General features: G+C 39.2%; 6 protein-coding genes and 1 long non-coding RNA gene across 27 annotated transcripts in view; 2 read left to right on the forward strand and 5 right to left on the reverse strand.

Moving 5' to 3' along the window:
• Positions 1-26,224: 26,224 nt before the first annotated feature.
• LOC148846003 (pentatricopeptide (PPR) repeat-containing protein) lies at positions 26,225-34,947 on the forward strand. 9 transcript variants are annotated; one of them, XM_088953371.1, is made up of 8 exons: positions 26,225-29,307; positions 30,120-30,180; positions 30,634-30,830; positions 30,942-31,105; positions 32,149-32,241; positions 32,344-32,494; positions 32,599-32,640; positions 34,567-34,947. In XM_088953371.1, exon 1 carries the CDS (start codon positions 26,516-26,518, stop codon positions 28,886-28,888), a length of 2,373 nt encoding a protein of 790 aa, XP_088809497.1. In that variant the 5' UTR covers positions 26,225-26,515; the 3' UTR covers positions 28,889-29,307; positions 30,120-30,180; positions 30,634-30,830; positions 30,942-31,105; positions 32,149-32,241; positions 32,344-32,494; positions 32,599-32,640; positions 34,567-34,947. The 9 variants fall into 9 exon arrangements, with proteins under 9 accessions (XP_088809497.1, XP_088809498.1, XP_088809499.1 ...); XM_088953372.1 differs by having other exon boundaries at positions 32,149-32,236; XM_088953373.1 differs by having other exon boundaries at positions 32,149-32,208.
• Positions 34,948-45,950: 11,003 nt separating this feature from the next.
• LOC148846004 (histone H3.2) lies at positions 45,951-46,604 on the forward strand. Its single transcript, XM_088953411.1, has one exon. The coding sequence runs from the start codon at positions 46,061-46,063 to the stop codon at positions 46,469-46,471; it is 411 nt and encodes a 136-aa protein (XP_088809537.1). The 5' UTR covers positions 45,951-46,060; the 3' UTR covers positions 46,472-46,604.
• A 465-nt stretch (positions 46,605-47,069) lies between these two features.
• Positions 47,070-92,142, reverse strand: LOC148846005 (uncharacterized). 3 transcript variants are annotated; one of them, XR_016101906.1, is made up of 13 exons: positions 91,982-92,136; positions 79,417-79,509; positions 78,743-79,050; positions 78,411-78,553; positions 78,206-78,255; positions 74,164-74,242; positions 73,481-73,671; positions 72,325-72,459; positions 57,519-57,608; positions 54,599-54,664; positions 50,578-50,666; positions 48,021-50,419; positions 47,070-47,890 (listed from the first exon to the last, which is right to left on the reverse strand). It is a non-coding gene; the product is annotated as an uncharacterized LOC148846005 (long non-coding RNA). The 3 variants fall into 3 exon arrangements; XR_016101904.1 differs by lacking the exon at positions 78,743-79,050 and having other exon boundaries at positions 74,164-74,201; positions 91,982-92,140; XR_016101905.1 differs by lacking the exons at positions 78,743-79,050; positions 79,417-79,509 and having other exon boundaries at positions 74,164-74,201; positions 91,982-92,142.
• LOC148846006 (uncharacterized) lies at positions 87,713-91,985 on the reverse strand. The gene is made up of 2 exons (XM_088953410.1): positions 88,485-91,985; positions 87,713-88,228 (listed from the first exon to the last, which is right to left on the reverse strand). The coding sequence occupies exon 1, from the start codon at positions 91,828-91,830 to the stop codon at positions 88,495-88,497; it is 3,336 nt and encodes a 1,111-aa protein (XP_088809536.1). The 5' UTR covers positions 91,831-91,985; the 3' UTR covers positions 87,713-88,228; positions 88,485-88,494.
• An 8,713-nt stretch (positions 92,143-100,855) lies between the features above and the next one.
• LOC148846007 (protein THYLAKOID ASSEMBLY 8, chloroplastic-like) lies at positions 100,856-113,412 on the reverse strand. Of its 4 annotated transcripts, XR_016101907.1 has the most exons (5): positions 112,742-113,314; positions 108,928-109,314; positions 101,490-101,528; positions 101,094-101,215; positions 100,856-100,985 (listed from the first exon to the last, which is right to left on the reverse strand). XR_016101907.1 is itself a non-coding variant. In XM_088953412.1 (4 exons), the coding sequence occupies exons 1-3, from the start codon at positions 113,078-113,080 to the stop codon at positions 101,502-101,504; spliced, it is 753 nt and encodes a 250-aa protein (XP_088809538.1). In that variant the 5' UTR covers positions 113,081-113,314; the 3' UTR covers positions 100,856-101,215; positions 101,490-101,501. The 4 variants fall into 4 exon arrangements, 2 of the variants coding, with proteins under 2 accessions (XP_088809538.1, XP_088809541.1); XR_016101908.1 differs by lacking the exon at positions 101,490-101,528 and having other exon boundaries at positions 112,742-113,352; XM_088953412.1 differs by having other exon boundaries at positions 100,856-101,215.
• Positions 113,413-133,006: 19,594 nt separating this feature from the next.
• On the reverse strand, positions 133,007-133,747 carry LOC148846008 (uncharacterized). The gene has a single exon (XM_088955908.1). It carries the CDS (start codon positions 133,745-133,747, stop codon positions 133,007-133,009), a length of 741 nt encoding a protein of 246 aa, XP_088812034.1.
• A 10,418-nt stretch (positions 133,748-144,165) lies between these two features.
• Positions 144,166-144,179, reverse strand: part of LOC148846009 (uncharacterized) — a 23,446-nt gene continuing 23,432 nt past the window's right edge. For all 8 annotated transcript variants that reach the window (XM_088955190.1, XM_088955189.1, XM_088955186.1 and 5 more), the window contains one exon: positions 144,166-144,179. This exon is cut by the window's right edge and continues 301 nt beyond it. The gene's annotated coding sequence lies outside the window, so the exon portion shown is untranslated.

The following is a 144,179-nucleotide window of genomic DNA, read 5'->3' on the forward strand; positions in this document are numbered from 1 at the left end:
TTTAGCAACAGTTTGTTTTATCTATCACTGGCTAGTACTATATAGTATATTCTAAAAGCTTAGATGCAACTTGTGGAAACCCAAGGTCAAACTTATGAAGATTAAGCCAGCAGCCTTCTGGAAATGGAGTTTCTGAGTATGTTCTGGTTTTCATTCTTCTTCTTTATTTTTTTCCTCCTTACTTAATTGTTTAGTTTCTCTGCTAAATTTGAACCCAAGTGATTTTCATTCTAAATTTCAACTATGTTTTGTAAGCACAACCAAACTGGCAGTCAGATCAGAAGCTCTGCCATTTTGAACTCACTGGAAACGATTGTTTCAGCAGGTCACTGCCGCTGGTTAGGTGTCGTGTGTGTGTGAATGAGACAGAGAGAGAGAGAGAGAGAGAAACCTTGTTCCTAGTAACTGGTTAGGTGTCGAGAGGTAGAAGATGAACAGTTTTCATCACCCCTCTCATCAGAGGGAAACCCTGTTCCCGATAATTGTTTTCATCACCGCTCTCGATCGTCGCCCTAATGTTTTCATCACCACCACTGCTCCTATCTGCAACTCATTGCAGTAGTAGATTTGGATCTAGCAGATCCAAAATCCCTTCTCGGAACGTCACCGCCACTCCTTCCACCTCTCGGATCCAATACAAGAAAGGTTCTTTTTAACAGTTGGTCAGACATTGCAGGGGTGACTGTTAGCACTAGGTAATAGAGTGCTCAGACAACGACGGGTTCCCTTTCATGCGAATATTGGCAATACTTAATGGAAGGGCAGAAAGAACATTTCAACATAATAGTTATGATTTAATGATGGTGACAATTGTCAGAAACAGTAGGGGTGTTCCAAGACTATTTATAAACAGTAAGGGTAGAATTTGTTAATTAGCTAAATAGTAGGGGTAGTTTAAGAAATTTTCCCTTGTAAATATATAATATAGTATAAAATGTATATTGTCTGTAGTTTAATAGTTATTTTTCTAATCTTCTAGGTTCAAGTCCTGTAAATCATGTTATATAAAAAATAAATACACGTGTGTGTGTGTATATATATATATATATATATATATATAAACATAGGCATTAAAGTAAAATAATATAAACACGTGGTATTGTAGCTTAATGGTAATATAGAATCCTTCGAAAATAAGAGGTTACAAGTTCATTCCCAATCATTTTATATATTATGCAATGATCCAAGCAGGTAGTTGAAAACTAGTAAGATTACTAAAACCTTGGTAGTTTTCAATGGTTTGCCCAGGTTAATAGCAGGTCAGATAGTTCATCTAGTCTAGTCCATGTCTTACAAAAATCAGCATGGAGAATTGAAAGGACTGGCTGTGTCACATATTTTGGCCTGGTTTTTTATGATTTTTGGAGTACAGATTTTCTGCCCAAGGAAAGGGTGTAGAGTATTGCTTGAAAATCTGGAAAACTTGAGAAGCTTTTTTTTTCAACTATCATCCTTAGACCTATTTTACTGCGGGTGCTTAGTTTTTTTTTTTTAATTGATATCATCAAGTTATAGTGGACGAGTTCAATTGGAGTGTGATCTAAGGCTTCATAGAGAGATCAAGTGATAAATCTCTCAATTTCTCAGACTTTGGTTGCATGCTTCTACCTTGTATTAATGACTTTGTATTGGTGATCTACTTTTTCTAGGTTAGGCCATTTTTGCCTAGATTTAGTGTGTGGCTGCAACTGAAAGACTTTTTACAGCTTCTAGAGAGATCAATTGGAAGAATATTATCTATTTAGAGAATGATGGAAGCTACTAGAAGTGATTACAAGTTTAGTGTAGAACCAGGGATCACTTTAGGTTCAGCCTGCATGTATGGAAATTAGCATAAGAGGCGAATTAGAATATCTAGCAGGTTCTGCAAAGAAGCCAAATCCTATGGATACTTTTCATCAATGTTTTCAAAACTAGACTGGACTGGACGGTCGGACTGGAAAAACCGGGAACCGGTCACATGACTGGTTCCATTTAACCCCAAAACACCTTTTTGGCCAAAAACTGTTGATTTGGTCAGCGAACCGTTGACCTGGGTGGTTGAATTGTCGAACCGTTGACCTGGGTGGTTGAATTGTCGAACCGTTCAACCCGGGAATGGTTTTTGGTCTTTGGTCGTTTTTTGTGTTTTTAATTATTTTTATTTTTTTTGTTTGAGCGGGTTGTCTGTTTGGACCAGATGGTCGGGCCATTCGACCTGGGAATCGGACCCCAAAACGGTTCAATGTTTTGGGTGAACCAAAACTCCATGGTGATTTTACCTAGTTGTATAGTTCAATGTTGCTACATATTAGTAGAAACTATTAATGGATGAAGACTGCAAATGGTAATCTTAGAGGTATTAGTTTAGAATTCTAGAAGCATTAGTTTAGTATCTGGTGTTAGTTTCACTATCTTATTTTTCTAAAATGGGAGCATTAAGTACGTTTACACATCCATATATATCATCATAACATGAAGAAATACACTAATAAATAAAAGAGGAGAAGATACTACAGCCTTTGATCCATACAACAAAAAAAGGAGAAAATCAGCTAAAAAAATCCAAATGGAAATCCTAGAAGCTGCACAAAATGATAGATATCGTCATCATCATATCATCCAACTCTTATCCCAACTATATGGGCTCGGCTACATGAATCCTGTTTCACCATTCCATTTTGTTTAATGCCATATCCAATGTTAAAATTATTAGCACTTAAATCATTTCTTACTACTTCAAACCTTGCCCATTTTGGTCTACCTTTACCCTTTCTAGCCCTTTCAGCATGCAACAAATCACTTCTTATGGGTTCTATCAAAGGCCTTCTATGCATGTAACCAAACCATCTTAGTCTACTTTCTCTCATTTATCACCTATTGGAGCTACTCCTATGTTCATTCAAATGACTTCATTTTTTACCCTAAAGTCATTCAAAGGAACAAAGGAGTAGCTCCAAAGGTGATAAAATGAGATAAAGTAAATTAAGATGGTTTGTAGGGATACAACTTGGGCAGGCATGGGTTGAAGAAACAGCTCTTACCATTTGAGTCTCTCTCGGGAGGTAGCACTCTCTCATTGTTGTACCCCCTTAGAGGGGGCAGTATCTAGAACTTGCTTCTTAAATGAAAACAATCATTTGAAGATATGAGTTCTGCTCTTCAAAGATTCTAGCTTTCCAGCATATTATCACAATATGCCTAATTGTTATGTAAAAGATAGACCCTTTTTGTCCTCTTACCCCCTTTCCTTATTCTGTTTAACTAATCTTTTTTGTTTACGAAACCATCAAATAATATAGCAAAATCTCAACATCACTATCAAACCACAAATTTCTTTTTCTAAACCTCTCAAGTTATGCTAAAAAGTTGAAGAATCTATAATCAGTTTGAATTATCTAATACGATGCCATAATAATCTGTTGTAGAAGAAAAAAATAAGGAAATTCTGGATTTGCTTGAAGAAAATCTTAAAAATCACAGTGAAAGTAAATTTTTTTAACCCCTAAAGCGCAGTTTGGAAAGTGTACAAATACAAATATGTACAGTGCAAATACATAAAATAATACAAAATACAAGGTTTTGTACTCTACAAATTTGTATTTGTACTCCTTCCAAACATTGGAAAGAGCACAAATACAAATATGTACAGTGCAAAGACTTGTATTTTGTATTTCTAATTCTTAACCTGTATTTGTATTTGTACTCTTCCAAAACTGAGCCTAAAGGGAAATGTTAGTCCTTCTATGGTCTTGCGAGGGGTGGAGTGGATGCACATCTAAACGTTGTCTTCCACAGAGTGTCTGATCCCATGCTCTGATGCTTGTCAGCCCCAGAACCATTTAATTAAGAAATAGTCTCTTTAAAACCCTGAAATCATTTAATAAACACCCTAAAATCAAATTAAAGAGCCCAATAGTTTTTTCACGAACCTGAGCTCATTTCTGCCTTAACGTCACTTTCTTAGTGGTTGTTCCATCATGTTGTTCTTCTGTAAGGTGTCGCATCATTTATGACTCATAGTTAAATTAATATTTTGTAAAATGTTAATTTCTCATAGAATTTTTATGTTTGTTTAAACCTGTTGTAAAAGCAGGACCCCACTATTTAATCTACTTGATGGTTTTCCTTCTGTTCTTTTCACTAGTTTCATTATTATGGACTAAGGGAAATTCAAGCAGACTGGAATCTCTTGGGAGTGATTGGACCCTTTACCCCAATTTTGAGTTCATGATAGCTTTTATATCAGCTGTAGTGAAAGAGTTGAATGAAATAAGTTAATTTATCTTTCATATCTTGTGCAATGTAAAGCTAAAATTTCTAATATATCATCACCTTTTTCCAGTGGTCAGACAAGCTTCAAAAACTTGACTTTCAAGAGATGGTGATGTTTTTGCAACACCTTCCTACTCAAAACTGGACCTATCAAGAGCTTGAAATGGTGCTGTCAAGAGCATACATGTGGCATTCTATGTTCAACAGCTCACCCAACCATCTAGCCAGTTAAGAGAGTATTATTCTGTTACTTAATGATCCCTTTTTTTTTTTCTTTTTTGTATTCTCTGTTTCTATTCGAAGGAAACTAAATGCTTTTATTTGTATTCTTGTTTGTAATCTATATTTTTTCAACTATTTGTTAAACAACCAAAATCCATTAATGTAAGAGCTTTGAGAGGGAAGTGCCTTTTATTTTATGTCATCTGTTTTGCATATGGATTGAAATGCCTTGTAACATTTAAAATTTAATTTGATGTTAATGATTAAAAACTCAAATTTAGCTCGATGTTAGGCTTCAATCAGACTGAACAGCTGGACCTTTTATACCTAGAACTGAGCAACAAAACGGTTCTTGGGAATTGGAATGCCTAGCATTGTTCAAAGTATTGAAAATGCAAGGTGTATTGGAATGGCATTTCTAAAGGACATTGGAATATGCTTTGTATATGCATATATGGATAAAATGGAAAAATTAAGATACACATGGTGACCCTATGGAACCTCAAATAAATCCCAAAAATACATAAGTAACCTTGAATCATTAAAATCACATACTTTAAGGCTATGTTTGGTTTGAAGGAAAATGTAGGGAAACGCATACAAGATTTCTAAAGGTTTCCCTACCTTTCCTTTCCTTTTCCTACTTTTTATTCAAACCTAACATAGCCTTGATGGTTTCCATGAAGAAATGTATCATAATCTATGGAAATAAACAGAAATTATCTAATACAACTTGACAAATTGTTCATTAAACTCTATAAAGCTTTAAGCAATTAAGCATATAACTTGACAAACTGTTCATTAAACTCCTATCTCAAATTTTCAACGCCAAATCTCCAAATTACTAGAAATTCAATACATGGAACACTAAAAAGATGAATAATGAATTAAAGATTTTTTTAACCTGGAACTTTACTTCCGGCGGAGAGGCAGCCATGGTAAATTTTATTAATAATATGAAAAAAAAAAGGCCTAGGTGGGGGAGATGTAAATACCTTACCTATCAGAAATTCTATACAAGAGAAATCTCAGCTCAAATAAAACAATTATGGACCTGAGATTTCTAATACAAAACAGAAGAGCGGACCAACTAATCTGCAGGAAAGGTATACCCAAGCCATCCTGCACAACTGCTTGGCTAACCAGTGTTTTCAGAGACTTATAGGTGGTCGAACTGTTTGAACCTTAACTTGGCGTCAATTCCAGTTCGGGTTTACCTCAAACCGGGATAATGTCCTAAAACTGTTAACTTGGTTAAAAGACTATTGACCCAGGGGATTGAACCATTGACCCACTTGGCCCGGTCAGAATGGGACGCATGTTGCAAATTACAATCTGTATAAAACTTCTGCAGCCATAACTTTGCATTCGATGATCCTATTGGGTTTCTTTTTTTTTTTAATTTGGGTAACTTTTCATGATCTATGTTTGCAAAGGGTCGAAGGTGTCTTGGCTTACTATTTTTTTTCCAAATAACACCTTTTGGCCTCAAATCTTAATTTTTAGTATTAAAAAATAAAACTAAAATTAAAATATATTAAGGCAAACCTATACTACTTATAAAAAAGCAAATGCCCCTTTTGTCTAGAATTTTCATTGGGCGTTCTCTATCCTTCTTGTTTAAACATACAATGGGCATAAAGATGGCATATATGTCCTTTATTCTCATTTTAGAAACTGCCCACTTATAATTGTTTTGTCCTAGAGATATTGCCACGTGCAAATGCATGTACATGTTCATTAGTATAATTATATATCCTGAATATACATGCATGAATTGGGTCTAAACTTTTGGGTTAGGCCAGTGGCCAGATGGGCCCATGCCAGCACAGCCTGCATTGTTGTGTCGTGCCATGCCAACCCATGGGCCTGGAAACTCAAGCTCGGCACAACCATACTATCGTGTTGTGTCCAATACAGCCCGTGTGCTGTAATGCAGGCCATGCTGAGCCACGAGTGGCATGGCCCGCTTTACAGCTCTAGCCATGCTGTGGGCCTATGCCAGCACAGCTCGCGTTGCCATGTCATGCCATGCTGTCCCATGGGCCTGAAAACCCAAGCTCGGCATGGCCCATATCTCTGTGCTATGCCTGGCACAGCCCGTGTGCTGTCGTGCCAGGCTGCAGGCGGCACGACTAGATTTACATCTCTAACTGGACCTGAGTTGACCTTCAACCCAATTCAACCTGCCCAACTTGCACCCTACTGAGTTGAATCAAGTCTTAAATCCAAATATATGTTGCTTACCATAATAATCCAAATACATGTTTATTCATAATATCTATCTATTTTATCTATAAGAAACATCATTTAACAAAGATATGAGAAAATTATGCTATAAACATAGGATGCTAGCTAGGTTTGGTGATTACACACACACATTGCTTCTTGCAGTTAATTCAGATGATGGGGCAATTACCAAAATACTCTACTAAACTTTCTCTATGTTTTTTTCTTGCCAATCTTCTCTTAAAACCTAACTGACCCAAAAGTGCCTCCATTGTTTCTCACCAAGAGATACTTCTGTCATCTCACAAGTGATCGTCGCTGTTAAAGGAAAATATCTCTGATAAGTTAATTAAAAAAAGGGACATTCACATGCTGACTCTAGGGAGGCTTGGTACCTTGATTACATGAACCCCTCTAATCTGATACACTCACCTTTTGACCCGAAGTTGTTCTTCAAAGGCTGAGTTTGGAAAGAGTACAAATAAAAATATGTAGAGTGCAAAACCTTATATTTTGTATTATTTTGTATGTATTTATGCTGTACATATTTGCATTTGTATTGCTTCCAAAATGAGCCTTAATCACAAGTTATATTCTGAAATCTGCAACAAACCTAAAGAAGGACAAAAATAGATAATCTTACTTGGTTTCAAGGCAATTCCCTTTGACCCAGTAACATGGGAATCATTCTTAAGATAATGCCATAATAAAATCAACAAAATATACCTTCCTGGTTCAACTCGAAAACTAAGAACCAAGGTTCAAAGTATTGACATGTACCAGCCTGTATCGGCCGATACATATTGTATCGAGAGCACTCTAATACACTCCTATAAAGGATGTATCGGGGTTCTGATTGGTTCAGGGGGTGGAGGAGTCTTAAATCGGCCCCCCTGAATCGGTATTGAAAAAAAATAAAAAAAAAAAGTAAAAAAAAAGGACTAATACTACCCAATATGCCCCTATCAACGTACCAGGCGTATTGATATTTAGAACCTTGCTAAAAACCCCAAACAAAACCAAAACTAGGTTATATACTAATTTCAAATATGTCATTTGCAAAGTCAAAACCAAATGCACTCTTTGTCAAAGTTATTACAAAAATCCCGAGACAATTCGTTATAGTCTCAACATCCATGCACTCCCTTTCTTTAGATTTTACAAAGGTCCTGTCAGGAAGAGTCAGTAGGGAAGATGTCTTTTGTTTCTCAGAGTGTGAGTCCAGTTATGCCATACTGATGTTTGGGGGCCCTATCACATCCCTTCCATGGGTGGGTACAGATATTTCTTGTTATTTGTTGATGACCATACCCATTTTTCTTGGGTTTATCTCATGCGTTCACGAGATGAGATCCTTGCCCTGACCCAAAACTTTCACCAAATGATCCTAACCCAATTTGATGCCAATATCAAAGTTCTTAGATCTGATAACGCAAAGGAATACTTTGCTAAACCATTGACATCTTATCTTCTTAATCATGGGATTATACATCAGAGCTCTTGTCCTCATACACCTCAGTAGAATGGAGTTGCAAAAAGGAAGAATAGGCACATCTTGGAGGTGGCTAGAAGTCTCATATTTACCTCCAATGTCCCTATTCGCTTCTGGGGTGATGCTATCCTCACGGCGGTATATCTTATTAATCGGGTTCCTTCCCAGGTCTTTGATATGAGATCTCCTTTTTCCCTTCTATAACCAAGTGAGGAGTTGTTTTCTATTCCCCTTAAAACATTTGATTATACCTGCTTTGTTCAGCTTCTCGGACCCCATCACTCCAAGTTCGAAACCAAGGCCTCCAAATGCATCTTCCTTGGTTATGCACAAACTCAAAAGAGTTATTGATGCTATGATCCTGTCTCAGGGAGGAAGTTTGTCTCCATGGATGTCACTTTCTTTGAGGAGACACCCTATTATCCTCGGGTTTCTCCTTAGGGGGATAGCAATGAGAGTGGGGGTTCAAGTTCTTTTCTTCAGGGGGAGAGCAGTGAGAGTGGGGGTTTGAGTCCTTGTCTTTAGGGGGAGAGTAGTGAGAGTGGGACAGTTCCTTTACCTATTCCATTGGGTGTTGAGAACTGCAATGGTAAAGGTGGTCAGAGGGATCAGGAGTTGAGGGTCTATCACAGACGGTGCAGGCAGGTTGATCCCGATCATCAGTAATCCAGGCCAGCTCCAATCTCATCTGTAGCTCCAAGTCCAGGTATTATAGTCCCAGGGCCCATAGAGATTTCCTCTATTGTTGCCAATTCACCTCCTAAAGATGACCTTGACCTTTCAATTGTCGTCCGTAAAGGGAAACAACATTGTACCACATCTACAGCCCACTATATTTCCCAGTTTTTGTCCTATGATCGCCTATCTCCTACCTACAGGTCCTACCTTAGTTCTGTTTCCAATGTCCCTATTCCAAGAACAGTGCAAGAAGCCCTATCTGTCCCAGAATGGAAAGATGCAATGCAGATTGAGATGGATGCCCTGTTGAAAAATAACACCTGGGAGGTAGTTGATCTGACAAAGGAAAGAAACCAGTTGGCTACAGATGGGTATTTACTGTGAAGCATAATGCAGATGGATCCATTGAGAGGTATAAAGCTCGATTTGCTGCAAAAGGGTTCACCCAGACTTATAGCATAGATTACTTGGAGACCTTTGCCCCGGTAGCCAAGATGACCACCATTCGAGTCCTATTATCCCTTGCAGCAAGTCACACTTGACCTTTGCCTCCTAGATTCTATGATGTAGAAACAGGTAAAAATGTCTGCCAGCTCAACAAGACTTTGTATGGTTTGAAGCAGTCACCTAGGGCTTGGTTTGATAGATTCAGACTAGCCCTTGTGAAGTTTGGTTACGTACAGGCCCAGTCAGATCATACTCTATTCATCAAGAAGGTAGAGTCCTCCTTGACACTACTTGTAGTATATGTTGATGATATTGTGGTGACAGGGAATGATAGCCATGAGGTTGAGTCCCTTAAACAGCTCCTTCATCAAGAATTTGAGGTGAAAGACCTTGGAGTACTCCGGTATTTTTTGGGTATTGAGGTTGCTAGATCCAAACAGGGGATCTTTATCTCTCAGAGGAAATATGTCCTAGACCTATTGGCAAAAACTGGAAAGTTAGGTGTCAAGCCTGCGGATACACCCATTGAACAGAACCACAGGATTAGTGCAGAGAGTGGGGAGCCTCTTGAAGACAAAGTTATGTTCCAGCGATTGGTAGGAAAGCTCATATATCTCTGCCTCACTCGGCCAGATATTACTTATGTTGTTAGTGTTGTCAGCTAGTACATGCATTTTCCTAGAACCACACATCTTCTTGCGGCAGAAAGAATTTTAGCATACTTGAAAAGATGTTCGGGTAGGGGTATACTGTTCAAGAACAATAACCACATGAAGGTGGAGGTCTATACGGATGCTGATTGGGCTGGAAGTGTTGATGACAGAAGGTCTACCTCAGGATATTGTGCCCTTGTGGGAGGTAACCTTGTCTCTTGGAGAAGTAAGAAACAAAGTGTTGTCTCCCGATCTAGTGCTGAAGCAGAATACAGGTCCATGGCTAACGGAGTGTCTGAAATCATATGGCTAAGATCTCTACTTGAGGAGTTGGGTATTGAGTATGAAAATCCCCCGATGTTGTATTGTGATAATCAAGCAGCTATTAATATAGCACATAATCCAGTGCAGGATGATAGAACCAAATACATTGAAGTTGACCAACATTTTGTACGAGAGAGGGTCTCATCTCAAGAAGTATGCCTCCCTTACATCACATACAGTATGCAACTAGCAGACATCCTCACTAAAGCCGTATCAAGACCGATAGCAGTCTTGAACATCTACAGGTAGATCTATATAGGAGATTCAATTGATAAAACTACCTAACCAAATCCAAGCTAGTGGTCGTATTGATGAAGAATTTTGGCATAGTTGTGTCATTTCTCCATACAAAGGTGCGTAAAACGCAAAGCAAAGTGCCCTCCTTCGCACCTCAAGTGTGTTTCTACTTGATGAGGGCGGATTTGGCCCTCCAATGACATCATGTCACATGCATCTCAAAACAACTAAGTGACACCCCGACACCACATAGGCGATGACTTGTCTTAGCCAAAATGATAGAGCCCGACCGGGTGACCTGCCTTCGACGTTGACCTGGTGAAAACCTACCTAGCAAACTCGTCCACAATTCAAGGCAGCTTGCAGCACCCCATATAGGGCCGACCTGTGGCACCTAGTCACCAGCCGAAGTGACCTCAACGTGAGGAGCAACCTCCTTTGAGGGTTTGTCGACCTGATTGAGGTCCAGAGGGCGACGCGAGACGTGCTCTCCGACCCATTCTACATGCACATCCCATCACTCTCGGGTTTCTCGGAAGTTGGCCCCCGCACCGAATGTTTCGGAGGAAACTGAACAAGGCGTGAAGACTAGTCTACGTGCGTAGCTACCTTCAAGGACTTCAAACTAGTTAGGCATGACCTCTCGGATATCTCGGACACAATGCATAGAGCCCACGGCAAGCAACGCCTATATATAGGCCTCATTTTCAACCGCACAGGGGGGAGAAGGTATGCATGATTTAGTGCCATCTAGCTCAAATATTCACTTACTTTCAACTTGCAACCAACCCAGTACTAACTTATGCATTAGAGTGACCACGTCGAGTTAACCACCCCGGTTTCTCTAAATACTTCTTCCTTGCAGTTCGACCGGCCAACGAGGCGAGCTACCATCCATCTAGGAGTTACCAAATCGTGCACCATCAATTGGCATCATTTGTGGGAACGCAACAAAAAGCTAAGTTCTCACCTTCTAGTTTGTTAAGTTTTCACCTTCTAATTTCCATTTTTATCAACTCAATGACATTTTTGAGCAACAACAACATCAAGAATGAAGAGTCAATTACTGGGGGGGCAAGAACATCCGTGATGAACCTTGAGAACCTCCTTGTGACAATCAGGCAAGTTCAGTGCCCATAGCACCTCCGTGTTGAACTCAGCACTCTCAGTGCCCCAGATAAACACATCGCTACCTCATGTGAATGCCCATCTTCCCGCGGAAGAGCCATCAGTTGTTCCCACTAGGATTGAAGCGTGAAAGTTTTCTGAAGCATGAATCTCCATATGTGGGCATGGGAGAAACTTGATGCATTTAGTCGGCCGCAAAATAATTAGCAGTAGAATGACTTCAACAACTAGCAGTCTGGCAACAGGCACCTCAGAGTAAGGCCGCCCCCATAGGTCGAGCCCTTCGTGGTTCTCGCGGGAGTTGACGGCCAACAGATTGAGCAACTCTGGCGACCTCGATTCATCCCGAACGAACCTCGTCAACTCTGTTCATGAGGTCTCCCCTATAGGTTGAGCCCTTCGTAGCTCCCGCGGGAGTCAGTGGCCTACGGACTGCATTAACGCCCTTGTGGGTCGAGTCTTTCAAGGCTCCCGTGCGAGTCAGCGAGCTATAGTTAGTAGAGATGCCCTCACAGGTCGAGCTCCTTGTAATTTCTCGTAGGAGTAGATGACCAGCATCTCCAATGGCTGATGCAATGTAGTTGTGGCATCAACCTACCATCTAACACAGAGAGTAACATGCATATCAACAAAACTCACAAGCTAAACAGAAATGAACAACCAGCCTAGGTGAGCCTCAACGATCTGGCCTAGACTATCTTTAGCCCAAACTGCGAAGCCTCACTACTGATTGAGCTCTTCATGGCTCCCTTGAGAGTTGGAAGCAAACTAAATGTGGAACCAGCCTCATAGGTCGAGCCCTTCATGGTTCCCGTGAGAGTGGGCAACCCACAAACAGTAGAGCCGACCCCTCAAGGTGCGCCTCCCATGACTCCAGTAGGAGTGGTCTGCCAACAGTTCCAGGAGCAGGTGGTACATGTGTGCCATGACCTCGCAAGCACCTACCCAGGGAAGCCAATCTCAAAATGACAACGTAGAAGCAACCACATTTAAGACTACAATAGAATGACTATCTTCCTCGGTGACCTAGTCAAACTGAGTCCTAAGGGAAAGCTATACTACATTTAGCTAAGGCCTCCTTAAGCCGACCTCGAAGCACGATGATAACAAGTAAACCGATCTAAGCAAGTCAGCCACCTGTTTATCTAGCTCGGTAACACGCGTAAATCAATTTCAAAGGACATCGACATCTCACCGCCAACTTAAAAAAAAAAAAAAGAGAGAGAGAGAGAGAGAGAAAAAAAAAAGAAACGAAGGAAAGACTAGTTCGCTTTCAGCACCGTGGCAGATGCAAACTTGGCCGATCTCTTCATAGCCAACCTCCACCTCAGTTTTGGGCTACACATGGACCTCGCTGGCTACTCTTTTGAGAACCAGCTCGAGGGACATTGTGTTGTAGTTTACCCGAGTGGAGTGACCTGATGAGGTAGTCACGCAGTTAGAAGCCCCTCTTGAGGACGGCATGGTGAACTTCGGTCTTGAGGTATTGCGTTGAATTGTAAAACTTTTTTTATGGTTGCATCCCTGGTAAGGTAAATGTCCTCAGAGTGCTTGCTTCACCTCTCCTTGAGCAGATGAATTCGCCCTTGCACCCTGATTCTTCCAACCTGGGGAGCAAAACTAGACTGACGCCAATGGCTACGAGCTCATCAAATTAGTCACTCCGGGCCAAAGAAACAAGCTACTCCCTTTGCCGATCTGATCTTAGTTCGGGAGTGGGGGGCAATTGATGAGGGCTGATTCGGCCCTCCAGTGACATCATGACACATGTTATCTCAGAATAGTTGGATGACACCCCGACACCACATAGGCGATCACTTGTCTTAGCCAAAATGATAAAGCTTGACCTGGTGACCTGCCTCCGACACCAACCTGGTAACAACCTACCTGGCGACCTCGTCCACAATTCAAGGCAGCTTGTAGCACCCCGTACAGGGCCGACCTGTGGCACCTCATCACCAGTCAAAGTGACCTCAATGTGAGGAGCGACCTCCTTCGAGGGTTTGCCAACCTGATTGAGGTCCAAGTGGCAACCTGCGAGATGTGCTCGCTAGCCCATTCTGCATGCACATCCCACCACTCTCGGGTATCTTGGAAGTCAGCTCTCACACCAAATGTTTTGGAGGAAACCGAGTAAAGTGCAAAGATTGGCCTACGTGCACGACTACCTCCGAGGACTTCGGAGTAGTTAAACATGTCTTCCCAGAGATCTCGGACGCATTGTGTGATGCCCACGCCAAACGATGCCTATATAAAGGTCTTACCTCCAACCTCAGAAGGTACATGTGCAATTTAGTTCTTACAGCTCTTTAGTTCTCTTACTTTCAGCTCTCTCACAAAATCTTTGCATTCGCTGACTTAAGCATCGGAGTGCCTACCCCGGGTAAAGCAACCCGAGCACTCTAACACTGTTCCCTTGCAAGTCGCATCAGAGCCACATCTCCAACTCATCACCATTCAGTTAGGCATCAGAGCCACCTCTCCAGCTTGTCACCATTCAGCTAGGCATCAGAGCCACCTCTCTAGCTCATCACCATATAGTTAGGCATCAGATCACCTCTCCTTCTCGTCATGATTCAGCTAGGCATCAGAGCCACCTCTCCATTTCGTCACCAATTAGCTAGGCATCCAAGCCACCTTCTAGGTAGGAACCATTCAGCTAGGTGTCCAAGCCACATTCCAAACAGGGATTATTCAACTAGGCATCTGAGTCATTAGCCAGTCGAGAACTACCAAAATGCCCATCATCAATTGGCGTCGTCTATGGGAAATGCTACAAAAGGCTATGTTCTCACCCAATTCTTTGAGCCTCAAGTGATAACATCTTCAAGCAACAACAATAGCGCTTGATCGAAAGAACCCCCTAGGGGAGTAGAAGCAAAATGATTAGGCCAAACAAGTTCTCGTAGTCTTGCCCAAACAGAATCTCCCTAACTATGAGGCCACCCCCATATGTCGAGCCCTACATGCTCTCTATGAGAGTTGACAGCCAACAGAATGTGAGGCCACCCCACAGGTCGAGCCCTTTGTGGTTCTCCTGGGAGTTGATAGCCAACAAACTGTGAGGTTGCACCGCAGATCAAGCCCTCCATGCTTTACGTGGGAGTTGATGGCCAGTAGGTTGTGGAGCCACCCTCGTAGGTCAATCCTGCCGAGGTGATGATGTGTCTATAGGCCAAGGTGCTAGAACAAAACTGGATTGTCAAAATTCTTTCGACCTGGCGACCTGGAGACCTACCTCTACCAACCTAGCGACCTGGCTACCTAGAGACCAGCCTCCGACCTGGCGACCTACCTCCACCGACCTGGCAACACACGTAATTAGTCCAGACGAGCCTTGTCAGCCCTATTCGGCATTCAATGGACTGCAGTCGCCCTTGCGGGCGAGTTGAGCATTCAAGGTTCCCATGCGAGCTAGCAACCTACAATTAGTAAAGCTGCCCCCAAAGATTGAGCTCCTTGTGGCTTATCATAGGAGTATATGACCAACACCTTAGAGGACTGACACAGTGCAGCCATGATACTGACCTGCTATTTAAATTCCAACATCGACGCACAAATCACAAGGGGAAGCCAAAACGCTTTCAGCATCAAGGACCCCTAAGCCGACCTCGAAATGTGTTGGTAACAGGCCAAAGGACCTACGACAAAGCATAAATCTACTCCCTTCGCTGAGATGATCTCAGCTCGACAATGGGGGGCAATTAATGAGGGCAGATTTGACCCTCCACTGGCATCATGACACATGGCATCTCGGAACAACTAGGTGACACCCTAGAACCACCTAGGTGACAACTTGCCTTAGCCAAAATGATTGAGTCCTAGTTGGCGACTTGGTGACCTGGCGACCTGCTTTTGTCGCTGACCTAGCAACCTGCCTCTGTTGCCGACTTGGCGACCTGCCTCCGCCGTCGACTTGGCGACTTGCCTCCACCGCCGACCTGACAACCTGCCTCTACCACTGACCTAGCGATCTACCTCCACCGCCAACCTGGCAAACTACCTCCTCCACTGACCTGGTGGAAACCTATCTGGCGGCCTCGTCCACAACCCTGGGCGGCTAGCAGCACCTCGTCCAGGGCTGACCTGTGGTACCTTGTCAGTACCAGTCAAAGCGACCTCGACATGAGGAGCGACCTCCCTCGAGGGCTTGCCAACCTGATTAAGGTCCAGGTGGTGATCTTCGAGACGTGCTCGCCAACGAATTCTGCATGCATCCCATCACTCCCGAGTCTCATAGAAGTTAGCTCTCACACTGAATGTTTTGGAAGAAACTGAGTAAGGCACATAGATTGGCCTACGTACACGACTACCTTTGAGGATTTTAGAGCAGTTAGGCACATCTTCCCTGAGATCCGGGATGCGTTGTGTGATGCCCACGCCAAACAATGCCTATATAAAGGCCTTACCTCCAACCTCAAAATGTACATGCACAATTTATTTCTCGCAACTCTCTAGCTCTCTTACTTTCAGCTCTCTCACAAAATCTCCACATTCGCTGACTTAAGCATCAGAGTGCCCACCCTAGGTAAAGCAATCCTGACACAATTTAGTGCTCGTCACCATATAACCAGGCATCAAAGTCACCTCTCCAGCTCGTCACCATTCAGATAGGCATCAGATCCACCTCTCCATCTCGTCACCATTCAGCTAGGCATCCAATCCACCTTCTAGGTAGGAACCATTCAGCTAAGCATCCAAGCCACATTCCAAGTAGGGATTATTCAGCTAAGCATCTAAGTCACTAGCCATCAGGAACTGCCAAAACACCCATCATCACTACTTAATGCCCCAAAACCGTTGTCTTTACTATAACTTCAATGGAGAACACAATGAATAATACTAAGTGTAAAAAACAAGTAAGATGATTTCATAAATTAAAGAAAAGTGTAAAATAAATTAGAATAGGATAGTTTGGCCATTTAGAAAACTTTAAACAGCCATATGAGAATCTTTTTGGAAGTTAACTGGTAGAACGCTAACCAAGGGGGTTTTTATCTAACGGGTAAAGTTCAGGGAGTATTTGTCGCAAATTAAAGTATAGGGGGGCCTTTGTCACTCACCCCACAGTACAAGAGCGGTCTTTGTAATTTACTCTTTTTATTGGTATAACAATTTACAAACCTATACTCAAGGTTCAAAATATCGATGTGCCCTTGTGTCGATAGGGGCGTATTGGTACTTAAAATGGCATGCTTTTATATTTATATTTTTTAGTTTTTTAACTATATTTTGCATTAAATAGAGGCCAGTTCCTGAAACACCTATAAATAGGTGTATCGTGAAGCACCTGATACGATACGATATGCCTGATATGGGGCATATCATATCGAAATTTTGAACCTTGCCTATACTTACGCATGATTACTAATCCAATCTATCGATGAACCTAAAAACTAAAATGTATCATACAATACATACCAATATGTTGTGATGCTTTGAACTTTGGTTGTATTTAGGTAGACTAATGCATTAAATTCCTTGATTGACCTTTTATCCTCTCAAAATCCGAAAATACGAACAAGACCTTAGAATAACAACTATGTTCCACATCATCGTCAGGCAAGTGTGCTAGCAAAGCACATGGTATAGGATATTTAGATACTAAATGAGATTGAGGAGGTAGAATTCCATCCATTGATCTAATGATCATGTCACCGTAAACCAGTTAATGGAGGGATGGCTAGAGCTGTGTTCAAGAGACCTTGAATTATGTGAGTCCCTCGAGGGACATGCATGGAAGAGGCTTCATGAGAATCACCATGTGCACACTGCAATAAGCTTGTACACTATGATAAGGGCTGGACTTAACTTGGTCGAGCTTAGCACCTATGATAAAGGGCTATATCACAGGCCTAGGCCTGAGTTCTAGACCTAATTCCAGGCCTAAGACTTTTATGTAAAAAATCTTAAATACAGTATATAGTATTTTATGTTATATGTCATATAATATGTATATTAAATTTATTTTATATATTATATAAAATATTATATATTCAATATATATTATAGGTGTCATATTATAATATTTATATATAAATTATAAGAGCATAAATTATATTATACTATATGTAAATATGTGCAGGTTAGGCTGGGCTGAAACTGACCACTCCTAGTACTAGAGTCACCATGTACCACAGATGGACTAATATCATTAGAAGTAGCACAAGAGATATATGATGAGAATCATGCATCACCATGAGACATCGATGATGTCTGGATCTAGAATGACAGATTGAATAAAATCACTGCAACTAGGGGTGTAAATTGGATTGGATTTGGTCCAATCCGAATGTGAGTCCATTATAAATGGACCAGGTCCAATCTAATCTAATAAATATTTTGGACCATTTTAGATCAATCCAATTCAATGTTTGGACTGTCCAATCTGTTCAAATTCATTTTGATTTAGATTGGTCTCAATCCAAACCCAGTCCATTGATACCTATATTCTTATCTTATATCAATAGACCAAATATTGGCTTAATTCAACCCAATCCAATAAAATTTATTATGGATGGACCAGGTCCAATTCAATCTAATAAATATTTTGGACCAGATTGGTCCAATCCAATATGTCTTGTTGGCCCATCCAATCCGTTCAAATTGATTTTGGACTGGACGGGATACAATCCAAAACCGGTCCATTGACACCCTTAACTGTGACTAGAGAATCCATAGACATTTGCAGTAGTGAGAGAGGATACACTCGAAAATAAAGATTCATCAAATACCACATACTAGAGATGTATTCCTCATGTAGAGGTGGGGTGGAAAACATTGATACCCTCTATGAGAATTGTACAACTTAACCCACAAATATGCATTTCAAAGATTGAAATTCAAACGTATGTTTGTTATAGGGCTGAAGAATTGGATGGAGACATACTCATAAGTTTTTAACATTGCATAATCTGAGGTGATACAAAAAAAGTTTTTCATTGCAAATTTTCCACCAAGGTTGTGTTTGGTTGCAGTGCAAATTTATTTGCACTAGTACAAATGCATGGGAGTGCAAATGTAAAAACGCAAATTCTTGTTTAATTTTGTTTTGGATTTTAATTTATTCTGTTTTATGACTTAATTTACTTCATTTATACTGCAATCAAATAAAATAATATAAAATTTGAAAAAAAAATAGGTCAGAACTTACACTCAAATCATTTGCACTGCCATGGTTTTGCATCAGTGCAAATTTATTTGCATTACAACCAAACACAGCCTAAGGATTTTGTAGCTGATTTATTAAATAAACTACAGCCTTAGCCCCACCTTCCCAATAAGATAAGGGGAGGGAAGAGGTAGCCAACATAAACACCTTAGCTTCAATGATATGGCAATGCATTATATAGGTGATATACCATGTATGTTCAAGAATGTTGATAGCTTTCTATATTCACCTCCTCAATCTAGTTGAAAAGACTATTATTGTAGAAAATAACACTTCAGCATATCTCTTAGATTTAATAAAGATATCAAACACATCAGATTTCTTATGCATAAGAAATATCCAAAGAAATTTACTAAAATCATCAAGAAAATAACATAAGAATGAAATCCTTTATTGGACACAACTAGGGGAGGTCCCAAAACATCTAAGTACTAAATCAAGTGGACCACGAGAAGTTGAAAACAAATTAGACAAATGAACGTTATGATTCTTACCCAATTGACACACCTCACAAATAGGACTAAAAAAATCACCAACATATGGACCATACTTAGACAAGGCATGCCTCATAACTCAAAAAGTAGAATGCCCAACCCTCTCGTGCCAACCTTCAACTGTTGTACCCTTCTCCGATCAGTGCAGTCAGTGATTTATTTGCAATCATAATTCCACCTGTAAAGTAACATAACCCATCTTCAATAGCAGAATTGTTCTCTCCATATGGATCTTCAAAAGAAAAAATGTTGATGAAACTGAAAGAAGAAATCTTTATCTTTAGTGAATTAGCAAATAAACCCATGCAAATGTGTGGGGTTGAATAAAAATTTGGCTAAATTGGATTGGCAATTTTAGGTTTTGATGTCAATCTGGTTCCAAGCCAAGATCTATGTTCAAGGTTTGTCTAGCATTGGCCCTTGACCCCACCCAACCCATCTACTTTATACCATGTCTTATTAATAGGGTCAAAAGGTTCCAAAGATATTTAATAGTAAGCATTTAATGAGGGAGGAGGGGGGAGATATTACGTACCAACAACTATTAAAGAGAGGAAAGGAGGAGAGAATTAAGAATGATTTTATTAGAGAAGAGTAATGATAGATTTTAATTAAGAAAATTAAGACATAAGATGGATTTTAATTAATATTTCACATGTGAAAGGAGAGAAGGGGAGACTTCATGTGAGGCTTATGGTAAGAGATCCTTGGCAAATTTGGGTTTTGACATTAGTATGGTTACAAGTCAAGGTCCATGTTTAGGGTTGGTCTTGGCTTGGCGCTAAACCCCATCCAACCTATTGACTTTATGTGTTTTGCGAGTACTAATGGCGTATCTAAGTGTGCAACATCTTTGATAAGCTTCTTTGTGCCAAATGAGTATAAAAATCTAAAATTCTACAAGTGATGAAGTGGAAGCTCCACTGAGTGGTTATATGTATTTCAATGTAAAACTACACCATCATCATCCTTTCTCCAATTAAGGAAGCTCCAAAAAATCAAGCATCAAGCATGTTCAAGAAATTAAATGATTTGAAGCTGGTGAAGATTGATATGCTACAACAACTCATTAAGGAGTCAAAATATCAAGTTATATTTATTTATTTTTATCTTTTCTAAAATCTTGATGTAAATCAATTGTATGATGCACTCCATAGAAAATCATAATCCTTATTGGGTTTAGTTCCTTGGCATTTCCGAGCTTAAGCATGTTATAAAAGTCAAGAAAATATCTTTCAAAGCCAGTGGAAGTGTTTCCAACCTCTGGGAAAAACGTGTCAAGGTTTCTAAGTGTTTAGGTTGTTTGTTAGACAAATTGAACTCAATTTTGAGAAGTAATTGACTACCTAGACAAATGTGTTGACTAATTATGACAACCAAGGTATGCATAACCAAGATTGTGAGAAGTAGTTGACTACTCTAGATACACGTACCAACTAATTGTGATAGCTGAGGCATGAAAATGCCATATTGAGAAAATGTGTTGACTACACAATCTGGTTGAGTTCATAGGCTTACCAATTGACTAATAAGGAGGAACCAATCGATTAAGAGAGAAAAAGATTCATCCCTTCACTTTATATTTGACTATCAAAATTGTAGAGTCATTTACCATTTGAAATCTTCAATAGCTATTGCTAATTTTGGAAAGCCTTCTAACAAGTTAGAGGAAATTTGAATCATTTCCTAAAAGAGTAAAATCCTCCAATGTCTAAAAAATGGTCACATTCTCTTAAAACCTTTATATATAGAAGTTCCCAACTTGACTCAAAAGCAAGATAGTAAGAGCCAAGTTTTGATCAAGACTTGTGAAAAAACAACCTGTGCGTATCTTGTACATATTATATATAATTGTTTTCAAAGAGAAAAAACTAGAGCTAAAGTCTTTTGGAGAAGATCCTTAAACTTCATCATTGTTAGAGGTGAGCTTTATTAAAAATCCATTAAGCTTATTCCCACCCATCTATTAGGATCCTCTTCCCTGAGCTGAGCATCTATGAATACTCTAGCAACTATTTCATTTATGTTGTAACCAGTTTATATCTACCTATTAAGAGGTTTCTCTTATTGTAAACTTTCTTCTGTATTATAATAGTGAAAGTTATTTTAAATAGGTAGGCATTCAGATTATTGAACACCATTTAAGGTCTTGCTAGCACCTCTATTAAAGGCATGGCTAGCACCTAAGAAGTCTAGTCAATTAGTGAATATCCTTAGTGGCGGTTTGGTTATAAAGGCATGTGCGTTTTTCATTTCTTTTGCTTTTTAGTTTGCAGTTCATTTCCATTTGTGCTAACTAACTCACAATAGCAATACCTAGACATTGGAGCACAAAGTGATGGCCTCTAAAAGTTTGTATACATATTTAATGTGCAACCTGTGACCTATCATCAGGTTAAATGAGTCAGCAGTTTGATCAGTTGAGTCAAATGATTTTTTAACAAATTTTGAGTTTTACTAGAATTAGAACTAAAATGATGGCCAATAACAGTTCAAATGGTTTAATCAGTCGGGTCAATGCCAGATTGAAAACACTACACTCAAAAACCTATTTGCGGTTGTAGGAGCCTTGAGAGACCTACAATTGTAAGACTTTGCTATTGCCTAGAAAGTCTAGCTGGTTTGATTAGTGAAAATCCTCAGAAGATGTCTAAGGTAAAGGACATATGTAGGGGTTTCTACCGAACCTTAATAAAAATCTTATATCCTCTTCTTTGTGTTTTTCTTACTTTATCTTTTCTTTACTTTCAAGTTTTTGTAGTTGCTTTGCTACTAACATTCAATAATATTTCGGTTATTTGCTTAAACTTGAATATTTGAAGATCTTGGTGTTAGTGCACTTTATTTGTTCATTTTCTTTCAAACTTCAAGATACAAATATTTGAGTGATGTAATTGTGATTACTAACCCTACTAATTGCACTAACTTTACATTTAGCAATTTTTGTATTTCATTGCTACTAACATCTACTAATTGTTAACTGCTAACGTTTAGTTGCTTTGCTTTCCATTTATGTAATTGTTTACATTACTACTTTATTTATTATTCAAAAACATTATTTATTTTTAACAATTAAATTGTCCTTGAGATTCTGGTAGTAGTTCTTCAACTACTTGAATCTCAAGTTGATTATTATTAAGTAGTTGGTCTTTTTTATAGCTACCATCTTGTGCTTCGTCCTAAATCTCTAGCTACAAAAATCAGTACACACATCTTGTGCAAAGATCATTTACTTTTCAAGTTCATTAATTTTCAACTTCAATTACTTCCTATAAAATTTTTAATTTATTGTGTATTCTTTACTTTAACTGCAACTCCATTAACACTTACAATAGCTTTCATATTTGATTGTTACAATTACTTTCAACTACTAATCCGCTGTAAGTATATATTGTGATTTTATTATTTACTTGTTTAAAGTTGCAACTTGTTATTTGGGAGTAGGTTGATTGTATAGATCAATCATTTAATTTAACCATTGAACATTCTAACTAAGCATTTATTCCATTGCAGTTTATCTTGAATCTTGAAGATGGCTTAGCTTCAGAGATGTGGGAAGGTGTTAAGCTTAAATAAATCAAGTTTTTAAAACTATACCCAATTCACCCCTTTCTTGGGTAAGGCAATCAATCCCAATAGGGTTAACCTTTAGAGAAGCTTAAAGGTGAATGGTGATGTTTGGTTATTGTGGGCAATCTAAAATCCAAAGGTTTTCAATGAGGAGAGTAAAAAATAGTCTAAGATTAATGGTGGCTGAAATTATGAAAAGAAGAGATAGAACTTGGAAATTTAGGATTTGAGTGTGTTTAGATTTCACTGCTAAAGTTTGATGAGTTCTGTAATTGGTTAGAAGAGTATATTTGGGGCTTGCAAGTTTTGATAATTCTGAAGGGTTGAAAAGGAATCTTTGTTTGATAATGGGTAAAAGGTGAAGGTTGGAGGTAGGATTTTCTAGATAGTGATCTAGAGGTGTCTAGATGTCTTTAGTGTAGTTTGATTAGTTTTAAACTTAGGACAAAGGGGTAAATCTGGGATTTATAGGTTTAGGTCAATAAGGAGTATTGAAATGGAATTTTGGCTTGATGGTATGGAAATGGCAATGTTTTTGAGGTGGGATTTAATGAATGAGAATCTTGGACTGCTTGGAAGTTATTGGTGGAACTTGAGAAGTTCTAAAGTTGGATTAGAGGGGTAAATATTAGATTTAATGGTTTAATGGTGGAGATTAGAAGTGGGACTTGGAAGATGGAGATTTAAGGGTGTTTGGATTCCACTGGTAGTATTTGAGAAGTTCTAAAGTTAGACCAAATGGGTATATCTGTGAGTTGCAAGTTTTGTTCAATGGGGAGTGTTGAAAAGGAATCTTTGAGACCTTGAGCTAGAGACAAAGAAAGAGGAGGGGAGAGAGAGAGAGAGAGAGTGCCCGCCATCCACATAAGTTTGAAAAACTCAGGGTATAGTTTGAAATTTTGAAAGAAAATGAAGGACAAAAGAGTCACAAGTGCTTATTGAAGTTCTTATTGGAAAAAAAAGACCACCAAACTCCCAATATAAAATAAGTACTTATTCTTTAAAATAAGCACTAAAAAAAATTGGATGCCAAATGCAAATAAGTGTTTATTCGAATAAGCACTCCCAGACATGGCCTAAGTTACATGTCAATAACGATTATAAGAGAAAAAGATTGTTTTGTGGCTACTTTTTGTTTATGAATTAAATGTGTTTCTTTTCCCTTCACTTAGCTTTATGAGTTTTAATATAAAAATGAATAAAACAAACTTTGTTTAACTTAGTCTTAACTCTTAAGCAAGTGGATATATATGAGAGCAACTTAAAATCCAAAGACATATATACTACATACATTCACCACTTGTTGATGGAAATTGGGGTTGTGACACTTAGCCCCCCAAAATTTCATTTGCAATAGACCCATCCTGAACTTTCAAATTCCAACACTTTGCCCCTATCTTATTAACATACTTGATAGAAAAGATTAAATTATTAAAATGCCCATTCAAAGTCCTGTATTCTTTTGTATTTTCCTCTTTTTTTTTACAATTTTCTATATTTTTGTTATATTTTCTTAAATTCCATTTTGTTTTATTTTTTCTATTTTCAATGTTTTCAATATTTTCTTGTTATTTTCTTCCTCTTTTTCTTGGTTGTATGTTTTACAATTTTCTACTTAATTGTATTTCATTATATTTATCTCTTTTTTCTTTAGTTTTTGTTATATTTTTGAATTTTCTGAAATTCCCTACTTTTCCCCTATTTTCCACTTTTTGTTATAATTTATCAATTCTATAAAAAATAGTCTCATGAAATGAAATAAGGGTAATTTAGGGGTTTAAAAATGTTTAAATATGTGCATAATAACAGTCGCAAGAGAGTCATTTGTCAAGTTAACTCACGGAATACTAATGGTGAGGGCAACGTGTGAGAATATAAAAATTGGATGGGTCTTTGTTACAATTAAAAAGTTTGGGGGGGTTAAGTACCACAATCGTAAGAATACAGGGCAGCGCCTACAATTTACTCAGAAAAAAGGGAGAATGACTGAGCAGCCCAGCTCAGAATTCTTTAGCCTAGACCTGTTCATGGGCCGGGTGGCCCGACGGGCCGGGCCAGCCCTCGGACGGGCTTGAACATGTTTACAAGCCCGCGGGCTTAAATTCGGGCCAAAAAGCCTGGCCCGCAATAAATTCAAGCTAGGCTCAGGTTTTGTCAAAATTGCCTAGCCCGGCCCGATCCGGCCTAAAACTAGACTTAAAATGGGTTATGTGATTATATGTCCATTTGAATAAATTTTTTGATTTAAGAATGTAAAAGTGTGTTTTAAAACGTAAAAGAAAGGGGAAAACCATCTTGTAGGCCCATTGTTCATTCAAATAGAACAAAAAAAAAACGTATAAATTTTTAATTCTATTTTGAATAGGAAAAATTGTAATTTTTTTTATTAGGTCGGGCTTCGAGTTTTTTATCAGGGCTGAGCTCGGGTCCAAGTTATAGGCCCGTTGGTCGGGTCGGGCTCGGGCTCGGGCCTAGCATATTTCCATTAATAACGAGTAAAAGCCCGGTCCAAGCTCGGCCCGGCCCGGCCCATGAACAGGTCTACTTTAGCCCCACCCTATAGAGTAATGAACCCTAACCGTGGATTAATGCCAAATCCACGGGCAAGATGCGGTTTATAGGAGGGCTACTAGTAGGCTATGGGGGTATGTAATTCAGAATTTCGCAATGAGCTGCAAGGTACTTTTCCCCAAAAAAAATCTAAAATCTAACTTTTTCATTGAGATTGAGTTCAATACTCGGTACTCAAAATTGGACCAGAAAAACCGGAAACCAGTCCATTTTACCCTACAATCGTCTCTTGGCCAAAAACCGTTCATTTGGTCAACAAATCCTTGACCTTGGACATTCGAACCGTTCAAATCGTCTAATGTTTTTTCTTTTAATTTTTTTGTCAAAATAGACTGTATGTTCAATTTGAATAGTCAGATCGTTCGACCCAAGAACCGAACCCCTGAACGATTCATTGTTCGGTTCAATTTCAAAAACCTTGGTTGCAAGTGGCTATGAGAATTAGAGAATGGTGTGAGCATTGTCTTGTGAGGACTAAGGACGGACCTATCCGATGGGAAACGGGATCTGCTCCTCACACGGGGATGCCTCACGTGCACATTCACCGTGCATTATTGGAAACATCTCCCGTGAATAATAACTTATAAGTATGGAAGATGTTCCCAATGCATGCTACGATGTGCGTGTGAGGCGCGAGTGAAGCACCCTGTGTGAGGATCAGATCCGGTCTCATCCGATGGTGGCTTCCATGATCTTAATATGAGACAGGTGGCAAGTTTTGGGGACGTGGAGAGTATAGGTGCATTGAGAATACTTTGGCTGTTGCCTATTGGCGCCCGAGTCTGTTGAAGAGTGTTTTTTCCTATGACACATCAACCCATTCAGACCCTTTTTTGTTTTTTTGATAAAAAATTATTAAATGCAATTACTCTTTTGCCCCAAACCCATGCTTATCAACAGTGTAGACCGTTGGCCTTCATCAGCCAAAGTATTTTTCACGTGCATTAATTACTCGTAGTCGTAGCCTTAGCATCAATTTCCATTCGCTCCAAAATTCGAACTAAGAGCACTACACGGATCTTCTTCTTTCTTCTTTAAATTAAACATGTGTGTTAGTGTTAAGGAGCCTTCTGTTCCACCTTCTTTCTTCTCTCCTTCAGATTTCTACGCAACCTTCCTCCAGACATGCCTGAAGACGAACAGCCCGATTGCTGGAAAGTCGATTCATGCTCGAATTATCAAAACTGGGGTTCACTTTGGCGTGTTCTTAACGAACAATCTAATCAATTTCTATGCCAAGGCTGGATCAGTTTCTGATGCCCATAAGTTATTTGATGAAATGCCTCTGAAGAATACGTTTTCTTGGAACACGATACTCTCGGCTTATGCAAAACAGGGGAGGATGGATGTAGCGTGTCGGATTTTTGAGGAAATGCCTGATCACGACTCGGTTTCATGGACTACGATGATCGTGGGTCAGAACCAACTAGGTTGCTTTCATAATGCCATTCGGATGTTCCTAGAGATGATTTGGTCTAGAGTTCCACCCACCAAATTCACATTTACAAATATCCTTGCCTCCTGTGTGGCCCTGGGAGATTTGGATTTAGGCAGGAAGGTTCATAGCTTTGTTGTTAAACTTGGGCTAAGTAGTTACGTTCCTGTTGCAAATTCACTTCTCAATATGTATGGAAAGTCTGGGGATCCAGTGACAGCAAAAGTTGTTTTCGATAGGATGAGATTGAGGAGCATATCAAGCTGGAACACAATGATTTCATTGCACACACAATATGGCCGATTTGATCTCGCTCTTGCCCAATTTGAGCAGATGACAGAGCGAGATGTTGTTTCTTGGAACGCTATGATTGCAGGTTACAATCAGCATGGACATGATCTAGAGGCAGTACATTTCTTCTCAAGACTGCTGAAAGAATCTTCTACAATGCCAGATAAGTTCACCTTAGCTAGCACTCTGTCGGCATGCGCCAATCTTGAGATGTTGAAACCTGGGATGCAAATACACGCTTACGCCTTCAGAACAGGACTGAATATTTATGGACCAGTTCAGAACGCTTTGATCTCTATGTACTCCAAATCTGGTGAGGTCAAAATTGCCAGAAAAATAGTCGAGAAAAGCATGACCACCAATCTCAATGTGATCTCATTTACATCTCTACTTGATGGCTACATCAAACTTGGGGACATAAACCCTGCAAGACAGATCTTTGACTCATTAAGAGACCACGATGTGGTTGCATGGACTGCCATGATCGCAGGCTATGTGCAGAATGGCTTTAATAAGGATGCAATAGATCTCTTCAGATTAATGGTGGATGAAGGACCCAAGCCAAACAACTACACCCTAGCAGCCATGTTGAGTGTTTGTTCAAGCTTGGCTTCACTGGAACATGGGAAGCAGATCCATGCCAATGCCATAAGGTCAGGAGAAGACTCATCAGTTTCTGTAGGCAATGCCCTTATCACCATGTATGCCAAGGCTGGAAACATTGAAGGGGCAAGACGTGTGTTCAATCAGATTCACTTGAACAGGGATACTGTATCTTGGACTTCCATGATCTTAGGTTTAGCTCAACATGGTCTTGGAGAAGAAGCAATAAAACTGTTTGAAATGATGCTGGCTTTCGAAATCAAGCCTGACCATATAACATATGTTGGTGTGATCTCTGCCTGTACACATGCAGGTTTGGTAGAACAAGGCAAGAACTATTTTACTTTGATGCAAAGCATACACAGGATTAATCCCACCCCAAGCCACTATGCATGCATGATTGATCTGTTTGGACGAGCTGGGTTGCTTGAAGAAGCTCAACATTTCATTGAGAAGATGCCAATCAAGCCAGATTCTATAGCCTGGGGTTCACTTTTAGCTTCTTGTAAGGTCCACAAAAATGTAGAGCTGGCAAAAATTTCTGCAGAGAATTTACTAAGTATAGACCCAAATAACAGTGGGGCCTACTCGGCACTAGCTAATGTCTATTCTGCATGTGGAAGATGGGATGGTGCTGCTAAGATCCGGAAGTTGATGAAGGATAGGGGAGTAAAGAAAGAACAAGGGTTCAGTTGGGTTATAATAAATAATGAAGTCCATATATTTGGGGTTGAAGATGGACTCCACCCACAGAAAGATGCAATCTACCAGATGATTGCAAAACTCTGGAAGGAGATCAAGAAAATTGGTTTTGTTCCAGATACAGAATCAGTATTACACGATCTTGATGAAGAGGTGAAAGAGCAGATATTAAGCCACCATAGTGAGAAGATTGCAATTGCATTTGGGCTGATAAGTACTCCTGAAAATACAACATTGAGGATCATGAAGAACCTTAGAGTATGTAATGACTGCCACTCTGCCATCAGGTTTATCACCAAGGTTGTGGGAAGAGAAATCATCCTGAGGGATGCTACTCGGTTTCACCATTTTAAAGGTGGATTATGTTCGTGTCAGGACTACTGGTAAGAAAGAAATATCAGTGTAAATCTATGGATTTTGGAGCAGGAATTTAGGCCTCATTGAAATACAAAAATGTGCCATTTATACTAAAGGACATTCAAAAATTGAAGTTCTGCTGTTAACATAAACCATTTCAAAGATGGATCATGCTCTATCAAGATTACTGGTAAGAGAAACAAATATCACTCTACATCAATGGATTTTGGGGAGGTGACCTCATTGAAGTACAAAAACATACCATTTATGCTAAAGGACAAAAAATGAAGCCTTGATATTAAAATACCTTGGGACTAGGCATATTATTGTGCTGTGTTTCAAGGTATCTTTGCTTGCATTGCTGCAAATGGAATTGAAAGAAGGTAACAAAAAGGGTTCTCTGGTATACAACATGGGCCACCATGTCTTTCTTGGATTCAGCTTGAAAGGTAAGATATCCATTTATTTTGATTCATGCAAAGTTTTGCTTTCCTTTCTATACTTACTTTTTCTTTGCATCTCTTTCTCTACCTCTGTAATCATGTTTGAATTGTAAATCACACCTGCAATAATCTGAATTAAAAGAAAATAAATAGGAGAAAAGAAGGAGATTGAAGAGAGAGAAGTGATGGAGGAAGAAGATGGAAGAAAAGGAAGAAGAAGAGAGAGTAATTCTAAACCTCTCTTCAGACCCCAATGATCTTTTTTATTCTTTTGTTGTAAAAAATAAGGACAATTACATGAGTGTCCTTAGTAGGGAGTCCATCACTAAAGGCAACAATGAAAAAACAATAAAAAAAGAGAGAACAGGCCCACTACCTACTAACACTAGTCATAAACATGACTTAAAGAAAAACAAAGAAACTAAGGCTCATTCGGTCCATTATCTCACTACAAAAAATATAATTTCTAGTGGCAGAAAGGTGAGTGCCGCTAGAAATATCGGTTTTTAGTGGCAGTCAATTAAAACTGCCACTAAAGGCAGAGTGACTGCCACTAGAGCAAAGGCGCGGGCTGGGTAGGGTTTTTCACTTTTCCTCCCCCACGCCTCTTCCTCTTCACATTTCGTCTTCCACTCTTCTTCCCGCCCTCTCCATCTCTCTCCTCTCCCAATCGACTCTCTCTCTCTCTCTCAGTCCCACATTGGTAGATCTGAACGGAATCTAATTGGACCTCATTATTGATTCCATTTTCTTTTCTGTTTCCAAATGTTTTTCAATTGTAATGTGAAGAATCCGACCTGGGTGTCTATCACGTATAGGATCTTTCTCTGCATCAATTGTTCCGCTGCTCATCATAGCCTGGGTGTTCACATCAGCTTTGTGAGTAAATCAATTCACCGGTTAGGGTGTTTTTAAGTTTCAAGCTATGATTTAGAATTTTCCTAATCCATTTTTCCTGCTATGGTGGATAAAAAAATTGTAAAACAGTTTCTCAGCATTGTTTCATTCTCTTGAGTTTTGCCTTTTGTCGATAATTTAAGCTAATGTTTTCCATGGATCAGTACATGGATATAATTGATATTTGGAGTTTGCCTTCAAATTATGTGGCAGTGGTTGCATGATTTGAGAATTTGTTTTTAGCAGGCCTTGCATGCACAGGATATTGAACCAAATCAATCATTTGGAAAGGAATTTTCTTTAGGGATATATGGATGTCCGAAATTTTCTTTAGGGATGAATACATCTTCTGATTATGTTGTGGCACTGAATATCATCACTTGAAAATCTACTAATGCTTTCTCTAATGCATGTATATATATCATCACTTGCTAGGTCATGAAGTTGAGGCTCAGGTGGTTCGTAATACACTACCTCGTCGTTTTGGTGCATCGGGCCTTCCATAACTTAATGCATCTCAGGCATGTCCATTATGTTACAAGTAGGGGTGTAACAGAGTGAATTGACTGAATTCGAATCAAATCTGGCCACATTCGATTGTATACCACATGGTTAAACAAGGACAAGGGCAGGTAATTTAATTTACTTGCATGTTCCTTCCCCCTGCCTCCCTTTCCTCCAACAATTACTTGTGCCTTTGTTTATTTGCACTTTATGATTGTTGATTTTACTTAATTATCCAGGTGTTGGTTTGCACTCCAAGTAATGTTGTTGTAGATCAACTTGCTGAAAAGATCAGTGCAACTGGGTTGAAGGTAAATATGATCAATAACAATCAATTGTCAACAACTATCCAGATGGTGGATTAATACAGAGAGTGGCTGCTCTAACAGGCATCCTACTCAAAGTAAGCTAACTTTATGACATTATCTGTTACCAACTTTCCATAAATATAATAAGCTATAAATGTGACGATAGAAATCAATAATCATCATAAATGTGCTGATAGAAATACTTTCATATTTGGAGCAGAAATATTTTGACTACTTTGTTCTCTGTACATGGACCAAATGACCATTATTTGAAGTATTCTTCTCTTTCATGATTTTATGACCATACCGAGAAAGAACACCTCTGTCTTTCTAATTCTATTTCATAGGCAACTTTTTCTTGCACTTAATACTATAGTAATGGTAAGAAAAGGCTTTTCTCTCATTGCAAGTACAGATGTATGAAAGCCTTCCTTCTTACTTTTTTCTTGTTAGTTTTTCACGGATTCATTAGACCTATCCTATTGGCATTAGTCTTCATTACATATTTACATGACTTTTTTTTGGGTTCCTGGAAGGTGGATGGTCCAAACTTCAAAGAACCACTGCAAAACCTGGTTCCCTTGCATACAACTCTGGATTTAAGATTTTATGTTTATACAAAATTTTCTTTAGACAAGGTTTGGAATTTGCTTAAAGAAATTCTGGCAACCTGGTAATAATCTTGTGTAATCCAGTCCTGTTGTTTATTGGCATTTTAGTTGTATTGGTAAATGTGGTTTAGTTGAAAATTTTCCTGGATCTTATATGGTTAATTTTCCCCCTTCAGTTACTTGTTGAGAGAGAGGTAGTAATTTGATATTAGTTAATTTGTTAATAGATTTAGTTTATATTGAGTTAGAGGTGAACAGGGTGTTAATGGGGTGGATTATAGGTACGAGCTCCCCCGTAACTCATATAGGGTGGGTTTGTTATACCCCTACTTGGGTTAGGATTAGGTTTAGGTTTGTTATACCACGAATTGGATTAGGCTTGGGTTCAAAACCACCATACCAAATGCATTTCATTTTTTATCTTGTTATTTTTTTATCCTATTTTTTATTAGCCTTTTCCTATCTCCCTTCATATTCTTTTTGTAGGTTGTGGTTGAGTTAGATTTATCCTATCCTTTTATTGGCAGTGTTGGATTTTCCTGCTATTTGATTAAAAGGATTTATTCTCTGAATGCAACTTTTTTGTGGTAAATATGCTGCCAAGACCATAATCAAGTACTGTATGTATTTTTAACTGGATGTTATTATTTATGTGCTCTTTTGTTTAAGCATTTATTTGGTTTCTTTTTTTCACTGATCTATGTTGTCTCCTTACTTTTCAGGTTGTCAGGCATTGTGCTAAATCAAGGGAAGCTGTAAGCCTGTCCTTTTTTATTATTTGTCTTATCTAGGCTATCTTGTGTATAAATAGCAACTACATTATCTTCTGCAGTCAATAGAGAATGAACTCCTGAGGCAGCCTCTACTGCACTGGTAATCTATGACGTAATTATTACTTCCATTGCCATTTGATTATGTTTCCATGTTCAATGTGGCTAACATATCTTGACCAAAATTTTCCTTGTGCCGAATGACAGGTGAGGAAACATGATATTTATCCAGATAATATGACATTTGAGGTGAGTTTGTTGATGAATGAGGCATTCCACATAGAACTTGTAGGGTCATAGACAAGTCATCAATACCCTATTCTTCCTCCTCACTGTTCTTTTCTATCTTTATGTGATTGAAATATGTTTCCAAACTGCAGAATTTAACATAACTCCATCATGTAAGCCAATTTTTAGCCATAGCATATTAAAAGATGATGTGAAGGCAAGGCACCTTAAAGTTTTAATTGAGCAAATTTATATCAATTTTAATGAGGAAATACTGTTGGGGTTCTCCTTATCTTTCCAAATTACAGAATTTAACATAACTTCATCATGCAAGCCAACTTGTAGTCATAGCATATTAAAAGATGAGATGAAGGCAAGGCACCTTAAAGTCTTAAATGAAAAAATTTATGTCAGTTTTAATGAGGAAATGCAGTTGGCTTGTCCTTGGAAAGTTATAGTAGCAAAAGCTTCAAATTCCAATGGGTTTAAAATCTGTCTTAATCCATTAAATCACCCACTAGTATATGCATATTAAAAGATGCATATAGCTAGATGTCGAAGTTGAATTGAAACAGAAAATAATTAGGTGTAATTGAACTTGAATTATAAGACCATAGAAACTCACAAATGTTTATTCATTAGAACTTAACAAAGGGAAGGAAAAAAAAAACAAATATCCAAATATTTTGTTTATGCTAAAGACCTTTCTAATCCACATAAAAAAGTTTTTTCTATAAATCCCAAGTTATTAATACTAGGGGTGTCAATCGACCGGTTTTGGTTTGGATCCAATTCGATCCAAACCTTATCAAATCGGATTTGGACGGTCTATTATAATTATTGGATTGGACCAATCCAAAATAAATTGATCCATATTCTTATTGGTTTGAATTAGACCAAAACCAAATTTCCATTAACCTGATCATGAGGCCAAACCCTTTTCCAGTTTGAAATCAATCAAAACTGAAAACAACATAAAATCACTTTTATGAAAGCACTTTTATGAAAACATTTTTATAAAAGCACTTTTATGAAAAGTATTTTTACGAAATCACTTTTATAAGAATACTTTTATAAAAGTACTTTTATGAAAACACTTTTACAGGAGTAGTTTTACGAAAGCACTTTTACAAAAGTACTTTTACAAAAGCACTTTTACAAAAGTACATTTACACGAGCACTTTTATGAAATCACTTTTACAAAAAAACTTTTATGGAAGTATTTTTATGAAAGCAATTTTACGAAAGCACTTCTACAAAAGTACTTTTATAAAAGTCGATGAAAGTACTTTTCGAGGTGTTTACAAAAACACTTTTATAAAAGTGCTTTTACAAAAGCACTTTTTTGAAGTACTTTTCAAAAGTACTTTTATAAAAACACTTCTATGAAAGTACTTTTGCGAAAGTACTTTTATAAAAGTACTACAAAAGTACTTTTCTAAGTCTGGAAATACTATTTGAAAAGTGCTTTATAAAAGTACTTCTATAAAGTACATTTCCAAAGTACTTTCAATAAAGTGCTTTTGTAAAACCACTTTTATGAAAATATTTTTATCAAAGTAGTTTTTCAATGCTAAAAGTGTTTTTTATATAATTTTTGATATTTCGTTCAGTTTGGATTGGATCCAATCCAATCCATTTACATTTTAATGGATTGGATTGGATTTGGACTGGATTGGGTCTAGTCCATTTATAAGTGGACTCACATTGGACTAGATCGGGTTGAACCAAATCCATCCAATTGACACCTCTAATTAATACAATAGGGCATTAACCTACAAAAATATGCTTAACATACCATTAATGTGGCCTAAGTTCAAATCATATTCAGATTAAAAGTTCCTCCAGAAGTTTTATATGCACAAATATAAAATTTAGACTTCCCTGTGATGGATTTTTGTTTATAAAATGCTTTCAAATATGACCTTGTTTTATTTCATTCTTCAGTTGCAATTGAACAGTTCCAGATTTTGAACGTGACGATGACAAGCATTGGCGTCTCCGACCCAAATGCCACCAAAGGCTGCTAGTATGCTTTCCTAGTCGACAAGAACTGGTTCACCATCAACTTATCAAAGTCCTTATTAGATCCAAAATAGGAGTGAAGTTCTAGTGACGTTGAACTTGTGGTGGAAAATTAAGAAATGGACTGAACCGACACTAAATGTATTTGTGAAGGGACTAGGCAAGCAAGATGAGTCTTGATTTGAAAAACTCCCAAAATGGCATTGTGAAGGTAACATTTCTTGTAAAAACAAAGAATCTATCAAATTGAAATTAAGATGTATTTTCTATTCAAATGTTTTGAATGGAGAATGGGTTTTTAAATTTTGTTAATAATTGATTTTTTTTTTTGTATTTCATTTCAATTTAGATTAATATAGAGAAAACAAGTTATTTAAAACAAATTAGAAAATATTAAAAAAAGTAGTATAGATTTAGCGGTAGTCGAATGTCCCCGACTACTGCTAAAAGTACTTATAGCGACAGTTGGTTCAATATTTAGCAGCAGTTGTGACTGCCTCTAAAAGTATTTTTAGCGGCATACCGGCAACCGTGAAAACTACCACTAGAACTTCTAGCAACGGTTCTTTTAGCAGCAATTTGCCGGTTGTCGGTAAAGTTTCTAGCAGCAGTTTCATTTTTCTTGTAGTGTCTCTATAGTTTGCTTATGCATTGTTCAAATGTATGATCATTTTCACTCCCTCCATAATCTCTTTTCTCCTTTACTCCTCGCTAGAACTTAATCACGAAATACTTGTAGAGTAATTGGCATCTATCTAAACCTTTAGCTTCATGTGTAACAGCCATATGTGTGTCTCTAGGGGCATGCATAAACTAATTGATCACAATAACAACATATGAGATATCTGATTGTCTAATGAAAAGGTATAGCAACTTCCCCAAAAGTCTCTACAACACTCTCTTGTCTGCCAAAAGCTTACCATCATTAGCCGAGAGTTTATGGTTAACATTAATAGGTGTAGAAATATGTTTGGCACCAAATTTCTTAGTCTCCGTGAAAAGATCTAACACATACTTCCGTTGAGAGATGAGGATGCCATCTTTAGACCTAACAACTTTGATTCCTAGATAATATCTTAATTCCCCTAAATCCTTAATTTCAAATTCTGATTTAAGGGATGTCTTGAGTGCTTAAACTTCCTCTGTATCATTCCTTATAATGACAATATCATCAATGTAAACAATGAGGAAGGTAAATTGAGTGCCTCTCCTCTTCACAAATAATGTATGATTGGATTATGTTTGTGTATAGCCAAACTCAACAGTTTTGAATCTATCAAACCAAGCTCGTAGAGATTGCTTGAGTCCATAAAGAGATTTTTTCAACTTGCATACCTTGGCTTGCATTTTCTTACTATACATACTTAGTGGAAGTGATATAAACCCCTTTAGTCAAGTCTCCATTTAAAAAAGCATTATTCACATCAAATTGGTATAAGAGTCACTTATAATTCATTGCTAAGGATGATAGAACTCTTATTGTGATCATTTTTGTAACTAGTGAGAAAGTCTCTATATAATCAACTCCATATACCTGAATATAACCCTTAGCTACTAACTGAGCCTTATACCTCTCAATGGTGCCATCAATATGATATTTGATAGTGAATACCCACTTACATCCCACTGGTTCCTCCTCATGAGGCAAATCTACAATATCCTAGGTATGATTTTTATGAAGTGGTTTTATTTCAATTCTCATAGCCTCCCTCCATTATAGCTTGGACAAGGCCTGACTTGAGTATGGGTTGAGAAGAAATAGATGCTATGATAGAATAATAAGATTGGGAAAATAGGTTATAAGACAAGTGTTTGTAAATGCAATGTGTTGTACATTTCCTCTTACATTTTCTCACAATAATATGTAGGTCTAAGTTTGGGAAGGGAGGTTCTGGAGCAGGTGATGAAGGACTTGCCCTCTCTTTAGAGGTTGAGAGTGTCTAAGGCTCAATTGTAGATAAGGAAACAATTTGATCGTGTTGTAGCCTTTGTCTTTGGTACCATCTTCGAACAATAGGATAAGTGATGAAAACTAGAGGACTAGTAGGAGGAGCAGGAATGGTAGAATTGGGAGGTGAAGCCTCTACCACTAGAATAGAAGGAATCACAAGAGACTCAATCTTAGGATCAACAGGAAAATGTAGAGGAAGTGGTGAAGAAAATAGTTCAATGGAATGCTCCCCCTCAGAAGAATGACCATAAAATGGAAGCGACTACAAAGTTAACATCCATGGAGGCAAAACGAGTTCCATTAATGGGATCAAACCAACAATAACCCTTTTGTGTAGAGGCATACCATAAGAGAATCCACTTCCAGGCCTTAGGTTCAAATTTATATCTCTGAGAGTTAGGGACATGAACATAACACATGCACTCAAAGACATACAAGGGAATAGGAAACGATTCACTCTCAAAAGCAGGGCAACAAAGGTAGACTTGATCCCCAAGACTTGAAAAGGCATGCAGTTAATAAGGTAGGTAGTTGTCATCATTGTATCACCTCAAAATCTCACTAGAACATACGAGGCAAAAACGATGCTCCTAGCTACTTCAACAACATGTTGGTTCTTTCTCTCTGCTGCCTCAATCTATTTTGGAGTACGGGGACAAGAATTTTGATGTATAACCCCAAACTTCTCAAAGTATAAAACATGATCATTTTCAAAATAATCCTTAGCATTATCTAATCGAAATATCTTTATGCAGGTATCAAATTGGGTAAGCACAAATTTATGAAACTGTTTTACAAGTTTGGGTGCTTCAGCATGGAAACGCATGAGATAAAGCTAGATGTAATAAGAAAAATCATCAATAAACAGAATAAAATATTTATAACTCTCAATGCAAGGTAAATGGTATGGCCCCCATACATCAAAGTGAATAATATAAAATGGAACGTACATCATTTATTACTTGTAGAGTAAGAGTTTCTACAATGCTTTGACAACTCGCATGACTCACAATGTAGACTTGACAATTTAGTTTTTTTAGACAAAGTTGGAAACAAAAGACTCAATGAAGAAAAAGAAATATGACCCAAACGATAATAGCATAACATAATATGATTGATTTACTCTAACACATTTGAACCAAAAGCTGCTCTTGTAGGTTATGCTTGACTTTGTCAAGGCATGTTTAACAAGTATATTTCATTCACCTCGTGACTATCCCAATCACCTTCTAAGAACCCATCTCTAGAAAAACATAGTAAGAAGGGGAAAATGTCACATTGTAATTCAAAATATTTTATCAAATTACTAACTAAAAGCAAATTAGTATTTGATTTAGGAACACGAAGGATTGAGGATAAGGTGATGGTGTATGAACCTCTAATGTTTTCCTTGCCAAAGATAGGAGCAAGAGAGCCATCAATAAGGGTGGTCTTATGTCAACCAGATAAAAGCTAGTAAGTAAAAAATGCATAGGACACACTAGTAATATGGTCAAAGGCATCAAAATCAATTATCCAAGGGATCCTGTGATTATTTGAGATAGAAGTATTGAGTTTTTGGTTGACATCACTTGTTTTTATTTACATAGAATAGTTAGGGAGTTATTGGGCCCAAGGCCCATTATTTTATATTTAAGTTAGTAGTGTTTATTTAGATCTTATAAGTAGTCAACTTACTAAGGGCATATTATCTTCGTATTCAATTTTTATTTGTGAGTATATGAGTTAATGAAAGGGATGGTCAGGCCTAATTTTAGCTTCTCCCATTATCATTAATTTCTTTCCTCTTTTCTTCTCTAAATAAACATTCTCTTTCTTTTTCTCTTTCTTACACAGGTTTTATATCAAAACAGATCTTCTAAACTTTTCTATTAGAAACATGACTCGCAATAGCACGGATACCTAAATAGGCATATGTAGATGAAGAGGGAATTGTCTCTGATAAAGTAGTGTTGTAGCAATAGATAGGGGTGAGCAACAAAAACCGAACCAATAGATTTGGTTTTGGTTCGGTGTTTTTAAAAAATTGAAGATACCAGTTTGGTTTCAATTAACCAATATAGAAAATCAATAGTTAACCGAACCAATTGGTATACATATATTTTATATATACTTATATATATTTTTATATATTATAAATTATTAAATATGCATTATATCTATAAATATATATTTATATTTTTTATTATATTTTTATATATTTTTATAATATATATTGTAAAAATTAAAAAACTGAAAAACCGATGAACCGAACTAACAATTAACTGAGCCGATCAACTGGTTAACTAGTTAGCTTTGGTTTAGTTTTGATTACTAGTTTTCAAGAAACCGGTAGTACCGGTTTAGTTCCAAAAAAAGCCCCATAGTTCGGTTAACCAAACCTTGAGCACCCTTACCAATAGACTCTAGGTGACTAATTATTCGGCCATACTTCTCATACTCGACCCTAGCAGTTGCTAATTACTCTCTTGTTGACTTCTCACCACTATGTCCCTGTTCACTATATGAGGAAGGTGGCTACATTTACATTTTCAATGTTTGCATTCTTGAGTCTAGTAGGTATAAGCTCTGGATGCAATTTCCATTATGTGTCTTTAGTATGTTTATGTTTCTTACATTATTCATGAACATCTTTCTTCCTAGTGTTGACCTTCGACTTCATCCCAACATTAGCATAGTGATCCATCTATGGCTCTACAGACTGAACTTGTCTCCTACTCTCTTCACTACTCACAATAGCATAAGCCTAGGATAAAGTCACCTCATCTTTTGCCAAAACATATTGTCTCACAATATCATACTTTGGGTTGAATTTGGTAAGGAACTCAAAAATCAGATTTCTTTCCACTAGCTTTCTATGTGTTTCAACATCCTTTGTACAACCCTAAACCATAGTCTTCATCAAATCAATCTCCTACCAAAGTGGTTTTAGCATGGAGAAGTAAACGACTAAGGGCTTTTCCCCCTATCTTAGATTATGCACATTGATAAAGTTCTGGCATGCACTAGAATTTTGTTAGAACTAATAATAGAAGCATGTTAGAGGAGATAGAAGAGAAAAGAAGAAAAGAGAAGGAGAAACTGGTTCGAACAAGAGAGATAAATCATCTCTCTCTAGTTGGCCAGGTTATATTTATAATTTTCTATAATAAAACAAAAGGTTAGTTATGCCCCTACTTAAGTATGAGACACATCATCACTTAATTTAAACATTACACCTCATATCAAACATAAAAGGATTAAATTACCCCTATACAGTTGACATTAATACTCCCCCTCAAGCTGGTGAATATATATCATATAGTCTCAGATTGTTACATATATAGTCCACTCTTCCCCAACCCAACCATTTGGTGAACCAGTTTGCCCATTGACTTCCTGTGTTAACATATGCAATGTCTATCACTCCACTAAGCACCTTTTCTCACACAAAGTGAACCAACTTCTAGTCTAAGAAGAGGTTTGAGATTTTATCCAATGGATAGCTCTATTTAACCCAGTATTAGTTCTTCAATTAATAAAAATTTCAAATTCTTTTGAGAAATCACACTGCCCTTCTCTACACCAAGAGGACCAAGCTTATTATCATCAATAGAGGCTTCCAAAATTTGCAACATTGTTTGAGATATGGTCAAACTTGCTTCAAGATTGTTGGTATGAAAATTTTAAGAAATTCTCATGCAACACAATCCACTCAACTAAGTGGTTGAGTTTTATTCTTTTGGGTAAGGCCTATTTAGGGAATCATATGAATTGTTCCCCTTAATTACATCTCTACAAGAAAGTTGAAAACACCTTTTGATTCTAACTTAGAAAAATGAATGCATAGAATAAAAGAAAAGAATAATAAAGTACTTCTTAAAAAGAAGTTTTCATTTGCATTTCTTTTATATATTTCAAGTGTACAAAAATGAGAAAGAAAAAGAAAAGAAAAAAAATACAATCAAGAAACTCCACAACAATGCATTTCTCTATTCTTTTCTTTTTGATACAAAGAAGAATATGGTAATTTACTTTTAAAAATATAATAGATAATGTTGGGAAATTGTAATTATGTTCAACCAATAAAGTACAAATAAAAAAAAAACATTTTCAAAATAACAGAAATAATTGGTCTTAAATTGTGAGCATTTATTAGTTTTGTGGAAATTATTATTCAACAATGTTAATTATTAATTTCAGTAGAATATTTTTCAAATTAAACAATTTTTTTGAAATAATTATTAAGTATGTGAGGTAGATTGTAGAATATATAAATAATTGATTATTTGATAGTTATTTATTTAAATCATAATTGATTGTTACTTAAATATATTCTAAAATAAACTTTGGTATATTATTTGATTGAACATTTTTATTTCAATAATGTTAATTATTAGTTTAAGTAGAACATTTTCAAAATACATAAGTGAGGTAGAATATTTACATAATGGATTATTTAATAATTATCTATTTAAATAATAAAAATAAACTATTATGTAAATAATTATTAATTAATAAATATTTTCTGAAATAAATATTAAATAATTTTACGAACTAATAATAGAATCTAATGTAGATAGTTTCCCAAATAATTTAAGGATTAAATTATTTAAATAGTTTGTGACACCAATAGACATTGGAATGATGTTAGAAGAACATGATAACATACTTGGGATACCGAAATGGTGTCGAAATACCCTGTTTTGAGTGCTTTGCACTTTGTTCTATGAATGTCCATTCAAGCTCCAAGTTTTTGAATTCTACGACTAGGGGTGGATTCAAGCCAAGTCGATCTGAATATCTAGCTATTTGAGCTTAGCTTGCCAATAAAGTATAAGGCACGAGTTCAATTCGAGCTAGAGACTTGAGCTTGAGTTTGACTTGAGTAAAAAATTTGTAAGCTCGAGCTCAACTGTGAGCCAAATATTTTATAGAAATAAAAAATTACCTATATGAATATTTTTATTTGACATATAAAAAATTAAGAATTACAAAAACTAGTTACTATTATATATAAAAAGTAAAAATATTATATATAACATTTTTTATTATGTATAAGCTCGATTAGGCTCACGAGTTTAATTTTACAAGGCTTGATCTTGGCTTGATTAGCAAATGAGCCTATATATTGTACTTGAAGCTTGGTTTAGATTGAGCTGAATTAAGCTCAAATAACTTGTGATAAACTCGGCTCATGGCCACCCCTAGCTACAACTCTATAACTGCTGTACTTCGAAACTCTATATTTTAAGCCCATAAACAATGTTAAGATGGGCATATAACAATAAGAATCACGATGATACCTTGTAAAGGAAAAAAAACAAATTCAAATGAAAGGTGTTCATTTCTATAGCAAATTAAAGTAAAGCCAATAAACAAAAAAACAATTAAAGAAAAAAATATCAAATTTAGATGAACACAAAAAAAAAAAAAAAAACAATTTTTTCGAAGCATGGATCATCACCTAATGGGGTGACAACATTAGAAGCACTGGCAGTATCTTTTGAGATGGACGGTGGTGATGATTCACCTTTTGCTCCATAACCACACAAGACCCTCCAACTTCTCTTTCAAGAATTTTGATAAGTCAGATTTGTTCATTTGGAAGGAAAGAGTCCAAGAATTTTGAAATTTGTCACTGAATCTCCTCACTTCTCACAACTTTTGAGGTTGTTGGGGGTGGGAAGCCTGATGTGTGAACACGTCTAATTACATAGAGTTTTAAAATAAATAAAAAAGAAAAATTGAAAAAATTTGTAAAAACATGAATGTAGATTTTAGACCAAAATTTGGAAGGGCAGAAAGTGCATTTATATAGTATAGATAAATAAATAACTTTATAATTTATTTTTATTTATAGTATTTATAATATTAACTTATCTATAATTTCAATATTTCTAATATTAAGTTGGAGTATCGGCTCGAGTTTGAACCAAAAAACATGATACTTGATTTAGTTGGAGTTGAGTTTCGAGCTCTATACTTTTTGAGTCGAACTAGCAACCTGATACCAAATTATTTTTATATTCAGATAATCAAATTACAAATTTTGGACCATATAATGAACACTCCTAATTAGATTAATTGTAAATATCTCCATTCTCAACTCTTGATATGGTTGTGGAATGTTTGGTTGGGTAGAATTAATTGTATTTTTAATAATGAAGAGCCAAACCCATTAGGCATGTGAAGGAGGAGAAGAAAGTAGTTCTGATGGAGAAGCCAATAGCCCTCCATTTTGATGCTCTTGGTCATCAACAATCTTTAGCAAAAACCTCCTTTCTATTTTCAAAAAAATCAACAAATACCTCATTTCTGTCAATGACCAAATCGTGTAGAATTACATTTTTTACACATAGACGTCATTCATCTGACCTATTTGAAAATTACCCTACTTATCATTCATCTCTCGCGTCTTTTCCAACCCTTCTCTGCCCCATCTCACTTTGTTGCCCTGGCTACTATCTCATCACTTCTCTCTTTCTCTGTCATGTCTCAACCCTCTTGAAAAAAAAAAATGTGGGTTTAGATGGTGAATTGTTATCTTCCTCTTCTTCAGAAGAGAAGAAGCGGCAGCAACAGGAGATATGTTGGTTAGGAGAGATGAAGGAGAGAACATTGGCAACCAAAGGAATGGCACCTTATCTCTCAAATCCTATCTCGAGCAGTGGAAGAACCATCTCAAACCTGGTATCAAGAAAGACTCCTTGACCCTAGAAGAACAGAACCTCGTCATTTCTCTCCAAGCCAAGTACGACAACAAGCGGAAGAAAATCACCTCCAAAGTCCGTGGTCGCACCGCCAAAGCCTTGGAAAATGGACGACAACTATGGTCTATTTTTTTTTTCTAGCAAATTACCTAGTTAGGATCGTTCTGGAATAGAGAAAATCTGGATTTCCTTTCCAAGTACTAAAAGTTCACCTTCCATTTGCATTCTACATTCTTAATTCTTCTACTGTTTTTTCCTTCTACGTATTTCAGTTTCAGGGTTGTTGTTGAGAGCTGCATTTCAGTGATGTTCTCATGTTTAATCTTGAAACAATGGCATGGATCACCCTTATAACTACTCATCAACAGCTTAGTACAAAAGACAGCTATAGTGCAGCACTCGTGGGGCATTAGGATGATAGTTTTAGGGGTACCAATGGCTCTAAGAAGGTAAATGACCTTCATACATTGGATCGTAGAACAGAAGAATGGACCCAACCCAAATGTGAAGGGATCCCACCTTCCCCTCGTGAGAATCATATGATGACAGACCTGTGATATTTGGAGGTAGCGGAGAAGGGGAAACTAAGTTTGTTCTTTCGTTCCTCTTCAGTTCCCTTCAAATAGAAAAAAAAAAAAAAAGGCACAGAATATATAATATATAGACATGGATATTTTAGTAAAAAAGGTGTCTAATAATTCATAAAAGGCTAAAATATGTATTTTGAAAGAAAAAAGATGATCCCTTAAATGTTTTCCGTCATGGTCATTGATGGAAGGAAGATATTTGTTGATTTTTTTGAAAATAGAACGAGGTTTTTGCTAAAGTGAAATTATAGGGGAGGTTTTTATGATTGTCAAGAACTTAGGAGAGATTTTTGTATTTTACCCTTTTGGAAGCCATGGGAGATCAGATCTATAAAGTTCAACACTGATGGTGCTTCTGAGTTTTGTCAATCACTTCAATGCCGCTTTTGGAGTTGTAGCTAGGATTGGATGAAAAAGGCTCCTATGTGTTTCTGTTTGTTGTAGGTTGTGTTTGGTTCTATGAGTGTTTATTGAAAAAACACCACCACAATAGCACTACATAGGCATTGGCGTTTATTGTTTATGAGGCAAAATGAAACAACTGTTTGGTTTCACTACTTATCAAATAAATGGTAAAAAATTGAAACACTTTGATTTTTGTGCATGGGGCATTTGGAGAAACGTCAAATTCTTGTTTCTCCCAACACCCCATCTTTTATTGAAACTAAATATTGATGTGACATACTTTAATGATTGTGGAGAGTAGAAAAATGTTTAAAGTGAAGTCCAACCAAACAAAAAAAAAATGTTTGAAGTGAAAAAGTACAAATAAATGCTTAAAGTGAAAAAGTATAAATAAACAATCTATCCATAAATGTTCATAGAACCAAACACATACGTAGTCAGTCTCTTGTGAGCTCCCCACTTCTTGCCGTGAAGGAAGCAATTCATCAAGCTCTCAATAATTTGGACCTAGAAAATTTTCAACTTGTGAAGTTTCTTCAAAATGGTCATGTAGAATGCCCCAAAGATATTTACTTCTATCTAAAAGAAGGAATATCAATGTTTCTTTCTCTTGGGTTAATAGGGATCAAGGTTCAAAGTATCAATACAAATTAGCCCATATCGATCGATACGTATTGTGCTGGGAGCTTTCTAATACAACTATACAGAGGTTGTATCTGGTCAGACCATGGTTTTAAGGTTAGTTTGGACTTAAACTGACCCCTTTGAACCAGTTTTGAAAAAAAAAAAAATAAAACATAAAAAAGCACCAACATATTGGCCTGTATTGATATTTAAAACCTTGATAGGGATGGTAATAGAGCAGCTCACCTAACTGCCAAGCAGGGTCTTTCTTTTTTCCTATTTATTAGTTGGTGTCGAGCCGAGTTTGCTGGTTGGTTGTCTAGAGTCAGATCGTGTTTGCTTGCACCCTCCCCTGTGGAGTTCTGTTTGTGTGTGTATGTGTTTTTTTTTTTTTCTTTTCTCAGTAATCCTAATTTTAGCCGGTCTGTGTTGTTGTTGTTGTGTTTGGGTCAGCTCTAGAACCTCTACAAATCAAGGTTTTAAAAACTGATCTGAAACTGTTATGACCATGGATTGACAGTTCGACCATTCGGTTTGAACAGTTGACCTGTTCCAACTTAAAAAATAAAAAAAGGCTAAAAACTGTTAAACGAATCGACAGTTTAACTGCCCAAATCAACGGATCATTAACCAAGTCAATGGTTTTTTGGCCAACGACCAAATTTGAAATGAAACAGAACCTTGCCTGAATAGTTCCCAGGCCGACTGCCTGGGTCAATAGCGATTCGAAAACACTGCTACGAAGTGCAGCCCATTAATTGGATTCGATCTGTGTAAACATGGGCCGGATCCATTGAGTTTACTACTTGGAGACTTGGTTGGACTTGTCCAAACCCTCAGGCCTCATCATGCCCAAGCCCAATTGCCCATCTCGCTGTGCTCGCTTGGGATTGCGTAAGCGGAAATAAACCAGGGATTGCGATCCGTGTTAATCTCCTTCAGCAAATTTCATCCGTCGATGACATTGGTAATCGAACGGTAATCGTACCGCTCTATTCGGCCACAAATATACAAAAATTTTTACTTCCCGCGTTTCTGTTTCTGCATAAAACCACCGCAGAGTCGCAGACCAGATAGCAGAGAACTGCGATAGAAGTCGATAGTCGGTCGTGTGTATCTATTTTCGTTCGTCGAACAGAGACTCAGACAGCTTAGAGATGGCGCGTACTAAGCAGACTGCAAGGAAATCAACAGGAGGGAAGGCTCCCCGAAAGCAGCTGGCAACTAAGGCGGCTCGGAAGTCGGCACCGGCGACCGGAGGAGTGAAGAAGCCTCACAGGTTCAGGCCCGGAACCGTTGCTCTTCGTGAGATCAGGAAGTACCAGAAGAGCACGGAGCTCTTGATCCGAAAGTTACCCTTTCAGCGTCTCGTCCGTGAGATCGCTCAGGACTTCAAAACAGATCTGCGTTTCCAGAGCAGCGCCGTCGCTGCTCTTCAAGAAGCCGCCGAGGCCTACTTGGTGGGTCTCTTCGAAGACACCAACCTCTGTGCCATTCACGCCAAAAGGGTCACCATTATGCCTAAAGATATCCAGCTTGCCCGCAGGATTCGTGGCGAGAGGGCGTGAGGGAGGAGAATCTGTTGTGCCTCGTTTCTGTTACTCTCTTGTTATTTTTGTTCTTCACTTATAATGTTCGATCAATGGTCATGTAAATCGTTGGCTTTTGGGAATTTGAATAGAACAGAATTCTGCTTACTAATGCTGTTTATTTAACTGTGAAATGGTGCTACAGCATACAAATCAATCATTCATTATTTGCTTCTTTGATTGAGTAGGACTGAAAGTGGTGACAAGTAAACCCCGTTAGTGAGGTCTGTATTTTCGGCTTTACGTTTTTTACAGATCGTAATAAACTATATAATCGATAAATGATTATCTTTTCCCTTCACGTTTGCGTCTTTGACAGCTATTGAATTCCGTGTTTGATGGGAAATCGAGTGGCGATTGACTCTAATGACACAGAGCATACTGAGGTCTGAGGCAAGGTCTTTGTGAGTTGAATTTAGTAGCCAGGGAGCTAACATGTTAACGCACATCCAAGCAGAAAATTACAGAGGATCAGATGAATTTGGTTTGAGGATTGTTCTATCAACAAATCCCCATTATTATTCATGACTTAAAGCCATTTTATGTCAAACACAACCTAAGCCACACCAAAATCTGGACTCTTAACTCATTTTAACTCCCATAATTTGTACATCAAATAAAATGAAATTGCATTTCAAACAAACTAGACCTATTTAGGTTGTGTAGTTGATGCAAAAGTCGACTACAATGGCCAAATCCCTTCTAAATTCTGACTAAAACCAATTCTTTTTTTATTTAACATAAAATAGTGGGATCTTTATCCATATTTCCGTACACTGGTATAAAGGGTTCAAGTAAAGAAAAAAAGGATAAGGATATAAAAGTTGACTTTAAATGGTATGATACTCTGACTTTTAGTATACGTATTATCAGATTTACTTCTGTCTGTAACTCCATATTTTATAGCACTGTAGCGATGAGTCTCTAATTTGGCTACAGGTATGGGAAAGCAGAGTAGTGGGTGCGCCATGTGCAGTTTGAATCCTGTTCCCTGTTCCAACCTGACTTCTGTTGAGCCATTATCATCTCCATTGACCCGATCAAAGCACTGAACCATTGAGGCAACTGTAAGGTACATGATGGTATATGCGTGTGATGCTCCTGGGCAGCCTCGCCTTCCCCAAATAGTAGGAATTTACAACTTTGATTCTTGATTTCCTCTTGTCTCTGTAAGTTCTCTCTGGACTTCATCTGGAACCTCTCAGTCCGGAACTTGTCTGGGTCCTATGATTGCAAGTAAGGAAGATTGTGGATGTCTGATTCTTGGATTAACCTTGTTTCTCCAACTGTTTGCTCTATCTTTTTTCTGACCTTGAGTATATCAGGATGGGTTATGAGCATGGCCAGTGTCCACTGCATGGCTTTGGCTGAGGTCTCAGTTCCCCTAGCAAAAATATCCTGGCACAAAAACAAAATTCTAACTTAAGGAATAAGGACATTAGTTAGGATTTCAGGTGATTGCTATAGAATCAAAAAGAAAGAGAAGATGAAAGCAGATAAAAAGGTAAGAAGTAAATGATGATCTTACAAGAAGGATTTGATATTGGTTCTTGTCAACTTATACTCAGCTTTCTCATCTTTAGATATCTTTAAGAGAATATCGACCAAATCTTTTCTTTCATTAGTACGTACCCTCTGCACCATCCTTCTCATGTTCCCTCAAAACCTTATCAAACAGTTCATCAAACTGAATGATCATATTTCTTAACTTATTCCCATACCCGAATGGGTCTAATTTTCCCAAGGGACCCATGATCTCCCCCATGTTTCCTTCCTAACTTTCCAATATCATAACTAAATTTTCTATCCTCTTCAGCCTCGTCAGTGCTCCCTGAGCAACTTGTGCTCATTGCCATTCTGCATATGATGTTTGTCGGTCTTGTGAGCTCAGCCAGCGCCCGCATTAACTGGCTTTCCACTTTCAGAGCTCTCCAAAAGTCTCTACAGGAACTGTTGGATCTCCTCTTGCTTTACACCCACGAACCCAGCAGGTTGCCTGTTTACAAGAAGCTCTGTCATGCAGAGTTTCTTCATAAACCGCCAATAAGTGCTGTATGGTGCAGTGAAGAAATTAGAACCATTGTATATGCTGAAAGCTGAATTGGGTGGAAGTGAATTCTGGGTGAAATGCAAAAATGAGGTCATTCCTGAAGACTTCCATGGCCAAGGCAGCCGAGGACAAAACGATGCAGGGAGAAGCACCCATACTTAAACTAATGAGAGGTCCATATTGTCTGGATAAGCTTTGGAAGGATTTGTGCAGTAAGGGTCCAATGAGATGGAGATGTCCTACTATTGGTAGAGGGAGGACTAGGGGGCAGGTGCTTGGGTTTGTTGGCTTCTTTGCATACATAGGATCAAAAGAGAAGAGTTGAAACAAGCAAAATGCAGAAGAGGAAGCAATAGTATTGGATATCAGTACTGGGAGCCAATGGGTTATAAATGGGATGGACTGTCTGCCTCCAATTTGCAATAGTTTGATGATTTCTAACAATCCTACAGAACTCCCCAATGTTTTGACCTTAACAAAAACCTCCCCTATTTTTCTGAAAAAATGTGCAAATACCTTCCTTTCATCAGCAATCCAAATAAAAAATGTTGATGTAATGCATTAATTTTACTTCACTTCAGCCTTTTTACCTTTGTCCAAGAAGAGTAAGGAGAATTATTCTTTGAAAGTTGTCTGACAAAGTAAATAAGTGGAGGGTAAAGTTGAAACTTTAAATTATGTATAATAACGCATTAATAATGATAAGGGTATTTTGGTAACTTCAATGTCTTTGTTATTGAAGAGTCAAGGGAAAGGAGGTATTTGCACTTTTTTTTCTCAAAACTATAGGGGAGGCCTTTGTTAGGGTCGAAACACAAAGGTGGTTTATAGAATTGTTATAAGAGGATGTTTTTTTTTTTTTTTTTTTTTTTTTATTTAACCTAAAAATAATACAAAAATAATAATAAATCAATAAACAATAATAAAAAAATTCTTTTTCAAAAAAATTAATAAAAATTAGCATCAAGATAAAAAAATACAAATTTATCTAGAGAATAGGAAATTGGTCACTCTCACTAAAGCATAACTTAGACTATGATCGGATAAATTAGACATAACCCCAAAAATAATACTTGAATTGAACTTAGATGGACACCATTTAATTGGAAATGTCATAGAGCTCCATCTTCAATTTTGCTTATAAATAAAGCTCGTGCATCACACGGGTCCTAACTAGTTTCATTATAATCTCTATTACAATAGGACTGGCGCTTTTGGGATATCACCAGTAAAGAAGATTGCTGAAATCAAAATGTGATCACAGTGTAATTTATTTTAAAATGAATCAGCTTAAAGATTTAGGTCTACTTGAGTACAATCCTTGAGGCATAAATATAAAGCCAATGAACTTGGAAAATGTTGCATGAAGTTTGCCCATTTTTTATGTAAAACTGAAAAACAAGGCTGCCAATGGGGAGTGTAGCTCAATATTTCAGAGATTGTTTTTGGCCCCTATTATATCAAAACAAATGAAGCCAAAACAATCAAAAGCATGATGCACTTGTAGATATAAAAGGAGGTTACCATGTATTTTAAGAAACCAGAAAATAGTAGAAACAAATTAAAATTATAAATAAATTAATAATGTGAGACCATATGAGACAAAACCAGAGGTAAAGGAGGGAAATGAAATCAGTCCATGGGCCACAGCTATCCATACACCTATTCTTTTTTAAGGAGAGAAAAAGAAAGAAAAACTTTTTTTTCCTTCTTGGAAAATAATGAAAAAAATAATCATTGTAAAAATACTTATCTTAGTTCCAGCTATGATGGTATCATTTGGGGGAGTACCACAAACAGTAACACCTTCTGATAAGGGAACAAAACTGTTTTGCATGCTTCGTTTTTTATCCTCAGAAACATTATCCATAACCTCACTAAGAGAAACGGAGAAAATCAGCAAACAATTATCCAGAACTATGAGAACTAGCTATGTGGAAAATATGACATTAACCAACATAACAAGGACATTAATCCAAATAATAAAGATACATATGCAATAAAGCTTTATAGTTAAAAATCTGGCTTTTCTTACTTGAAATCCACATGGCAAGGTGACGATGGGTCAGGATAGAAGTCTAAAAGATGAATGCCATAATTAGAGGACACTCCAACTGCATAGATCTGCACCAGAAAGATTACAACCCCTCATTATATTTTATACTTAGCTTAAAAAAATAAAAGATTACAAGAATGCCCCAAGTAGGGTGGCTATTAAAGTAGCTGAACAGTCACAACTTAAAAAAACATAAGCTAATGGGCCTAAAGCCCAACAACTTCCTAACTTAACAACTTAAAATAAGAACAAAACAATTAGGTCCAATAATTAGAAATCAACCCAACTCAACACAGAATATGATGAGAGGGCCTAGGCGACACTTCCTTTCAAATCTCACTGCAAACTGAAGTTGTATGAGAGAGATATGATAAAATCTCTCTTTGGATTCGCAAAACAGAGAAAACTGATCTCTGGATAGATCAAAACAGTCCAGATTCAATCGGCAGCAATGTCACATTGATCAAAAAGAGGAGAAAACGACCAGAGAGCAACCTGCTCTGATACCATGTCGGCTCGAGAGAGAGAGAGAGAGAGAGAGAGAGCAGAGAGAAAGACAATTCCAGATCTGTTAGGGTTGATCAATTTGATCGAACCAACCTAGAAAAGATGTATTTATATTAAACTTATGTGAATGGACAAGATTGTCCTTACAAAGAGAATAAAAATGATTTGTACACTAAAGTACACGTCTATTATAGTACAAGAAAGAAAAAATATAGCACAGAACAGTAGAATTACAAAACTACCCTCAGTAGTTCTTCTACATGCTTGACCTCAGAATTGGGAGATGGAATCCTTTAGTCGGACCTATTAGAAATTTGGCTCCTTTAAACATGGTTTGGATTGTCGTTTTTGGGATTTCCCTGCACGCGTAGAGCTACCAAACCTCTAAGGCCGTGGGAGTCGCATGTGGAAGATTTGGGTTTGTTGATTCTAGAACACTTTCTTGAAGAACTTGTTTACTGCTCGCATCTTAATTGAAGTTGAAGAGATCCACCTTGTTCCTGCTTCATTGTCTCTTCGGTTTGTTGGAGAAATCTTCAATTTAGGATTCACCATAGAAGGGTCTTAGTCTTACCCAACAAGGTGGATTGAAAACATGGAAACATGGAGTGAGGAGGCCAAGAAGGTCTGGCAACGTTCCAGTGTTTGTGGAGGGAAGACGAACAGCCAGTTCAAAGGGAAAGGAGGCGAGGTTGAAGACGAGCATATTTTTGGAAATAAAATTAATATTAGTGTGTCTAGGGACTTGTACTTGGGCAGCAATCAGGATTAAGAATAATAATGAGAGGGAAGTCCCAAAAAAATCAAAAGTGGTGGGGATCGTGCGGTATTGAAAGGTGAGTTTATTTTTGGGATTATAGCTGATAAGGGAAACTTTTGGGCTCTAATATCAATAAAAGTAATATTTTTAATAAAATTTCAAAAATAAGTCAACTTTTTAAAAATAATATCAAATGAGGGCAAAAACACTGTTCATCTTCTTCCTCTTGCAAACTATTCATCAGCGCCACCGCCTCCGACAACGCCTCCGCTACCTCTGCCGCCTCCGCTCACCTTCGGCAACGTCTCCGCCCACCTCTGCCTTCGGAAACGTTGCCGGAGGTGGGTAGAGGCAGAGACGGCGGTGGCAGCGCCGGTGGATGCCAGCGCTGGCTCCAAAGTGTAGACAAAATTTCTGCCTTTTTAAGCCAAATTCTCTGCCTTAAAAAATCGGTGGCTCCAAAGTGTAGACAAGACTAGACGGTGCAGATGCCCTTAAAAAACCCCATTCTGAAGCCAAATTCTCCACCTTTTTCCGCTCTTCCCTCTCTGTTCCTCTCCTCTTGAAATAACATTGCAGACACCATTTGTCGTGTGACGACAAAGCAAGCGATTCAGGCTCATCAGTGTATAGTAGAAACATGGGGTCTCACTGTTTGCAGTAGCCGTACTTCCATGGATCCTAAGAAGGAATAAAGAAAATAATTGATATGAGGGAGATTTCATGGGGTGTACAGAGAACGGGATGGAGTGGAACAGCGAGGGACAGTTGTCGGTTTCCGTTGAGGGTCATTGTCATGGGTCCGTTAACAGCTTGTAAGCCCTACAACAATGTTGCCTGAGGCGGAGGCGGAGGTAGGCGACATTGGGCAAAGGTGGAGGTGGAGGTGGGCGGAGGCATTGCCGGAGGCAGCGGAGGGTGGCGGCATTGATGAATGATTTGCAAGAGGAAGAAGATGAGCAGTGTTTTTGCCCTTATTTGATATTATTTTTAAAAAGTTAACCTATTTTTGAGATTTTATTAAAAGTATTACTTTTATCGATATTAGGACCCAAAAGTTGCCTTTATCAGTTATAATCCCTTTATTTTTAGGGGCTTTTATGATTCAGTCCACCCCTAGGTGGAGCTAGGATTTCCTAGGGGTGGACTGAATCCTGCCCGTGGATTTCCTAGGAGGGGGCTGCAAAAAAAATTTGTGAGGGGGATTGCAGTCCAAAAATCCCTTATTTTTATGAACTTAAGTGGGGCAGAGATAATGAGTTTATTTTTATGAAAAGACAATGGTGTCAGGGGAGAGAGGAGAGTTTGGGGGTCCACATGGAAGGAGAAACTAAAGAGGGTAGGGGATAGGGGAGTCAAAAGAGAGTGGGAGGGACTATCAGAATTTAGAAGACGAAGAGGTGTCTCAGGGAGGAAAGAAGTTAAGGAAGAATGGGGTTCAAGTTTCAAAAGACAGTGCAGTCAAGAAAGCTGGGGTAACTTTGAAGACATCTCATTTCAAGCTGGGGGTTTTGAAATAGAGAAATTTTAAACAGAGCCAAAGAGCTGGGTGTGTGTTTCAGTCTGAAGATCTGCGGAAATGGATTGTGCATAAGAACAGGGAGGAGACAGATCAAAGTGGAAGCACAGCTGAAGGGTCTGATCCAGGGAATCACTGCAGGGGAAGGGGGGATTGAGAAGTGGAGTTCTGGTCATCAAGCAGGTATTGTTCTGTGTTTTGGTGATTTTGAAGTCGAGCTTCCTTCCTCTTCTTCCTTCTTGTCACATCAAAGAAGTATGGAAAAGGAGAACAGAGGGGTAGTTTGATCAGAAATTCAGTCGGAGGGAAGGGAGGTGGTTTCTGGGGAAGCGGTGAAGGGACCAGTTAGGGGGGAAGGGGAGGACAAGGCAGAAGTTATAAGCAAGGATGAGAGGAAGGGATTGATGTCAAGAGACACTGTGCTGAGGGTGAGAAAGAGGCTATGGACAAGGGTGACAATTCTGGTTCGGTTTTATAACGCAAGGAGTTCCAAAAGGCAGAAATCATAGTCGGCAGGATTGGAGTCCATTTAGGTCGGAGAAGATGTGTTCATAAGGAGGGAGACTTTGAATCTTCAGAAGGGTTGAAGAAAGTTAAAGAGGCAAATAAGACTCACTTTGTCCATGTGTCAAAGGTTTTTTCAAGGCCAAAAGATGGATTGATTGGGGCAGGACCCTCCAATAAATATAAAAGAGTTTACAAGAGAAGGAAATTAAAAGTTCTGGAATGAAGTAGGGTGATGAAAGGAGGGAGGAGGAGCTTCAAGCTGCAGGAGAGGAGGTTACGGCGACCTTGATAAGGGATGATCTAGAGATCAGGACTAGGATTGGGGATGAGGAGGAGGAAGGATGCCAAGCGGATGAGAGTAGTTTAGTTTTGTCTCAACAAGCTGATAAAATTGAGGGGAAAAAGTGGAGCTTAAGAGTTTGGTGGACAGGGAAGTTAGAATTGGCAAGAGTTTAGGGCTTTTCTTTTGGGGAGGTGAAAGTTTGCTAGAAGAGCTTTCGAAATATTTGAAAAAGGGAGAAAGGAAGATGTCTTTGATCCATGATGGTAGCCATGATGCCTTTCTCAAGTATGAGCAATTGATTGATGTCTTTGATCCATCCCTAGCCCCCACAAAGTCATAAAAGTAACCAGTTAGTTGTAGAGAGCAGACAATATATTGCAGTTAAACTATCAATTCATGTGAAAAGTTGTTCAATTTCACTTACAGCCAAGCAGGGGGTGGGCAATGCATATGTGTAACTTGAAAACTATTTGTATCCAAAATACCTGACCTATGCAAGTGATGAAGAGAACAAAAGAAGCGAATTAAATTCCAGTTATATGTTTTCATGAAAGCACATTATCTCATATTTGGATTCCATTTGATTTATGGTACTATCTAGGATTAGAAAAACAACTACAACTAAGATGTTATTAAAACATGGTAACTGTATGTTAACATCATGCCTAATACATATCCAGACAGTAAAAGAACTGATTCTAATCAGTCTAAATGGATGGTTGCAATGAGCAAGGATTTGATGTTTTATATTTGCAATCCAACTTGAATATGGTTGATGAGGAGACAGTGAACTTGCCAAAATTTGCACTTGTAGTTTTTGTGAGAAATTAAAATGAACTTGAAGTCAGTATTGCATATTTGCAGACAAGTTCTGAAAAAAAAAATAGTTATCAAACATAAGTTCACAATGCCCAAAAATTTGTTATAAAGTATTCACATGCTTTCAGTCACAAACCATAGATTTGGAGAAGGTTAAGCTGATCTAGGCTGGATAAAGACAGAATCACAGATATTTGGCATTGGCAACAGAAAGACAACAAATGACATTCTGAAGAGTTCTGAACTTTTGGTCATGAGAAAACAATCATAACGAATGGGTGCTGAACAGGAACTTGGGATGTACAATAAACCATAACGAATATTAAAAAAAAAAAAAAAAACAGAATAACGAAAAACAATGAAAACTAGTACCTTCAAAGACTTGATCTTCTCTAACATCATCTATATTTTTAAAGATGTTAATGGAGGGTGATGTGCCTGGATTGAAGAAAGGAAAAATCAAACAACAAATATGATGAATAGATTGTACAGTCAGGGGTTATTTGGTAATGGCTGAAATCGCTGAACTGAATGACTTGTTGATTTGACTTTAGTAGATAAAATAATTAAAAAATAAAACAGTCAAGTATATAGTAAGCAGTCCAACTTCAGATTCAGCCATTAAGGATATCACATCTTCCTAAATAATTTGTTCACTAAAAAACAAATCAATATTCCATTCAGTTCAGCCACTTCAGTTGTTATCTAACAGTAGAGATCACTAATTGCAGATTTAGTCGAGTTTCTTGTGAAGGAAAGAGGGGGAAGATGAAGATTTCAGCAGTAGAGAAGAAAGGAGAAGAAGAAGAGAGTAGGAAGTCAACCAGGATTGTGAAAAAAATCACCCTAGCAGCCCCCCTCTCATTATATTTATACTTAACTTAAAAAGATGAGATATTACAAGGATGCCCTTAGTAGGGCAGCTACTAAAAACTGAACAGTCACAACTTAAAAAACATAAACTAATGGGCCTAAAGCCCAACAACTTCCTAACTAAATAAAAACAAACCGGACCAACTCAACACTAACAACTGCTTATACTAGATTCAAATCAGTGGTGTATGAATATCACAAAGAAAAATCTTACAGCTTGAATATGGGATATGAAAAGATATTGTCTATATATTAACAAGAGGAACTTTTTATATTGTATATGGGATATGAAAAGATATTGTCTATATTTTCCTAAATTTCCAAGTCACTGATCCAAAATCAAAATGCCTATTTGTCATATATAAACCCCATGGGACTTGTGTTTTTGTTTTTTTTTCATCTCTACTCTTTTAGCATAGAAAACAGGTCATTCAAATAGAGGTATGAGAATCTCCCTTATTGTGTGTGTGGTAGTGGATGTGCATTCAAGTATCTTTTGGTTTCTAGTAATGTTAGGGTCAATTCAGATCAACTGAATTACTGCATATTTGCATGATGTAAGATAGATAGGAGAAAAACCATAAAATTCTTTACAAATATAGACTAGTAAGAGGTTCCATAAATGAGAATGTGCAACAAATTAACATTTGGGTGTACAATAGGGATCCACATATAAGGAGTAATGATATGAAGTTTTGGTTAGTGATCTAAGAAAATCATTATGTATGGGGCTTCCTTTGATATATTATTATTTAGTCCTCTATTCTATGCAAGATGGCTTGACTATAGAGAGTGGACCCCTTGGGGTTACAGAGGGGCACCTGTAATAACAAACTTCTTTGTCATATTTACATGTCTCCTATCCTGATTATTTATATATACCCACTTCAACTTGAGAAAAAAAGGGTTTGGCTCTCAGGAAGGTGGCTGACCATAATTCTCTTCTTCCAGTTATTAGTCTTCTCCTACCTATAACTCAAGTCATTCCCCAAAAATGTTACTAAAACTAGAATATTTTAAACACCCAGCACACACCCACACAATGGACTAAGATTTGTGAGCCAAGTTCATGGAAGACAACCTATTACACCAATGAGGAGCAATTAAATGTAAGTTAAAAGTTATAGAAGAACTAGAGGAAGGACCAAAAAGGATATGAGTTGATATAGTAGCGAAAATTTTGAGGACTCACAATTTGACAGATGATATGGACCCTACTAGGAAGAATGCCCAAGTAGGATGTGCATAGCTAATCTCATGTAGTAAGGATCAGGCTATTTTTGGTTCAGTTGAGTTTACAAATGTTATGTCCATCTCCAAGCAAGAAGATGCAGTGTGATCTTACAACATCTAGAGTTGCTCCTTTTATTTTTCTTTAAATAAGAGTGAATTCATGCCTATGCTTTTCTATTTATGTAAATCATATCAAATGTTGGAAATTAGAACAATTCAATCTCACTCTACATCTTCAGATTTGGATTAACTGTCCATAAAAAGTACTTCAAAAAGCATAGGCAGAGTATCCAGAAAACATAACTGCCCTATATACAATTATTTCCATCTTTTGATTGCCAAAACAAATGGTACATGAAAGAGAAAATAAAAAAGAAATTCATATTTTATAGAAAATGGTAATGTTTAACCCTTTTTACCTCTTTATTACTTTGAAAAGCAACAGATGTTCTTCCTCCACGAAGATCCCAAGCATAGATGATCCCATGTTTACCAGATCCAAAGACAATCTATTAGAAAGCAAAGAAACAAGCTTCTTTGAAAAGCTCAAGCAGGAGTTCACAAAAATGGAAACAAAAATGGTTACATCCTTGTGATCATTATGTATCCTCCAAATTTAAGGAATGGCCTAATATGCTGCTTTGCACATTCCCAAATACCAAATAAACAAGTATATCATAGATTGAGGACTAGAAGCAGAAGATATTCAATCATAAGAACACTAATGAAAAAATGAGAATCATGCCAACAAAGTCAGACAAGCAACAAAATAATTAAATTAATTCAGAAGAACTGAAGGATATACAGTTGGGATAAGGCACAGATGATGATGATGAAAACTGAAGGATGCATTTAATTATTTTAATTATTTTAATTATTTATTAGGTTATCTTTTGTCTTAAAATTGAACGAAAGACTTAAATTAAGTTGACGAACCTAAGAGCTAGAATTCCTTTTTATTTGGTTTGAGTAGCCTTTTTTACCTTTTTTTTTTTGCATAATCATGAAACTGTTTAAGGTGTAGTTAAATTAGTTATTGCAGAAGGATATGGTCAATTAATTGGACTAGCCTTGATTTTTTTTTCATGTCCTATTTTCTCCCTACTCCCTTTCTGCATCAGAAATAAAAAATCAAATAAATTAGTTGAGACGTGACATACTCATCCAAGCCCAACCCAACTTTTACCGATTCCTCCTCAGACTAGGAAGGGCATTCCCTGAGGCATTGCTTTGAAGCAAGCTACTGAGCCATCTACAAGCAGATTGATGATAACAGAAATATGATCAAGTTAAAACATTTACCAAAAGCTTCACACACAATAGAATAGGGTATTTTCTATCTAATGTCCATGGAATAAATGAAGTTGATGACTAAAGAGTAGGGGTGATCATTTCTAGCCTGGCCTGGCCCAGAAACTTCTGGGTCTGGGTTTGGGTCGGGACCTAATACTTTAGACCTGATCCACAATACATGTACCATATTGTAAGGCCTATTTAATTGTTACTTTATAGTTGTTGTTAGTAGGTTGTCCTCTTAAGATACTGTCAGTTAGTTATTTTTCCTTCTTTTTTATTAGTTTGTCTCTAGGGTGTGCCGCCAGGGGCATACTTGTAATTTCTATTCTTTTTATTAAGTTAATATAAATAGTGAACTGGCGGCCGCCAGAGATGTCAGTTCTTTTTCTCTCAATCGTATCTTCCTCTCCTTCTCTTTCTCTCTCTCTCTCTCTCTCTCTCTCTCTCGTCTCCTACTCTGCATGAATGATTACATGATATCAGAGCAAGTTTTTGGGCTATAAAAGAATTTCGGTCTCTCCTATTTTGAACTTGCTCCACATCTCTTTTCCTCCTTTAAATTCTTGGACGTGGAAGACAGAGAAACCCTAGCAGACTACTGGCGACACCTCCTTTGGGTTCTTCCTTGGTCGTAATATCAAGGAAACCCTAGTCGAAGAAGGGCGATGCAGATAGAGACTCCCTTCTCTATTCGATGCTGTGAAGTCAATTTCTGGTTGGCACCTTCGTACAGGTGCTGGACGGGGTATGTGTTCTTGTTTTTTGTGTTTTGGCCAATGTTGTGAAGGCCTTATTCCTTGGTTCTATACATTCGTTTGGATGTTGGTTTGTTAGACTGTATGGGCTGTAGTCGGACTGATAGTAATGTCTACCTTGGCTGTGTTGGACTGATTACCGGGCTGGTTTAATGACTAAACCATCATAGAATTGATTTCAGCAGTTTTTTGTTTTCTTTTCCACATCCCAGAAGTAAGTTTCTTGAGGGGTGGTATTCTATTTGTGGCTGTTGTGTAGTTGTGTGGGATTTGGACTGTTTTCAGCAGCTCTATGGCAAATTATGAATCAACTTCACCGGGGGTTACACCGACCCGCAACACAGCTGGTATGGGAGGTGAAAACATGATGTTTCCCATGCCCATTACCCCCTTAAATGGTCTAAACTACCTGGAGTGGGCTAAAAGTGTAAAACTTTATGTAACGGCAAGGGGAAAAGCTGGTTACATAAACGGAAGGGTGAAAGAACCCAAGAGTGAGACAGCTGAACATGATAGGTGGGACCAAGAAAACAGTATGGTGATGTCTTGGCTCCTTGCAGCCATGGAACCTGATGTGAAGAAGAACTTTATGTGGGCAGACACCGCTAGTGAGATCTGGGAACATGCCAAAACTACCTATTCTGAGCAAAGGCATTATGCCAAAGCTTACCAGTTACAAGCTGAATCCTCAACCTGTAAACAAGGAAATCGTAGTTTGTCTTCCTATTATTCTGCCCTTACTTCCATATGGAAAGAATTGGATCATTATCAGGCTATAGAGTGGAAACATGATGACGATGCTAAGGCCTATAGGAAGCTGGTTTCTCAGCAGCGTGTGTTTGCCTTCTTGTTGGGACTGAACCCTGCCTATGAACCTTTGAGAGTTCAGATCCTAGGAAGCAAAGAGTTGTCGTTGGTTCACGAGGTATACTCCCTTGTTCAATCGGAAGAAAGTAGGTGAAGTGTGATGGTTACAGCTGAGGGGGGGCAACAAGTTGCTTTGGCTGTGATGAATAATAACAACATGGGAAAGAAAAGTGACACCAAGAAGACTGATGATAAAGACAAGTTGTTTTGTACCCACTGTCAGCATTCACGGCATACACGTGACACATGTTGGGACATTCACGGGAAACCCAAAAGAACCAAGAATAGGATAAAGGTCATGGTCAGAAGAAGATGAACACAACACATGTGGCAACCCAAGATACTCAGGTTGCCGATACTACCCAAGACCACCTTAATAATTCTAACCCCAAGGAAGATATAATGAACTCCTTCAAAGAACACCTGGAGTCTTATGGTAGGGCTTTGCGACAAATGAATAGCTCAGTCACTGGTATTCCCTCTACTTCATTTGCATCTACATCAGGTAATACGGCTTCTGCATTCCATGTCACTCCCACGGGTTCCCCTTGGATCATTGACTCAGGGGCCTCCAACCACATGACCGGTAAGCTGAACTTGTTTCAGACTTGTAGCCTTTTGTCAGGAAGGGATAAAGTGAGACTTGTAGATGCCTCATTTTCCTCCATTGCAGGCCAAGGATCAATATCTCTTCCCCATGGCCTTAACCTGAATTGTGTATTGCATGTCCCTCAACTTCCTATAAATTTGCTTTCAATTAGTAGTATCACGAGCTCTTTAAACTGTAGTGTAACCTTTTTTCCTGGCTCATGTGTTTTTCAGGACCTAACTTCTGGGAGGACGATTGGTAGAGAGAGCCTAGTGGATGGTCTCTACATTCTCGACAGCAAAGCTGGTCTCTCGGTGTCATCCTCATAGTCACGTAGTCAGTCAAATAAGAGACAATTTTTTTTGTGGCATAGTCGATTGGGTCATGTTTCTTTTGAAATAGTAAAGTCTTTGTTTCCGGTTTTATTTAAGTCATGTTCAGTGTCAGAGTTCCAGTGTCAAACATGTCAGTTGAGCAAACAATGTAGAACAACTTTTCACTCAAATAATAAAAGATCAAGTGTTCCTTTTCATATTGTGTATTCTGATGTGTGGGGGCCTACTAATGTAATCACTGAGGGCGGATATAAGTACTTTATCACATTGATCGATGACTACTCTCGCTATATATGGGTATTCCCTATGTGTAGTAGAGACAAAGTTCCAAAGATTGTGAAAGACTTCTAGAGGATGGTATTTACGCAGTTCCATGTTGAAATACAGATCTTCCAATCCGACAATGCAAAAGAATACTTCCATAGTGAGCTCAATGAGTTCTGTCTCCCACGGATCTATTCATAGGAGCTCATGCGCCAGAACACCACAACAAAATGGTGTTGCAGAAAGAAAAAAGACACCTCATTGAGGTAGCTCGCGGGATGATGTTACACATGAATGTTCCAAAAAGGTTTTGAATGGATGCTATACTTGCAGCTGCTTATGTCATCAATCGCATGCCCTCCAAAGTGCTGAACTACATGGCCCCTCATCAGTTGTTGTTCCCTCAGTCCCCTTTATTCTCCATTCCCATGAGAGTTTTTGGTTGTCGTTCCTTTGTCCATGATTTGTCTCCGTTTCGAGGTAAGTTAGACCCTTGGTCCATTCCTTGTATCTTTCTGGGGTATCTCTCCTCTCAAAAAGGATATTGATGCTTTGATCCCGTTAGTCATAAGTTTTTTGTGTCTATGGATGTGTCATTCTTTGAGTCTGAGTCATTCTTCCCTGCTTCTCCTCAGGGGGAGAGTAGTAGTGTGGAAGAGGAGAAGCAGGTTCAGGTCCGCAAAGTCTCCCTTCCTTCTATTCCAGACCTTGCTCCCTTTCGTGTCTTCCAACGTACACGTCGTAGAGATCAGCAATGTGATAGAGATGTGGAGCAGCCAAACATTGAGCAACCAACACCGTTAGACTCCTAGGAGGTAAGTCCAATCCCTGTTGCACCTTTTGATACCCCCCCTACTCCTACTGTGGATGACCTTGACATTCCTATTGCTCAACGAAAGGGAGTCAGGTCATGCACTACCAGACACCCCATTACCCATTTTGGCTCCTATGATCACCTTTCCCCCTCATACCAAGCCCTTCTATCTGCACTTGCTTGCATCCCTGTTCCCAGAAACGTTGTAGAAGCCTTAAAATGCCCTGAATGGACAGATGATATGAAGGAGGAGATTAATGCTTTTCACAAAAATCAAACTTGGGAATTGGTGGATCTTCCAAAGGGGAAAGACCCCGTGGGGTGTAAGTGGGTGTTTACTGTTAAACACATGGCAGACAGAACAATTGAAAGGTACAAAGCAAGATTAGTAGCCAAAGAGTACACTCAAGTGTACGGGGTTCACTATGATGAGACTTTTGCTCCAGTAGCTAAGATGAAATCAATTATGGTTCTCCTGTCATTAGCTGCTAATCTTGACTGGGAATTGCATCAACTGGACATAAAGAATGTTTTTTTGAATGGTGACTTAGAGGAGGAAGTATACATGGTTTAACCCCTGGATTTTGTGCCAAGGGAAGTGAAAATAAGGTGTGCAAACTGTGAAAGTCTCTTTATGGTTTAAAACAGTAGAAGTTCAGGACTGTTATCAGTCTTGAACCCTAATGGATCTCAGGATCGAAGATAAGAAGAAAAGAAAGAAGAAAGAAGAGAGAAGAGGAAGAGGGAGGAGAAGCAGTAGAACACAAGGGTTGAAAGGAGGAGCAGAAGCTTAATGCTCTGCCGCCGCCACTTTAATTAATATTTATAGGTTATGCTCATTACATGGAAAGGACAGATCTGCCCTTAGTCTTTACATAACAAATAGAGCAAAACAAAGACTGAAATAAATAACTGAAACAACTAAATGACCAATAGCTAACCCTAGGCAGACTAGAACATCTTCTACCCTACGAACACAGTGGGACCGTAGCTGTGGGGCCCACATCAGTGTTCTCTACACTCCCCCTCAAGTTGAGAATAAATGTTTATCATTCCCAACTTGGATAGATCTATCTCTAGCTTCTTCCGTGATATAGCTTTAGTGAGGATATCTGCCAGTTGCATATTGGAGGTGATGTATGGGAGACACACTTCTTGTGATGAGACCCTCTCTCGTACAAAGTGTCGATCAACTTCAATATGTTTAGTCCTGTCATGCTGCACTGGGTTGTGTGCTGTATTAATAGCCGCTTGATTATCACAATATAGCATCAGGGGCTTCTCATACTCAATACCCAACTCCTCAAGTAGTGATCTCAGCCAAAGAATTTTAGCCACTCCATTAGCCATTGACCTGTACTCAGCTTTAGCACTGGATCGAGAGACAACACTCTGTTTCTTACTCCACCAAGAAACCAGGTTACCTCCCACAAGAGCACAATATCCAAAGGTAGACCTTCTGTCATCAGCATTCCCAGCCCAATCGGCATCCGTATAGACTTCCACCTTCATGTGGTCATTGTTCTTGAATAATATACCTCTACCCGGGCATCTCTTCAAGTATGCTAGTATTCTTTCTGCTGCTAGAAGGTGCGTGGTTCTAGGAGAATGCATGTACTGACTGATAACACTAACGGCATAACTGATGTTTGGTCGGGTAAGGCATAGATATAGGAGCTTTCCCACTAACCGCTGGAACATAACTTTGTCTTCAAGCAGCTCCCCACTCTCTGCACTAATCCTGTGGTTCTGTTCAATGGGTGTATCTGCAGGTTTGACACCTAGCTTTCTAGTTTCAACCAAGAGATCTAACACATATTTCCTCTGAGAGACAAAGATCCCCTGCTTAGATCTAGCAACCTCAATACCCAAAAAATACCGTAGTGTACCCAGATCTTTCACCTCAAACTCTTGATGGAGCTGTTTGAGGGACTCAATCTCATGGTTCTCATTTCCTGTCACCACAATATCATCAACATAAATTGCAAGTAGTGTCAATGACGACTTCACCCTCTTGATGAACAGTGTATGATCTGACTGGGCCTGTACATAACCGAACTTCCCAAGGGCTAGTCTGAATCTGTCGAACCAAGCTCTAGGTGACTGCTTCAAACCATACAATGCCTTATTGAGCCGACAAACCTTCTTACCTGCCTCTGTATCATAGAATCCAGGAGGCAACTGCATGTAAACCTCTTCCTGCAAGTCCCCATTCAGGAAAGCATTCTTAACATCCATTTGGTACAAAGGCCAAGTGTAGCTTGCTGCAAGAGATAATAGAACCCGAATGGTGGTCATCTTGGCTACCGGGGCAAATGTCTCCAAGTAATCTATACCATAAGTCTGAGTGAACCCTTTTGCAACTAGCCGAGCTTTGTACCTCTCAATGGAACCATCCGCATTGTGCTTCACAGTAAATACCCACCTGCATCCAACTGGTTTCTTTCCTTTGGGCAAGTCAACTAGCTCCCAGGTATTATTTTTCAATAGGGCATCCATTTCAACTTGCATTGCACCTCCACTCCGGGACTGATAGGGCTTCTTGCACTGTTCTCGGAATAGGGACATCAGCAACGGAGGTGAGATAGGACCTGTAGGAGGGAGATAGGTGATCATAGGACAAAAACTGGGAGATGCAGTGGGCTGTAGATGTGGTGCAATGCCGTTTTCCTTTACGGAGGGCAATGGGAAGGTCAAGGTCATCTGCAGAGGGTGAGGTAGCAACAATGGAAGGAGTCTCTGTGGGCCCTGGGACTGTAATATCTGGACTTGGAGCCGCAGAAGAGATTGTAACTGGCTGGGACTGTTGATGACCGGGATCAACCTGCCTGCATCGCCTATGATAGACTCTCAACTCCCGATTCCTTTGACCACCCTCGCTACTACAGCCCTCATCACCAACTGGAATAGGTAAGGGAACAGCCCCAAAGGTATTAACCCTGTCCTCACTGCACTCCCCCTGAAGAAAAGGACCCAAATCTCCACGCTCACTACTCTCCCCCTGAGGAGAGACCCAAGAATAGTAGGGTGTCTCCTCAAAGAAAGTGACATCCATGGATACAAACTTCTTCCCTGAGACAGGATCATAACAACAATAACCCTTTTGAGTTTGTACATAACCAAGAAAAATGCATTTGGAAGCCTTGGGTTGAAACTTGGAGTGATGGGGACCAAGAAGCTGAACAAAACAAGTACAACCAAATGTCTTGAGGGGAATAGTGAACAACTCCTCATTGGAGTATAGAAGGGAAAAAGGAGGTTTCATATCAAGAACCCGAGAAGGAATCCGATTAATAAGATATACCACCGTAAGGATAGCATCACCCCAGAAGCGAATAGGGACATTGGAGGTAAAGATAATACTTCTAGCCACCTCCAAGATGTGCCTATTCTTCCTCTCTGCAACCCCATTCTGCTGAGGTGTATGAGGGCATGTGCTCTGGTGGATAACCCCATGATTAAGGAGGCACGATGCCAATGGCTTAGCAAAGTATTCCTTTGCATTATCAGATCTAAGCATTTTTATCCTGGCATCAAACTGTGTTAGGATCATTTGGTGGAAATTTTGGGTCAGGAAAGGCACCTCATCTCGTGATTGCATAAGATAAACCCACGAAAACCGGGTGTGGTCATCAACAAATAGCAAAAAATACCTGTACCCCCCCATAGAAGGAATGTGATATGGCCCCCAAACATCAGTATGCACAATATCAAAAGAACTATTACTCCTTTTATTACTCAATGAATAAGAATTTCTACAATGTTTAGCAAACTCACAACTTTCACACTTCAACTGAGATGACTCAACAGACTCAAACAAAGTAGGAAACAGACTCTTCAAGGACCGAAAAGATAAATGACCCAATCGGTTATGCCACAGCATAACCAGACTCACAACTTAAGAAACAAGTAACTTCTTATCCACTGACTCTTCCCGACGAGAACTCTCCCCGAGCAGATAGATCCCATTCGTCTCACAGCAAGTCCCAATCACCTTCTTCGTCTCCATGTCCTGAAAAACACATCGGTCAGGAAAGAAAGTTACTGAGCAGTTCAAATGTTTGGTAATACTACTAACGGAAAGGAGGTTAGTATCCAGTTTAGGAACATGCAAGACAGAGGACAAGGATATAGTATCTGACAGTTTGATGTCACCCTTGCCAGAAATAGGGACAAGAGAGCCATCAGCTATAGATACTTTATCCCTACTAGAAGATAAGTGATAAGTAGTAAACAAAGAGGGCAAACTAGTCATATGGTCGGATGCACCTGAATCTATTACCCAACACGGTTCAGTAGTACCTGAAGCGGAGGCATGGTAGGCTGAGGCTCGAGTACCTGAGTGTGCAAAGGCCGATGTAGCCGGAGCTGATGATGACTGCAGTAACTGAGCTGAACTGCCAATTTCCTTCTCCAATTGTATTAGAGCAGCCCAAACTGCAACTAAGGTCTCTAATGGTGTGCCTCTCGTGCCAGATGAGGATGCTGAATCAGTAGTCGTAGCCACATGAGCATTACCCCTTTTATTTCTCAACTTTGCCGGGACCAAATGTGGATGCAGCTTCCAACATGTTTCTTTTGTGTGTTTAGGTTTCTTGCAATGCTCACACACCACATCCCTTTTATCTTCCTTCTTTCTGTCCCTCTCTGAATCACCCTCTGTTTTGGGTTTGACAGCTACCAAGGCAGGTGTAAGCGGCTGAGGTTGCATCATGACTTTCCTCTTGGTCTCTTCACTGTGTACTAAGGAGTATGCCTGAGAGAGGGTCACACTATCTCTGGTCAAAATCTGTTGTCTCACAATATCATATTCTGAATTCAGTCCTGCCAGGAACTCAAACACTCTGTTTGTCTTGATGTGCTTTCTATGTATCTGAGCATCTTTGGGACTCTCCCACTCAAGAGTCTCTAAGTGATCAATCTCATGCCACAGGGACTTTAAGGTAGAGAAATAGACCGACACCGGTTTCTCTCCTTGTTTAAGGGCATTCACCTCACATTTCAACTCATATGCTCTGGCAACATTAAGGGGTTGGGAGTAAGTCTCTTTCATCATATTCCATATCTCCTTGGTTGTCTTTGCCCATAAGTAATTTCGGCTAATATGGGGCTGCATAGAATTACAAAGCCATGTCATAACCAAGTAGTTTTCTTGGACCCACTTGGTATACATAGGGTCTCCCTTGGAAGGTTCTGCCACATCTCCCAAGAGATACCCTACTTTGCCCCTTCCCCCAATAGCCATCATGGCTGATTGGGCCCATTCCAAATAGTTTGATCCATCAAACTTTACGGTTGTAATCTGAAAACCTGTCTCAGAACTACCACCATAACTGTTGTTCCCAAAACTGCCTTCTGCCTGATTCTTAAACTCCATTTCGGTCAAGAACCAGAAGTATCAAAAATTATGGTTACTACAGTCAAAACCAGCACTAGGCCTCCCAACAACAGTCACAAAATCAGTATAGAACCAATCTGTACTCACGATAGATGTGCATGAAATATGTATAAGACTGATCTGAAATCAATAACCACACACAACAGCAACAGTCCGAACTGTTTTCACCCCTTCAAAAGTGTTCAAAACCCCAAAAGAAAACTGAAAAAACAGTTTGAAGAGCAATCTGATATGCTGAAGCCAATTTGAGGTTTTAATCAGTCCTAAGAGCCGTACACTCTAGACAATACCGTACAGATAAGGTTTGTATTAGGGTTAATATGAAACCCTAAAACTGATCAATGTTGAGGAGAACTATTAGGGTTTGCCGCAGGGATAAGATCACAAGGTTCGGCCTAATACTAGGGTTTGCTGCAGGGATAAGACAAAACCCTAGAGAAACCCTGGAGAATAGAGAGATAAAACCCTAGAGTAGTTCGGCCACCCTTGCTAGATAGGTCCAACCTATCTTTTCTGATGTTACTTCTCTCAGAAAATAAAAGACTTACAGTAGAATGCAGTTCGCTGCCTACCAAGGTTACCCGAACCCTAGCCTTCTCTGATTCTTCCTAATCACCAACTTGCTACAACTGTGACACTTCTTCAAACAGCTGCTAATCCTCTGGAGATCTCCAAGAACCAGTCGATGAACTCTGCTTTCTCAGCTTCCAACCTTAGATGATTCTCATGTGGCCGGCTGGACTAGACTCACATGAGAGAACCTTGCTCTGATACCAAGTAGAAGTTCAGGATTGTTATCAGTCTTGAACCCTAATGGGATCTCAGGATCGAAGATAAGAAGAAAAGAAAGAAGAGAGAAGAGGAAGAGGGAGGAGAAGCAGTAGAACACAAGGGTTGAAAGGAGGAGCAGAAGCTTAATGTTCTGCCGCCGCCACTTTAATTAATATTTATAGGTTATGCTCATTACATGGAAAGGACAGATCTGCCCTTAGTCTTTACATAACAAATAGAGCAAAACAAAGATTGAAATAAATAACAACTGAAACAACTAAATGACCAATAGCTAACCCTAGGCAAACTAGAACATCTTCTACCCTACGAACACAGTGGGACCGTAGCTGTGGGGCCCACATCAGTGTTCTTTACAAAAACAATCTCCCAGAGTTTGGTTCAGTAAGTTTCACATGGCAGTTCAGCAGATGGGCTTCAAACAATGTTAGTCTGATCATACACTCTTTGTGAAGAGATGTCAGGAACAGGTTGCTGTATTGATAGTGTATGTGGATGATATCATCATTATAGGAAATTGGAGTTCAGAAATACAAAAATTGAAACAATTCCTTGCCTCTAAATTTGAAGTGAAAGATCTAGGTCCCCTGAAGTATTTCCTTGGAATTGAAGTCACCCACTCAGAAAAGGGTATCTTTATCTCTCAAAGGAAATACACCATTGATCTATTACAGGACCCAAGCAAATTAGGTGCAAGGCCAGCAGATCTCCCATGGATGTTGACCACAAGTTGGGTGATTGTGATGGTGAACCTCTGAAAGATGTGAAACAGTTCCAAAGGTTGGTAGGAAAGCTGATTTATTTGTCTATGACCCGTCCAGACATTGCCTATTCAGTTGGGGTTTTAAGCCAATTCATGCACTCTCCTAAGAAACCACACATGGAGGCAGCAGAGAGAGTTCTTAGATACTTAAAACAATATCTTGGAGCAGGTCTACTATTCAGTAAACATAATCACCTAAAGATGGAAGTCTTTACAGATGCTGATTGGGCAGGTGTTGTGGATGACAGAAAGTCCACGAGTGGGTATTGCACATTTGTGGGAGGAAACCTAGTGACCTGGAAAAGCAAGAAACAAAGTGTGGTAGCAAGGTCAAGTGTTGAAGCTAAATATAGAGCTATGACACATGGGGTGGCTAAAGTCCTTTGGCTAAAGAATCTTCTAGGGGAGCTTGGAGTTGTTGTTCATAATCCTATGTCTCTTTACTGTGACAACAAGGCAGCCATAAACATTGCCAGCAACCCTGTCCTACATGAGAGGACCAAGCACATTGAGGTGGACAAACACCTCATATGGGAAAAATTGGAAAAAAGAGAAATTTGCATCCCTTATGTCAACTCCAAGGAACAACTCGCTGATGTCCTCACAAAAGAGCTTCCATACTCGCGGCACAATGAGTTATGTGACAAGCTGGGCATGATAGACATATTCAGCCCAACTTGAGGGGGAGTGTTGTAAGGCCTATTTAATTGTTACTTTATAGTTGCTGTTAGTAGGTTGTCCTCTTAAGATACTGTCAGTTAGTTAATTTTCCTTCTTTTTTATTAGTTTGTCTCTAGGGTGTGCCGCTAAGGGCATACTTGTAATTTCAGTTATTTTTATTAAATTAATATAAATAGTGAACTGGCGGCCACCAGAGATGTCAGTTCTTTTCTCTCAATCGTATCTTCCTCTCTCTCTCTCTCTCTCTCTCTCTCTCTCCATGAATGATTACATACCACATTTTATATTTTAAAGGCATAGATCTAGGCTTATATTTCAGGCATGGGGTCTAGTTTGGGCCAGGCCCAGGCTATAGTCCTTAATATGGGTGCTAAGCCCATCCCATGATCACCCCTACTACAGAATCTATTGAACCAGCATAGAACATCATGTCAATCATCAAAGGAAGGGCATAGGATCTTAAATACAATTATTTGGAGAAATAATGGAGTTCATTCTACAAATATTAAGTTTCCTAAATGCATAATAAAAACCCTTGTTTCCAGTCTAAAAGAATTAGATGCTTAATTGGAACTATACTTGTATGGTCGAGGTAAGGCTGTATACCTTTTTTTTTTCAAAGCCAAGGCTGTTTAATATTAAGAGAGAGAACATCACAACAATCACCAAAGAGCATAGGATCATAAATACAATTATTTGGAGAAATAATGGAGTTCATTCTTCAAATATCAAGTTTACCAAAAATGCATTATGAAAACCCTTGATTCCACTCTAAGAGAATTAGAGAATTAGATACTTAATTGGAACTATACTAGTATGATTGAGGCAAGGCTGTATACTTTGTTTGAAAACCAAGGCTGTTTAATATTAAGAAAGTTTTGATTCATTAATTTATTTTGGTAACCATCTACGGATAGTCAGAACCTTATATGTAGGTTTCACCATTCCATCATCACATCATCATTTGCTTATTTTTCCAGGTCAAGAGTGAATATAGGTTTAATAATAATGCAGATGATTAAGGGAATCATCTCATTAGTTTCCAGGCCAAAAGTTAATATAGGTTTACTTCAAGACATTGTCCTAACCCCTTTGGGTGTTGATGAGAGGGTTTGGATTCCATCTGTTAAATGCAGTTTCCCTAGTTCTTCCTTTTTTAGGGTCCTTGTTAACGAAGGCAAAAACCTGTCTATCCCTGCTAAAGAAATGTGGTCCAGCACATTTCCCCCTGCTAAGAAAATCTTGAACGCCTGTGATAGACTCCAAAGGAAGTGTAAAAACTAGAAGAATGGGAGAAGTGTCGACAGCACCCTCTGATGTGGTGGACCTTTTTAAACCACATATAATGAGATGCTCTACTCGAAGGAAGAATTTTATGGCAGTGTGTAAGAGGGGCCATGTTGTGGGGTTTGTGGTGTGAAAGGAATGACAAAATTTTTAAAGAAAAACACAAAGAAGTGAAGTTGATTAAACTTACAACTGTAAGGGTCGCACATTGGGCTCAGATCAGCAAAGAATTCAATGGGGTAAAGTTTGAACGACCAGCTAAGAGGTTGGAGCATTGTTGCAGGTTTTAATAACAGGGTACAACAAAGAGTAGTGGAATGGAGTCCACCTGGAGAAAGAAGCTACAAACTAAACTTTGGTGAGTGCAGTCTTGGAAATCCTGTGAGTTCTGGAGTGGGAGGAGTGGTTAGGGACTCTGGTGGCAATGTAATTCTCAGTTACTCAGGACTAGCTGGTTTCGGAGTCTCCCTAAGGGAATAATTGGTAGCTTTAATTCAAGGCCTTAAACTGGTTGTTCAGCAGGGGTTAACAAATATAGTTGTTGAGGGGACTGCCAAAACTGTCATTCTATGGATAAATTCTCAAGAACAAAATTGGCATTCCTTGGGTGCCAGTTTGAACATCTCATTCACTTGGGTACCTAGGAGTGCAAATATGCTAGCTGATTCTTTTGGCAAGGTTGGGGTAAGAAATGACTTTTTGGATTTTAGTTGCCCAGGTCTGGATATAAGCTTGGGAGTAGAAAAGGATTTTCTATTTTTCTGCTCCTCTCTTTGGGTTCTTGTTGTACTCTTTTTTTGGCCTGTGTAGAGGATCTGTTGTAGTTTGTCCACCTGCTATGGTATGAGCAGGGTGGCTTTTTCTCCTTGTAATGAAATTTATTCCTCATGCTCATCAAAATAATGCAGATGATTCAGTGTGCAACACATTTAAGTCCTACACAAGTACAACATATGCGGAATGAAAAACATTAAAGTCAGTTATTTCTCTAATTGCATCTTAATCATAATCATCATCCAAGCCTTATCCCAACTACATGGGGTCAGCTACATGAATCCTTTTTCACCATTCTGTTCTGTTTAAAGCCACCCAGTTGCATCTTAATATATTAAAATAACTAATGTTTCAATATCAGAAGAAAGAAGATGGCAAGGTGTGGCATGCTCAGAAAGGAGAGTTCTTTCATGTTTGGACCTGATAAGCTTATTCCAGAGTTTCTCTGTCAACCAGAAAGTTATTCCAACAGTGCAAAGGGCTATACTGAAAAAAAAATCTTTGAAGTGATATAATCAAAGAGATGATGTAGGATGTATCCTATTTGCATGAAAACACATATGGAGGAATTATCAATTCAATGTAACATGGAGCTCTTGAGTTCAATATAAACCTGATTTTCCGCATTTAACTTGATTCTATTTAGAGTATCATGGTTTGGTTGTTAGCCATAAGCTCAAGACATGGGAGATTACTTATCCATCGATCCCATATATAGGTAACACCATATACATCAGAGGCAAGCAACCTATATAAAAGATAGTGAACAATAAGCCAGTTAGCACAATCAACTAATATGGAAAGCACAAAATCAACATTCCAGGGAAAAGAAACAAACAAATGGCCAAAGAAAATGCAGTCAGCATTTCGACAAATTACACCAGTATAACTTTTGGAAGGTGGGCCTTAGCACAATGGTTGGGTTGCTCCATTGCAATCTAGGTAACCAGGGTTCAAATCTTGGAAAAAGCCTCTCTGTGTATATGCAGGGGTAAGGCTGCATACATCTTTCCCTCCCCAGATCCTGCATTGGTGGGAGCCTCATGCATTGGGCTGCCCTTTTTACACAAGTATAACTTTTGACAGTGAAAGCAATCAGCATTAGCACAATTAGCAACATGATATTGACTTCTTATCTTCAGAGATTTCCTTGTGAATAGACCTGTTCATGGGCCAAGCTTTGGGCTTGATTTTACACTGTGTTGGGCTCGGGCTTCGGGCCAGGCCCATTAGAATTTTGTTAAAAGCCAAGCCCGAGCCCGGCCCATGAACAGGTCTACTTGTGACTACTCTGAACATTGCTAGCTATTTTATGGAATTCCATTAAATACCCTGGTAAAATTAACCGTTCTCCATGCTAGGGCATTGCCTTGCCAAGAAAAAAATGAATTTGAAAAAAAAGTCAGGAAAATATGATGATCATGCCATCACATAAGGCTCCATTTGGTTGGAGTACGAATACAAATTTGTAGAGTGCAAAACAAAAATGTTTGGTTCTTGTGAGTGCAAAGTGGTTCAAGATTTACACACCCACTTTGCACTCAGCTCATTTGTTTTGAAAGACGCAAATAAGAATACAATTTTTGTGGATGTTTGGCATTTCCACAATGCAAATACAACTGTTTCTTGCTACCAAATGGTGTTCCAGATACTCCCACCATTAAACAAATATAAAAATAACAAGCTGCCCGGGCATCTTGGTAAAAAATAATAACATAAAAACAACCAGCTACTCCCACCATCAATGCAAATACAATGGTCTCTTCTACCTTGTAAGCCAGTTTCTCTCTCCTCTTCATGCCAACGACGACTATTCTTTTTGAATAGGAACTATGGAGCTTCCAAACAACATAGAGTTAGCAGCCCAGGCATCCTGTCACAAATGTATCAGCTTGTGCCTATGCATGGTTGCAGTAATAAATTCAATATAATCGATTGTTCCATTTCCATCCACATCAGCCTGAAAAAGAAAGAAATGATCAACCCATGAATTTCAGACATGTAAAATAAAAGATTGAAATTCCATAATGGTGACCAGTTTCCAGTCTGAACAGCTCAACTGCCTGGGGTCAATGATGTTTTGAAACCTTAGAAGGAATTACAAGGGAAAAGACATTTCCAGGTGCTAAGAGAAATGACTTGAACCACCAAATTTAGAGGGAGGGGGAAAGGAGGAGAGAAAAGGAGGGATACAAATATCTGAAATTTGAACTGGCTGAATGGATAGAAATTGACAAGGCAACTGGACAGCCATAAACATCTACATCTACTAATAAAATTTGAGATCCAGGAGTGGACTACAAAGCATTCTAGATATAAGTATAAAAAGAAACATGATAATTTATTTTCAAAACCAGTGTGTGTAAGAAACCTCTAAATTCTTAATTTATTCATTATGATTATTTAATGGAAGAAGCAATTATAATCCCGGGTACATAAACAAGGTAGATACCTGAGTCTGAGCATCATCTCCTGTGACAATGTTTCCATCTGTTCGAAGAGCAGGTATGAGAACTGTAGGTGACGGATGACTGGTATAAAAATTAAATAAAAAAACTTATTCAGTAATAGTAATTTAAGTTCTTCAGGAATATAAACATAACATAAATAACTGAAGTAAAACCAGCTCTTTGGAGTGGGGTACAAAAATTATCATGCAAGAAGCTAAAACAGTTCTGAAGTATGAACTACATATTTAAAAATACGTAAATAGAATCTTACAAGAGATTCTATTTATGAATGTATATTAACACCTTGGCTATTAATTCCCTATTGAAATATAGAAACCAGATTAGGAAAGAAAGAGACCTGGCCCACAACTTGGCTGCCTTATTTAAATTGGGTCGGGAAATTAGCCCAACACAATTACAGACTCTTGCAAGAGGGATATTTACCAGGTTGAGCTGTATGCAGGGCCTGCTCTAGAAGAGTATGAAAAGGATGTTGTAGGGAAAGGGAGGGGGCATATGGATCAAATTGTATTACTTTTAGGTGTAATCATCAGGTAAAGGTGTGCAGATTCATATAGGTACACTATTCCATTGTATTTCTGCTCTACTATTCTGATTATTAGAACTTCTCTGGATCTGTTAATGATCAAAAGATATTTGCAAACTCTCATTTTATCTCATTATAATGGCAATTTCACAATTTTCTGGTTTATATGTTTTTTGATCAATTCTTGCTGTTTCAGGAGTTATTTTCCAATTTCTAACAGCTTTGAGAGAAGATATATTTAAACTTTGAGAGTTTAATTATTACCTTGGAGCTCAAGTTGTTTTAGGTGGGTCTAATTGTTGTTTGTGCCTGAATTTAATGGGGCTGGCCAACTAGAGAAAGTAGATGGTGGAAGGCATGGATGTTGATGATTTTTTGAACAGGTAAAGTAAAGATGTGTATTACTATTAAAAAAGATCACAGTCTTGATTATAATACACATTGACGCACCAATATTGTATAAAAAAAGTATCTACAATATTTTGAAAAAATCACAGAAATCCTGAAAATATTAAACCAAATCCCCCTCCCTCCCTTCCTCCCTCTCTCATGTAAAATGAACTGCTATATGATTGGAGCTAACAATGGACAACTAACAAACTTGAGACTCAATTGTGCAATAGAGTCAAGTGGCAGGCAAAATTCACAGGAATCCTGAAAATATTAAACTACATCCCCTCCCTCCCTCTCATGTAAAATGAACTGCTAAATGATGGGAGCTAACAATGGTCAACTAACAAACTTGAGACTCAATCCCATGCAAATTGTACAGATCAAGTTGCGCAATAGGGTTGAGTGGCAGAATAAACAAAATGGCAGAAGAAAATCCATTCATTTCAGTAATCTACATTTCTTGCAAAAGACAAATAATTTCAGGAGGGGGGACAAACGAGAAGAAACCAAGAAGAAACAAAACAGACTGAGAAGACAGAATGCCTGAATCTTGGAGAATGTGTCAATTTCTACTAAAAATTCTTTAAACTCCATTACATGAACAGATTCAAAGCAAAGAGGCTTTGGCTTCAGGTTTTTTTTTTTTCCTTTTTTCAAAGGAGAAGAAAATTTTCATTAATAAAGAAAATATGAGCAAGGGAGAGGTTCCCTTCTACAAAGACTCCAAATGCCACAACCAGAAACTAAAACAGCAAAACAATGACAAACGAGAAGAAACCAAGAAGAAACAAAACAGACTGAGAAGACAGAATGCCTGAATCTTGGAGAATGTGTCAATTTCTACTAAAAATTCTTTAAACTCCATTACATGAACAGATTCAAAGCAAAGAGGCTTTGGCTTCAGGTTTTTTTTTTTTTCCTTTTTTCAAAGGAGAAGAAAATTTTCATTAATAAAGAAAATATGAGCAAGGGAGAGGTTCCCTTCTACAAAGACTCCAAATGCCACAACCAGAAACTAAAACAGCAAAACAATGACAAACGAGAAGAAACCAAGAAGAAACAAAACAGACTGAGAAGACAGAATGCCTGAATCTTGGAGAATGTGTCAATTTCTACTAAAAATTCTTTAAACTCCATTACATGAACAGATTCAAAGCAAAGAGGCTTTGGCTTCAGGTTTTTTTTTTTTTCCTTTTTTCAAAGGAGAAGAAAATTTTCATTAATAAAGAAAATATGAGCAAGGGAGAGGTTCCCTTCTACAAAGACTCCAAATGCCACAACCAGAAACTAAAACAGCAAAACAATGACAAAGCAAAGTCATCATTTGAGATAGTGTCACTCCAATGATTATAGAAATCAGTGCACTTATGACCCCCTGAGGATGCTTAAGGTACTAGCCCATTTCACCAGCAGCCTTTCCACCTTACCACATAACTTCTCGACTGGTAAGGCTTGATTTTGAAGGGTTCTATCATTTCTCTCTTTCCAAACAGACCAGCAGATCACACCAGGCACCATATGCCACAAAACTTTGCCTTGCTTTGACAGACCCCACAGCACAGACCTGGCAAGTTTTGTATATGGATCTTATGGGTCTTATCCATGAATGCATGCATGTATGTGCAATTGTGCATATGTTTATACGGTTTTTTGAGTGGATCTACTATTTGCATCTGCCATTCATACAGAGAGAGCTTCAAGTGTATTGGGTGCCAGGGTTTTGTGAGGCTACTCAATCCTATGCTGCATTTTTACTGGTTTAGTAGATTTCTGCTCCCCCCTTGCCTGTGAACATAGGTCAAAGGCCAAACCACGTATATCTGTGTATTTTTTTTTTCAGTATCTCTTTGTGCTTTGTTTTGTGCCATTCGAACTTGTTTGAGGGTGCGTGTAACAATTTGTATCCAGTGCACCCCTCCAACTCATAAGACCCAAATAGCTGGGACCAACATTGGATGATGGATAGCAGTAATATAACCCACACCCAATATAAGTACACAAATAGTTAAGAAAACTCTGGGTTTACAAACTTATTATGGCTGTCCTCTTCATTTTCTTACTTTCCAAGCTGTAATTTACTGTCTGCTATAACTTCTTGATGGGTGCTAAAATATTATTGAACACTCTCCTTAGGAGTTTTCATCATCAAGATAGCAAGTAATCAGATCATATTCTAATCCTTTAACTTATCTATTATTTTCCTCTAGAAAGTTAATCTAGAGAACACTACCATGGACCATCTAAAACATACTGACAAAAAAATTGACCATTAAAGACAATAAAAATCAAATCCATAACACCCACCCTCAAAAACCATCATCCTCTCTAAGTTGTTTTAATATATTTGCACTATTTTGATAGTTTCACCAATTTTCCCATTAAAATTTCATCACTTCTGGCATTTGCAATAAAACAGACAAAATAGCAGTTATCCAATCATGAAAATTTTGGTCCATCAAAAATACAGGCCATTAACTAATGGAAATCTTAGCTATTTGGGATCTTGGGGATTGGTTGGGTGGGGGGACTGGTATAGGGCTGTCAATGATCTCTGAAAGTCCAATTGCCCAACCCAAGTTCCAACCTACGTATTTCAGATTCAGGTGATCCGTTTGCATGATTGGATCAGATGCGGATCTGATCCAACTTGGTTAAATTTTATAAAAATTAATACAAAACATATATTATTGATAATATATAATTATTTAAAGCCAGTAATTATTTTGTTATAATTTAATTCTTTTCTATTTCAAAATTGATGAAACAACTTCAGATTAGATCCAAAAATTCAATAGGATCCAAGACCCCCCTAAATCTGATCAGATTACAGATTGGGTTTGGATGTGTTTATAAATCAGGCCAGATTCATAAGTGCTAGAACCATCCCAATTACAGTCCAACTTGTACCTAACCTCAGGTATTTAGCACGAACTGTTCTCAAAATCAACCCAGTATTCTGATACTTCCTAGCCCAAGATTTTACCCTCACACTAAGCAATATGAACCATATAAGGTCACTGTATATCTCCTATCCATGTCACAAAGTTATAATGCAGTTCACCCAATAATGTCAACTCAATGCAAAATGGGAAATATCTGTTTACCTTAGAAGCACTATTACTGTTTCCTCCTGTAACCAGCATATTGAAAAAGGCTGCATAATAAAAAAAAACAATAAGAAACAGCTAGCAAATAGGAAAGAATAATCATGTAGACAGATAAGAACAGTCAAGTTATCTTTAATACTATCAGTTATCTTTTCTCAAAAAAAAATAAAAGAACAGTCAAGTTCTCAATTGAGTGCCTTACATGTTGGCTTTGCCTTTTTCTTTGTATCAGGGGCAACATTCAGCTTCTTTATAAGACCAAAAACATCTCTTGAACTCTCATCCTCTGCTGAGGACAAGAATGAAACCTGATCTTCCCGTTGCATATGATAAAGTGCAAGAACTCTTCCAAATCAAAATTAAAAATGAAACTAAGAGACAAAGTTATAAAGAAAATAAAAGAAACAGAGGGTATACAAGAAAAATATTAACAGTGCAAATTTAAAACATATGCATTAGTGGAGACATATGACAAAGAAAAATAAACTAATGAGTCAATAACCAAATCTCTGGGGAATCTAGGGGAGAACTCACATTTTTCTCAAGTAAGTGCTGTCTAACTAGCATCACAGAGCACATTACGCGCATTAACAACAGATCGGCATGATCTATCCCTCCATCAAGCGGGACTCAAAAGATCGAAAAGAATGAAACGAAGAAAACCCTAGAATTTGATATAATTTTCCTCAAAAGAGACTTGCGACAATATCAGGATTCAAGGACGCATGGAGAGGTAGGAAAATGGAAGTGATTTTTGGCTACCTCTTGTGCTTGAAAGTGATGAGAGGATTCAAGCTCTTCCCCTTCAGCTTCGGTGGATCGATCGATTGATTTGCTTGGCTCTGCAAGTTTTCAGTTTGCTGAGCTCGATGATATCTCTTTTTTTCGAGGGTTTTGGAAAAACTCAAAACCTATTTACTTCGACCGAGCATAGGAGCAATTTTTTCTTTCCTTTTTAGAAAGCAATATTTTCTCCTATTTTCGGTACAAACCTAAGAAAGTATACAAATTTGCATCGAAAACCGATGCATTTTTGAAACCTAACCAAACGAATGCAAATCTGAACCAGAATGCAAATTTGCAACGGTTCAAATTTGCACTCCAACCAAATGGAGCCTAAAGGACAATAAACTGTGGGAAAATCTACTCCATCCAATGAGACAACAAGTAATTATTGAGCAAGTAATCATATTTGAACCAAAACATACCAACGTTGACTTGTCAGTTGAAATAAAAGCAATATCAGATAAACCTTTGCGAACCTCACATCCATGCACAATGATGGTAGGCCTCCTTAACACCTATTGATAGAAGGGATCAAAATAAACATTGGGAATTTAGTCTTATGTAATAAATATTTATGATCATGCTTCAAGACATATTGCATGGTGATTTTGTATTGACTTAGCCAGCTGCACTAGATATGTGAACTAACAAGATCAAGATGACATATGTTTCTTACATCACTGGCATATTATGTGAACTAACAAGATCAAGATGACATATTATTAGGATCATGAAATTTCATTTTTTTTTTTCAGTCAATACTGGTTGATGGGTCATAAGGCTTTGCCACTAATATGCTAAGGAGTCAAAGACTATCCAAATTAAGGGTGAAAAGAAGGTGCTAGTTCTCCAAGAAAAGATCATGATCAAGGTGATCTTCTGCACAAAGCATTAACAAACAAAATCAACAACAAAAGAATTGAATTTTCTTTGCACAATTTAAAAATTATTAGAAGCAGAAGTTTGATATATTAACCTATAGTAAAAAATATTAGGACTTCCTGCTACACATTTTGTACCATTTCTAAATTTATGGAAATTATAATCTATGAACAGCTAGGAATTAACCAAAAAGACCACCTAGTTAATATTTGTTTTTGGTAACAAAATAAAATTTTCATTAAAAGAAAGGGTGAAAGGCTTAAACCTCCCTTGACGTTTCTTGTAAATACTCAAACTTCCCCTCTCTTTTCAAAATGGACTAAGACCTCCCTTGTCGGATGATGTCATTGGACAAAGACCTCCCCTCTGTTAATAATCCATCGAGATCCATTTACATATTGGGTGAAATATTTTTTAAAAACCCAAATTTACCCCTTAGTTCTTCGTGTTTAACGACTTGCTGAAAGTAAGACCATATACGACAGATAGAAATGGTAGAAGGAAGCTGCACAAAATAAAAATCATAAAGAAGAAAAATAAAAAGTCAATATAGAACAGATGTGCCCCTTTCATAAAAAGAGGGAAAAAACAAAAACAAAGATTCCAATCAGTATTCATTAGCTAATAAATCACCATAAACCAGATCTCATTGAAAAGAAAGCTTGAGTGTCATCACTTGGGATACAAATTCAAGGAGAAAAAGGTTAGTTTCCTTGATGCCTGCGTCTCAAACACCACATTTGAAAAAATGCAGAGGGAGATATTAGTTTCCATTATTATTTGTTTCTTTTCAGTTGTGAATGCATGGTGAGAGAAGACATTTGAAGGAAGAAGAAGAAGAACAGTTAACGGTATTACAGGTTTGAAGAGAAGAAAAGAGAGAGAGAGAGAGAGAGAGAGAGAGAGAGAGTGAAGGGAGGAGAAAGAAAGAAGGGGTTCAGTAGTGAATAATCTGCTGCCCCATACACTCCTTTATTTATAGCTTTTAGGATCCTTACAAGAATTGGAAATAAACAAAAATTAGAAACAATAAGGCCAGCCTGCCCAACTTAACAGAAATTAGAAACTTCTAATAACAGAAATTAGAAACTACTAAAAAAAATTAGAAACTACTAATAAAAGAAATTAGAAACAACTAGGTGTGGGTATGAAACCACACACACTAGAGCCTGAGTGTGGGTATGGAACCCCACACTCGTGGCTAACCAACTATTTCTTCACTCCCCCTCAAGTTGGGAGTAGATATTTGTCATGCCCAACTTGCGTAGATCTGTCTCCAATTTGCCTTTTGTGACTGCTTTGGTGAAGAAATCAGCTAACTGCATGTATGAGACAATGTAAGGAAGGCATACATCTTTGAGATGCGACTCACTCTCGGATAAAATGTCTGTCAACCTCGATATGCTCAGTCCTATCATGTTGTATTGGGTCGTGGGCAATATTAATTGCTTCTTGATTATCACAATACAACATCAGAGGCTTCTCATAATCAACCTCCAACTCAGTAAGTAAGGATCTCAACCATAACACTTCTGCAACACCATTGGCCATGGATCTGTATTCCGCTTCTGCACTGGAGCGAGCAACAACATTTTGTTTCTTGCTTCTCCAGGAAACAAGATTTCCCCCCACAAATGCACAATATCCAGAGGTAGACCTCCTATCATCAACACATCCATCCCAATCCGCATCTGTATACACTTCTATTTTCATATGACCATTATTCTTAAAGAGTATACCTCTCCCTGGACATCTCTTTAAGTAGGCAATGATCCTTTCTACTACAAGGAGATGGGTGGTCCTAGGAGAATGCATGTATTGACTGACAACACTGACGGCATAAGAAATATCTGGTCGGGTTAGACAGAGATAAAGAAGTTTCCCGACCAGCCTTTAGTACATAACCCTGTCATCAAGGAGTTCTCCACTTTCTACACTTATGGTTAGGCTCAATGGAAGTATCAGCAAGTTTCACTCCTAACTTGTCAGTTTCTTCCAATAAGTCCAAAACATACTTCCTTTGGGAGATGAAAATGCCATGCTTAGATCGAACTACCTCAATTCCTAGGAAATAGTGTAACTTTCATAGGTCTTTCATTTCAAATTCCTTGTGAAGGTGCTGTTTAAGGGTTTCAGTTTCACTAGTGTCACTTCCTGTTATCACAATGTCATCTACATAGATTGCAAGTAGAGTCAGGGAATGATCAGTCTTCTTAAAGAAGAGGGGGTGATTTGATTGAGCCTGTATGTATCCGAATTTGTCCAAAGCCAGTCTAAACCTATCAAACCAAGCTCTCGATGATTGTTTCAGCCCGTACAAGGCCTTCTTCAAAAGGCAAACTTTCTTTCCTGCTTCTGTACTATAAAAACCAGGGGGTAACTCCATGTATACTTCCTCTTGCAAGTCTCTGTTGAGGAAGGCATTCTTAACATCTAGCTGAAATAATGGCCATGAGAAGTTTGTAGGAATGGATATAAGAACTCTGATAGTGTTCCTTTTTGCAACAGGTGCAAAGGTTTCTATAGTCTATGCCATAAGTTTGTGTGAATCCCTTTGCAACCAATATGGCCTTATACCTCTCTACAGTACTATCAACATTATATTTCACAATAAATACCAATCTGCATCCAACAGGTTTCTTCCCTTCAAGCTGGTTAACTAGTTCCCATGTGTTGTTCTTGACAAGAGCATCCAGCTCTACTTGCATTGATTCCTTTCATTCAGTATCAAAAGAGCTTCTTGCACTTTTTTGGGCATAGGAATAGCAAAAATAGATGCCAAGTAAGATCTGTAGGATTTTGAGAGACAATTATAGGAAATGAACTTAGAGATGCAATGGGTAGTGGGTGAGGTGCAACGACATTTCCCTTTACGAATAGCAATTCGAAGATCAAGGTCATCTGTCGGTGAAGGCTGAACCTCTGTAATAGTGGGATCAACAGTGGGAGCAGTAGTAGTGTCTAGATTTGGAGCTATAGAAGATGTTGGGACTGGTCTGGATTGCTGTTGAGTACAAGAATCAACCTGCCTCCACCACTTTCTATGATACACTCTCAACTCCCTACATTTTTGACAACCTTCTTCACAACTCCCCCCCTCAGTAACCAGGACAGGTAAAGGAACTCTTGGAGCTGAAACTGAAATCCCTTCCTCACTATTCTCCCCCTAAGAAGAAGCCTTATGATAGTAGGGCATATCCTCAAAGAAAGTGACATCCATGGACATAAAGCACTTCCCTGAAACTGGCTCATAACAGCAATATCCTTTCTGATTTTGTGCATACCCAAGGAAAATACACTTAGTGGCTTTGGGATCAAACTTGGAGCGATGAGGTCCAGGGATTTGAACAAAACAAGTACACCCAAAAGTTTTTGAGGGGAATAGTGAATAGGTCCTTATCTGGATATAGAAGACTAAACGGGGTTTGCATGTTTAGGACCCGTGAAGGAACCCTGTTAGTGAGGTATATGGTTGTACGGATTACATCTCCCCAGAAGCGTATGGGAACATTGGAGTTGAGCATAATGCTTCTGGCTACCTCTAAGATATATCTGTTTTTTTCTCTTAGCAACCCCGTTTTGCTGAGGTGTGTGAGGACAGGTGCTCTGATGAATGATCACATAATCAAGGAGATAGGATGCCAAGGGTTTGCAAAGTATTCCTTAGCATTATCAGATCTAAGAATCTTGATCTTGATTTCAAATTGAGTTAGGATCATCTGATGGAAAGCTTGGGTCAGAGAGGGGACCTCATCTGAAGAGTGCATAAGATAGACCCATGAAAAACGGGTATAGTCATCAACAAATAATAAGAAATATCTGTACCCCCCATGGTGGGAGTATGGTAGGGCCCCCAAACATCGGTATGCACAATCTCAAAAGGAATGTTGCTTCTTTTATTACTTAAAAGATAAGATGATATACTATGTTTTGCAAGTTCACAACTTTCACATTTTAACCCAGACACCTATTGCCTCAAACAAGTTTGGAAAAAGACTCTTTAAAGACCCAAAAGATAAATGACCTAAGCGGTTGTGCCAAAGCATAACCTTACTACAAGACTGAGAAACAAACAATTTCCCTGCTTCACTCTGCTCCCCCTGTAAATGTTCTAGCAGGTAGACTTCATTCATCTCATGGCCAATCCCAATCACCTTCTTCATTTCCAAATCCTAAAAAATACACCGATCAGAGAAAAAAGTTATCAAACAGTTTTGATTTTTAGTAATACTACTAACTGAAAGTAAGTTAGCACTAAACTTGGGAGCATGCAAAGCTGAGGATAGGGTGATGGTATCTGATAATCCGATGTCTCCCTTGCCAGAAATTGGTACAAGAGAGCCATCAGCAATAGAAACTTTGTCTCTCCTAGAGGATAAACAATAGGTGCTAAATAGAGTACATATACTGGTCATATGATCTGAAGCACCTGAATCTATTACCTAGGAAGGTCTAGTATTACCTGGGACAAAAGGATGACAAGCAATAACTCGTGTACCTGTATGAGCAAGGGCTGAAGTATGATATTGAGCTGATGTAGACTGAGCTGAATTACTAAATTCATTTTCTAGCTGAGTCAGAGCAGCTCGGACTGCAGCTAGGGTATCTAGAGGAGTGCCTCTTGTGCCTGATGAAGTTGTACTATCAGTGTTGATAGCCATATTAGCATTCCCTTTCTTATTTCTGAGATTTGTTGGAACTAGATGAGGGTGCAACTTCCAATAGGTGTCCTTAGTATGTTTAGGTTTCTTGTAGTGTTCACATACTAAGTCATTCTTAGCTTCCTTCTTCTCCTTATCCACCCCCCCCCCCATTATTAGGGATTTAGGTCTAACTGCTACCAAGGCTGATTCGGAGGGCTGCTGTTGCAACATAACCTTTCTCCTAGTTTCTTCACTATGCACTAGGGAATGGGCTTGTGATAAAGTCACACTATCTCTTGTCAACAACTGTTGTCTCACAATGTCATATTCAAAGTTCAGACCAGCTAGAAACTCAAAAATGTTGTTAGTTTCAACCTGCTTTCTATATGTTTGTGCATCTTTCTGACTCTCCCACTCAATTGTTTCAAGATGGTCAATTTCATGCCACAGAGATTTTAAGGTTGAAAAGTAAATAGAGACTTGCTTTTTTCCTTGCCTCATATTTTTAACCTCACATTTTAGCTCATAAGCCCTAGCAACATTCAGAGGCTGAAGTAAGTTTCCTTCATAACATCCCATATTTCCTTAGTTGTTTTGGCCTACAAGTAGTTTCGGCTGATGTGTGGCTGCATAGAGTTGCACAGCCATGTCATCACCAAAAAATTCTCTTAGACCCACTTAGCATAAGTAGGGTCCTCCTTGGAGGGTTCCTTCACATCCCCTAGCAAGAAGTTCAACTATCCTCTACCCCCAATAGCCACCATGGCTGATTGGGCCCATTCCAAGTAGTTTGATCCATCAAACTTAACAGTTGTAATCTGAAAGGTGTTTTCAGTCATGTTACCTGAACCACCGGTCCCAAAAGCACATTTCCCTTGGTTCTTGTACTCAATTCTAAGTTAAGAAGAGGCTTTAAACTACTGTGACAAGAAAAAGCTAAATTTCAAGGCTGATAACAACCGACTTTATGAAGAAAAAAAACCAAGAAAACTGATTGCTACCTTCGGTCTTCAATCTTGATCAAGAATCGATCTTGATCACTCAATTCCTACCTGATTCTTCCTAATTACAAGAAGCTCTCTCCAATCTTAGGACAGATGCTAAAGCATTCTTGCAACCTCCAAGAATCAGCCGAAATAAGGATCTTTCTGAACTTTCAGCCCTAAACAATTATCATGTGGTTGGCTGAATTAAATCCACATGAGAAACCCTAGATCTAAATCTCTAATACCAACTCGAAAGAAGAAGAAGAAGAAGAAGAAGAAGAGGAAGAAGAAGAAGAAGTGTTTACTGTATTACAGGTTTGAAGAGAAGAGAGAGAGAGAGCTATTTCTTCAAAGACAAAAGAAAATTTTCAGAATGAGGCAAGAAAGAAGCAGAGTAGGAGGTAGGTGGAAAGAACAAAAGAAGTCTGGCCCCTTGCCATTTTGCATGCATATTTTATCAACAACAGATGGAGAAAAAGGGCCCAATCCCCCAGGCCCCCAAAGCAACTCCTATGTCTGCTCCTTAAGTCATTGGTCTTCTCTGTCTCTCTCACCCACTTTGCATTTATTCTGCAACAAACTTAACTTCACCGAAAATTTGGCGGGGCTCTTGATTTCATTTGTCATAACAGGTTTTTGGAAATGTAAAGAAAATAAAGGACATGTTTTGACAGCACCTTCACAAACATATTTGAAGTATGTCTTAACTCTCAAGTCTCAATCGCCTCCATTCATATGCTAACATCCAAGACTTGATGCCAATGCAATATGGGAAAACCCGCCCTCATTTAGTGCAGAGATTGCTCCATCGCTTGCTATCTGATGGTTTTCCTTTCCTTAGAATCCATCAACTTTCTCACGTATTTTTCCACCTCTTTGTTGTACTCACAAACCCATCTTCCACCTCATTTGTGGATAGAGCCATCTCATCCATTTCTTTCCTCAGGTTATAGATTGGTGGTTTTCTTAAAATTTTAAATATTACTGAAGGGTAGAAAGGTCTTTCCATTGGTTTCTGTCAAATATAACATTGCAGGGGAGGTAACTCTTGTTGGAAACCAGAGGACAGGAATAAATATTCATGAGAAACCTCAGGGGAGGTTCAATTCTTTTACCCTAAAAGAAAAAAAGAGAATACAAGAAAGGTGAGCAGAAGTTACCTGAAAGAACAAAGAAAAACATCCCTTTGCCCAAAAGCACTGCAGGCAGAAAATCAACCCAACAAAACCAACAACAAACTACTAGCTTAATCTAACAACAAAAGCACCAAAACCCCTAGTAATTGACACAAGACTTAACTTCCGTAGGAACTTTTCTTGATTACACAGCATCTTCAGAGACTTGCAAATGATCCCCTTTACTTCTCTTACAAACTTTCTTAATTTTCTTCACCTTTTTGTTAGAGGCAACCCCAAGTAACCTCATCGTTAATATGCAATGTATTGGACCAAAAAGTTATTAGAAGTAGGCATCAAACTAATAAAAATGTTGCCTTTCCTACTGGTAGATTAATTTCTAGCCAAAATAGGTCCTTCTAAAGGTAAACCCCTGACTTGTTATGTTTTCAGCAAACGAAAGATGAGAAAATATTGGTGTGGGCCACAAAATAGGTTTTTCTAATAAACATGTTTGCACCATTCAGTTATATTGATGTGGGCCACAAAAGAGATGATAGTTATTTCTCAATTCTCAATTTTAGTCCTCAAGCAGAAAATAGAGATAAAATTGCAATGAGACCAAGACTATGAGTTTGAACAATAATTGAGCAAGTTACGGCAGACTGGTTAACCAAAAATTGAGCAAGTTTGATTTCTGTAAAATCCCGAACCGAAACCAACTGGTTAACCAGTTGATTGGTTTGATTTTTGACTGGTTCAATTCTTTGATTTGCTTTCCTCGGTTTGGTTCGGTTTTTCAGTTCTTATTGAGCACCCCTAATATTGACATGTTCATACAGTTGACTAATGCATTAAAGAACACATTATATGCATGTCGTTTATGACAGTTTGAATATAGCAACTATATGGTGATCAGGCATGTGGTTTTAGTTTTAATAAGCAAGTTGGTGTCTGCATGTGTTGAGGTATCTCTGACATGATAAAATAATAAAAAATGGAGTATTGTTTATAAGATAGATTCATGAGCTATGCTGCCCAGATACAATCATATAACAAATATATGATAAACAGAATTTACACTTAGAATTGGAATACTGTATATGCAACTGGCACCCAGAACATGTGGTATTACTGGTAGGAATTAGTACAGATTACAAAATTCACATCCTCATGTACAACAGATTTAAAGAAGTTTCATATACACCTTACAGACAGATTCAAGTCAACTTGGTTACTAGGGTCTTCTGAAACCTTCATGAGTGGTAATGCAACCAGCAAAAAGGTGAGTGCATCCCCATAAGGTGGTAGCCAACAAATTGAATAACCAAGTAACCAATGTAACTTTATATGTGCACTGTCATTGCCAAAGGAAAATCAGAGATTATTCATCATCATCTAAGCATGTCCCAACTAAATGGGGTTGGGTACATGAATCCTATTTCGCCATTCCTTTCTGTCCAGTGCCATATCCATTGCCGAAGTATGGGTGCTTAAATCATTTCTTACTACTTCCATTCAAGTCCTTTTCAGTTTGCCCCTAGCTCTTCTATCCACTTCAACTTGTAACAGATCACTGCTAACGGATGCTGTAGATGGTCTTCTATGCTGGAGATTATTATCAAGAAATCTAATCAGGCTAATATGTCCCCACAAAAAGCCAAGGTTGAGAAAATTTTAGTAGACTATGTGATATATAATACAAAAAAATGACTATGTCAAAACAATAACTGGCTGTAGAAGAAAAATCAAATAATCCAGAACGATAATAATAAGAGGTGAAATATACATAAGGTGTGGTATTTTGTGTCCTTCAAACATAGAATTCAAGTTTAAAATAAAGGAAAACGGAATTGTGCAGTACCTCGAAGATGTCAAGATTGATTAGGAAGCTGTGCAAATGTTCCTGTGTTGGGAATGCAACCCCCTACCATCATTTGCTTATATACTGCATATGCAAGGTCAGGATTGCCAGACATGCTATAACCTCGAATGAGGGCATTATATGTAAAGACATTAGGTTCAAGCCCCTTAAGTTGGAGTTCTTCATACATCTTTCCTGCTTCATCCACCATTCCAACCTTCCCAAGATGGAGTATCAAGGAGTTGTAGGTATAAAGGTCAGGATTGGTCCCTCCACTCTGCATCTCTTCAAACAGAGAGAGAGCCTCCTCTATTCTCCGTGATCTTCCAAGGCCATTAATTATTAGGTTGTAAGCAACCAAGTCAGGCACAAGGCCATTTAACTTTATCTCCTCGAAGTAGTGCAGGGCATCAGCCACTCTACCCACCATACAAAGGCAATCTACAAGAATAGTATAGGACTTCAAATCTGCTCTGATGCCTTCTTTCCCCATCCTACCAAACAACTCACAAGCAGTTTCCACATCACCCACCTTCCCAAAGCCATTTATAAGAATATTATAAATGGCACAGTTAGGCTTGCATCCATAGTCCACCATTTCCTCAAAGAACTGCTTTGCTTCCTCCACCCTCCCAGCCTTTGAAAGCCCATCTATGAGAGGACCATATGTACAAGGGCTTGGAATGAAATCTCCGCTCATAAGATCATAGTATAAGTCTATAGCTTTATCTAACTTTTTGGACTTAACAAGGCCAGATATAAGAATGTTGTAAGTTATGGTGTTTGGTTTGCATTCCCTAGACAACATCTCTTCATGCAGCTCAAAAAGTTGATCAATCCTTCCAGACTTCCCAAGAGCATCAAGTAACAGATTGTAGGTGAAAATATCAGGATTACAACCAGCCTTCTTCATCTCTTCAAATAGTCCCCAAGCTATTTCAGTAAGATTGGGCCGATTGGCTTCAAGGAGTGCATCAATTAAAGCATTATATGATTCAAGGGTTGGTTGGATTCCATAACCCTTAGTAAATCTCTCAAATAGATGATAAGCATCAAGGACTTTCTTATGCTTGCACATAGACTTTATTACAGGGCACAGTATGGAGTCATTCTGGCACACCCTACTAGATAACAGTTTTTCAGCAAATATAATGCATTGATCTATTTCTGCTTCAATTAAGATCCCTTCCATTAGAACCTCCATAGAGGTTCTATCTGTATGTTCCTGGGAATGATTAAAAAAGTCTACAGCAATCCTGAAAGAATCCTCAATCCGATTATCCTTCACGACAACAGGAAGAAGGGTGCACAAAGTTACCAAATCAGGAAACAACATTTTTCTCATCTGATTAAATATCCAAAAGGCATCATTAATTCTATTTTGTTTAACTAAACCATATATGATAGTGTTGTAAGTTGGAACATCTGGCACACAATCCATTTCTGTCATTTTATAGAACATTTCCAAAGCCAAGTCAACCTCCCCATTCTTGCAAAGGCAATCTAGAAGTGTATTGAATGTTACTGTGTTAGGAGGACAACCTAGTTCTTTCATACTGCTAAATAAATCCATAGCCTTTTCCACTCTACCCTCTTTTCCTAGCCCAGATAACAATGTATTGTAGGTCACAACTGTAGGAATAAGCTTCATTTCCTTCATCCTATGAAACATTTTCCATGCCTCATCTACCCGATCAGCCTTGTAAAGTGTATCAATTAAAGAATTGATTGTTATCCCATCCGGATCGCATCCTGTTTCCATCATCTCTGAGAGTAATTTGATGGCTTCATCTACTTTCCCTGCCTTACTGTAGCACTTCATCATCATATTATAAGTTATAGCATCTGGAAAAAGGCCACTGTTTTTAAGTCCATGAAAGATATTTTTTGCCTTGCCAAGGCTACCCAATTTTGCAAGGCTATATAGAGATGCATTGCAGGCAACAACATTAGGAACAATTCCCCTACTCTTCATCGTCTCAAAGGTACTAAGAGCTTTGCCATGCTCCCCTGATTTTCCATAATAGTCAATGAAAAGGATGTATGTGTAAGCGGTTGGATCAGGACCTTGAGATTCCATAAAATCGAGGAGTCCTAATGCTTCACTCAATCTATTAACTCTTAGAAGACCACAAATCAAAGTATTATATGTGTATAGATTTGGTAAGATACCTTTCTTTCTCATTACGTCCAGTGTGGCAAATGCTTCATCAATCTTATCTCCTTTGCATAAAGCATCAACAAGTATTGTGAAGGTAACCACATCAGGAACATAACCATCAGCTTCCATTTCCCTCCAAAATTCTCTTATGGAGTCTAAATCTCCAGAATCAGTGAACTTGTCCAACAAGGTGATGTAAGTTACTCGATCAGGTTTATGACTACTGGACTTCATCTTCAAAAACAACTCCTTGGCTTTAGCAAGCCTCCCAGCATTACAAAGAGCATCCATTAAGACTGTGTAAGTAACCACATCTGGTCCACACCCCTCCTCCTCCATTCTCTTTAGCAGCCCATATGCTTCATCAATTTTTCCAGCACGCCCAAGTACCCTAATACATATTGTGAAGGTGTATATATTCGGCCTCAATCCCAAACTTTCCATCTCTTTCAATAGACCCATTACAGTTTCAGTGTCCTTTGTCTTCCCCACTGCTACCATAAGTGCAGAGTATGTCTTCAGACTAGGGCTAATTCCTTCCAATACCATCCTTCTATATACCAACAAAGCCTCCCTACGAAACCCAGATCGAAGAAGTAGATGAATCAACCCATTGTACGAGAAGGCATTCAAAAAAAAACCAGCTTTTCTCATCTGCTCAAGAGCATAAGGAGATTGCCGGATCCCTCCTCGTATATATAGAGCCTCGAAAATGGTCAAGTAGGTTTCCAAATTCCTCTTTATGATTTGCTTCTGCATCAAATCAAACACAACAGCCATCCCTTCCACCTTCCCATGGATTCTCAAGAATTCAAGCATATAATTGCAGGATTCAGTAGTATGGACAAGATTTGGCTGTTGGGCGACAGTTTTGAAGAACACCAGAGCCTGATCAGGGTCAGACATGGTCTTGAGAACCTCAATAACATTATCAGGAGAAAACCCCTTCCCGGGTTTCTCCTTCACTCTCATCCCACAAGATGCCCCCGTATAAAAAACACAAAAATTCACTTGCTTTTTCCAGTGTTTCTTCCAGTTCCCGATAAAACCATATTTTAAAACCTCCAAATTTCCAGTTTTTCTCCTTCCAATGGAGACACAATGGTTTAAGAGAGTTGGCTTACTCTCAGTCTGACCAGTACACCTTAAATTACCACCGGAAATCCTCACAGAACAGAGTTCCATCACACCCACAAGAATTTCCGAGGAAAACAAGAAAGAAAGCGAATAAATAAAGAAAAGAAATACACGAAAAGAAATCAAAGATGGACGGGCTTATACATGGTTGTAGTTCTCTGAATCACTACAATGAATCAAGAGAAAGGCATTTGCTCACCTATCTGTTATACACTGACCGGAAAGCAAACGGAGAAGAAGCCAAAGTTTTTTCTGTTAGATAAACACCGATAATGGCCATGGCGATTGGCGACTGCCGAATATTTGAGTTTGCCGGGTTTATCTACTTAGCGGGAGGACATTTGGGTGGTTATCGTCGACTCTTCAGTTGCCGCTCAAGAAATAAAATAGAGGAAATTACGATATCCACCCCTGAGTGCCGAGGCCTAAGCTTAGACCCCCTCCACCCAAGCTTTGTTTCGAAACAAAGACCCCTAAATTTTATAAATCCCACCACTTTACCCCTGATCCTCCACCGAAGTTTATGTGAATAAAATTACCAAAATACCCATTTGAGATTCCATAGATCACAGGTACAAACAAATATCAAAATACTAGAAACAAACATTTTAAAGCACAAAACGTTCTCAAGGCATTGCTGAACCAATTCATTGATGTTCTCAATATGAATCAATGATTAAAATGTCAATACGATATGTTAGATACAAAATAGGTTTAGGGTTTTTTGAAGTTTGGGATGAGGAAGGCATCCGGCATCCCTCTCATGTTGTTAAAATAAAAAATAAAAATAAAAAAGTATGAATATCGATCAGTATTAATACATTGATACCCAAGGTGTTGATATCCACCCTATAAATATTTTGATCCTTGGGATGAATTTGTTGAAAGTTGAAGAAACATGTGAGGGCTAATATTTCAAAAAAAAAATCAAGTTAAAAGTACAAAATGATTTCATAAAAGGGAACATTTCAAATTAGTATCCTATAATTAAGGGGTTGTCTCAAGTTAGTACCCAAACTTTAAAACGTATCTCAATTCCTGAAAATTGTCAATTCGGTTCCTACGGTTAACAGTCCCAAAACAATAGCTTGGAAGTTATCTCCTTCAGTTAGGTGCAATTGGATTAATGGGATTACTGCAGAATAAGAAGAAAAGGAGAAGAGTTCTTTGTGTCCAAAATGTTTCTTGACCTCATCATTATTGCCTTTTGAATTGCAAAACACAATCTCTTGTTTGACAAACTCCAACCATGGTTCATGGCCTCCAAGTCCAAGATGCAAGCATTAGGACTAGTAGTTGTTAGATCTTAATCTCATTAGAGATTAAATCTAATGGAATCAATTACATGAAAAACACATTTGCACATATCTTGAAAAATAGTTTTTGTGCTCTTACTAAAACCAGTTTCTAGCTTGTCCCACATGGAAAATTACTAAACTTGTTTTTACTTTCTAAATAGAAGCTTATTTACACTCCTTAGAAATATAAGAAGAGAGTGTGGAGACTTGTTATTGCTCATGTGTGTGTGGCGCAATGAGGTTCACTTTGGAGTGAAGCTGATCATTAATGTTTTCAATGGTCACGATTCGATTAGGTGTGATCAAGAGTCACCATTCAAATTTAATAATCATTAACTATTAATTACTTTTTTAACAGTCACAATGTTTTGTGACTGTTCAAAGAGCTTTTTCTGAACCAACACCTTCTTCTTCTCAATGACTCTTTATAAATTATTTAGAAAGCATGAATCAAGCAATTAAACAAAAGTTTTTTGAAAATCACTATTGTCTCTCTTTGTTCTATTAGCTACTATCTCATAGAAAGTTTGTTTGGAGATTCTTCAACTTTGTTGGTTGCAGATTCTCACCCAAGGCTTTGTTGTATCATGAGAACATATTTTCTTGTAACTCAACAGAAAACTCAATAAAACTGAATGGGGGCAAATAGCATTCAAAATATAGTGCCTTTGGGCATGCCTTAAATCTTCTCCTCAAAGTTTTTGTGACCCAATTTCCCAACAGTAGTAATGTAAAAAGAGAAAAGATATTTTTTCTTGTTTTTTAAATGAAAGACATTGAAATCATCATTATATTGCTAACAAATCTGAGGTACTATATGACATCTTCCAATTCTACAATGCTCGCTGAAAAATTGTTTCTTCTCCTTTTCTTTTTATTCAGTTTTTAGTTTCAGTCATGCTTGGAAGCTATTGTGTACCACGTCAATGATCCCCATTTTGATTGCCTCCTCGGCCTTTACCTTTAAAACATGTCATTTGTGTCATTTCATAAAGGGCATTATAAAAAAATATTAGATGACATCCAAAGGGCATTTGTATCATTTCACATGCAACTTAATGTTAAAGTTTTTGGAAATACAGATACTATAGTGGCATGTTTTGAAATTCCAATATTAACTTGTGACAATCCCTAAGGTTGTGTTTGGTTGCAATGTAAATAAATTTTTAGTGATGCAAAACCATGGCACTACAAATGATTTGAGTGTAAACTCAGGCCTATTTTTGTTTCAAATTTTAACTTATTTTGTTTGATTGTAGCATAAATGAAGTAAATTAAGACATCAAGTAGAATAAAGTAAAATCCAAATTAAAATTAAACAAGAATTTATTTTTTCTACATTTGCACTTTCATGAGCCTAAAGTACACGATACTAACCTTTTTTTTTTTTTTGTCAGAGATGTGGTTGTCATTCCTAAGACAGGAAAAATTGTTTGATGGTGCTTCCTCGTTGCTTTTTCTTGTGCTTGGGAATGACCATTGACCACTACAACGTCATGTAAGAGCATGCTGATGTGAATCTTCATGTTCACGCAATGGAGCCAATTAAAGTATCCCTTCAACAAATTTATGCAGAATATATCTTTGATTATTTTACTGAATATTAATTTTCTACAAAGTTGATGATCCACTGGTGGATCAACTTAAGGCTTTTTGGGCCTCTTAGTGGGCAATTGAGGTTACGAGGCAAGGTGACATGGCACCGCCTCTTTCCTCTCACCTTGTCTTTGACATCTTTTAAAACCATGGATAAGATACAATCCATTTAGTTAATATAAGGTCTTTGCTGGTTGTTTACACTTAATCATTTTGCAAACTCACTTTCAGATTAGTTCAATTCCATAGGAATCTCCAATCTCATTGGAGTTGGAAACTGCTTATTATCAATCTTTCCTTTTTTATTTTTGAGTTTGACGCAAAGTTCATATTTACTTTTAACATCCTCTTCTTTTGGTATTTTTAATAATTTATCTCATGCCTTGCTTTTAGCCTCACTTGAAGCTTTTGTATTGTCCTTTTGACATGGAAAATGTCCTCATTAGAGAAGTTCCTTGAGCATCGGGTTGATGGAACAGAGGTTGGTGAAATTCTGTGAAGATTTGCCTAGGGTGGATTTGATGGGAAAGGCTAGTTAATCCCTATGTTATATGTTCGGGTGGTTGCCGAGTTGACCAAGGGTGCCATGTGGTAGATTCCATGGCCGCCCTCTTTGGGCCGTGTCAACATTATTGTCTGAAACCACATGACAGAAGAGCATGATCAGGAGTGTTTTCACACGGACAAAGAAGCTAACTCCGCCGAGGAAAGGGGAACCCTCCAAAGACCTTGGTGGATATCCTCATCCCGACAACCTCGAAAGCCCCATCCGACCAGGACACGAATGTTTGGCTATAAATAGGTGCTCTCCACTCGAGGTAAGGGACTTTTGGCTCTCTACTCACTGAACACCCCTTTTATCTCTTCGGCTCGAAACTAGCATCGTTCTAATTTGCCTACCTCGACCGACCTTGTTACTTTACTAACTTGAGTGTCAGAGTGCCTACCCGGAGAACAATTCCTCGGGCCTCTAACTCTTCCTCTAGTTGTAGATCTCGGTGTGTAGCTTTGTCCTTCCACCTCGGCTTCGTACAGTTGGCAGGACTATCTGAATGCATATTTGATTCGACACACCTTAGATCGGACAACATTAGATTGGCATCATCTGTGGGATATATACAAAAATCCAATTCCCTATCCTCCTACCGTACATCAAAAGCAACCATGCCTAAAGCACATTTGAACGCACTGGAGCTAGCTCCCCATCCTAGAGATCCTACTCATTCTATAGCTCTCCACCTCAAAAGCCCTGACCTCAAGCAACGGTTGACCCCGCTCAATTCCACGCCATACATTAGAAGGTCGATCGCATCCTTACCATGATGGAAACAATTGGATAGACAACACAAGCTTCCCCAGCCACTCGCCCTGCCACACAGGTGCCCACAACAGTTGATCCTCACACCAAGGACCCCAAAAGGCATCACATAGAATGACAGAAGGACCGATCAAACTACAAGCGCCCCCAAGTGTCACGAAAGTCCGACTTTCAAATGCAGCCCCATAGTCACTATAATCACATCAGATCCCACTACTTTGGCACTAGGATCCTGATGAAGGATTGGCGAAGGAATGACTCGGCCAGCGCTTACACCAGTCCCTACTCTCAATTGCTAAATCTAGCTCGGTCCGAGACTGACAGACAATCCTTAAACTAGAGAAGTCCACAAACACAGCCTCATATGACCGTGACATTGAGATCAAAGACCTACAAGAATGGTTGGCTGATTTTGAATGCAACCAAGTAGACTATAGTGTAGCTCATCCGATGGCCCGACCAGCAGAATAATGCCACAACCAGCACCTCGCAAAAGAGCCCGTCTTTGTCTAGGAGATCGTGGATGAGCCCCCCCTATCCAGATGGTGACCCCGTCAGTTCAAGAAGTATGATGGGACATCGGACCCTAACGATCACCTCGAAGGGTTCAATGTGATAATGATGCTACATGGCTTGTCTGAGGGTCTCATGTGCAAGGCCTTCATAGCAACCCTCCATGGAGTCGTTAGAACCTGGTATTCCTCACTCCCGTCGCGGTCCATAGCCTCTTCGAAGCAGTTGGAAGTGCAGTTCTAATTCACCACTAGCTAGAAGCACTAGAAGACCTTGACCAACCTCATGTAAGTATGTTTGGCAAGGTTCAATGCCAAAACCCTTCAAGTTCGAGCTTTGAACTAGTTAGTGGCCATAAATGCCATCATGAATGGATTGCGCTCATCAATGTTCAACTTCTCTTTGCAAAAGAATCCTTCGTCAACTCTGATTGCACTCATGAAGCATGCACAAAAATATATCAATGTTAAAGAAGCTTAAGCATTGTATAGGGAGGAGGAAGACCAGCAAGACTGGAAGCGGAGAGACCATGACGGCCAAAAGCTAGACCGAGAAGGTAAGAGATAGGAAAACCAAGCTAATCACAGGCCAAGAACCCCACTACCGAGGTATCATGACTTCACTCCACTCAACGCACCATAGACTGATATATTGATGCAAATCCCCCACCGCAGCTTCGTCAAGTGGCCTGAAAAGAGAAAACATAGGGCAACAAGAGAAATCGGGACAAGTATTACAATTTCCACCGAGACCATGGCCACAAAATCGAAAGCTTGCACGACCTTCACCACCACCTGGAAGACCTCGTCCAGCGTGAATACCTCTGTGGGTTTATCGGCATCAAAGAGCATAAGCCAAAAGAAGAGCTACACCGTACCGACACGCCCCCAGCCCAAGCTCCCTCTGTTGGGGTCATTGCCATCATCTCGGGTGGGATGGTCTTTGGAGGAGAGAACAACTAGGCATGAAAGACCCATACCGAGGAGCTAGAATGCCAAGAACTTAGAAATGCACTGATGACAATCGAAGTTGATCTCTAATGGCGATCAGACAACATTATGCAAACTCAAAATAAATGAAAATTTTCTTCAAGCGCAAACGAGCCAACGCCCACACACAATTCGACCAAATTCTAAAAGGCTATGGAACATCGACCACGGCACAAGCATGCTAACCTGGCCAAACTTTGACGGCTGAGGCAGCTGATTCACTGTACACACAATGCAATCATGCATGACTGCAACACGCATTGACCAATGGCCATAGTGTGGGGACAACCCTGTCAAAGACCTGACCGACTTCAAACGGCCGAGGCTTGACAGTCATCACACGAAAGACCTGATCAACCACAAATGGTCAAGGACAGGGCAAGCCCTCAATTGGCACCACGGGAATGGCATCCCCACCACATAATGGCAAGAGGATGGCTACTGAGCTTTGCACACCTACCCGACTCGCAGTGCGAGCAGAGCTAGCCAAGGACCACGACTAAACTGGTCAAAGAGCATGAAGCTCTCCAAGACAAGGTGCCAACGAGCTCCCCGACAATGTTGAGAGCTTGGAAGCACCTCAACCAACATAAGACCAAGGCCACAAAGCCTAAGACCTTGGCCATTTAGCATCAAGTCCAAGATCTCGGTTGACATAAGACCGAGGCCACGGAGCCTGAGGCCTCAGCCATCTAGCATCAAGCCTGAGACCTCGGCTAGCACAAGAACAAGGCCATGAGGATTGTGACCTCAGCCAGCCTAAGACATCTGCCCAGCCATAACGTCTGATGCCGAAGAGGTAGAGCCCCCCGATTAGAAACACTTCAACCATCAACTTACCAAACAAAAAGTGTACAAGCACGGCTAATGCACAAGAGTAGAGCAAAAAATCACATTGCATTACTTAACCAAGCCATACACAAAATAAGCTTGACATCTCGAGTTGTACATTAAAAAAGGTTTAGGACAATGTGAAAAGCCCGACACACCAAGCTAGGGAACAAAAAAAGAGGGGAAAAGATTGATGTTCAACTCTCTACTGAGGGTCAACAACACCAACCTAATCGTCAACCACTACGGTCTTGGTCACCCCAATAGCCTCTTAAGATGACTCCTTGGGCTTGAAGAGGCCAAACTCCTACACCATGCTCGCCACCTCTAGAAATCGATGCATCACTCGCCTTTAGCAGAGAGCAAAGCACTCATGCTACGAGTCGGTGGCATAATCATCCAACTCATTCTAGTGGGATTCCAAAGTCGTATACTCAGCAGCTCCCTCCTTCGCCCAAGCTATCCTCGCCTCGACCTCCTCCATCCCCTTCTTCAACTGTTTGCGAGCCTCTTTTAGGTCGTGGACGCGGCTCCTTAACTTGCGGACGGTCTCATCCCTCTCCTTGACCCCCCACTTCAACTCTGACATCTTGGCCTTTAGTTGGGCATTCTCGATCTCCCTCGCCTCATATAGCCGTCGCATCCCCCGAAGGCAATCGACCTGGCTGACGATCGAGCACATTGACTACATACCAAGGCACAGTTAGCAAAAGAGGAAAAAGAAACTGGACAAAGTATGATGAAGCTATGCTTACCCCCATGGTCGGGTGTATGGTTGAACTCTCTAGGAAGCTATTGGTATGGTTGTCGACCTCCCTCCTAATGTCGGGGAGCATCACACCCTAGGCAAGCTGCTCGACCACCCCCTCAATCTTAAGGGCGCCATCCGACCAGACCAACCAGCTTGGCATGTGGGCATCGGCCATTTCATCACCCTTGGTTGAGACGTTCCTCGAGACATCCCCCCTCTAGGACAACTGGCCGATTTGAGTAGTGGCCTCCTAGGAATCGACCACCACTACCTCCTCCATTGACCTTGACCTCTCCGCTTGCTGAGGAGTACCCTCCATGGCTTTGGGTCTTTGCAGTCCCTGATGACGCACCTAAGGCCCTTACCGCCTAGGCCTTCCTTGTGATTGTAGCTTGCATGCACTGAACTCTATCCTTAGCGCCAACCATTCAAGATTTGCATAAGCCACCACATCAATCAAAATCAATCGAATGGAAAGAAGCTCATCGAGAAGGAACAATGCAATCTACAGGCCAGATTGAGGCCAGTCAACTTGCAGACACATCAACCCAACAAGGGTTAACATTCGAGACGATGTGTACCCACATTGCCCTCCTTATGGAAACCACCACCTCCTCCAACAGCTCAACCTGAGAAGGGTCCTTATCCTTCGTCCTTGGAATGGATAGGGTGTGGGGAAACGAACAACTTTCTCAACACTTGACAAAGAAGAAGCCATCTTCCTAATGCTTGATGGAAAAAGGAGCCCTAACGAGTACCTTGGTGTTCGGCTTAGCCGACAAGTAGTAGTAACCTTGTTTGTGCTTGTTCAGGTGGAAGAAATGCCTAAACATTGGTAGAGTAATTCGATCTCCTTGAGAGTGCAGTAGCAAAACAACCCGACCAAGTACCGAAATGAGTTCAGCATCAACTGAACTACTAGGAGCCATGCCACCTCAGTACAACCACTACCTCAGGGTCTAGAGGGAACCTAAGGCCAACGGCTAGGTTATGGACGTATACACAAGCCTCCCCAGGATGAGCCAAAGTGGCCCTCTCACCTATCCCCGAACACCTCAGCTCAAACTCCTTTGATATGCGATAAGCTTCCTGGATTCAAGCCATATCGGTCAAAAAAAGGCTATACGGAGCCAAGGCAAACCCCTGCTTGAACCTCCTCTCGAGGGCTTGCCCTTTCAACTCGTCCTCGACTTCGGCAACCTCATCGGCACTAGCCTCCCGAGCACTAACTTCCCAAACCTCGGCATTAACCCCTTCATTGACCCTGATCGTATTAGCGTTGGTCTTTGATTCCCTAACCTCGGTCGCCTCACGATGAGGATTATCCTTGCTCTCACCCCCTAAGGTATATCCAATAAAAAGAGAAGAAAGGAAAGACGTAGTGGAAGGCATCTTGCTAAAGAAAAAAAAAAAGCTTAATACACCTAAAACACCAAGCAAGGAAACAATATGAGAAGTCAACCAAACTGTAAATTACAAACTCTTCAAATGACAAAGTGAAATGGCTCACCTACCCCATTTTATAATGGCAATCGATGGTCCGAATCAAACCTGATCAATGGCACCGATTTAACGCCGCACTTTGCACACGCGTGACCTTGGGAAAATATGGCATTAAATAAGTAAGAATTCTATGTAGCGCTTTGGTCACAAAGTGATCTCCATCACATATGGCATTAAAGAATAGAATGGAGAAGTAGGACTCTTGTTGAAAATCCCATCTAATTGGGATAAGACTTGGATGATGATGATGGTATGCATAAACCAAGCACGTCTCTTTAAATAGAATAGTGTATGTCCGATTATCCATAAAAGTCGTGAAATAATTTAGTGCAAAATGGCCCCTTTGGCAACTAACATGTAAATTCCTCTTGCCCACATAAAGTAACAAGATTGTGAAGAGCTCCCTGTCCACACCAATTAATAAAAAATAACAAATAAATATAGCTTCCTGTCCATTTTGTACGCAGGAGGGAAAATGTTGAACATATAAAAATATTAAAGAATGGAGCTACCACATCTGTTCACGTCCTCAAAGTTCCTTCCATGTTCCAACACTAATATTCACTGTAAATAAATGGTTCAGTAGTGCAATTGGCTATTGTTCTCAAACAAGCTCGACGGTCCTCTTCTTTGGCTGACACAGTACAAGAACTAGTTAGAAACTTCAATAACCCATTAATGCACAAACACAGTGCGTTCATGAGAATATACATCTAGAAATGGTTTACCTCATAACATTGTCTAGAAAGTGTATGAGCTACATCTTTTATGCAACACATGTTGATAGAGGCAATGAATAACTTTCAATATGCAGCATGCATGCATCATAAAGAATCCATGTTGTAAGAATGAATCATGAATTCACTATAATATAATATGATTAGCAAGAGAGGTGAAATGGTACGAACATGAGTGGTCTGTCACTGGTACGTTTGAGCTACACGCGTCTTTGGGTCCCATGGAGAAGAAGAAACGTTTGAACAAGAACCGAATGCACAAGTTATGAGAATTTTTTGAGATGAAAATCTATGTAATGCTGTAATTCAACAATTTAACCTACATACAGAGTCCAACGCTTAAATAATAGCAAGAATGAGAGTTTAACGCTAGTGGGTCTTTCAAGATGCCTATTCTCCTACTCCTATTAGATACAGGAAATTTAAAATTTTCAACGATAATGAGATTAGATCACAAAACGTGGATCTTTTGGACTCCTTGCACATCACCGACCACCATGCACATAACAAACTCCTCCCCCCTTGCAAATGCCCTTCTCAAGGGCTGAACTTGGAGACGGGAAATAGGGCTTCATCTTGCATCCTTGATGCCCACATCCATGTCTTCTTCACCTAGCTCGGGCCAGCACCTTAAATCAAAAACAATTTCTTGCAAGTTGCAATAGTGCCTGGGGTGATCTTCTCCTTCCAATTGAAGCCAAGGATCAAAATTACGCAACATATAGGCCTGTTACTGGTCAATACGTATCATGTCGGTGATCCACCGATATGTGACATACAGGGAGTTTCGGGGTAAGACCTACTTCAGGGGGTAGCCAGGCCTTATACTAACTGCCCTGAACATGTTTGAAAAAAAAGACGAAAAAAAATAAATGAGTGTTGATTTTAAAGTCCAATATGCCCCATTCGGCGTATCGGACCATATCAATACTTTAAACCTTGATTGAAGCACAACCCTTTCTCTCTTCTATCCTACAGGAGTGAGCTTCTTTATGGTGGGTGTACTAGGTCAATTGGGCATTGACACAGGACATGTGATGGGTTCCTTGAGCAGTTGGTGGTGGTTCTCATACAATCAGGCCAAGCCTACAACGGCTGTGAGGGTGGTCGGCCAACCAGTTTGGACGTCTATGTGTATAGGTTCCTTGAGCCCAATGACGAAACAACTAATCTTCTGGGCCGTGGATAGCTTCCCATACCTACCTCAGCAACTTATCAAACTGTGTGGTGGTCCCTTACACCCCCTATTTGTCGCCTCTTGGTGAGGTCCTCAAAAGAAGTCTTCATACTGCATGGGACCAAACCATTCATGAAGACCCTCCTTCAATGTCTTCGAATCCATCACTGCAACTTTCACTCTAAACAGCTGATATGAGCCTCATCATTCAGATGGTACAGCCATAGGAACCTTCTAGTGCCTTATCAAAATTATGTACTGTACCCTAGCCCTAGCCCTTGGATTGTTGATAGAGCCAATGACCACATGACTGGTACGTCTTCCCATTTTTACCTTTTATAGCTCCACTCTAGCAAAGTTAAGACACAGTAGTTAATGAATCTAAAATCCCAATTTCAGGTTTGATTGAAGTTAAGCTAAATAATAATCTGTCCCTTAATCATGTTCTTTATGTCTCACATTTACATACAAATCTCTTACCAATCAATTTTTTTACCAAAAATTATAACTATTGTATAACCTTTTTTTCCTTTTTTATTATGTCTTCCAAGACGTGAGCATGGGGATGATTGGAAGTGGATGTGAAGTTAATGGTGTCTACCTTCTTGATCAATCATCAAAGCAGGGTTTGGTCTGTCAACTTGAGTATTGCAGTCTTGATGTTAATGATAAGTTGAGTCAAATAAGATTATGGCGTTGTCATCTTAGCTGTTCTCTTTCAACTCTCTAAATTTTTCTTTCCTAGTCTATTTTAGTTTGTGTCCAGTTCTAGTCTGAAATGTGGAGTCTTAGATTTCCAAACATTGTAGAACAAACTATTTTGCTAGTAATAAAATGAGTAAGGTTTCTTTCCATTTGGTACAAGCTAATGTATGGAGGCCAAAGTATATTGCATGTCTAGGTGGATATAAGTATTTCATCATCATTACTATTATTATTGTTTTGATCAGCAACTCAAGAAATTTTATTAAGACTAAAAGAGAATACAACAAGAAGTTGTTAGGAGAAAAACCCTTTACAACAAAAACAAGGGGATGCTGTACACCATAGCGGATGGGTTAGCTAAACAAGGGGTTTCAAGGGAACAGTTATTCTGGGCAGCTTTGTAAATTTTTTGTTACTAGTCTGAGGTAGTACATTGTTGCTATTGTGGAGAGGTACCAGCTCGTGCCCCTCCTTGGGAAGGCTGTATTGTAATATCTTATTGATTTTATTGAATAAAATTCAATCATTTATCAAAAAAACAAGTTGTTAAGAGAAAAACCCTTTACAACAAAAACAAGTTCATTAAATCTGAAGGGCTCTTAGGTGCACATGTGCTTAAAAGTTCTAATTCAGTTTCTTCTTATGTCAGTTTGATAATGGATCGTGAGTTCTATCGTAGAAGGCGCCAAGGGAGGAGGAGATGGGAAGCTGATAACTGGTACAACAGAGGAGATTTGGATGCGAGGAAAAGGACAAAATTTTCATTTAACAAAGCAGCGGTGGAAGGAATGTGGCCGGAGTTTGGACAACCAGAGGTGAAGAAGATTAATGAAAAAATGGTGGTTATCACGGACACAGCTAGGGTGGAGGCGAGAAGAGCTTTTTTACGCAACTGCCTAGTGGAAAGATTCAGATGGGGGGAGGGAGTTAGAGAAGTGGAAGCATGGGCTAGTTATTCGTGGGTAGGAATGTGAGGGGTTAGAGTGAAGAAGATGGCTGACGAGCTCTTCCTCTTTATCTTACCTTCGAGGAACGAAGCAGAGTGGGTTCTCAAGAATGGTCCGTGGCAGATGGGCAAGAACCCTCTATTGCTTGACTGGTGGGGGCCAAGCGCGGGGTGTTTCTACCCAGTCTGAGACTGATATTAGCAGTGTTGAGACAATCTGGATCAGAGTTTTTGGCCTCCCGTTGATTCTCTGGTGTCCAAGCATCATGAGAGCCATCGGAGATCTTCGTGGTGGATTTGTTGAGATCGATGATTCGCCAACAGAGCTCGCTACTCGTGGAAGAAGATTTAGGAGGAGATATTAGGAAGGAAAGACTGATCGGAACTATACCTAATGGAATCAAGTTAGGTAACAACTCTGATTCTTCAGTTCACAAAGCTGCCATCAGAAGATTAGGAGTTGATTTGGGCCATAGAAGGAAAGGGAGTGATGGGGATGTTAAGGGTGATGTTTTGGAGATTCCAAGAAATCCCAGAACATCGAGTAATCTAGCATGGTTCATGTCACAAAGGTTTTCTCAAGACCAAAAGAAGGTGTAGTCGGAGCATGTCTGACTAACAAATACAAAAAAAAATTATAAAAAAAGTAAAAGTGAAAAGTTCTTGTGTCGAGAACCCCTAAGAAGAAAAACAACCTTTACAGGGTTGGGAAAGGAAGATGGTTGGGTTGAAGAAGAGTGAAGGGGCTTTGGAAGTTTATGTAGTTTAGGGGAGGGGAGGAAGGATCAGAGTGGCTATCTTGGGTGTGAAGGTCCGTGGAGTTGGTAGAAGTTGGGGGTGATTCAGTGGCTGTGGGCAATTTCATTGCTGTTGGTTTTTTGCTGCCAAAGCTCTCAGTGCTGAGAGAAGTTTTTAATATTTGTCATTGGGAGGTAGTGTATTTCAATTTGTAATCTGGAAATTTTGTTGCTCTGATTCTGTTGTAGTCTCAGTGGTTTAGGTGCTACCTTATCACCTACCCAGATTGTAATTTTTTCTTCCTTTTAGTGAAATTTTCTTTTCTACTTTCCAAAAAAAAAAGAAAAAAAAGATGGAGGCTTCTCCCCCACCCTCAACCTAGCCAAAAATAACCATGTCATCTGCAAATGGTAGGTGAGAAACCACTGTCTGGTTCCTTCCTACTTACCACCCCACAATGATTCCCAAGTCATCTACCTTTGATATCAGTCTGCTAAGTATATCAACTATGATCATAAACAATAAAGGGCACAAAAAAACTCTTTGTTAGAGACCTCTTCTATTGGGGAAGAAATCTCTCGCACTGCCATTAACCATGATAGAGTAGTGACAAACATTGCAAGAAGCCCCTGATCCACTTTCTCCACAAACAACCAAATCCACACTTTTCAAGGCCAAGTCTAGGAACAACCAATCCACATAGTCATAAACCTTTTCCAGATCAATTTTGCAAACCCATCCTTTTCTCCCTATTTTCCCCATTTCCTCCATACTTTCATTAACTATCAAAGTTTGATAAACAATTTGTCTATCCAAAATGAATGTTCCTTGATTTTGAGAGACTATTGATGGCAAAACTTGCTTCAATCTAAGATAAAAGACCTTTAAGAACACCTTGAAAAGACTCCCTATCAAACTAATAGGCCAAAAGTCTTTACGACTCACAACTTTAGCTGATTTTAGGATAAGTCATAAAGGTAGCATTTGCTAACATTAATGATTCTTCTCTCAAAAAGTTCAGCTAGGCTTCTATCCAGCTAGTCATAAAGGTGGACACTTAATAAGACTCGTGTTAGTTTAGAATCTTCTCAGCTAGTGGGTTGGTCTGGGGAGACCTATCCTGACAAGGCTGACACTGTGGTACCACCAAGTCGGTTGGGGTGGCTTGTCTCAGCTGTCGAGGTGAGACCCTAGGCACATACAGTGTAGGATTAATTGAATCTTTGAACTGGACTAGATTTTCAGTACTGCCCTGGACCTTGGAGATTGATGGGCAAAACTGGAAAGTTACACCCGACCCCTACACTCGATTATGATACTATACTAGGTGTCGGATTGGGCTGTCTTTGATGTACCAATCAGTGAGATCCTTAGCGGGGGTCAAAAGCTGGATATGTTGGGACAGTCTGAGAATTCATCTGAGTGGGTGATCATAGTGACAGGATCAGCCCCTTTGTCGGACAAAGGTAATGATCGGGGATGCACTCTCACTGATGGAAACCAAGACTGCCGGCAGCCGATTTCAATCGTTGAGATTTGTTTTACAAAATATATTTTATATGAGATATAAAAGTATATATATTATGGTTTCGAAATGATTTGCAAAAAGGTTTTAATTCCCGGGATCCATATAAGCAGAGAGTGCAACATTGTTCCTTGCGGCCGAGGGAGAGGTCCTCTCTTGTCGGCAGTGTATGATCATTATCGGTTGAGAGGTTAAGTGTAAGACCATTGAGGATAATATCTGATGGGCTAATCTTGCATCTGCCCATAGTCCTTGGGTGTTACAAGGTAGCTTGGCCCAGGGACCACTTAGGGTAAGTGTTAGGCCCATAGAGCCCATCTGATGGGTTTCAGGAGGTGCACTGTCCATAACAGTATATTCGGCCAGGCCTTGTAACAAAAGCTGGGCCGAACTCATGTGGCTGATGTGTAGATCAATGTTTGGGTCCCACGCCATACAAGGAAGCCCAACTGGGCAGCAGTTTGGAAGGCTAAATGAATACATAACCTTAATGGGCCTTAAGCCCATTTCGAACTGGGCTAATTTGATTAGTCACTTAAGGGGCGAATTCTGAGATGGATCAGCTGATGGGATTAGGCCCAGACCCTATCCACTTAGAGAGTCAAAGATCTAAATAAGATTTAGATCTAGAAACCTCCTAATTAGATTAGGAAATGGCTGATCTAATCTACAGATAAGATAAGGGTTATCCCTTATCACATAAAGGGACTTCTAATCCAAATATGATTTGGGTTAGCAACTCCTAATGGGATTAGGAGCTGATCCCTTTGAGATTATAAAAGGAGGGGGCGGCAACCTTTAGAAATGCAATGCAATCCATAGATCTTTGTCTTCAGAGCTGAGATTACTAGAAGAAAAATTCTACACCCTGCAAATACTCTCTTGCCGCCTCCTTCCTGCAACCGCCGCCTCTAGCAGTTCGATCTCCAGTTCTTGGAAGAAATCAAGATTTGATATTGATCCCAATCTTTTGGAGAAAAGATTGGTGGGAGTTGTATTCACAAGCCGTCCAATTGATCCTTGCGAAGGGTCAAGTTCTTTTGAAAGAACACTGCTGATTATGCTCCACCCTGCACTATACCATCTTCAGTGGGAGCAGATTTTGGATCATTCCTTGGGCGTGAACACCTCCATTGGGAGATACTACTTCTCTGTATCAGGTATAATCCCTCCCTACTCCTTTTGGTTCAGATCTGGTTCAGTTTATGGTTCAAGAATGATCCTTGAAAATATGATTTTCTAAATAGGGAATTCAATTCCCAGTTGAAGGGAGAGAAAAATTTTTTAAATTCGCCCCTTATTCCGCAATCTTTGGGCGTCCATGTGATGGATTTCCTATCCTTTCACATAGATCATCTAACATCATATAGAAGTAACAAGTTATTGAAGACAAACCCAAAAATCAATTGAATGATAATATTTCTTAGAAAAAAAAAACTACAGCGATGTGAAATTGTTAATCCAGATAAAGATGCTTTTTTACAAGTTGTTTCCAATGCATAAAGAGCAGTATGATACTTATTATGTACAAGGCCAAGATTAATGCATGGAATGATATTTTCAGAAATCTATAATTCATCATAGAATTGATGAGAATCCATATGAGGCTGCATACTTTAACCCTGCAGAAAATTGTGGAAGTCCCGATCAAGGAAGTGCACAAAACTTCAAGGAAATTCATGTGGATCAAACAAGTCTTTGAACAATTGAATTCTTAGTAATATAGGTTGGACAACAAATCTATTTTCTTGCTAAAAAAACAGAAGATCAACATTTTTCAATGAAAGAACAAAAAAAAGCTACTGCGGATTTGTACTAATATCATGCACCAAATGTACTGGAAGTTCGGAACAACCAATGATAAACCCGATATGTGATCCAAGGATGGTCAAATGGTCAAAAGTCCTAGATTTTTTCTGTTAGAGTAGGATTGTTATTATTTCTAGTCACATTGGGTGTCTTATGTTCTTCACTTTCCTCATACCTTTATTTTGGGGTTCAAAACACATTTGGTTTGTATAATTTTGGTGTCACTGGGTATGCTTTTTTGGTTAGATATCCAAGGAGACAAAAATCACATGAATCTGATATAACTTGAGTGAGTTATGATTGTTTTTCATAAAGGATGCCAATGATAGGATTTGTCTATTAGAATTTTTTTTAGGACATCAATTGGGCCTAAATTTAGGGTTTTATTTCTTACAACTACTTTTATGGAAGCATTGTAGAAAGGAAGATTTTAGTATTGATTGAAGTCTCTTATAAATATATTAAGTTCTCAATTTTCACATGGGATTCAAATGTTTTCCCAAAAGGAATGAGATGGTGATCTTATTCACCTTTCACTTTTGCCACTATGTTACATATTGATTTGAAAATTCGCTCGACATGCAAATATATAGGTTATAATAAGCACAAATATATCCAAGGATATTGAGTTTATCAGCAAAGTGAGTAATGAAAGATTTAGAACAAAACAAAGATGAAGTAAAACAGTAAAGACAACTTGGATTCTTACATGTTTCTTTTCAATTTCATCAAGAAAATTTTCTGGATAATCCACATATTCATCACAATCCATCTTTACAGTTGATGCAAGCTCTTTTTCTCCAGCCTTCTCAAGGTTCCTAATCAAAATAGTTAAAGTTAACTTATCCGGGATACAGCCTGATTCCTTCATTGATGCATATGTCTCCATTGCCTTTTCTACCATACCCACTTGTAGAAATGCTCCAATCATCTCAGTGTAAGCCCTGGTATTAGGTTCTAATCCTTCATCCTTAAGTTCTACAAAAAGTTCTTCTGCCATTGCAATCAACTTATTCTTTCCCAACATAAAGATCATGTCGCAATATAAGGACAGATCCGGTTTATACCACACCTCCTTTTGTACAAACTTGAACACCTAAAACCCTGATTCCGGTTCAGATAAAACAGATAAATGAACTCAAGCAAATTAACCTATAATAGACAAATAAAAGAAGACATACAGAATTCAAATCTAGATATAAACAATGGAAGAAATGGGAAACTATACTTTTGTTATACCAAAAATCAACCAAGAATCATTACATGTGCACTCAGATCCAAAATGTTTGACTAAGTACCCATTTGGGAGGGCTAAGCTGAACATTCAGCTAAGCTGGTTGAGCAGCTTTGAGGCACTCTGGATAAGTTATCCAAATAGGATCAAGCGGACAGCCCAAAAAATCACCAACTGACAGCCAATTTGGGCTCTCTGAATTTTTCATCAAACATAGCTTAAAGGCAGTCAGTGTAGGGCCCACCTCAGAAATCCAGAAGCCACTGCACTTCAGCCCTCCCAAATAGGCACCAAGTGTGGCATAGGTTATTGCTTATTCTACCTAAGAACCCTACAAACTGCATTACTGCTATTACTACATGTACACGTGTATGCAATTGGATCCAAACCACTGGACTAGATCTTGTATAAGCGATTTCTTCTCCTTGCCGGGAACCCTACAAACTGGATTATAATCCATGATACCATAACAACATATACACGATAAATTTTTTCTCTGATGGACAATAACAACTTGAATATTTATTATATAAAGCTAATAACCTTCTTTACCTGCTAATTGATATAAAATTGCTCTATTAAATACTTATTATAGTAGTATTATTTTTGAAAATAATGAAATTAATATACGTAAGATTTTTATCTTTTAGATGTGATTATTTACCACATTTTTAGTGGAAATTTAATGTTCTTACTAAAGAGAATTGCTATTTTTTCAATTAATGTACATGCTGAATGGTATATAAAACTAGGAACTATCCAAAGCAAGTTTTATATTATAAAATTTGTATCACCTAGGCACCCGCCTAGGTGACTAGGTGACTAGGCCGCTCAGTGTTGCCCATAACCGCCTAGACACCATAAAAACAATGATATATATTGCTGGTTGGGCCAGGTCTGAACTCGAAAACCTGGGCCCAGGCCCAAAAATTTGCAAGCTGGGCTGGGTTGGGCCAAGAATGATCACCTCTAGGCACTAACCCAAACCCCTAAGGGACCTTTATGGTGGAGAAGGACCGATTTAGGAATGCAAAATATTTAACATCAGTACATCACACTTGCTTCTTGAAACTGAGAGATGAATAAACACATAGAAAGTTAATTACCAAAAAAAAAAAACACATCAAGTTTCACATGATTGAATTGTTGAGTGTTCGAAGCACTTCGGTACAATCCACATATGTTGCTTTCACTTCCATATCTTCACTCTAATTTTGTTTTATATGTCATGCTTATGTATTTTAATTTGAGCCAATATATTTTTCTAAAACATTTGACTTCTTATAAAATCCATGTTTGCATTTTTATGTATTATTGCTTTTTTAATTCTTTTCAAAAAATTATGCCTTGCTTCGAAAATGCACATGCTTTGCCTTGTGCCTTGGACGCTAGAAGGCCCTTGTGCTTTACTTGCACCTATGCTTCTAAAACACTAGATGAAAGATGGAACACACCAGTGTTTTAAAAGGCATGGAAGGCGTACACCTAGAAGTGCGCCTCCAGGCGAGGCACTCCCAAAACGCCCTGAGGCGTATGCCAGAGGCGTTGACAGCTCTGAAGCATACGCCTCAGGTGCAAGAGGCATACACCTCTTGCGCTTTTTTTCATGAGGCGTGCTAGAGGCGTATGCCTCATGTGCCTCATGCACATCTGATATAAAAAGACAGGAAAATGAAAGAAAAAAGGAAAAAAAAAGGAAAGGAATGGAAAGGAAAAGAAAGGGAAGGGAAAGAAAAAGAAAGAGAAGAAAAAAAGAGAAGAGGAAAGAAAAGGAAAGGAAAGGGAAGGGAAGAAAAGATAGGGGAAAAGAAAGTGGTTTGCCCCCTGCCCATTCGGTTGGGGGGCTTCGCCCCCTAGACCCCGCCCCCTTTTCGATGCAGCCCAATTTGTTTTTTTGAGTTTATGCATATTTATTCTTCTTAACATAAAAGATTTTTATTAAATATAAAGAAAAAATGAGATCCCCCCTTCCTCTTCATCCTCCTCCCCTTCCTCCTCCTAATCCCCCTCCTCTTAAGGAGGCTTACACCTCCTAGTAAAAGATTTTTATTAAATATAAAGAAAAAATGAGATCCCCCCTTCCTCTTCATCCTCCTCCCCTTCCTCCTCCTAATCCCCCTCCTCTTAAGGAGGCTTACACCTCCTAGTGTTCGGGAGTCTTACGCCTCTTGCATTCTGAAATACGCCTCACGCCTCTAGGTAGTGGAACGCCTCGTGTCACGCCTCCGCTTTTTAAAACATTGGGACACACAATATATCAACTTATTTTAATATGATCAATAACCATCTCTAAGCAGAAAATAGACAAAATAAGTATCCATCAGATGGAATTCACTGCCACCATGGATTCTGACAAAGATGTTACAATAGTCAGAAACATGAATGAGGGAAAAGGACTTAAAGTTAAAGGTTAATACCAGGTCTAAAAGGCCTCTGGCTTTGTCCACCATCCCTTATTTTGTAAGGGGAAAATTCCATCTTTTACAAAATCAAGAGAAAATTTAAAGGCTAACTGACTTTTTCTTTCAGATTTTCATTAAATGTTGATGTCTAATTAAACATATCGATAGAAGTACTGCTGTAGCTAATGTGCTACACACAGAGGATGCCCATTGCCTTACTGGTAGAAGTCTTCCCCTCTATTATGTTAGCACACAAAATGTGTTCTGACTAAATGACATCAATTTTTTGTCAATTCCTAACAGAATATATTACTAGCATCGCAAAAGTTATAAACACATATAATAGATCCACTCAGAAACAGAAAATGAAATAAGTTACTGCTAGCAAGCCTCTATCTTAGCGAGATTTATAAACAAATATAAAATAAGACCTGTTAAATCAATATATGTGGTTTATTGACTTTCTTGCTTCTGACCAACAGCAACAACTAAAGAGATTTTGTTAAGGAGGATAAAAAGAAAAAATATGGTTTTAAGCAAATTCATCAAAACTGAAGAAACTATAGTAATAACCCCTTTACTTTTGGCATTGGAATGGTCATCTACTGCATTTAAGAGTATAATCAGAGAATATTTGATCCTGTAAATACTAGAGTAATTTTATATAGAGGATTAATATTTTTTATAAATCAGAGCTAACAATGAGAAAGCAAAATTACTTTATGCACTCTATGTGTACGGGTGTAGCAAAAAGAATGTATTAGCAATCTAAACTCATCCATTTGATTAACGAACACCTAATCAACTTTCAACCCTAAAATAAATAATAATCAAAAGAAAGCAAGACAGCTAAATTATGATAAAGAAGATAGCAGAAAAATCAATACCTTGAGGGCTAATTCGAACTCGTTTTGCCTCTGTAGCTCCATCAAGGTAGCTATCAAATCGGCTTTCAAGAGCCTGCTAAGTCTGCTACTGAACACCTCATCTAATTTAGAATTGGATTTCGCCAACTTCAGCGATTGAACCGCTTGTATTGCTTCTGTGGACAGAACCCTCGATCTCCATAAAGGTTTTCTTGGTCCACTCCTTAAACCACATGAAACTTTTGGATACAAACCAGGACTTGCCATGAGGGAGCAACGATGGTGTTTGTTGAGAAAAATGGAGCTACGAGGCTTTTCCAACAAACCCATTTGAGGAAGCTGGAAATGAAGACAGCCCATGACAAGAGGTTTTAGTGGAGGAGGGTTGAGTGAGCTTCTGAACAGTGATCGAAGCTTAAAAAACCTTTTTAGTTCGTGCACGGTGACCTTATCCCACTTTGGGTATCTTTGTCAGTGCATCCAAGGAAAGAACAAAAAGGACTAATTGTGCGTGGTGAAAGGCAGAAAGCCTGTGAAACTCGCCGGATTTTGCAATTCCGTTCGACTACGCCCGGATCATTTCCCAGACGCGTGGCTTATTTTCTTCCGGGCCAACCTATTTAATGGGGCCTTTAGTGTTCCATTGAGCGCCGAAATTATACGCTGGCCTTGTCAAGATTAAAGTATCGGGTATCTTATTGGATAAATCGAATACGGATATAGATACGAATTAAAATATACTTTGGAAGTATATGGATACGAACAAAATATATAAAAATGATTGGATACGTTAGTGAAATATATACGAATCATATAAATACATTAATAATACTAAATCAAAAGTTGAATTATCTATGAATAAGATATAAAAACATAACAAATGCATTTTTAATAGGTTATATGAAGAGAAATATTATAATAAACAATACTGGGAGTTTAGAACATTCAAATATTGTACAATAATTATCATTTTTTCAATTTTATAATTATAATTTTCAATTTTTATTAATTTTTTAGAATATTTATTAATTTAGTATTTTATTTAAATAACAACTATTTTTCAAATAGTAAATATGTTTTCATTTTTAACATATAATATTTTTATTTTACACATAATTGTAAAATAAAACAAATAAATCATTTAAGCTAGATAAAATAAATTATATTTAATTTTTAGTTTTTATTAAATCTTTTGGGAAAATTAAATCTTAAATTATTTGTTTCAGTTTTTATAATTATAATTTTCTGTTTTTCATTAATTTTGTTAGGAAACTTTATTTATTTAGTATTTTTATATAATAACTATTTTTTTCAAATAATAACTATGTTTTCATTTTTAACATATAAATATGTGCAACATAAAATATATAAATCATCTAAGGTAGATGAAATATATTATTTTTATGATTTTTAGTTTTTATTAATTTTTTGAAAAAATTAAAATTTTAAATTATTTATTTCATTTTTTACAATACTATTTTTAACTTGTATTAAAGATGAAAAAAATCCAAAAATACTCAATGTACAATTTTGTCAAACTAGACATGGATACGCCTCCGTATCATTTTGTACTAGACCGTATCTATCAATACGGTGCAATACGACCCGATACAAAAACATATCGTATCGATACAGATACATGAATATGTACATGATACTCCCATAGTGTATCGGGAGTATCATATCGATACCTTAATCATTGGGCCTTGTACGTTCATCGGAATACCCATTTATTCCGGTTTATAAACACCTATTTATTTTCAGCAAGAAACTATGTTACAATAGGGGATTCTACGGGTATAATTATCTATGCTTTTGGCATTTCAAAATTGTTTATGATGGAATAGGGTGGGAGAATTGGCAGAGCAAAAGAATTTTGGATTCAGCAGTAAGTATAATACTTATATGGAATAGGACAATGGCAAAAGTGACCTTTCATAAATAAGTAAAGAAATTAATTAAAATAGTAATTAACTCAATACAATAGGCATTTGTAGGTGTGTGTTGCTTTCATGCTTTCGTTTAATAGCTACAAGTGGGATGTAACATAGTTTCTTGTTGATTACGATAGGATGTTTTAAGTAGACATTGTGGCGATAGGTTACTCATGTTATTTTCTTTGTAAGAAATGTTAGGTCCCATCATTGGTTCACGATGCTTCATGAAATGTGTTCATGAGACTTTTGTATTTCCTCTTAGACCCCAAAAACTTAAAAATACAACTAAATCAACTTGAGACTTTTCAAACCCAAAAAAAACCCTCATTTGACATAATCCACATGACAAACAAGAACCTTGATCAGACATCATTCCCAGACTTGAAAAACTATAACTTAGTTACACATAAATTTTCATCATGCCAACTTCCTTTTTAACGGCCCTGATTTATGCAATATCCAAATCCCAACTCCTCCAAAATCAAATCCAACATATCCATCACCCCAAAATCACTAGGAAATAATCAACTAATGAATATCACCACAAATCTTCGGCAACCAATCGCAAAAACATCAAGATCCCATTCGGATGGCCCTGAATGATTACCAAGACCGACCATATATTTCTCAGCTTAGAACCATCCACTTGACTCCTCACCCTAATACATTCCTACCTACCAAATTGTAATTCAAAATTCCCTCGTTTAACCCCCCATCAAGCCTAAATACTATTCCAACAAATCTCATTAATTAGAAAATATTATCTATCATCCCAACTTCACATGACAAATCAAACCTTACCACTGAGTTCAAAAACCCAAAAAACCCCAGCACATCAAATTTCATGATCAACTTCATCTGTTTGACCGTTAAGTTAGAAAGATGCCATTTAACGCATTAAATTAAAAGGTGATATCATTTGGCCCAACCTGAAACCTTAAAAGAGTGATGATTGATGTCAAACCCATTCTTGACCGAGACCAATCAAACAAGGCCTAATAGACCCAAAAAGCTCAAAATACCAAACAACCCCCAACTTAAAGCTAATAAAAGACAAAACCACATTTAAAAGCTCATCAAATTTATGTTTTTCGCCACTGTCAGCCCCAAATACAAGATTGCAACGTTTGGCATGCCCTAAGCTCCCACTGGATGCATAAAACCCATGAAAATCACCCCCAAATTGAAGAAAATGTTTTACCAAACAAGAAAGCTTAAGTAGACACCTATTTCTTTGAACAATCTTTGTCTATTTCAGTGAAAGACCTCTGTTAAATCCTAGGCATTGTAATTGGGTGAATTTTAAACCCATCTCCCTCCATTTTCTCTATAAATAGAGGCCCAGATCAAACTAGAGGGAGAGAGAGCAACCTAAAAGAGAAGAAAGGGGGGGGGGGGGGGGGGAACCAAGGGGGGCCAGGAAAAAAAAAAGAAAGAAAGAGAGGAAGAGAGTTTCCCTAACTCACCCAGTTTGCTTGAAATCTCGAAATCTCTGAAGCCAAGCTCAAGCCTCATCCCCTATTCTCCATATTCAACTCTAGAAATTCCCAACCCAGATCTTGCCTACCTTAAGTTTCATTTGAACTTCTCTCAACTGCTGGAAAGTTTGTTTCAAGGTCGTACACAAGAGGTAAGCCTCTCACTCCATTATCTCTTTGTTTTGATTTTAGCTTCAAGTTGCTTAAAGCCCTAAAATCTTGAGAAACTTGCATTCCCAGCTTCCTCCAAATTGAGAAAAAGAAGCAGAGAGGCAAGGGTCTTAGGGAAACCAATACCTAAGACCCGATGACATCACCTCAAATCAATTCTGGGTGAAGTTGGGAACATTTTCGCCAGACTTCAGGAGCTTTGAGCAATCTTGTTAATTTGTGTTTTTCTGGAATTTGAGCCTAAATTATTCCCGTAGTGGGCTGCTATAGCAGCTTGGAGAGAGGGGTGCCTAACACCTTCCCTCTTCCAATCCTTTGAACCCAAAGCCTCTCGGTTCAATGCCTTTCCTTGGCGGAGAACGGAGTCACTATTAAGGCCAATAAACCGTTTTTCAAACTTGAAAGTGAATGCATACTTCCTCTAAAAAAATGGGTGACGACTCCAACTCTATTATGATATTATGAGAGATAGACATATCCATTCAATCACCAAATTCGCATCATTGGCGGCATAAGAGTGAGTGTCGAGAAGGCCCGTCCTACACGTATCACAGATGGTTGCTTGAGAAGCTGCTATTTGTTCTGGCCTTAAGTTCATTGATTTCATGATTCAGGTCGACGATTTGGGTTTTCAACGCGAGACTTCCATTTGTAAATCATTCACTTCCTTTTTTATGTTATGGCACGTTCATGCGAGGTGTTTGAATTCCGAGTAGTTAACGTCTAGGATGCATACGTGGCACACCTCCTTCATATGTCAAATTGCCAGACTGGCCGCGGACTAACAACTTGCATCTGGAACCGGTCGAAATTCACCCGCGATGGAGATTTCGGTTCCATTAACCACCATATTCATAGTTGATTGACAAAGGTCATTCCCAACACTAATTATCCATTCAAACTCTAGTATAATTGGCGGAGAATCATGCTGAGCATTTAGCGTTGTGTTGCAATATGGTTGTCGTCCATGGATCACCTGCACGATGAAAACAACCACTTACATTAGTTTGATGCCCTACCCTTGCAATTTGTAATGATTAAAAGGGGATTCTCTGTCATTCCATGTGAAGAAGACGTCTAACATGCCTTGCGAATACGCCCCACCCTCGAAAGTAAGCTGTACACAATCCTGACGTCACTTGCAACTCCAAATATACTCACCATCCTTCCATGCTTATCAAAGTTGCTCTGATTTCTTTCTTTTGACGTCGATATAAAAATTGCAGCCTCCATGCTTGTATTCAGCCCCAAAGCAATGGGTCTTCACACATCATTTGATGTGGAAAAGGCAACTTATGAAGTTAAAGCTCCATCTACCCTTCGGCCTACACAGTTCACCCGTGAATCCTTGCAGTTCGTATTGTACAAACAAACCCTCACCTATTTCCCCAGTATTCGCATGTCCATTCTTGCAGTTCACAGTACTTGGTGAAAGGTTGTTGCTACCCGTTGCCAGGTTAGTAGTCCTGCACACCTTGAGACTCTTTTGAGCTAGTGTCAAAGAAAATCCGAATATCCCATAACTGAACCGAATCGAGAAAATTAAATGGGCAAATGCGGTTAATCGAACTGGTTAACTGGTCCTACCGGTTCAGTTTCAGTTTGGAGAAAATGGAATAACCGGTGCTACCTGTTCAGTTTGTGAAAATTGCCAATGGTTCGGTTAACCGAACCGTGGACACCCCTACCACTGCCAACCAGGTCCTTGTCCACCCATGACAGGATGGTATTAGTTCTGGATTAATACTATATCCAGTGCATGAACTGATTTTAGTGTCACTCACAATTATGTTAAGTTTCATACCCGAAATGCATATGCTAAGCTAAATGAGAACCGAGGTTTTAGTGCTGACTACTCCCCTCTCATTGAATTGTAGGTACGTGTTTACTTCGAAACATTCCGATGGATTCCAGTGCCGAAAAAATTATTTTGTGTATATGCACATATAATGGCAATTCAGCTGCCATTGCAGTTACTGTAAGTACAGAATACACTACACTTGAGCATGCAATTTGTGGACCCCAGCATTGCTAAGATTAAGTACACCATTCACTGCAAGTAGATTCGCACTATCAAACTTTAGTAGCAAAGCGACATTGAAACGTTGGTTAGGTACAATACAATATCGTCTGACGTCCTTATGTCGTTGATGGAAGAGATTAGGACCGCCAATTTGTCTACAGATTCCAGGGAGATGGAATCCGATGGAATCGATAGCTTGCATACACATATTGGCTCGAACTAGTCATTGGATTGTTCTACCATGGCAGCCACATTGTGGAAGAATGAGATAACTGGAGTTGGGCAGATATTCGAAGATGCAACTGCATTCTGATCTGCACTGGCAAAGTTGAATGATGCCAACCGCATCCATGCACATTGTGAAATGGACAATTGTCAATGGGAAATTCGTCAAAGTTCACTAGGAGGTGGCCCGACGGTCCAAGTGCAAAAATACCAGTGTATACACTCCCATACCGCCGATGGAAGTTGCACAGTGAGGCTTCCCAGGTCCAATAAAGTCTTAGGTGATCTACTGGTTGAAAAGGTCCGGGATGCACCAAGGTACACTCCGGGAGAAATCATCAGGGATTTCAATCGGTCGTATGCATTGCAATTGACTTACCATCAAGCATTGAGAGGGAAAGAAAAGGCAAAGGTAATGATTAACAGCACCGACCAAGATTCATACTCGCTTATCCTATTGTTTTGTGAGAAGGTTCTGGATTCTAATCCGAGGTCCTATGTGAAGTATACAATTGATGAAGCCAGTAGGTTCAAGCAACTATTCCTATAATTTCATGCATCCCTCCACGGCAGTAGACGCAAATAATGGTATGTTCCCCATAGAATTTGCCATTGTTCTGGCAGAGTTCATTGAAGATTTCACTTGTTTTATGGTGCATCTTAAGTCAGCCATCAATGATGATAGGGACATTATAATTGTCTCCGATCGGGGTACAAGCTTGGTAGATGCAGTTCAACGAGCATTCCATGCAGATCTGCATGCATTCTGTTGTTAACATCTCATGGAGAATTTAAAATCGTATATAACAAGGCTTCGCCTATCGAAAGCATTGCGAGATGAAATAAAACTGGCAGTGTACAAGATCAGCGACTACGTATGTTCGGATGTTGGTAACTGGGTTAAGGGCAGCCAACCTGACCACTGGGCAAACTCAAAGTTCCCAGGTTTTAGGTACGATCATATGTCATCCAATATCACAGAGAGCTTTAATGGATGGGTTTGTGCATGACTAGCCCATAATGACGTTATTGAACACGTTCCGTCTAAAGCTGATGGATCTGTATTGGAGGCAACATTGTGAGGCCTGAGATTGCCCCACTCCAGTTGGAAAACGGATTGAGGAGAAGTTGTGTGCAACAATAAGGAAAAGCGTCAAGCTGCAAGTTTTCCGCTCGTCAATGCATGAGTTTGAAGTGGCGAAGGGAGATAGCCATTGTACCGTGCGTCTAGATGAGAAGACATGCCAGTGCAAGGAGTGGCAGAAGAGTGGACTGCCATGTGCACATGCGGGATGGAGTGTGTATGACTATATTGATCTGTACTATTCCAACGAAATGCAAAAGCTCATATACTCGGAGCCAATACACTCGATGTCCACCATCGAAATTGCGGAAGAGGTTGTGTCATCATCCATGAGTTTTGGAGCCAATCAATCAACAAGTGATGCATTATGGCCATCGAGAACCAAATGTCTGCTTGGGCGACCACAGACAAAAAGAATTGAGTCCCAACCAATTGAGAGGAAGGAGGCACACTATGGGCGCTGCGGACAGATTGGACACTATAGAAGCACTTGCAAGGCCCCAATCGAGTATTTGCAGCCTGGAATATACCAACATTCCCCGGTAATTTAGTTTTGTTTTCCTAATATCAATTTGAATGTATGACTGCATATACTTGCTTATTAAAGACCATGTAGTTGATAATGCATTGCATTTTGTGATTGTTATACTTGCTTATGCATGATAAGAAGTCAAACTTTCAGAGACTTGGTATAATACACCACTTTGTGCCTATATGGTAGTTTGAGGTTGGCAATCTGCTGAAGCTTTTCTGCTGCATCATCCAGTCCTAAAATCTTCTTCTTTAAAAGGATTTTGTTTCTCTCACGATCAGCTTATAAGGTTGAATCTGTAATATTGAATTGGTTTTCTATATACTTTTGATGAAAAAGATCTTGTTATTTTGAAAAATTCACTGTACCGTAATTGAGCATAACAGAACTCCTGTATATTCTCCTAAGAACGTGAAGTTGATAAGAACTTTAGTCATACAATTGTCATTATTGAGGTTTCTATAAATTTTCAGTGATTACATGCTCAATACAAATTATCATATTGCCTAGTGGAGAAATAGGTTTGTTAATAATTATAACCCTTGAGGGCCAAAATTGTCAGGATGCCATTTCCATTCAGGGCACGGTTTTCAGAAAGGTTTATTGGTGAGCTTTCTGAACTTATGGTTATGAACACCCCTTGCAAACTTTTGAAAAGGAGATTGCCATATCAGTATCAATTGCTTGTTAACCAATTGGAAGCCGATTTCCTAATTTCTTCCATTTTATCTTGCTATAAATCCCTGCAATTGATAAAGATTAATTCATCTTCCCCATCTTTCAATTATCTTTGATTTGATTCGGACAAAGTTCTGAGCTCATGAATTTTGATGTGGAGTTGAAACAAATTGGCCATCGAAGTACAAGTAAGGTTTCCAGGCTGAAATAACTTGATGGAAAGGGCCTTCTGGTGTTCACTGCCGTTAGTCCTTGTCAGAGGGATCAATTATAATGCCGGCTCTTTTTCTCCACAATCTCTTTGCTCTGCCATCCACTACTCTAGTACAATGATGTTGCAGACTAATCAAATGACTTCGACAACCTTAAATCCACACATCTGGGGTGCAAAGACTCCTTCAAACTTCCCTTAGTCACCCAGTTCCATGAAACCACACTTGAACTATATCATAAATCAAGTCTATTCCAGTCTCAATTACACCACAGGTGAAGCTGGCAATCAGTCAACTAATACGCAATTCAGAATTCAGGAAAGCCCAGGGTGAGTTTATTGGAAGTAATCAATCAGTTAAGAGGTTTCTCACCCTTTCAGGTGAATTCTCCCAGTTACTGCAGTTGTTATAGGTGATTTGAGAGCTCTTATGAGGGATGATGAGAACGAATCAGAATTCAAACAGTTGTAGCGACAGTTTCCAAGATTTCGAATAAATATCATATGATGGACAAATTCGCAGCACTGAACCTCAGTTTGGATAACCATTATAGTGTAGATCTCTCGCAACCATCTCAAGCTTCAATTCAACTCTAGGGACGTACAAACTAAACCAGTCGTACTTGAACTTGTAAACCATGAAATCATGAATATTCAATTAAAGCCAATAATGTAGAAACTGAGCTTGCCCATACCAAATTTCATTCAGATCCAATCTGAATCAACTGATTACTTTTTTATTCAATACCAGGTCCTTCAGAATGCAGCCGCAAAAGGGTTCAAAAATGTATCTTGATTTCAGTAGTTGCTGGACAACAAAAACTATGCAAACTAGACAGCAATAATGTAGGATATCGAAGTTGAAATCATCTGTTATTTTGTCCTTTCAGTAGTTGGTGGACAACATTGCGGTGGTTCGGGCCGATACACTCCGGGACAATCCTATGTGACGCACAGGACCAAATGCCGGGATTTCACCACCTTACCACTAAGACCGGGCCGGGGGGGGGGGGGGTTATATGTCCGCCAAACCTCGACGGTATCGTTGGCACAACTTTAATGGACATCCCCATGGCCCTCGTCCCACTAAACTCCCAATGGTTTTGCCCGACGGAGAGAAACAGAGATTCTGCAGAACCTCCATTTTGCTCCGTCAAACCAATCCCTAGGTCTGAATCGCCCCTGCTTTGCACCGTGGCATCGTGGGGCATCACCTTACGACATTGCGGTAGTCCCCGGGCTAATACACTCTAAGAGAACCTTGTATGACGCACACGACCAAATGTTGGGATTCCACCACCTACCACTAAGACCAGGAGGGGAGGTTATGCCCCTCGGCCCACTAAACTCCTGACGGAGAGAAACAAAGGTTCTGCAGAACCTCCATTTTGCTCCGTTGGACCAATCTCTAGGTCTAAAACGCCCCCGCTTTGCACCATGGCATCGTGGGACATCACCCTGCGACATTGTAGTGGTACCCGACTGATATACTCTGGGAGAACATTGTGTGCAAAACGCGACCAAATGTCGGGATTCCACCACCTACCACTAAGACCGGGTGGGGGGGTTATATGGCTGCCAAACCCCCACGTTATCGTCAGCACAACTCTAATGGATACCTCAACGCCCCTCGGCCCATTAAACTCCTGACGGTTTTGCCCGACGGAGAGAAACATAAATTCTATAGACCTCCATTTTGCTCCGTCAGACCAATACCTAGGTCTGAGCCGCCCCCACTTTGCACCGTGGCATTGTAGGACATCACCCTACGACATTGTGGTGGTCCCCGAGCCGAGACACTTTGAGACAACCCTGTGTGCTGCACACCAACCAAATGTCGAGATTCCACCACCCTACCACTAAGACCGGGCAGGGGGTTATATGTCCGCCAAACCCCCACGATATTAACAGCACAACTCTAATGGACGTCCCCATGCCTCTTGGCCCACTAAACTCCTAACGGTTTTGCCTGACGAAGAGAAAAGGAGATTTTGCAGAACCTCTGTTTTGCTCGTCGGACCAATCCCTAGAATTGAACCACCCCCTCATTGCGCTGTTGTTACGGTTCAAAGCAGGCTTAGCCTTGCCTACGCTTGGCAGGCTTACGTTAGGGACATGCCCGTCATTTTCGCCTGTAAGACTTTTGGGAGAACTGATGTCATCTTCAGGCAGACCACCGAAAGCTTAACGTACTCTTTGAAGAGGGGTGGTCGACCTCCTTGGGTGCCTAACCTTGGCACTCCTAGACCATCATCCCCTTGCGGGGCGGCCCTGGTTAACGGCTAGCATGGCTACCAGGGTTCCTCATGGGCGCACACTAGCTCATGGGGACAGTGTTGGATCGGCACTGCGCTGCCGACACTCAAGGGAGGCTTGGCACGCGGGCCTGGCTCAAGCATGTCCCCACACCTCGCCAGCCCCTTGCCCAAGCTGATTGAGCTATCCCGTTGCCCCTAGCGCACGGGTGGGTTCCGGCCCAAGCGGTTGCCTATCATCATGGCACACAGGTGCCTGTCATCATCGGCATACAGGAGACCCTACACATCGGTGCCAAGTCACCTCATCGGCGCATGGTCGCCTTCCATGATGGTTGTCCCCCTTTAGCACGTAAGCGGCGCCTCCCATGGACCGGTCTGAGCCAGAAGAGTGCCCCGGCCATTGGACTTGAGGTCATGATCCAGTGCTACTGACTTTGGTGGAGCCATCCCATCGGGCAACTCCTAGCCTCTAAGCGCACAAAGGCTTGTCCTGGCCTGCCTTGGCCAGGACGCCGCACGGGTTTCTTCCGCTGTAGAATTATCCCCGTGACAGTTGGTATCAGAGCAAGTTGGCCAGTTGCAGCCGCAGTTGGTTTTCAGCAGATTAGCCCAGAGCCAGTTGAAGCAGTCATTTCGACAAGCAGCATTTTGTGGGGTGCGGTCCCTAATCACCTCCACCCAGGATCGAGCATAATTCAGATCAGGCCTGGCAAGAGGCCATTTCATAGTTTGTGGCCCCATTCCAATGACACTAAAACAGCTTCCCTTGCGGTTGCAGACGCTTTGGTTGTTGTCCTCATGCGGTGGCAGACGCGTGAGCCTTGATAGGAATGTGGGTACACTGCCCGAGCAGATTGTTTATCAGGCCTATCAAGAGGCCATTCAATGTTCGCGTTCCCATTCCAATGACCCTAAAACAGCTTCCCTTGCGGGTGCAGACGCATTGGTTGTTGTCCTCATGCGGGGGCAGACGCGTGGGCCTTGTTAGGAATGTGGTTACGCTAGCCGTTGGAGCATGGCGGCCCTACACCGGCAAAGTATCAGGTGGACATGCTCAGTTTTCAGGTTGAACACTTGCAGCAGCAGAAGCTCATCACAAGGCGAGTGCATGTTCGGCAACTCATGGGTAAAAGTTGTCACACTCGCGTACGAAGCGGTCAAGTCTCCTTGAGGCAGCAGCAGTGGGGCCCCCTCGGAGTGAAGATGTAGCCCGAGTCGGCGAGGGGAAGCGTAGTTTCGAGGGCCCAGGAGAGCATAAGCCATGGCTAGGTTTGAGTAACCCGCACAGGGCGAGGTGAAGTCTGCAGGCCAGCATGGTGAAAGGGTACCCAGGTCATCGCCAACATGAGGAGTAGACCTATCAACATGTTCGGTAGCATCACTGAAAAGCTACCAAGAAGACGGTTGAGCCTTGAGGTAAGATGATACATGGGGCGGACCTCCGCGAAGCACCACACACATTTCTTCGAGGGCCCTTCTTTCACAATTCAACGGCATAGCCATTGCGCGGTTTTGAGTAACCTCGACACTGGGGTGAAGTCCAGGCAGGCTGGCATGGTGAAATGGTTCTGTCCCCATAAATGGACACCAATATAGGCAAGACCCGGGCTAGCCAGACGAGCCCTGGAACTGGCAAGGAAGTGGATGGCGCGGGACACAGACGCCCATTCACGAGGAAGACCCATTGTCGAGGACGACAATGGATTGAGTGGGGGAGCCTGTTACGGTTCAAAGCAGGCTTAGCCTTGCCTACGCTTGGCAGGCTTACGTTAGGGACATGCCCGTCATTTTCACCTGTAAGACTTTTGGGAGAACTGATGTCATCTTCAGGCAGACCACCGAAAGCTTAACGTACTCTTTGAGGAGGGGCGGTCGACCTCCTTGGGTGCCTAACCTTGGCACTCCTAGACCATCATCCCCTTGCGGGGCGGCCCTGGTTAATGGCTAGCATGGCTACCAGGGTTCCTCATGGGCGCACACTAGCTCATGGGGACAGTGTTGGACCGGCACTGCGCTGCCGACACTCAAGGGAGGCTTGGCACGCGGGCCTGGCTCAAGCATGTCCCCACACCTCGCCAGCCCCTTGCCCAAGCTGATTGAGCTATCCCGTTGCCCCTAGCGCACGGGTGGGTTCCGGCCCAAGCGGTTGCCTATCATCATGGCACACAGGTGCCTGTCATCATCGGCATACATGAGACCCTACACATCGGTGCCAAGTCACCTCATCGGCGCATGGTCGCCTTCCATGATGGTTGTCCCCCTTTAGCACGTAAGCGACGCCTCCCATGGACCGGTCTGAGCCAGAAGAGTGCCCCAGCCATTGGACTTGAGGTCATGATCCAGTGCTACTGACTTTGGTGGAGCCATCCCATCGGGCAACTCCTAGCCTCTAAGCGCACAAAGGCTTGTCCTGGCCTGCCTTGGCCAGGACGCCGCACGGGTTTCTTCCGCTGTAGAATTATCCCCGTGACACTGTGGCATTGTGGGACATCACCTGACGACATTGCGGTGGCCCCCGGGCCGATACACTTCGAGACAACCCTATGTGCCGCACGTGACAAAATGTGGGGATTCCACCTCCTACCACTAAGACCATGCGGGGGGTTATATGGCTGCCAAACCCCCACGATATCGTTGGCACAACTCTAATGGATATCCCAACACCCCTTGGCCCACTAAACTCCAGACGATTTTGCCCGACGGAGAGAAATGGAGCTTCTGTAAAACCTCCGTTTTGCTCCGTCGGAGCAATCCCTAGGTCTGAACCTTCCTCGCTTTGCATCGTGGCATTGTGGGACGTCACCATACGATATTGCAGTGGTCCCTGGGCTGATACACTTCCGGACAACCCTGTATGACGCACGCAACCAAATGTCGGGATTCCACCACCCTACCACTAAGACCAAGCGGAGGGCGGGGTTATATGTCTGCCAAACCCTCACAATATCGTCGGCACAACCCTAATGGACATCGCCATTTCCCTCGGCCCACTGAACTCCCAACGGTTTTGCCTGACGAAGAGAAATGGAGATTTTGCAGAACCTCCATTTTGCTCCGTCGGACCAATCCCTAGGTCTGAACTGCCACCGCTTTGCACCGAGGCATCATGGGACATCACCCTACAACATTGTGGTGGTCCCTGGGCCGATACACTCCGGGAGAAACCAGTGTGTTGCATGCGACCAACTGTTGGGATTTCACCTCCTACCACTAAGACCAGGCGGAGGGGGTTATATGGACGCCAAACCCTCACGGTATCGTCGGCACAAATCTAATGGATATCCCAATGCCCCTCGACCCACTAAACTCCTGACGGTTTTGCCTGACGGAGTGAAACGGAGATTCTACAGAACCTCCATTTTGCTCCTTCGGACCAATCCCTAGGTTTGAACCACCTTCGCTTTGTACCGTGGCATCGTGGGACATCACCCTACGACATTGTAGTGGTCCTCGGACCGATACATTATGGGAGAACCCTGTGTGAGGCACACGACCAATTGTCAGGATTCCACCACCCTTCCACTAAGACCAGGTGGGGGGTTATATGTCCAAAGGACATCCCCACGCCCCTCGGCCCACTAAACTCCTAATGAGAGAAACAGAGGTTTTGCAAAACCTCAGTTTTGCAATGTCAAACCAACCCCTATGTCTGAACCAACCCCACTTTGTACCAGTCTTAGGTTACAATTCGATAATTCCGTATTGGGATTTTCAGTGAAGAGTCAACATTTAAGCATCTTTGAATGAACATAAAACGATTGATCAGTTAGAACCAGACCGCACTATTAAAACAACCATATTAATGGCACCATTGTGGCACACTTGTTTCAGAAAAACCAAGTTTATACTGAATCATAGCAATCTACGGTTACAATTAAAAGATGAATGATAGGAGAACAAGAAGCAATAAGAACATAAAAAAAACGTCGAATTGCAGACAACCCTTCTATAACTAACTCATGTGTTGATCTCATGTAGTCAATTTGCCTCCGACAATCATTTATTGTACACTGCAACTCTCGAATGTGGTTTAAAATGTCATTGCTATTTCTTGGGGTGTAACCTCATCCGAGTATCCACAAGGAACTGCCAAGAATTTGCATCCTCTATGGGTACTAGATAGGTTGCAAATACCTCATTTTCACTAACCATGTTTTCCTGCAAGTGTGTGAATATATGTTAGTTGCAACAAAGCTGATTAATGGAATTTTTCAAAACAAAATCGATGCGTTTACCACAAATTTCCCCTGACAGCTATAAAATAACTTCTACTTGTTATTGGGTGTCGTAGATATATGAATGATACACTTCCTCTTGTAGTAGCAATATTTTGTTTCATACCTGAAATCAGAAGGGGAGGGATTCCCTCCAGTCCTTTGACTGCTCATATCTATTGTTGTTTAATGAAATATCCATATCAAAACAGACTACTCCATTAAACAACAATAACGAAGTAAAATCATATATAAAGACTATCTACTATGTGGTAGTATCATTTACATGCCTTAGACATCTACCATCCATTAATGAAGCACCATAACCCCCTTAAAATTTGCAAATGCTAGAACAATAGTGTCAAATTAATTAAAAAAAAAAGATTTGAAATGTAACCAATACTATCGAAGTGGGTGAGAATGCAACACAAATTTTACATTTTAGATAAGCACGACTACCGCTGCTAGCCTCTAGTATCGAGTTTGATTGTTCAGCTTGGGAATGGGAACCATCTGAGAAATCCTTGTCGTCTCCAAACAAAACAGTGGTTGATACCTTTGTCCACGTTCACTCTTCACAATCACTCTTCTTCAGAATACACTCGATTGGTACAGTGCTAACAATCACAATCACTCTTCAATAGTCGTCGGCGATCGTTTTCCGTTCACTCTGCCGAAGAACAAAACAAACGTCACAATGAGATGGGAGGAGCAAAGAGGAGTGTAATGATCGCCAAAGATTTATTATCAAGAGAGAGAGCATGGAGAGAAGGGGGAAGGACAAACGGTTTCTAGAGATTGAACATATGTAAAATTTATATCGGTTCGGTTTTGTAGGCGTTTGGAAAGAGGGTGTAATTATTACTGATATAAAACTCCACTCCAGTTCAGTTTTGCATGTGTTTGGATGGAGTGGAGTTTTACGTCGATAATTGATGTCAAATCTCGTCATTTCTAAAGTTTTACATCGACAATCGATGTAAAAACTACATCGATTTTATCGACATAAAACTTTATACTCTTCCACCTATCAATATTTTCAAAAAAGCAACGATCACTTTTTGGTTTATTGTAAAACGTCATCAATTGATACCGCTGTCCAGCCTTATTTTCATTCAACCCAGTTCACATTAATTATCATAGAACACACTCCAAAAACATATCACATGAATATCTCTAAACATCTCTCGTATTTGTCATTGAGAGATGTTGTCAACACATGGTTGGGATGTGTTATGGGACATTTATGGGCGCATTCTACAAGGGGCATATGTGAACTGGGCTATTGATCTTTTTTGCATCACTTTCAATAATTATCAAGTTGGGACCGGTGCAATGTACGGCCTTTGTTAGGGGTTTTTGCCGATTGCTCCACCTACACTCATACGTCAGCTCTGTGTTTGTTAAAGTTCCAAGTATACCCCTCGACTTCCTAACCTTTGTTTGCTCCATCAATTCACGTATTCGTCCTCCTCTTCCTCGACACTCCACCACCGAGCCTCACATTCTTCTTCTTCTCGCCTAACCTCTGTTACACCTCATCAATAGTACTGATGGCTGAAATGCTGAATTGCTCTGTGATCATAGTCACAGGTATGCAGCGTCATTTCATTTGCACTAGCTCAATACTATTAATGTAATTCTGATTTAATTTTTGTTTGGGCTTTATTTTATTTTATCTACAAAGAGAATAAAGAAAAATCAAGACAAAAACTAAAACAAAACTTTTATACATTTAGACTCAAATCATTTGCACTTTCATACTTTTATCCAGACAAAATAGCAAGTTAGCCACTTCAACCATTTATCCATTATCATAAGGTAGGCAATATTATCAAATCCAAACCAGACATAATACTGTTTCAGTCACTTGGTTATAGGTTTATTGGTTCAATATAATTCTCTCGTTCAACCATTCAATTCGTTCAAATAGAAATTTTAAAAAAAAAATAAGAAAAATAGCAAATAGATTCATATTATATTTTAAAGATCTTCTATACAAAAATAAACTTAGAAGATAAGTATCAAATGTTATAATATATATATTATCTCAATGCCAAACACAACCTAATACAGGTATTGATGGTCTGACTCTGGTCCAAAGTCTAACAACACTATGGATGTCATTTAGTCAGATTAAGTGGTAAATCCACATTGACCCAACCAAATCAGGTAAGGGTTGGATCAGCCTTAGTCAGATTAAAGGTTGGACCCAACCCGTGGCAAGTTGGGCCAGTTCACAATATATTATAGTTTTTTTTTTCTTTTTTCTTTTGGTAATATCAGGAGTTACACAAGCCTAGGGGTAGTTTGGCCCTACAAATCACATCAACAAAAGAATTCTAAGAAACTAAGGAGAGTAGGGGCATTTATGATAAGTGGGCCATTGGAGTCAAGGGCTTTGTGCACCATTCAATCTGGCCCTGATTCGCTTCATGGTAAGCATGACCATAGACCACTCCACAATCCAGCATCCCAAACAACTTAAGTCATTCTTCAATTATGAATTTTGGCCTCCGTGGTATCTCAATATTCTTCTTGAGGCACAAAATGACAACAAGTGAGTCTCTCTTTAATGAATATAGGCTGGTCTGTGAACTTCCATGCAACATTGTGTGCTTCCCAAGCAACCCAAGCTTCAGCCAGGTTAATGGTGGCAATTCCAATAGGATAAGCCTTTGCAACCAAAATGATGATGCATGATCTGATAGCTCCCACTTGGCAAGTGACTCGGATGCCGAGTTAGAGAATTTCCTGTTGGAAAGGGATTCGGAGGCCAAGCTAAAGTTGGGCCGAGTTAGGAGATAGCTCGGGTGCCGAGATGAATATGGGCGAGCTATGCAGTTCTTTGGAAAGACCTATGAGAAAACAATATCAAAATGCCCAGGTTGCTTTTACCCGGGGTGGGCACTCGATGCTTAAGTCAATGAATAGTTTCTTAGAGAATTAGCGTACTCAGAAGATGAAAGTGTGTGAGAGCTTAGTCGTGCGTACCTTCTCTCAAGAGAATGATGCCTTTATATATGTGTGTAGAGGCTCCTTGTATTGAGTCTCAGATTCCCGGAGAGCCACTCCCGCTATGCTCGAAGATAATTTCTCTGTCGATTACATGATTCACACTGAGGGCTAAGATCCATTCGACCAACATTGGTGTGGACGATGCAGGCAAACGAGCTTAATGGTCGAGCATTATTACTGCTGAAGAATCCGGTCTAGGTAATGGGCTTTAAGAGTAGGCTGGCAAGCACATCTTGCAGGTCTCTACCTGTACCCATGTTATCTCGGTTGGCACTCGGTAGAGATCGCTCTAAGCATTGGGTCCCATAGGTCGGCCAGGCCGAGTTACTATAGATCGGCCCTAGACGAGGTGTTGCTAGTCATTCTGCCAAGGTGATTTGCTTACTCAGAGTCGAGGTGTCATCTAGATGCCACGTGTCGTGATGTTATTAAGAGGACCAAATTATCCCTCATCAATTGCCCTCCACTCCTGAGTCGTCGTTAGCTCGACAAAGGGAATAGCTCATAGTCGCCTTTCTTAGTTTGGTAATTTGTTTGGTTGGTCTGTAAGTCGCTCGACTTACTCACTTGACCCGGTTCAAAGATGGGCGGGACTGTGGCAGGTTTTGAATTTTAAAATTTTATGGGGGTGCACAAATTGGGCATGCAAAATTCAAAATTTGAATTAGCCCGTATACGGTGTTGTCTTTTCAACCATTGATTCGCCAATAATGTGCCTTAGCCGTCGATCTTCCTCGCCAACAAACTATAAATAAGGGGGTCCCCACTAAGATCCCACTTGCATTGTTCTGAGGTTTTTGTCGAGGGAGTGGGTGATTGGTTGGAGGAGAGTTCCGTTGGGATACTGTTGTTAGGTCACTGGTTGAAACTTGCTTGCCACCAGTTTCTATTCTCCCACAACTGGTGAGTCCATTTATTTTACAAATATGTCTTCAAGTAGTTTAAAGGGAAGATTATTAAACTTTCCTTGGGTAGAAGAGGGAACCTCATCGCTAGATTGGCGGGGCTCTTAGGTCAAGGCCTCGACATCTCAGCAGGAGGTAGAGATTACCCCATTTGGCCCTAGTGAGCTAAGCGGAGAACGTATAGTAGAGCTAATTTCAGTGTTCCAAATCCGCAAAAAGTTCAGCTGTATTCAACCCGGCCTAGACCAGTTTCCATGGAGTCACGGCTAAGATGAAGTCTATGTTTTTGAGGAGGTGTTGATCACTAGCCTCTGTTTTCCTTTGCACCTTTTCATCCTTGAGGTGCTTTCATTTTTTTGGTGTTTCCTTAGGATAGCTCCATCCTAGTGTTGTCCAAACTCTTATAGGACTGATTTCTATGAGTCACCATTTAGATTTTCCCCTAGACATAGATATCTTTGCCGGGTTGTGTAGCATGAAGAAAATCCCCAATGTGCCCTATTGCTTTTACTTGCCCTTCCATCCGGTTATAGGCTGTTGAATGCCATGTGTCGTGATGTTACTTGGAAGACCAGATTACCCCTCATCACAAAACATTGCCAAAATGATATTTGGCAATACAAGAAATTAAATAGAAGCCATTTTTGTTATTCATAAATTATATTAATTATAAGAATATTCTCATAGCCTTTTGTGGAAATACAATCATTTGCACAAGAGCAATCAACCTTTGGGTCCTATGGATCTAAAGAGTCATAGTGTACGGCTCGGTGGGCCCTTCAAGGTAAGCCCTTCAAAAGAAAAGAAAAGAAAAAAAAAGGCGATTGTTTGGGTTATGGTTGAGCTGGCACTGGGTGCCACGTGTCACCTCCGCGGCCATCTTATCTCTTCAGCCATTTCGGCAGCATGTCAGATGGATAAGCGCGATCAAGATAGGAGAACATTGTACAGATAAGGAGGATAGCTCCGTCGAGGATTAAGTCTTATACGAAGACCTCGACAAACAACCTCATCTCGACAACCCCAGAAGCCTCATCCGAACAGGACACGGATCTTTGGCTATAAAAAGGTAACTCCTGCTCAAGGTAAAGGACTTTTGACTCTCCATCACCCATACTATCATTCTTCTCAGACCAGTATTGATCTCAACTGCTCGGCCCAACCGCCCATCTTTCCTTATTGACTTAGCGTCAGAGTACATACCCGGGGAATAACTCCTCATGCCTCTGACTGTTTTCTTGTTTCAGTTCTTGCCGTGCAGCTTCGTCCTTCCACCTCGGCCTCGTCCAGTTGGTAGGAATTAATGTAATGAAAAAGAATATGAAATGATATGAAAAATCTATTTTATATATGGAAACCAACAACTTGTTTTGTTCAAATTAAGGAAAGCAATATCGTTCAAGGATAGATGTTGAAAGGGGTTTATCAAAAAAAAACCCAACAAAGATCTACAAAAAGAAAATGAAAAAGAAAGAAAGAAAGAAAGAAGGAAAGAAGAAACTCGATCTGCAACAATTGAACCATGCATTCTCTTCTCTCTAACGTAAGTGTCTTAACCAGTTGGCATCTCATGGCGACACAAAGGGCATACATTCCTCTGTTCCAACCACCGAACTATACATTCTCTGTGGAAAACATGTGAGCAGGGCATCTGTTTAACTTGTTCATTCAACGAAAACACCTCCAGGCAAACCCCACAGCAAATATTAGATTCTCTATTGCCGAATCTGTGTGTTGGCAGGGCGTCTATCGAAGCCAAAGATGCAGGAACGACGCTGATATACTCACTGCTGGCTTCTGTGCTCTCCCAGCTCACTGCCTCAGTAACCTGCTCGTCATCATCGTATCCATGATGCGTCGTCTGAACCTCAATCCTTGCAACGATTACAATGGTCTTGGGCTTTGTGACCAACGAAAACGAATCCTCGGCTATCTCGCGAGCGTAATCGGACAACACTCGTTTTATGAACTTACCAGTATCTCGGAAGAAGGAGTAGTTCATGGAAGAGAGGCTTTGCCCGATAACAGCTTCGGTCGCCCACGGGAGAAACAAGAGTGACAGCCAGAATGGGATTGATACTGTACGATTCTCTTCTTCTGCTTCTACAATGATTGCTTCATCTTCTTCTTCACTGGATCTTCGAATCCATTGACGCTTCTCATCGACGCTCAGTTTGATTAGCACTCTGATATCATTGCATTCTAATGGTGGTTTCAAGATTTCTGCAGATTTCATGGCGCTTAATTCTAGAAAACGAACTTGCTGAAGCAGAGGCATCGTTATTTCTGACATAGCAACTCTCACGCTGAACTCTGAACAGTTGGGATCATATATATCACATCTCGAAAACTCAATAGAATTAATTCTAGGATCGATCGAGCTATATGCTTTTAAAGAAACAGACTTTGTAATTTTGTGAAGATTACGGTTTTTGGTAAGCTATGGGTTTTCTACTTGGACACAAAGTCTGAAACAGTGTAGAAATCAGTCCGACTCACTCGGCATCTGTTGGTTATCTACCTAGAGTAGAGTAGGATCGTCTTTCCTCCCGCTACGTACCCCTTACCCTTAGCTGAACGTTGACGACCGACCAGTCCGGATTTCCTACTAACTTCCCTCTACTCCCTTCTCTAAGCTGTCCTTAATCATGTTAGAGGAGTCCACTTTAGTGTAACAACTAACCAAGAGTTTAACCCCTCCGTTAAATATTCTTTTTAAAATATATCAATTCTTCAAACATTAATTAACATTTTCTTAAAAAATAACTATTTCATTTAAGCCCAAATTCTTCTTCCCCATTAAATCCTCTTTTTTGTTCTGTGTGCTTCATCGTTAATATTCAAAAATCCCCTTTCAGATTTCTTCAAGGATCAAGAATTGAAGATAATGAAGAATAGTGGACGATGGCGAGCGCGACGGACCTCATGAAAAAGGAAATTACATTCAGATCTAACAAAGGAAAGGGAATAAGAGGAGTAAGATTCTCGACCTGGATGAAATACTACGTCTGTCTCTATCTCCCATCTTTCTCATGGGATCATGACACAGCAAGTTTATTCAGGACTTTGATCGCTTACGAAGAGAAGCTCTATGGAGACAGACGCTACAGTGAAGTGCTGGCATACCTCAAGTTCATGTCGGAGCTTATTTGCACTCCGGCCGATGCCAGAATCCTGGCGTTAAGTGGAATTGTTGTTGCAGAAGCCGGAGTAATGGATAACGAATTGGCAGATGCATTAAGTAAATTAGTCGAAGGCAGAGAGGTACACAAGCACAATGTCCACGATGTTCAGAACCAGATTCGCCGTTACGTGAAGAGTATTTAATATCCAAACCGATATACACTGATCCGATTCGATAAATATCCAAACCGATATATAATAATATAATATATATTATATAATATAATATAATATTAAAAAATGAAAATAAAAAATAACATCGGTTCGAAATTCTCAAAAGTCAAAACTCAAAATCAAACATTAGAAGTTTCGAACTCTTTCATTTTACCTATCAAAACCCTAAAGAAAAACCCTAACCCTTCGTCCGTCACTTCCTTCACCGTCGTCAGTTCCCGCCCGAGCAATCACCATCGGTCCATAATCGGTCACCCCCTCATCGTCCAACCAACCACCAGCCTTTTATCGGAATTCGAACGCCATCGTCGCTCATCTCGTCTTTCCTCTTAGGCTCTTACCTCTATCTCTTTTCTCTCAGTCTTTGATCGCCGCTCAAGCAACCACCATAACCGACGGCATTGTCGGTGAGAGTCGTTGAGCACCGGTCACCGGCCATAGCTCAAGATCAACGTCATCTCTTTCGCCCAATCGCCCGTTCGCCGCTGCTCAAGCTCAAGCAACCCTCAGGCCTCAACCGTCCAGCATCACCGGCTTTGTGCTGCAACCCACGACTGCCGGTGGGAACCCATCGCATTTGCACTGCCGAGAACCCACGTTTGCTGCCGTCCCCTACTTCTTTTCTCAAGGTGATTACAGTCTTACAGTTACAGATCAAGGAATTTGAACGCAGGTTGGTTTAATCTCCTCTTTTCTCTTAAATACCTCAGGTTTATTATTCTCTTGATTGATTTCCCCTTGATGGATTCTTCGGTGGAAATTTTTTTCTCATTATTTTAGGTGGTAGACAATGAAACCAATGGAGAGAAAAGCACAAAAGATTCTATAGAGACCAACGGGGCAGATTTCTCTGGAAGTCGAACTCAAATCGAGGTCAGAGGTTGTTGCCAGGGCAGCCAGAACTTCGTATTTTGCCAGAATCCTTCGTTCTCAGAAAAGATTGATGAAAAGAGTCATGTTGTGAATGAGGGGGAGGTGAAGGTAGTGGTTTTTATCTTCACTGCACTTAAAAACACCCATAGCATTTACCTCAGGTTTATTATTTCTCCAACCATGCTTTTAACTCTTTACTGCACTTAAGAACACCCATAGCATTTTACTTTTTCTTCAGAAATTAACCTAAATGGCAGTGGTTTTTATCTAATGTCAGGCTATGAGAAATTGAGAAGAATTACTTTGTTCTCGTTACCGAGTTCCATAGCCATAGGACCACATCTTTTTCCTACAGAATCATACAACTTGGGTATTGCTTCATGGTTATTCTCTTTTACCTTTTAGTTTTGCATTTTATATATCAATCAGCTTGTTGATGTACCATGTAAAGCCTGGATTAGCACAACCAGATCTTATTTTCACCTTTGGCTCAGTTTGGATACAAATATGTACAGTGCAAAAACCTTGTATTTGCACAGTACATATTTGTATTTGTACTCTTTCCAAACTGAGTCCTACGTGAACAACAATTTCTTCACGAACTGGGTGCTAATTTGGAGAAAGAATATTTTACATTCAATGTGCTTTCAGTTGCTTTCAAGGGGAATGAATGTTTTACATTCATTGTGTTTTCAATTGTTTAGGAAGCTTTGTTTGATTAAAATTAAATGTGATGTTTTGAAAAGTTGGACTCAAATTAGGAGTTTTACTGTATATAATATTTTGCACTAATATTTGTATTTGTACACTTTCCAAACTAAGCTGGGCATTGTAGGACGTTAGGAGGACCTCTGTGAATGTGATTATTGTCTTAAACCTTCATGTGGTTGCTGTCTGAGGTGGCACTTATATGGTCTTATCTATTAAAATAGAAAACCTTTTGTTTCATCAATAAAGAATTGAGATGGAATATGACATGGAGACACGAGATCTGTTAATTTCATGTGTCACTCTGTGTCTCGTGAACAAACCTTCCAGCTAGAAAAGCAGCTCCCAGGACGATGGTGAACACATCAACCACCTCACAAACTGAAATGTATAAGCCATACAGTTGATAATTAAGTTCTTGGCTAGCTGAGCAAAGTTATCTGACACCAATAATAATATCCGCATATTTCTTGCAACAACTTTTGCATAAATTCTGAAATAAATACGGATGGCGATTCAGAACAGCCAAATTTTTAGTAAATTGGATAACGGTATGGTGAAAGAAAAAGATATATCATTATATATGGTAAGAAATTAAAGATAGTAGTCTTTTGGAACTATTACTCTTTAAAATTGTTAGTTGTGGCCTGTGGGTTTTGAATTTGTTGTACTCAGGATTTGAATAACTGAATCAGTGTCTGTGGCTACAGGTACAGATACTATTGTCAAGTTCTACCTTCTCCATGCATCCAGAGTACTATGGGCAGTGTTGAACATTGTTCCAGAGTTCATACCATGAAGAAAAGTAATGTGTGCCAACAGGTACCCTTTTGCACCCTTTGAAGTTCTATTGCATCCATCGCTCTCCCTCCTTTCTTTGCAGGTTCACACATATAATCATGGCTTTTCATGTTTCTGTGTTCTTTTTTTTTTTCTTTTCTTGTGAAGGAAGGAGAAGAAGGTTTATGAAGTCAAGAATGTAAAGTAACAACTTTAATTTCCTCATAATTCCATCTGAAAATGAAGATCTTAGTGTCTCACTTTTGATTGGAAAAAAAAAAACTTTATCCTTTGGTTTGGAGTTCGGATATTGCTAGCAACCTCTCTTCTATGTATTCGGAACTTAATGCCATATGTGATTACTAAGCTCAAGTGTATCATCTTTTTAAAGTTTTCATATTCATGTTATTGTTATTGATAATGGTAACTATCAGAAGTTCACCAGATTAATACTCGATCCATATGATGGATTCTTTGAAATTGTTTCTGTTGGTTAGAAGGATCAAGGATGCATCATGTTGGTACCTCTTTATCAATTTGGAAAGAGCTGAAAGTAAACACAGAATGCCTCATAAGGGGATAAATAATAGTTGAAGGCTACAAATGTAGTGCATCGGGCCCATTAGATGAAACAATACCGGGTGTAAGTGGGGTATTGATTGTAAAACTAGAATTAATCTAATCATTTTGAATTAATCTAATCCCTAACTTGCAAAATTTGTCTATTGCAAAATAATCAATCTAATCGGATTCAAGTCTAATCGGATTCGAATATACTCGAATTCATATTCGAAAAGCCAATCGATCGGATTCAAATCGAATCGAATATTCGATTTAATAATAGAAATCAAATTCAAATTGATGTATTTGATATCTTTCGGATATCGAATTGAATTCGAATATCACTATCTATAATCGGTTTATAGATTCGAATTCGATCCATTTACAGGCCTACATAAAGTAGAAATCTGACTTTATATTTTTCATAATTTTCCTTTGTGTTCTTTAGAAGTAAAAAACAACTCAAACTGATGCACACTTTTGCTTTTGTACTTAAAAGTACAAAAGTATTTTCAGAAAGTGGCGCCAAACAGGGCCATAGATTTAAAAATATAAACATTATGTAGCAACCCCCAATCTTATCACAAAGATCCAACGGTTAATGGGTTGATCCCATGCATCCATACTCAGGGAGGAACGTTGAGTGGCCATCTTACTTATCACTAGCTGAATTTATATTCTTCTACACTCTTAGAAATGCATATGAAGCACAAATATGAAATATGCTTTAATTTTAAATGGGTCCTCTGTTAAAGCATGGTTCTACACAATATATGTATTTTTTTATAGAAAATCAAATTTCATTAATCCACACAAGGATTACAAGACAAAACACCAAAAAACTAGGGGAATTCAACCATATTACATCCCATCAAAGAGTTTAGCTTTCATAGTCATAGAATGAGTTAAAAGATTCCCCATTCAACATAGAAATAGCTACAAAAGAGTTCGATTTAACCACAATAGACTTAAAACCGTGTTCATCAACAACAAACAAAACTACATTCTAGATTGCAAAAGGTTCCACCTCAACAACTCCAATCCTAATCAAGCACTTTCCTCCTAAACAAAAAAGAAAATCAATATTATTAAAGCATACAACACTAAATGCATCAAAATTGCTTTCAATAATACTTTCACCCAACATTTTAAAAAATGACCCAGAAACGAAACTGCTTTGGTCACCGGTTTTTGGGTTGATGGTTCAACCGTTCAGTTCGAACGGATGGCCTGTTCTAACAAAAAAAAATAAAAAATAAATAAATAAAAAGTTAAAATCGTTGAACGGGTTGACAGTTTGACTGCCTGGATCAACGGATTGTTGATTTTTTCAATAGTTTTTGGCCAAAATCGGATTTGGGGTAAAACAGAACCGATTGCCTAAATGATTCCCCGGCTGAATGGTCTGACCGTCTGAATCAACAGCGGTTCCAAAAACTTGCTTTCATCAAAACTAAAAACAAGAGTTGAAACAAAAAAACCGAAGGAAACAACAAAAGTCAAAGAAGCCGGTGTACAATAAGACTCACAATCCACAAATGAATTTTGAATTTGAACAAAAAGTTTTTAAAAACTTATAATCTCACCTCTAAAAAGAACACCATTTCTAAGCATCCAAACATGATAACATAAAATAGCTAGCCCCCCATTTTAGGAAAAAAAAAAGACTTGAACTAATTGAGAATTTAAAGATGACAGAACTTGCAAAAGCAAAATCAGTGACATAAGAGGACACAAAATAATCAAAACAAAAACCCACAGGAGAAGCAAATCAAACAAATCTAATAAAAGGATGGAAGGAAAAAAAAAAATGGAAAGCAAACTCCTTATTACAGAAAACACATTTAAGCTCAACCTAAAACCTCTCTTATTATAACAAAAGACATTGGGACAAAATCTCTAATAACCCTCCAATGGAACAGTTTGTATATATGAAGTCTCGTGAAGCGAATGAGTATAACATCCAAGGGTAAATTATTAGCCCTATTAGACCAAATGATAAAAGAAGCAGCCCTAATAGACAATACAACATTCCTACTAATAATCAAGGCAAAAGAATTATAAGGAAAATGATACACATGAGTACTCAAAATATGATTGATCCACTCATCCTTAAAAATAGCTCTTAAATTTCCAACATCCCAAGTATCATTTTACGACCAAATGCTTGGCAATCCTATCTAGAATCCCTAATAGTCTGTTTGGTTTGTGTGACTGATAAGAAAATAGGAATATTCGCCCAATATTTCTACTTTCTCGCATTTGTTTTGGACAAAAGAGTGAAATGCGAGGAGAAATCTCTTCTCAAAATTTGGGACACAGGGTCTCACCGAATAGGTGCGACCCAATGAGAAATGAAACCTGTGCAATGAGAGTGAGACAGAAACACTAAGAGCACGAGAACTGTTCTCCCAACCGAGCACCACACCCCTACAATTGTTAGAACTTCTTTGGCGAAGGCAAGGTGTTGCCACCTTCACTAAGATCCCACTCTTTTGCACTCCCTCTCTCTGCACTCGCTTACCATTGTTCTTCCAACCGTTTCCAAGAGCCTTTGCATTGAGAACTCGTTTGCTAGTTTTGTCCCCACCACCGCTTCGGACTCCTTCAATCTGCTTGTCGATTTCGTACTTACAGACTCACTCTCCTCTATGTCGATAGCTTGGTCGGCGTGGTCACCTCCTTTTGGAACTCCGGTCTGCAGTACTCCTCGTTCTCCCTCTTGCTATGTTCATCTTTATCGTCGTTCTCTCTTGTCTCTCTTTCTCTCTCTCCAGTCGAGGTTCAGATCTCCAAATGGCAAGTAATCAGATCATCGCCTTTCAAGATTTTTTGGCAAAATAGATTCTGGTGGAAGCAAGTTCCATTCTGGAATGACACTTGCCCTAACCATTCCATCATAGAAAGGTCTTTTTTTCTTCATTTTTGGATGAGAAACTGACTCCAGCGAGTCTTTTGTTTCCAGTAGAGGCTACAAGGTTATTGAGTAAACACAGCAGCTTCTTGTGGGACGTTTGTAGGGGGCAATCTTGTGGGGGGCTGATTTGAATTCTTCTGTTCTTTCCTGATATTGAGGATCAGCAAGGATTTAGGGACAATGGGGTCAGCATTCTTGTGGCCCTCCCACACGATGAAATGGATAAATTCCAAGCCCTTTTCAACAAGTTACTTTAGCCTAATCTAATATCCTCTCTCTGAAAGCTCAATTGGTTGGCTCTAACGGTTCTAGATTATATATCTTAGGTTACTTTAAACTCCTTTAGTTTGGACAGTGTCCCCTATTTATCTAAAAATGGGATGTGTTTCCATGGACCATTTTCATGAGCTGCCATGAAAACTTGAGAAATTGTATGCCTTTGTGTTATTCTGATGGTAATGTTTCTTTATTTACCAACTTTTTTTGTTAAATATTCCTTCAACCATGAGGGTTTTATTCAATATAAATGTTTTTTCTATTTTTCTCGTATAAACAAAAAAACACATCATTGAACACTTGTTTCCTCAAAATAAATTGAAGATTTTTTTGTTTATATGACATTTAAACAAATACAAAAACATTTGCATTTATATATAACCAACAAAATGATGCTTTTAAAACAGAAATATGCTGTCTGATAGACTAAAACTAATATTTTTTTTTATTCCTCATTTTTAACTAAAAATTTCCTACTTATGTAAAGTATGCATTCTTAAGGGCCAACTCACATCCAAAGAACTGCTTATAAGCAAATTCAATTCCTAATTTAGAAAAAAGAAATTTTAAAAATAAAGTAAAGTTCAACCTAGTTAATCATCAAAACTACGTCCATCATTAGTGTAGAATATATGGGATAATGTATCAAAAGGAAGTGAGCTAACATTTCTCACCCATTAGTTGGTGAACCTTTGAGAGAATAGTAAGGTATGTTAGAATTGTTTGTGTCTTTCTCAAGATGAGGTGGTTCATCCTCCAAAAAAATTCAAATACATGGTGGTCCTCGGGGCGTGCCTTACACCGACCTCACAACACATACTACCCGCACATTGGAAATATCTACCGTTCTTGTATATTGTCATTCATAGGGAGAAATTCCCAATGTACGGCTACAACATGTTGTGAGGTTGGTGTGAGGCGCAAATCCAAATTCAATTTCGGAGGGCCAGGAGTAGCTAATGTTGGGCTTGGATTGGTACTTGTGTAACCAAAGCTAGGACTAAATCAGCCCGAGCCTACCAAAATTTTAATCTATATCTATTATTTGTTATATCTAGTAGAATTAACTAGAAGGTTATAAACATCTTCATATTATACAATGGCATTTATTTTATGTGTTTTTTGATAGAACTTGATTAACTTTTAAATAAATTTGTGTATCGATTAGGTCGCGTTTGATAAATCTAAAAAGTTAAAAAGATATTAAAAGTGTCTGTATTTTGAAAATAGACATAATTGCTTTTCGACTTTTTAGAAGCTCTGAATAAAGAAGATTGTTTGTGTTGCATCAAACCTTTAGCATCTGAAATTCATTGATTTTACTATTTTACCCCTAAAATAGACTATTTGGTAATTTTGAGTTCAATTTGCATTATTTCATAAAAAAAATAACTTATTAAATTCAAAATTATATTGAAAAATATGAGTAAATTATAAAAAATAAAAAATAATTTATTAAAATAAGAACAAAATTAAAAATACACATCAAAAATAAATTATTAAGAGTTAAAATAATAATGAAAACAGTATTAAAGATCATGAAGCAATAAAAAATTAATAATTATCAAATTAATATCTTAAAACCATTAAAATACTTAATAATAATTAATACAAATATAATTTATAAAAAATAAAAATAATTTATTGATATAAGAGTAAAATTGAAAAGAACGTTGTTGTTACTAAGAGTTGCAACGGCAATAGCTGGAACACAGGGGGAAGAGAGAGAAAGAGAGAAGACATGTCGCTGCTGAGAGTTGCAATGGCGGTGGTGGGAAAGAAGATCTGAAATATAGCATCAACGGGAGCAGCATAGACATTCTCTTTGAATGTGTTCCATGCCACACACACCTAGGAAAACTTACAACCTTCTTCAACATCTGACACATGTGCCCTAACACCAGATTTCGAACAATAGGTGAGCTCTCGCTCTACGTCATTCTCCACTCCTCCCATTTCTTGAGAAAGTGTTTATGTTATTTTGATTATATGAATATTCCCATTACAGAGCACTACAGTTCTAACCATTTTTTAAGTCATTTGTTGTATTAGAGCTTCTATTAAATGATCTTTTGCATGACAGTGCTTGTGGTTAGTGAAATTTCTATTATTGGTTTTCATATACTTTTAAACAAGGTAATGTGCTGTCCATGCGTTTTCTACTTCTAGAAATATACAAAAGAAAATATCGAGTGCAGGTGGGGGCTGCCAATGGTACGCGCATGTAGGGTCGGGAGATAGGACATTTCATGTCGGGCCCACTTGAAGGGAAGTGTATGTAAGACCCACCATTGGCAAATGCACGTGGGATCACGGCTATGATATACGTGTACGGACTTGTACGCCTGGCTCAATTTTGAAAGAATTGTGGGGCCCACAATAACATGATATGCATATTTGTGGACATACATGTGAGTTACACATTTGGAACTTGCCTATGGGGCCCACTGTTGGTAAATGCGTATGGAGACCACAAACATGGCGACATAGAGCCCACAAGTGTGACGTGCACGTTAAGACATATATGTGGTGGGTCTAAGTGTTGAATGAAGGATTAGATCATCACATTACCAAACCGTCTTCCAATTTTTATGATCTTTCAAAAAAATATATGAAAAATATTTCAAGCAAATTTTTTTTTTTATTTTTCGAGATCTTTATGTAAAACTCACACTATCTTTTTTGATTATCAAATCTTTCAAAAGACTTGTCAAACAGCACCTAAAGATGGTCTCCACACCTTCCTAAGACATGATTGGCAAATCATAATGACCAAACAAATCATAAAGAACGAATAAAACCTACCGCAGCCGAGATTCTAGTAGTCCTAGCTCAGGGAGAACCAATAGAACCAATTAATGGTGAAGAGACCCATGTTCTGATATCAAGTACCAACCAGCTGGTTGGTAAGGTCTCTTGCTGGTCGCAGTAGACTTGAGATCAAATCCCATTTGCACCTGGGTTGGGAGATGGGTTACCCAGGATTAAAATATCAATACGCCTGATCAAAAATTGGGAATCAATGTATATTGATGAGACCAATACCCTTTTCTTTTATTGTATAAGCATTAGAAGAATGCTTTCTACCTTCTCAAAGTTTCAAAACCATGTGTATATCCAGGCCCACCAATACAGGGTGTAATGGTGTATCATATTGATATTTTCATCCTTGCCCATGATATAGGGTCCATGGCTGTTTGGGCTTAGTCGGTGGTTACTCTTTTTATAAGAGCTAAGTGTGAGATTAAGCATT

This window comes from Nelumbo lutea, chromosome 7, assembly GCF_056320005.1.
Source record: "Nelumbo lutea isolate HS-2025 chromosome 7, American lotus-T2T, whole genome shotgun sequence".
NCBI classification, from domain to species: domain Eukaryota; kingdom Viridiplantae; phylum Streptophyta; class Magnoliopsida; order Proteales; family Nelumbonaceae; genus Nelumbo; species Nelumbo lutea.

What these genes read in the sequence shown, in the direction of transcription:
- LOC148846003 (XM_088953370.1), top strand. Translation starts at nt 26,516, where the DNA reads ATGTGTGTTAGTGTTAAGGAGCCTTCTGTTCCACCTTCTTTCTTCTCT.
- LOC148846008 (XM_088955908.1), bottom strand. Translation starts at nt 133,747, where the DNA reads ATGTCAGAAATAACGATGCCTCTGCTTCAGCAAGTTCGTTTTCTAGAA.
- LOC148846004 (XM_088953411.1), top strand. Translation starts at nt 46,061, where the DNA reads ATGGCGCGTACTAAGCAGACTGCAAGGAAATCAACAGGAGGGAAGGCT.
- LOC148846006 (XM_088953410.1), bottom strand. Translation starts at nt 91,830, where the DNA reads ATGGAACTCTGTTCTGTGAGGATTTCCGGTGGTAATTTAAGGTGTACT.
- LOC148846007 (XM_088953415.1), bottom strand. Translation starts at nt 113,080, where the DNA reads ATGGGCTGTCTTCATTTCCAGCTTCCTCAAATGGGTTTGTTGGAAAAG. An exon ending in AGTTCGAATTAGCCCTCAAG is followed by an intron (nt 109,315 to 112,741) that starts GTATTGATTTTT and finishes TCAGGGTTTTAG; the next exon opens with GTGTTCAAGTTTGTACAAAA. An exon ending in ATGAAATTGAAAAGAAACAT is followed by an intron (nt 101,216 to 108,927) that starts GTAAGAATCCAA and finishes GTACTGTGTCAG; the next exon opens with CCAAAGAAGAGGACCGTCGA.